This window comes from Rhinolophus sinicus, chromosome 9 (assembly GCF_057876585.1).
Source record: "Rhinolophus sinicus isolate RSI-liver-muscle chromosome 9, RSI-T2T, whole genome shotgun sequence".
Lineage (NCBI taxonomy): Eukaryota > Metazoa > Chordata > Mammalia > Chiroptera > Rhinolophidae > Rhinolophus > Rhinolophus sinicus.
The window spans coordinates 21,996,820-22,105,196 of NC_142509.1; the positions used below are offsets into that span (position 1 = coordinate 21,996,820).

The following is a 108,377-nucleotide window of genomic DNA, read 5'->3' on the forward strand; positions in this document are numbered from 1 at the left end:
ATGAGGAAGGCAGTCATTGATTAAATAATCACACAAAAAATACAAGATGGTGAGCTAGAATTAGGGCTACACAGGGGAAGTGCAAGAGTGTGTCTATCAGAGGAATGACAATAACTTGGGGAAAGAAAAGGTAAAGAGGAGACTTTGCCTTGATAAGGAGAACGTGGGGGACATTTCAGTCAGAGGAAGCAGCATGGGCTAGTGCTCTGAAGTGTGAGGGAGCCAGGGCTCTTAAGAAATTAGAGGGTCAGAGTGGCTGCATTCTGGAGTCCTCTGGGGACTGTGCAGCCCAGAGAGTAAACATCTAGGAACATGGGAAGGCTAGGTTTCCCTCTTTTCATGACGGTCGAGATATATCTTCCAGTTATTTCTTTTCATGCTCTCCCAAGGAAAGCTAAAGAGCTGGCACTATTCCACTGCATTGCAACCCCAGGTTTAATGTTAAAAACATTAAGTACCGACTTTCCCTATCACCAGAGTTGCTGGAGGTGTCTTTTGAAAGCCCTTCCTCTCAGATCCTACATGAAAAGTACGTGACGCTACCAAATGAAGAAAGTTTGATCTTGAAGTGAAGTGATCTCCCTTTCCCAGCCCCCTCAGCAATTGAAACTGTCTCAGCCCTTGAGGAATTATTCCACCTCCTGATTCTGTGGCTCCATTGTCCCACAGTGATGATTTTCAAGAGGCCTGGTTGTGCCAATTGCCACTTTGATGGGTGGTCTGGGTACAGACTCCGAGCTGCATGGGGCAGACAGAGCTACCCTTTCATTTCCCTGGGCAGGGCTTTAGGCTGGAGCCAGCACAGAGACTTCAGTTCCAGTGCCCATTCTGCCATCCGCCAGCTGCTGGGCAACTCTGGGCAAGTCTCATCTCCTCTCTGGGCCTCAGTTTCCTCATCTGTACAATGAGCAGTTTGGACCACATGTCTGAGAAGATTTTTCTCTTTGACTTGGGGGTTCTCTGCCCTCTGCTTTCTAAAATGTGTTAACTTGGATGTGTTTCTTTTTCATCTTTCTGGCTATTATTTACAGACCACTGACAGAAGGCAAGACAACCACTCATCGTAAATTATAATGGGGTAGATAATTAGCTGCCTTCAAATTAAGCCTCCCTTCTTGGAAGCTAGGAAATTTAGTTTGCAGTTGTCATTATCATCATTTGACACTGTTTTCTTACTAAAACCCAGAAGGATAATGGAGAATGACAAACAGATGTTTGGGGGATGATTTGAGACTTTCACTGCAATGAATATTCTCTAGATTCCTCTCACGCCAGCAGAAGCTTTGATGAACTCAACAGAGAGCAGGGGGATTGGACAGACACAGAGCGAAGACCTATTGAGAGAAAGCCAGGCTTAACAGAAAGCTGCTGGGAACAGCATTTCCTAGCTAGGGACAATGTGGATTAGGACATTAGTATATTTATGTAACATTTTGCAAAGAGATTTCAGTGCCGTTATTTCCACTTCTCACAAGGATACTTTGGTACCACCTGAGCTCAAACCACTATCATCCCTCACGTGAGTTTCTCTCATTGCATAGTCTCCCTGGCTATGGTAGGTTGCCTGTAAAAGTGGCCACAAAAACTCTGTAGAGATAGAAGAAAGTAGATTAGTGGTTGCCCCTGAATAGGGGAGAAGGGGGTAATTCCTCTCCTCTTGATCAGAGCTGGATTTGTAACTTGCTTCGACCAATAGAGTATGAAGGAAGTGATCTTGTATGAGTCCCAGAATCTAGGCCTCAAAAAATCTGGCAGCTCCCACTTTTACCCTCTTGGGGCCTGGCCACCACGTACAAAAGCTCAGACTAAGATCAAGGTTTCTCAGCCTCGGCACTCTTGGCATTTTGGGTAAGATAATTTTTTGTGTTGGTGGGCTATCTAGTGCATTGTAGGATGTTTAGCTGCATTTCTGGCCTCTACCCACCAGATGCTATATTTATGACAACCAAAAGTGTCTCCAGACATTGCCATATGTCCTTGGTGTGAGAGTATCACCCTTGCTTGAGAACCGCTGGACTTGACTACTGAAGGCTGAGGGACCATGTGGTGAGAGAGGCTCAGCCAGCCACCAGCTAAGAAGCCAGACACACGAGTGCAGCTGTCTTAGATGTTCTAGCCTCCGTTGAACCCCCAATTGTATGTAACCGAATGATAACCCTGGCTGACACTACGTGGAACAGAAGAACCGAGCTTAGTTAATTCACAGAATCATGAGAAATAATGTATCTTTGTAAGCTACTAAGTTTTGGAGGAATTTCTCATGCAGCAACAGATACCTGTAATACAGGCCTGTCTCCGTCCTTGCTATCATTCCTCCTCTCCACTCCAATGCTACTAGAGTTATCTCTGTAAAATACCTTTCTGAAATTTCTCAGCTCTACTGAAAGCTTCTAGGGCCTTCCCCACCGTCAATAGGAGGAAGTCCAAACTCCTTAGCGTGGTGCACAAAGCCCTTCATAATCTGGCATGTCTTCAAAATACCCTCAAACCCAAGGTTTAAGCTTTACCCACCTACTTGAAATTTCTTGAATGGTCTACCCTCTTTTTCATCTCTAGTTCTTTGCCTAGGCTGTGTTCTTTGCCTGTTATACTCTTCCAACCTGTCAGTTACTAAATTCCTGAAAACTCAGATTAAACAGCATCCTCTCCAAAATGTCTATGCAGATCCCACCATCTGAGATGCTTTCTTTCTTATGACTTCAAAACACCCATGTATCATCCCATGTACATCTATCTCAAACCAAGTTGCCATTCATATTTTATTCATATTTCTGACAAGACTGTAAACCTTGAAAGTTAGAACTGCATCTTTTGTTGCTTTATTGACAGTACCTGGCACATAACAGATCCTCAATAAATGTCTGCTGAGTGGACGTAGTAGGTTGAACAAGTATTAGTATTCCCATTATGCAGATAAGGAAATGAAGGCTCAGAAAAGCTAAGCCACTTGTCCAAGGTCGCTCAGTGAGTAGGGGGTATACCTGGGACTAATACCCAGATCTCCAGACTCCATTACTAATCCATGTCCCACTTGTTTACAATGTACCGCTCCTAAACTTCCTTGGTATAGTTTTAAAAAAACCAGTTGGAGACCCAAGGTGTACTGGTTGATCCACAAGCGGACTTCTCTTCGTCACTATACTATGTAGGCACTTGTAATGCCAGCAACAGCTTCTGCTCATGAGCTAGAACAGTTAGCAACTTTTTCCCTCTTGTCTCAGTGGGTAGCAATCATAACTTTTAGAAAAGCCTGATCAACTAGACACGAGAAGGACTCAGCGTCTAGAAATTGTGTTCGGACAGAAGGCCAACTCAAAATGGCTTAGGCAAAACAGCAATGAGAAAAGTCTAGGGGTATCTGGATTCAGGTGTACCTGGATCCAGGGGTCAAGTGATGCCATCCTTTTTCATTTTCCCCTGCTTGTCATTTATTTTCTCTGCTTTCCTTTGTGTTGGCTTCATTCTTAGGTGCCAAGTAGTGGCCTCTGGCAGGCTTAATTAGTTCATTCTTCAGGCTTAGTTCATTCTTACTGCTAGCAAGCTCATCAGAAAGAGAGCTTTTCTCTCACTTTGACTCCAATAAAGATCCCAGAACCAGCTATGGTTGGATAAATTTGGATCATATATCTATTCTTGAGCCAATCACTGTGGCTGAGGGTTTGGAATATGCCAATTGGTAGCCAGCTTCCAAGATGGCCCCCAATGATCCTGCCTTCCGATATTCATGCCCTTGTACAGTCCCTTGCCACACAAAACCAAGGCTGACCTATGTGACCAATAGAAATATGGCTGGACTGACGGTATGTGACTTCCAACACTAGGTCATGGAGGCATTACTGCTTCTGCTTTGGTCTCTCGGATTTCTGCCTCTGAAGAAAGCCAGGGACCATGTTGTAGGGATATTCGAGCAGCCCTGCGGAAAGGAACTGAGGCCTCTTGTCAACAGCCAGTACCAACTTGCCAGCCATATAAATGAGCCACCTTGGAAGTGGATGCTTCAGCTGTGATCAAGACTTCAGATAAATGTAGTCCCAGCTGACATGCGCTTGCATCTTCATGAGAGACCCTGAGCCAGAACCACCCAACCCAGCCACTTTGATCTCTTGGATTGCTCCCTCTGAAGGAAGCCAGCGGCAGTGTTGTGGCGATATTCAAGAGCCACCTCCTCCTTTTATTTTGCTTTATAATATGCTATTTATTTTTTCTCCAGTTATAAAAATAATACATTATTAAAACAGGTAACAGCAAACACAAAAATCCAAGGAAAACAACAACAGAAGCTCCTCAATCCCACCGCCTAGAGAGAACCACTGCTGGTCTCTGTGGCTCTAAGGAGCCAGCTGTAGTGAAGCCACTGTCTGAGGCAGTGCGCCCAGCACACAAGACTCCCCCAGAACTGAGGGGGTGTTGCAGATGAGGAACACACACACTTAGGACAGTGCAGTAGGACAAAGCTGAAGTCTCATCTTTCAACAACTGTTTTTCTTTTCATTCCTAACCCACAGAAACCGTGTGCAATAATAAATGATTAGTGTTTTAAGCCACTGAGTTCTGGGGGTAATTTGTTGCACAGGAGTAGATAACTAATATAATTGCACACTCCTCAACTCTGGGTAAGGAAGTCAGTCCTAATCCATGTGGATGAAAGCAGAAGGGATTGTTCTCTGAGGAGTAATCGAGTTACTGTTAGTGGGAAAACAGAGGAAATGAACACTGGGCGGGCCACACAACAGCTAACTCCAACAATGCGTGCCTCATGAACACATACTTGCTGGAGAATCGAAGCACAAAGGTAATACTGATTCATTTTAGATGACTCAGAGTGTCTGAGTCAGGCGGGACTCAGGCCCAGATATTCATTCCTATGCTGATTTTCTAGCTCCAACTACTGACAGTTTTTCTCCCTCCTTAGCCTTAGACTTGATTAGCTATGAGCAACACGGACACACGCCTCCTTTGCCAACCTAAATATTGGCTCTTAAAGTAAGTTAGTTGTTGTTGTTTTTCTTTAAATCTAGAAAATAGAGACCCAGAAATTCCTTTAGACTTGTGTGTGACTAATGTATGGTTTGAGGTTTCTCCTATTAAAGTGGCTTTTTAATTTAATTCCTGTTGGACATATGTTAGCTCAGACAAGGACGCTTCGTTTCGAAGCTCACATTTTTCATTAATCTCTCCCATCAAAGAAAAGAAAACAAAGATGAAAGAAATATAAGAGTTAATACTCCAACTGATAGAGTCTCCTTTTCTCTTCCCTCCCTCCTTCCCTCCTTCCCTCCCTCCCTCCCTCCCTCCCTTCTTTCCTCCTCTCCACCAAAATTTCTTGAGTACCTACTATGTGAATGGCATTGTTTATATTCTTTTATTAAGCCTCCTAATGATGATGAAGTGGGTATTAATCACCCCTTTTAACAGATAAGGAAACTGAAACATGTTTGGAGAAGTTAGGTGCCTTATTGGATGTTTTGTCTTTTTACAATCCTGTTATTTAGCTCCAAAACCTCAGTGATATTAATGCCCATAGGGAAAGACGAAACGGATCCATACATTTTTGCCAGAAGTCTTATTTTAACTTTTCTCTGTACTAAAGGCTGCTACACATGATTTCCTTCCAACCAATCACCAAGATGCAGATTATTTCCTGTGTGCCTAATATGTATGTGTGGTACCAGAATTAACAAAAAACACAAACAAAACAAAACATGAAGTTTCTGGCACTTTTTCTGTCCCTTCCATATCAGTTTCTCTGAAGAAAAAAAAAAAAAAAAGATAGAAATAAAGGGAAGCATCCGCTGCTCTGAGACAGCTTGCAGCATTTGGCTATAGAATTCTTCCTGCACCTGAGACCCCCCCCTCCAAACCTGTCCCATGGGGCATGCCCTTGGTAGGGAGAGCAAGCTCTGGAGCCAGATGGAGGTGGGTTCAAATCCCCATTGCACAAGCTCTGTGACTTGTCCAGTCTCTGCACCTCTCTCTAGAATGGGATAATAATAGTTTCTACCTCTTACAATTCTTATAAAGAGTCAGGGAGATAACATGTAAAATAGTCCAGTGTCTGGAATGGAGTAAAGGCCCAACAAATGTAGTCATGCTACTATGGCTGGGCTGTCTCCCTCTGAGCCCCTACTTCTGCTGAAGACCAGGGGTTGATGAGTGTTCTCTAAGTATTAGGGGCAAGCAGACTCTCAGATGACCCCCAGTGAGTCCCACCTCCTGGCATTTATGCCCTTGTGTAAATGTCCTGTCTATGAATATGGGCAGCACCCATGATTTGCTCCTAACAAATAGGACATGATGAGAGATGCTACTTTCATGATTGCTGCCTGTGGGAGACCCCGATGCAGAGCAGCCAGTTAAGCCATGCCCAGATTCCTGACCCACAGAAAATGTGAGGTCATAAATGTGTGTAAGCTGCAAAGTCTGTGGTAATTTGTTAGACACCAATACATAACTAATACAGGATCCAACCCCTCCCATCTCATTTCTGATTCAGAGCCCATCTCCCCTGCTTCCTTAGCTTCCTGCATTGATTACATTGTCTCACAGCTGTTGGTTTTCCGGCAACCTCCTACCTTGTAAGCTTCTTGAGAAGAGGCACTGTGTTTGTCATTCCTTGTAGCCCCAGTGCAGATAGCAGAGCCTGGCATTTGGAGGGCACTGGATAATATGACATGACCCCCAGGGCTGGTTTGTGTACTCCATGAAGGGCTCCCTCATGGTAATGATGGTGGTGGTTCTTAAATCCTTACTGTGTGCCAGGCACTGAGATGAAGTCAGAGATGTGTATTTTCTGTGATGATTCTGCTGCATAGCTGGGCTACACCACCAGGCAATATCCTGTAGAAAAAAATGCATTCTGTTCTTAAGATAGTCATACACAGCCTTCCTGATTTAAAAAAAAAATTTTGTGTGTGTGGCATAGCTACAGAAAAGTGCAGAATTCCTAGGTGTACAATTTGATGACTTTCCCAAAGTGAAGACATCTATGTAGATACCCCAAGATGGGGATAGGAATATCCCCAGCCTCACTTGTGGCCCCTCCCAGCCACAAGCCTCAGAGGCAACAATCTTCCTAACCCCATCACCACTCATTAGTTTCGTCTGTTTTAGAACTTCCTATAAACAAAATTGTAGGCTATGCTACTTTATCTGCTTTCTTTCGCTCAACATCATGTTTATGCTTTTGACTTGCTAAAACTCTTCCGGATTAAATTTGAAAAACAATGACGGCGAAGGTTAGGAAGGAGGCGGAAACCTGGGATTCTGAGAAGCCGAGTATTACAGTTGAATTGTCCAAGAGGTGGAATCACAACCTTCTCTGTCCACCTTCCATCTTTCCTGCTGGAACAAGGGAGATAGGAGGGGACAGGGGGCGTGGTTACAGTCAGGGGAGGGGGGGTGTTCCTTGTGGGGGCGGAGTCTTAGACTGGGGGCGTGGCCCAGGACTGGATTCCTAAAGGCAGTTGGTGCCGGGGGCGGGGCCGGGCCGTGGCTTCCTGTCAGCGCCTGCGGAATCGCCGTTTGACCCCGGAAGTGACAGCGGTCTGGGAGCTGTCATCGTGGACCGCGGCGGCGGCGGCGGCGGCGGCGGCGGCGGCGGCACAGCGCCGGTAGTGGAGCTGCCCAGGTGAGTGCGTGTCTGGGCCTTGTCGGATGCGGGGCACCAGGCTTGGGAGCAGCCGCGGCCGTGCCTCCGCCGGCCTCGGATCTCCCCGCCTCCCCGGCAGGGTCAAGGCTACGCTGCCCCAGGGGCCGTGAGTCTCCCCACCATCACCGCCCCCGCCCCCGCGCCCCCCTCCCCGAGACCAGGAAGTCTCAGGTTCAAGACTCGGCCCCAAAGTGACTTGAACGAGTTACACCCCCTCACCCTCACCCCGGGCTTCAGTTTCCGTAGGGTTCATTCATTCGTTCAACAAATGCATGTCTAGTGTCGCCTACGTGCCAGGCACAGATCTAGGCACTTGAGATACAAGCAGAGCAAGACGGATTGCTCCTGCCCTCATGGAGCGTACAGTCTAGTGGGAGGAGACAGACAGTCAACGACAAGTAAATGCACAAGACAATTTAACATGTGACAGTAACTGGGGGAGTGAACACTTTAGATAGGGTGGTTTGGGAGGGTCTCTGAAGAAAGCAATATTGAATTGAGACCAGAAGGGTGATGATAGAAAAGCTGAGGCAGCAGTAGCGCTGGGGATGTGCCCAGGCCTTATTGTAGTTGGTGCTTGCACCGAACTCCCCTTCGAAATAAAGAAAGCCCTTTCCTAGCTTTTTGCTCTCCTGCTTGACGCTGGGGTTGCAGTGGGGAGCACAGACACTGTCATGACCATCGTCCTTATCTTTTTGGAGCTAGAGTCTAGGCTTTGCCTTTGTTAATTTCTTCCCATGCTTAAGATGAAAACTCAAATCTTCCTTGGCAACCTTCCCCTGTCAAGTCAGTACTCCCTGTTAACTGCTGTCATAGCCCCATGGGCCTTACCTATATAGTATACATCATGGCATTAAGTTTTACTTGTTTGTATGACTATTTGATTCTTAGCTGTCTTTCCCTTAATGGCTGTAAGTTCTATAAAGGACAAGACAGGTCTGTCTGTTCTTTGCACACTGCAGTGTTCTCCAGGCTTTCATGCCTGGATAAGAGGTGCTTAGAAATCTTTGAGTGGATAGGTAAGACAATTAACAAGGCTTTGCTCAGTGGTTCCTAGGAGGTCTCTCTTGTCACCAGGTATTGTCTTCTCTTTTTGACCATGTCTCACCCCTACTTAAATGATTCTTCACTGCCTTTAGATTAAAGGCCAAAATCTTTAGCATAGCATTCAAAGCTTTTTAAAAAAAAAATACTGCACCTCTCTTTTCTATCCAACCTCTTCTCTGCACTTCTGTCATCCCCTCCCTGACCTTGTGTTTTCAGCCATGTCAATGTCTTTCTCTTCCTTCAAAGACACAAGCTCTGAGCCTTCGCTCATGCTTGCTCTTTACCTAGAATTCCCTTCCTTCCCGTCTTTTTCTCCTATTCTTCAACAGCCTTGTAGGTTACCTTCTCTGTGACATCCTCCTTCTCTCTGATGTGCTCGTTTTGGAAATTGCCTGTAATAGCTCTAACCACACCAAATGATAGTCATTTACATGGCCAGGACCCAAAATGTATTCAGTCAGTGTGCGCTGACTAAATCAGGATGGCCAAAGTGCTCTGCGTATGGTTGGGACTTGAATAATGACAGGTACATTTTATTGAGTGCTTATTATGTACCAAGTACTGTATTGAACAGTAGCATTGATTACTTCTCACATCAACCGTAAGAGATTATATACTATTATCATCTTCATTTTACAGATGAGGAAATCAAGTCTTAGAGAGGTTAAAGAACTATCTCAGGGTCTCAACATGGATAGGCAAAGGTGGAGCCAGGACTTGAACCCCTGGAGCAGAACTGTAAAGCTCTCCTTCAACCACCACACCAGCCTGGGCCTGAACTGCCCTTACAGGCACTGGCTTGTAGGAGTGGATTTTTTTCTGAAAGCAAGTGCTGTCATTACATGTCTAGGCCTGGATTCTGGGGCCTAGAATTTAAAGGGTGGAGAGCCACCTCCTCCTTATGACTCTTTCCCCACCCTACGTGCCCACAGTGGACATTCCCACTATAGTCTTTGAAGGTAAGAATGGAAAGAACTGGGCCTGTGATTCATTTAGACTTCAGCACTGGTGAGCAGACCACTGATGTTTCCAGCTGCCCTCCCAGCATTGCTGGGAGGTTAGGAAAGAAGTATTTTTAGCATGTCCAGCATAAGAGACCCACGTGCCAAGGCAGAAGAGCTGGGCTTCAGTTTCAACTTGGCCACCAATGTATTTGCTTTGAGCATATCAGGGCCTCTCTTTGGACGTCTGAGCATAATGATCCTTGCCATCCTTAACTGGGTTGTTGTGAGAGGCTGGTAAGGTAGTAACTTAATTAGAAATAACATACATGCAACAGAGGCTATTATCAACATTTTGCAAAGATGAAAGATTAAAACTCACACCAAGCCCCTTTTATTACTTTGACTTGTGATTTTTTTTCAGGCCACCTCATGTGTGCAGGGACAGTGTGTCTGATTCGCCGAAATCCTAGAGCTGAACAGGCCTCAAAGACTAGACTGACTAGTCCTCTCTTTTTATAGTCCTGTAGAATAGATATCTTCAGTCTTTAAAACAGCCCATGAGCTACGCAAGATTCCTTGTAGACTAAGCTGCTTCCCATCTTCTTACCTTGGCTCTTGCTGTTTCCTCTGCCTGGGGTACCCCTTTTCCCTGGCCAGTCTCCTATCAAGATTCAACTCAGGCTCTCCTGATCCTTGAGACCCCGCTCTAGAAGAGCTTTCCCAACAGTCACCAACCTCCCCCTTCCCCTCCCCCTCTTCACCCCCCCTCCCCCGCAAGCTCAACTACAGTGGACTCAGTCCAGCAAATGGTTAAGAGCCAGCCTGCTTCGCCAATTACTAACTGAGACATTGGGCAAGTTTCTTATCTTCTCTTAGCCTCTATCTCCTCATTGATAAATTGATAATAATAGATCCAACCTTAGAGTTGTTAGGAGCATTAGTAAATGTAAAATGAGTTAACGTGTAAAGTGAGTTAATGCTGAGAAAAGCGCTTAGAAGAGCACTAACACATGATAAGCACGTTGTTCCTGCAGCTATTGTCATTTTTATTTTTAGACGTAAGCTCTTTCAAGGCAGAGACCCTGCCTTATCAGTCTGTGTTCATAACCCCAGGGCCTGGCCTGATATTTCAAATATGGATATATACTGGGGGTGCCAAAACAATGTATACACGTGACTTGTACTCATTTTTTGTTATCAGTATACATTGAGGATTACAATTTTAATACAGTTTTTTCCTTTCTTAAAATGTGTATACATTTTGGTACTGTGTGTGCACGTGTGTGTGTGTGTGTGTGTGTATCCCATGTAACTCATGGATGTCCATGCCCCTCAGCTTATCTGTGAGGGCTCAGAAGGTGACAGTTTCCTCATCTCAGCCTTGGTATATCTTTGTGTTGTCATTGCGACTGCTGGCCTTTTATGGCATGTCTTTTAAAGGGCCCAATTCACTTCTATTCCATGATGCAGCCAGTATGCATGTCCCTCCTGTGGGTCAGGCCAAGTGGTATTGTGAGAAGAGCATTGGATGGGAAGATGGGAGACATGGGGTCTGCCACTCACTGACTCGAAGGCCTGTTTGGGCCTCTGTAGAAAGGAGCTTGCACTGGCAAGTTTCTATGAATTCTGCCGTCCTTGGTCCTTCTGTTCATTCATATCATTCTTCCCTGGAGCCTACAGGGATCATAAAATCTCAACGTGCTCTACAAGTGAGGAAAGGCCCATGGCTTCAACCCTCAAAAGACTTAAAATTTGGTTAGAGTCATAAGCAAACTGTCCTCGTGTTCAGTCGTTCATCAAACATTTGATGAGGCTGCCTCTTTACCAGGCCTGTGCTGGTCATGGGAAAGGCAGCAAGAGGAGAGCCTGGGCACTGTCTTTACAGAGCTCACAGGCCAAGGAGCCATAACATAGATAATCTAGGTATTTTTAGCCAGTACCTCTCAAAGGGGGTGGGAATATATCAGGAGTCACCTGGGGCGTGGGTTCCTCCTGAGTTAAGATCTACTGTTCTAGGCCAAGCAAAGTCACTTCAGTCCGGATTAGTAGGTGCAGGACGCTGGCCTTCAAGACCCACATCAGGAGCCCCCTGAGGCCAGAGGTTGAAGCTTCTCCTGGGATCAGCCCCGGAGCAGGCCCCCGCCACCAGGAGCCTGTGTGTCTGCCCTCTTCTTCCCATCCATATTCCTTTCAGGAGGGTCACGCAGCACAATGTCAGCTCTGCCCCTGGACCAACTCCAGATCACCCATAAGGACCTGAAGACAGGAAAGCTGAGGACTTCACCAGCGCTGGTGAGCCGGTGCCTTGAGGCCGTTCCGCCTGATATTATCACTCTTGCAATTTCAAAAGCAAAAAGTAAATTCCTTCTTTATCTGTTCCAAGGATGACCTGAGGACCACAGTCAGTAATTCAGTAGCTGGGACACTACTAGGTCCTTCCAGGCCCAGTGTAGAAGTTTCTTTTCTGAGCAGCAGCTTGAATTTGAGTAGCATTTTCCATGTCACTACACCACACCTTTCCCCAAAGCATTTCATTTTGAATCAGAGTCTGATGGCTAGTTCTGACTAGCCTGAGCTGGCCTAGAAATGGATCCATCCCAAAGCCGGGTTTGGGTATTTGACCCAGCAGGAGGTGTTCAGGTTTCAGGCAGGCCTTTTTCAGAGCTATCTCAGCTGCTATCCACACTTCAGCACTTGGGGGGAACACTGATTTCAGAGGTCGAGCCGTCTTTTATCTCAATGGGCTAAGAAGTGCCACGTACAGACTCGGCAGGGCTTGTGAGACTGAAAAATAAGGAGGCTGTGAGCCTGCCGATTACCATTTGCAGAGTGAGATTAGAGCCACGGAGAGGTGCCAGGCTGCTGAAGAAGGAGACAGACGCAGGGACCGGTGTCCCCATACCCGCCTGCTGTTTTCCCAAGAATATGAGCTTACTGGAACAAAGCAGGAGGAAGTATTTTTCTGGGGGCTTGAGTCAAGTCGTGGGAAACAGAGCTTGGTGTTTTATTTCCTGATTTCTGGGTGGCTTCCTATTACTTCCTGACTACTCTCCAATAATACCTAGCATTTACCATTTATAGAGCACTCGCTCTGGGCCAAACCTTTCTAAACACTTCACCTGGATTACCTCATTTAAGTTGCACTACAGCCCTCTGAGTAGGTCTTTTGGTTGTTTCAATTTTACAGAAGAGGAAACTGAGAGTTCAAGGTCACAGAACTAGGAAATTCGGAGAGCCAGGATGTGAACCCAGCTACGCTGGACCCTAGAGCCCATATCCTTAAACCTTTCTGGTATAAAGCCTCTTGTTGCTGTGTCAGGAAGATGCTTATCAGAAAATCCAGAACTGTTCTGTCCAATATGGTAGCTGTTTGCCACAGGTAGCGATCGAGCACTTGAAATATGGATGGTTCAAGAATGAGGAAATGGATTTTTAATTTAATTGTAATGAGTTTAAATTAAAATGGCCCCATGTGGTGATTACCTGCCTTGTCGACCTGCGTAGGTATAGAGCAGTTCTATTAATTGCAGAAAGTTCTATTGGACAGTCCTAATAGAGACTGGTTCCTTGAGTGGCTGGGTCTGATTTTCCACCTCAGTCCTTCCCCACGTACTGAACACCTGGCTTGCTAGACTGTGGGCTCCGTGAGAGCAGGGACCTGGTCCCTTCCCTTCATTCTGGTTTCCCAGTGCCAGGAAACATTCAGTAAATGACTCAAGGACCCCAGCCAGGCTTTGTGACAGATACTGGACCTACAAAGAGAAAAGATGTGGTTCCTGCCCTGGAGGGGCCCATGGTCTGAGAAAAACGCAAACCAGTAGCTTCTCTACAGTGTGATCAGGGTTGTGATAGAAAGAAGTCCAGGCTGCCACCTGAGCACAGAGCCTGGGCTGCTGCTCCAGGCCGAAGGGATGTGTGGGGGCAGGGAGGTCTTGGGGGTGGTGGGAGGGCATGTGCAGCCAGGGAAGTCTTCCTGGAGGAAGGGGATTCTGAGCTGTGTAATGAAGGGTGAATAAGCAGTAGCCAGGCAGAACGAGGGGAAAAGGGTGGACCCGGCAGGAGGACCTGTGTGCGGTTTTGAGAGAGCCTAACTCCTACACCAACCACCAGTCACTCGGGGTAGAAGCAGTATCACAGAGTTAAGGAGAATGGGTGGGCTTTGTGTTGAATCTCACACATACTTGGCTGTGTGACTTTGGGCAAGTCACATACCTCTTCATGCCTCAGGATCCAAAAAGGATAATAACAGCACCAGCTTTGGGGGGTGGCTATGAGGATTAAGTGAAATATCTGAATTAGCACTGTGCCTAGAACGTAGTGAACACTCAAAAATGATGGTGATGACAACAGTGACGGTGACAGAAGCGTGGAATGGAGGGTAGGGTGGAAAGAGGGGCAAGCTGAGAGACAGCTAGCCGACTGACCAAAGAGCAGTCTTGTTGGTCACGCTGAAGGGCGTTACCCTGCTGGCCACTGGAAGCTCCTGAAAGATTGTCCTGAGGTTTGGACCCACCTTGTATTTGTCTCTTTAGTCCTAACTTTGGACAAGATCTCTAGCTAAGGGACAGCCACCCCATTGCCTTTGCAGGGTTATAGGTAAAGCTAATGTTTATCGAGTAGCTACTGTGTGCACAGCACATACTTTGTGCTATAGAAGATCCAGAAGAAATGAAGTCTTAGGACAGAATGAGTGAATGAGCTTTTGAGGAGAACAAGACTCATGTAAGTGGGGCATTTGGGAACAGTGCAGAATGGTTTCTTATCAAGATAAACAGAACGGAAGTGTGATGGGCAGAGAATGTTGAGAAAGCTTCACAGAGCAAGCGGGACCTGAGCCAGGTTTGAAGGGTGGTAGATACAGCTGGGCCCTGCTGCTCCCTGCCCTGAAATCTTTCATGGCCCCCATTACCTACTAAATAAAGTCCCCACTCTTCAACTTGGCATTAAAGTTCCTTCAAAGACCTTGGCTGTGTCTGGTCCTTCATTACCTCCATTCATTCCTTTGTCCAGGCAGTAAATGCATCAGAGAATGTGCTCGATGCCAAGCACTGTTCTAAGGACTGGGAATGATGTGGTGAGCAAGGCTGAGACAGCCTCCGGAGGTCTAATGGGGGGAGACAGAGCAGGCAGACGCTCCCTTTTCATATAACTTTACTGGGGTACCACTGAAGGACAATAAACTACACATACTTAAAGTGTACAGGTTGACATCTGTACACACCCACAAATCCATCACCATAATCAAGATAATGAACATTTCGACCGCTCCCAAAAGTTACTTGCGCCTCTGTAACCCATCCCTTCCTGTCTCCCCATCTGATCTGCACTTTGATGAAGATCCGCAAGTGCTACCGTCAGGGAAGCACCGAGTGCAGGTGCTGGGAGAGCGCAGGTGAGCCCCCAACCTAGTCGGGTGGGAGTCTGGGAGACCTTCTGGAGGAGGTGAGGTCAGAGCTGGGGTGGAAAGGACAGGCAGTGAGACCAGGGTGACACATGGTACCGTAGGTCATTTAGTAGGTTGGCAGTGTAGTAAGCTTTGGTTCAAATCCTGCCTCAGTTGCCTTCTTAGCCTTGTGACCTTAGCAAAGTTCCTGAAGCTTACTGAGCCTTTGTTTCCTCCTCTGTAAAAAAAAAAAAAAATACTATCTCTCTTTTAAATAGTTGTAGATTAAATAAAAAAAGAAAGAAAGAAAGAAAAGAAAGGCTGTAGGCCCTCAGTAAGTGGTGGCTTTTATTATCAATATTCCAGTGTTCTCTCCCTCCAAATCCATCGCCCACAGCCCTGTGCCCTTTATTTCTATGGCCCATTTTTATACTCCATAAAGATGCTGTTTCTTCCACCTAGAAATCCCCCATTGGCCAAGGCCCAGCTGAGATGCTGCCTGTTCTGGGGAGCTCACCGTGCCTTATCCTCCAGACACAGTTAATCTCCCTTTTGCACTCCCAAGGTCCCTCTGCCAGGTTTGAGCTGTCCCTTCCTCTGTTTTGTGCTCACTCGATGGCTTAGATATGCATCTTCCCCTCTGGAGCATGGGCTCTGGAAGCAGAACAGATGCTTTCCTTCTGTGCTACACCTCAGCGGGGTACCAGTCAATGTTTGTAGGATTGTAAGGAAGGTAGATTCTCCGTGGTGGGGTGTCTGTTCCAGAATGGAGGGCCGTGCGTAGTAGCCTGGCCTGAGAAATGGCCTACGAGGTAAGGTGTCAACCGATAGAATTGAGGGGGAGCTTGGAAACCAAGGAGATGAATTTAGGTTCTAGAGAGTAGTTTTGAACTCGCTTCAGTCAGCAGGATTTCTTTTTCAAAAGATTTTGTACCTGAAACCTCACCGTATAAATTCTGATTTAAATGGGAAGGGCCCTGAAGACCCACCCAATAGGTGGTCCCTGAGAAATCCCTGTGGAACTCAAAGACACTGCAGTGTGAAAACTTGCATTAGGCAGTAGGGAGGCATAGGTGGTTCCCAAGGAGCCTGACCAATCCGTCGTGATTTTCCTGTCCCCTCTGGACTGACAGGCCTGGTAGTGGGTGGACTGGGGTTGATAACAGCTGAGACGTTGCCCGGCCTGCCTCCTATTACCACTTCTCTCTGAGAAAGCAGCCCTTATGTAGTCAGAGGAGAAAACTGAGCTCATCGTCTCTTCTTTATGGTGAACAAAGTAAGGTTTGTTCATGGCAAAGTAGAGGTTGGGAGAGAGAACTTGTGATTCTCGGCTGGGACCTGCATTACTTGAATGGCATCTTTTCTTTAAAAAAAAAAAAATTACCGAGGTTGTCTTCTGATTATAAAAAAGGTATAGCATTGTACATACAGAATGACACGATTTTTGTAAGAAAGATGAAAACGTCTAAACAAATATAAGATGTGGGTATCTTTTATCTGTGAATGCCTAGAGAAGGCCTGCAAGGACACTCACCAGATGGGACAACACAGGGACCGGGCGTGTGTCCCAGGTGACTCACCTTCTCTATAGTGTAAGTTTTTGGAAGAAAAGATGCTCATGTCTCACTTGTATAATTAAAAAATAATTTTAAAAGGAATACGTGTTTAATTTTTTTTTTAAATTGAAAAATGTATTCAAGTCATAATCCCCCCACCAGAGATAACCACTATTAGCTTTGGGGGTGTTGTCCCCCCTTTTTTCAGCTTGTACCAGTATGTGAATGTCATATATATATATATATATAAAATTTTAAAAAATTTAAAAATTGATTATATAAAATAGAGAGGTTTACATCCTGCTTTTTCTTCCTTTAACCTTTCCCCATGTCTTTAAATATTTTCCAAAAAATATGGTTTTTAATGCCCGCCTAGTGTTCCCTGGATGCAACCAAGCCCCTTTGTTAGAGACACTTGGTTCTTTATGCGTAAAGCTCCTTGGAGGGTCACCGGTTAGAACAGCCAAGCGTTGTCATTGCTGTGGGTTGGCAAATGGGCCCTCGCTGACTAACCTCTGCCACGTTAACACGTGGTTTTTGGATCCGTAGCACCCCGAGCAGAAGGCAGACCGGTATTTTGTGTTATACAAACCACCCCCTAAAGACAACATTCCCGCCCTAGTGGAGGAGTACCTGGAACGCGCCACCTTCGTAGCCAATGACCTCGACTGGCTCCTGGCCTTGCCTCACGATAAATTCTGGTGCCAGGTAACATTCTATCAAAATTAACGCTAAGACAAAGCACATGACATGCCGTTGGTTGGTTGCTGTTGTTGTTTCTCTCCCCCTAGGAGATGCTTTTTTCTCTACTTCTTTCACTGGATCCTTAACAACGAATTGTGGTTTGGATTACTCTGTCTTGTATCACAATCTTAATGATGTTTACACAACGCCTTCCAACGTGTCATTTTTAGAAACTTGTGTTTAGCCCTCAGCTCATTCATACCTTCTTGGTCCCTTGGGGTTGGAGTGTGTGTCACAGGCCAGGGCTGATGGGCTGTGAGCCCTTGCCCAGTCCTCCCACAAGCCCTTGGGCCTCAGGGACAAACCTTCGCTTTCCTCTGTTGCCTGGCTTAGGTTATCTTCGACGAGACCCTGCAGAAGTGCCTGGACTCCTATCTGCACTATGTTCCCCGGAAGTTCGACGAGTGGGTGGCCCCATCCCCTGAGGTTGTTGACATGCAGAAGCGCCTCCATCGAAGCGTTTTTCTCACCTTCGTCCGCATGTCCACTCACAAGGAATCGAAAGTAAGCCCCTGATCCCGTGACAGGTCGCCACTGACACCTAACACCTCTGTGCTAGACTCTCTGCCCCTGGGAAGGGAGGCTCGGAAAATATCGAGTTTCCTCTTGTCTCCCCTCCGCCTTTATTCCCACCGTTGGGGTAGAAATCTGTGCCACCTCCCTTATCCTCTAATTCACCGGGTCAGTCTGCATTACACCCAGTGTTTTCATCAATGGGAGCCGAGGGCCCTTTGCCAGTTGACGCGTGACTGGGCCTTGTGCGTCAGAGGGTGAAAACACTGATTCTGATTTTTGAAAGGAACTTGTATGTGCTTTTTAAAAACCTTGACTGTTTTTTCCCCCCTGATTTTAAAAATAATAATGCTGTTTCTAAACAATGCAAACATTACAGAAATATTGTAGAGATAGTGAAGGTTACCCACAAAATCCCCTCCCTCCAAAATAAGACTTGTTAAGGTGCATGTTCCTTTGGGGTTTTTTCCCTCTCAATAGGGGTGTGTGCATTGACTGTATTTATTTTAAAAATATTTATTTTTAGTATGGAAATCTTCAAATATACACAAAAGTATAATAAACCCCATGTACCCATCACCCAGCATCAACAGTTATCAACATTTGCCAATCTTGTTTTCTCTCTTCCCTTGAGTTTTCTTTTTTCCCCGGAGTATTTTAAAGCAACCTCAGACGTCATGGTAATTTACCCATAAATATTTAGGAATGAATCTCTAACCAACTGTTTTGTAGTGTACTTTTGCTTCTTTTTACATTAAAATGAAGAATGGCTATTGCTCCAAGTCAATATATAAGGCTCAGACGTGTCCACAGTGTGGATGGACCTTCATTTATTAGCCATTCCCCTGCTGATGGACCTAAAGGTTGTTTCTTGTAAGTTTGCTATGACTTCACAATGCATCTGCTTTCGGAATCGCTCATCCTGTCTCTGCTCTGTTCCTTAGGATCACTTCCTTTCCCCTTCTGCATTTGGAGAAATCCTCTACAATAACTTCCTGTTTGACATTCCAAAGATCCTGGACCTCTGTGTGCTCTTTGGAAAAGGCAACTCACCGCTGCTCAAGAAGATGATAGGTGCATAGGGCGCGGGGTCTGGGGGGGGTGCACAGAGATGGGCCCCACATGCCAAACCAGAGGTTGCAAAGGTGGGCGCCTCGGTGAGCGCAGGGGCCTTCAGAGCAGCAGGGGCAGGTGGGGGACATGACTTAGATATGTGTGTCAGCTCTGAAAGAAGTGACTGGGTAACAATGAGGGAATGGAAACAAAAATGTGTACCTCATGGTCCCTCAAGGATCTTGGAGTCTTAGTATTAGGCTGTGTGTCAAACAGTTGAAGGAGTGGGAATGTTTGCTTCGGTGATGAGAAGAAGAATAGCAGTGATAGCTCACCTTTATTTGAGTGCTCACAGGGGTTCTGGGTACTCCTCATATGTTATTTCAGTTGATCCTCACAGCAGCCCTGTGACATGAGTGCTGTCATCCCCATTTACAGATCAGAAAACTGAGGTTAAATGTAAGGGACTTGCCTAAGAGGTCATGACTAATCCATGGCCAAGCTGACTTTCAGGCTCTTGTTCTTTGCCACTCCCTGCATCAGAGATGATGGAGCTGCCTCAAAAATGTCATGATTAGCATCGTTGCTGAGAGCAGATGGGGGCAGAGTTCAGAGAGGACTCTTTGGGTTGTGAAAGGAATGACGTCAGCAGTTGGAGCCTCTCAGGAGGCAATGGGCTAGAAGTTTCAAGCAGAGACGGAAGCTTTGTTGGGATGCCACAGAGGGAACAACACCCTGTGAATGGCAGCTCATGGCACTGGGCCCAGCATGGAGAGGTGCTCACCCTGGGCAGCCCTGTCAGCCCTCTTCACCCTGAGATTCTAGGACTCAGTCTTCCAGATACCCAGTTACCAAGCTGCGTTAGCCCTCAAAATGGTTTCCCTCCTTCCTGCCTTTTTTCCCCTAATAATAAAGATACTATATGTTAACTTAGAAAATTTTGGAAGAATACAAAGTATAAAAATGCAAGAAAGCAGCTACCAAATTCCTGCACTTAGAAACAATCACTTGGTGATCATTTCCTCTGTGTGTTTTTAAAAAAACGTATTAGAGCATAATGTACATGAAATTTCACATCCAGCTCTTTCATTGGAAGAACCTCTGGTTTCTTATTCATATCTAACTATTGCTTGATCGTCCATTAATTTCCTTTATTTCCCAGAGAAAGACCCTTAGTAATTTTACTGTAGACTGAGAGGAAGGGGTGAGTGAGCAAAAGCCAGCATGATTAGTTAGAAAAATAGTTATTCGGTCCGTTTGGTTAGAGTGGAGCATTCTGGGAGACGGGGGAAGGGGAAGCTGGGGCCAGATCAGGGAGGTCTTAATGCCAGGCTTTAGCACTTGGGGAGCCATATTGCTTGGTGGCTAGGAAGGTAGGCTACAGAGTTCAATGGCCCAGGTCACACCCGAGCTCTATTTCTGGCTATATCACTTAGCCATTCTAATTGGCTAATTGTCAATGAGCCACTTGAAGCCTCCGTTTTCTCATCTGAAGAATGGGCAAACGAATACTATACCTACCTTGTAGGATGGCTGTGGGATTTAAACATGAGGTGGTGCTCAGCACAGGGCCTGGTATATTGCAGGCACTAGGTCAATCTGAGCTCTTACTGTGAGGGGACATGGAAGTCTCTAGTTGCTTAGAGCAGGAGGAGGAGCCATCTGGTAACAAGGTTAACCCGGCAGCACATGGGTGGGGAGGATGGTGACAGGAGGCCACATGGGAGCCTGGTGCTTCAGTGTGACTTTGAAGGTGAGAGCCCGGTTGGGCTGCTGGGGTAGAAAAGGACCTTCAGGAGGCAGAATAAAGCCGAATTTAGTGAGGCCAGCTGGGGGGAGAAGTCTTAATGACTCTGGGGGAAACGTGTCCGTGGCAGAAAAAGGACCTTTGGGAGGTGGGGGGAGTGGGCTGTGAGTAGACACAAGGTCACGTTATGTCTGTCGGATCTAAGATGGCTGTGTGGATCCAGGAGGAGGTGACAGCTCCAGACGGGTGAGAGTGGATTGAAAAAGCTCTGCCTGCTGCCGGGGTTCCTACGCTTTTGATCCGTTGAGAATCAGGTGAAAGCTTGCCTCCAGAAAAATGTGCCCTCTTCTAGATTTTGAGGTGTTTTAGAATGTTCTCATCCCCATAACGAGAACCCTAAACAGCTTATTAAGGAGAGCCTTTTCGTTGGCTCTTAGAGGCTGGTTAACGGAAAAGAGGGCAGGACCAGGCATTAGGAGCCCCTTCATTGTGTGTGTGTGGTCTGTGTATTTTGGGGATGGGTATGGAAAAGGGGCCTGTATACACACACACACACACACACACACACACACACACACGCACGCACGCACGCGCGCGTGCGCAGCGCAGAAGCTCTCTTTCCAATTCCTGAGCAGAAGGCACAATATGGGGGAACCTCTACTTTTCTACCACATAAGCTCTTGAGGCAAAGCAGATCTGCTGGAAGAGGGTTGACAGGGAGAGAAGGAGGGAGCAAGGGAACTGGCTGACTGTCCTTTGGGCAGAAGCCCAGTCCTTACCCAGCCCCCCACTTCCACTCCCCCACTCCCACCTTTTAAAGCCTCCAGGCCTCTATGGTACATAAGCCAGCAATTTTGAAAGCGGGGCCTTTCAGTTAGATTCTCTTGGAGCTGCTTTGCCAGAGCAGGAGTACATTGGGCCTCGGCCCTATTGCAGACGTCACTGGCACGGACCTATTTGGCAATACTTTCCATTCACCTTGGGTTTCTGAACTGCTTTAGTCTGAGAGACATTTCAGAGAATGCCATTGCTGTCCCACGCCTTTTAATTATGTCTGTAAGAGATCAGAATTCCAATCTCCACCATCACTGGAATCACAAAGGAGAGTAAAGGGACTCTCAAGACCCCAAGGGTAGATTGTGAAATGTGATCTCTTTTGATGCTTGTAAAATATCCCTGCTACTCAGGCTTAAGCACTGGAAGGGTTCTGGAGGAGTGCCTTCTCCCCTGCCGGGTGGTTGGGGTGTGGCCGGCATGGTGTGGCCCTGGGAGTTATGGGCGACCTCCTGATGGCTGGATCAGGAGGCGCTGCCTGGAGAAGGTGACACCTGTCTCTGTCAGACCTAGCTCTGGGAGGTCCCTCCAGACAGAGGGAGGGGACAGGGCTTGTTCTCTGAGGTTGAGGATGGTGCAAGGGAAGGATGCAATGTGAGGAATGGGGAAAAGCTGGCTGGGAGATGCCAACAGAGGCCAGATCTCACAGGGCCCTTTGTGCCATGGTCAGGAGTTGGGACTTGGTCTTGAAGATTCCAATAGGAGGGTTTTCTGAGGAAGAGCAGAGGCTGGTGGAAACATAGCTCAGTCACTCCTTGTCTGTCAGGAGTAGGAGGTGAATGCAGATGGTCAGGGAGCACCTGCACAGGCTGCGGGCTCAGCACCCATCTGGAGGTGGGAGGGGCTAAGCAATGGTGCTGCTAGAACTCAGCTTTCTGGAATCAAGGAAGGAAGCAGCATCCAGGAAAGTGTTTACAGAAAGTCCAGCCACCTAGCGACTTGCTTACTCACCCAGCTACCCAGCGCCATCTGGCCTTTGATCTCATTCATTTACAAACCTGTGATGGGGTGAGGGCTGCAGGGTTTTCAATACGGAAACCAAGGACAGACATGCCCAAGGACAGAGGACACCTAGAGTTCAGAACATCCTGACAATCAGCCAGCCTCAGATACTAGGATCAGAGAGGGAGGAAAAGCCCTGGCCTCTTAAAGGGTGTTGGCACTTCGCTCCGTCAAGTCCGCCAGCTAGCTCTGATTCTCCCTCCGTCCCTTTGCCATCTGGGCAGCCAGAACATTTGGTTTTCTGTCCCAGTTACCATATGCTCTAACCTACTCACTCACAGCTGCAGCACTTGGAGGATAGATAGTAAACTCTCAGAGAGGAGCTTCACTTTACAGGGACAACTGCACATGTGCAGTCTCTATCTCTAGGTCCCGCACAGCCCTCGCTTCTTGGATTGGATGGATTAGAATGGCTAGCATATTCAAACTCAAAGAGTGAGAATTACCAGAGACGTTTCTCTTTAGAGTCCCCCCACATTAATGGAGGCGTAGTTTGGCAAGAATCCTGGATTGCAGCATTCAGGTTTTTTGAGCAAAGAGATCATATCTCCTCATTCTCCTGAATGACTAACTCCCATTTCCAAAGCCAATGCTGTCATACAAGGCACAGTGCCCAAGTGTGATCACTCCCTGGGGACGTCAGGAGTTGCTGGTTTGACCAGGGCAGGTCTTTTACATAATTCGCTAGGCAGAGGTACTTAAAAGGTTAAATTGTAACAAGCAAGGTCCCTCCCCCACACTGGGGAAGTTTCTAGGCTGGGCCAAAGCTCTGTGCCAGCAGGGCCTGGGGCCAGGGCTGCTCTTGGTCATACAGGCTTAGGAAAGGGGAGAAAGGTCACACAGAACATGCTGGCAACCATGTGTAATGTGTCCTCTCCTCCCCTCCCCTCTTTTCCCAATTTCTGCCTTTCTCTCACTTTTCAGGAAACATCTTTATCCAGCAGCCAAGTTACTATAATGACCTGGATGAAACCATGCCTACCATCCTTCAGGTACCAGCTCTCAGCCTTGCCCAGGGGAGGGTGAGCTTGGGAGGCAGACCACCTCCCCACCTAATGGTGTCCCTTGACTTTCCTGAGCCTGAGGGAAATGTTTGCTATTCTCCCCCTCTAGCCTCACTCATCTCCAGCTGGGCTCTGTGTTCTGTCCCTTACCACACCCTTTGAGTTCATTCTTTCCTCTCTTGAGGAGGATTGAAATCTCAGGAAGATCCAGTACTATACTCACACAAAAGAGTTTGGCTTGCATTTTGTGGTGTTTGCTGACAGCTATAAGCCTCTAAGGATACGGCTCTAAAAGAGTTATGTTTCTCAAATAAGAGCTTTAAAATTTTACACAATCATTTTCTGAAATAATAATATTCATTGTAGAACATTTGGAAAATATAAAAACAGGAAAAGGAAGATTAATGTTCCCCCACAATCCCATCACCAAGAAATATCCACTGTTTACAGTAATTTAGAATACAGTCGGCTCTCTGTATTCCTGGGTTCGGCATCTGCTGTTTCAACCAACCATGGATCCGATGGTGGATGGAAAACATTTTTTAAAAAGAAATTACATTGTTGCTGAGGTGTACTATGTAGTTAGACCTGTGATGGTTGCATCCATACCAACCGTGTCCATACTTTTCTTTCTTGTCATTATTCCTTACACAATACAGTGTAACCACTATTTACGTAGCGTTTACATTGTATTAGCTGTTATAAATCATCTAGAGATGACTTAAAGTATACGGGAAGATGTGCATAAATTGTATACAATTACAACGCCGTTTTATATAAGGGACTTGAGCATCCACGGATTTTGGTACCGCAGAGGGTCCTGGAACCAATCCCCCAAGGATAACGAGGAAGGGCTGTAGTTAGTTACACACTAAGTTAAACAGTTACAGATTTTACGACAGGCTTTGCTCTATCCTCAGTGTTCATTTGTCTTTTGTTTCAGTATAATTCCCATAAATGCCATCTACAGGGGATCCGAAAACATATTACATATTTCTGCATGTGTATCTTAAATATTCATTACCTTATACTTGCCCAGCCTATCCGACCAGATAACATCTGCAGGATCCTGGGGGCTTTACATACATTTTTGTCTTTTTAATCCTCCCCGTAATTCTGTAAGAAGAATACCCACATCATCTTTAGTTTATACTGTTTCCACTCTGACCCTGCTGTCTGAGAAGGTTATTGTCTCAGCTGGTGGCCCAGGAACATTGCCATAGTTTCCAGGGTCAAAGGCAGTTTTCAGATTACCGGTCCCTGGCTTCAGGACAGGGGTCCTAGCTGCTGGCTCGACAGGATGTGGGTGAGTCACCTCTTGTGTTTCACAGGTCTTCAGCAATATCCTCCAGCACAGTGGTTTGCACGGGGACGGGGCCAGCGCCACACCCCAGAAGCTCGAGGAGAGGGGCCGGTTGACCCCCAGCGACATGCCTCTCCTGGTGAGGTTGCCCTTCAGCCCAGCTCTTACTGGCTATTAGAGGACCCAGCAGCTTCTTCCCCTGCTCATGGCCCCCTTCCCCAACTCCGTAAGCAGCTATTCCCATCACATTTAGAGCATTTTAGTAGGCTTTCATGTATCTCAGGGAGCTTCATTTAGGAAACAGTGGAAGGAACAGGGAACTAGAATTCAGAGGAGTGGGGTTTAGTTTAGCTCAGCAGGTTAATTTGTGTGTTATTCATTGCGCCCTTCATTCATTCAGTGAATTTGTACTGAGGAACCCCCAGCATGCACGATGCCTTGCGCTGAGCCTTAGGGGTAAAGCAGTGAGCAAAAGCAGACGTGGTGTCGGCTCCCATGGAACGTAGAGTCTCATGGGGATGACAGACAGAGCGAAATATTTCAAGAGCCTGGACACGTGTCAGGCCCTGTGGTAAGCGCAGGAGATAGAGCAGGAACGAGGCAGCTGTGAGCTCGGACTTCATGGGAGAACAGGCATTTAACAAGCGGTGCAGAACGGGGCATGCCAAGTGCTGTGGGAGCCAGTCATTTTATCCCTCTGAATCCCAGTCTCCTTGTCTGTAAAAGGGGGATCCTCACAGCTGCCCAGCTCATACCAATGCTCATGAGTTGGCCTGAGAATCGGGGAAGTGTGTGAGAAAGCACTCCTTGTTCTGTACCCTCTTCACAATGAAGGAAAAGTGTGGGCTTGAGATTCTCGTCCTCACCGGGATGTACTTTCTGTACGGGAATACAGGCCTTGCCTTTGGAGTCAGGGGTTGGGTCTCCTTCAACTTAGAAGAGAAACCGTATTATCCTAGAGCCAGAAGTAACCCTAGAGATCATATGGTAGCAAGACCTGAGGCTTAGGGAGGTTGAATGACTTGCCCAAATTGTGCTCCTAGAGATGGACTGGCCGGGCTTTGCCCAGGTCTCCAGTGTTCTCTCCCCCCCGGAAGGAAAGCATCTGCCTGTTGGGGGCCCCTTGGCTTTGTCGTCTTAGTCTCAGACCCTCTACAGAGCTGTAAAAGGCGGGCAGAAGAGAATAACGCAGTGATTTCTTTTGGCAACAGGAATTAAAGGACATTGTTCTCTACCTTTGTGATACCTGCACTACGCTCTGGGCCTTTCTGGATATCTTCCCTTTGGCTTGCCAAACCTTCCAGAAACACGACTTCTGTTACAGGTACTGTGGTAATTCTGGCTGTGGAAGTAGAGATTCGAGTTCACATCTTCATTCAACAAATATTCCCTGGGTGCTCAGAATGTGCCAGGCCCTCTTCCAGCCTGAGGACACAATGCGAAGAAGACAGATAAGGCTCCTGCTTGTCTGGAGCCTGCATTTGACAAGCACTCCCATTTTGGGCTAAGAACAGGGTAGGGGAGTAAAGAAAAAAAACCCAACAACCAAGAATAAAACCCAACAATTTCAATTCACTTCTATTTCGTTTCAAAGCCCCTATCCTGGACAAGGGCAAGAGAATAATAGACAAGAAATGGTCTGAGGATTTCAGCATGTAGTCCAGGGGAGAGCGCACACAAGGAAACAAGCCGATGTGCTCACATGTGCGGCGGGCGGTGATGGCCATATTATGAAACACAGAGGAAGGAGGCAAAACTCAGTCTGGTGAAAGAAGAGGTTTCATGGTGACCCCTGAACGAGGTCTGGTAGAATAAACAGGAACCTTTCAGACAGAGAAAAGTTGCAGTGGCAGGAAGGGTGTTCTAGGCGGGCGGAATGAAATCTGCAAAGGCCCAGAGTGTGTTCTGGGTAGAGCCAGGAGTGGAGTGCAACGTGCAGCCATGGGTGGGAAGGGAGACGGGGGCAGCAGGAAAAGGTGTAGGTGATGAGAGGTGGCTCTGGGGGAATCGGTAGAAGTCACATTGGAAGGAGCCTTGAATGCGCTGGCAGGGATTAGGGCCTTTATTCTGTAGGTAGGAGGGAGCCACAGGAGGTTTTTGTCTAAAGAAGTCGTAGAAAGATCCTGCTGTGATGAAGAAAAAGGTAGAGGATATGGGGCAGGAAGGGAGACCCTCTTTGCCCACTTAGCACCTGAGCATCTGTTCCTTGTGCGGGGAGAAAGGCCTGCAGGGCGTGGGCAGGCAATGTGCATGTTGCCTGGCAACAGCAGGGCTGGCCTGTTCTCATTAGCCTCTGGCTCTCGCTTTTGCTAGGCATCTTTCCCTACCATTCAAAGGAGCCTCTGGGAGCTGCCCAACTCCATCCACCCAGCCTTCAGTCCATTCAGTTATTTACTCACCCATTCAACAAAGCACTGAGCTAGCGCTGACATGTGCCAGAGATGGCAGCTAGTGCTCTGACCCTTCTTGGGTCTCCTCATCTGAAAATCAGACATTAAGAATGATCAGCCTCCCAGAGAATGCTAGAATAAAGCGCCGATCGACACTTTCCCAGGAGAAAGGGGTTAGGATGAGACTATAGCTCTTTAAAAGTTATCTTTTCTAATAGTAAATATAGCAAATGCTTGTAGAAATTTGGAAAATCCCAAAAGGTAGGCGATTAAAATCACTATGAGAAATCCTATGATTCTTAGACTTTTGTACCCTTGTTATTTTCACTTCTGATAGGCATTTTCCCATTCTGTTAAAGCATCTATCTTCCCAAATGTGTCACAGATTGCTTTTGAAAGGATCTTTGGAGACGAGGAGAGATTTTTGGAAGAACCGACTTTCCTGCAAGGGACAGTGGAGGCAGGGAAGTGGTTCCACCCATCTCAGGGTGAGGAGGAAGAAAGGAAAACACTTTTGACTGCCAGTGACACTGTCTTTGGCAAGTGACACTGCCTTTGACCCACAGGCAGCCCAGGGCTGGCTTAGCCTGTTCAAACTGTGCTGAGAAGGCCAAGAACTGAGCAAATGCAGCAACCTCAGTCCCAGAGAACTTTCTGCAAGGGGTCACAGTCACCAAACAGCTCTTTCTTTAGCTAATCCCTCTGATAACAACTTTCTCCTCCTTACTCTTGAGTATATACTTGAGTATATCTGAGTATATCTCTCTCTGTCCTTTAATTTTATGAATGGATAATACATCCACATGGTTCAAAATTCAAAAAGTATGAAATATATAGTGAAATCTCTCTCTCTTCCCCAGTTCTGTTCCTCATACACAACCATTATCCTTAGGGGTTTTTTTGGAGAATTTTCCAGAGATATGCATATAAACGTGCATATACATACGCATACATGCATGTTATATGTCACCTGGCCCCTTTCAAAAACTTAATGCTGGCATATGAGTTACTCTGTGTACTATTTGCATTTTGCTTTTAAAATTAATGTATGTCAGTGCATAAAGCACCCTCAGTCTTTGGTATGGCTGGGTAGCATTCCATTGTATGGGATAGTAGATCCCATAGATGGACCTTTAGGATTTTTTCAATTGTTTGCTATTATAAAAAAAGGCTATAAAGAATAACTGCACACACATCATTTTGCACCTTTCCAAGTATTGTAAGGAATAAATTCCTAGAAGTAGCACTGCAGAAACAGATGGTATATGCATTTAAAATTTTTATAAATCTTGCCAAATCACCCTCCACAGGAGTTGTTCCAACTCACCCTCCCACCAGCAATGTATCCTGGCAACACCTGAGTCTGTCTGGGCCAAACTGCCTCTTTGTCTTCTGGGTGCCACGCTGTGGGCTTAGTAAAGCCTGCGTCTTTTGGCCTCGTTTTACCCTCTGCTACTTATGGTACTACATTAGGATAGAAGTTGCCAGAAGCCAGCCAGGTGACGGACAAATGTTTACAGAGTACCTGCTACAGATTCAGCACTGTCCTAGGCATATAGGCTGTATTGCTGGCTTTGGAAAGCTAAGGTGTTCGGAGAAAGCTAGAATTACACCACAGAAAGAGGTAGCTGCATTTAACGTTGTAAGGACAACATACGCTGAGTGCTGTGCATCTCGTTCCGGGAAGGACGAATCACATGGGTGAACGTGCTCAAGAACCGTGTGGCTGGCTGAATTGAAAAACAAAAACAAAAAAGAAGCATGTGGCTGGAATGAAGAGTTTAAATTTGAGTTGGGAGGGGGTGGGTGTGAGGTTGCCGAGGTGAGAAGTAAGGCTGCTACACTGTGCCAGGGATGGTTGTGCCAGAGAGTGGAATTACCATTTGATGTCATAGGAGGTAGGTAGCTGCTGGCAGTTTTTGAGCACAAAAAAGAGGGACCTTGTGTTTGTTTCTCAAACTTCAGTGAGTCCTGGGTGACCCTCTTGTGACTGTTAGAATGAGCCTGTCTGAGCCTTGGTTTCCCATCTGAATGGGGGGTGTAGCTGCAGGTCACTTCCTATGAGGCTCTTCCTGGGACCAGCCATAGTGGGACAATCTGGGGTGAGCTTGGAGAAGAGCCAGGGTGGTTCCAGGAGAAAATTGTGGTGACAACTTGGAGCAAGAAATGGGCCTTCCTGCTCCCTTCGGTTTGCTTTGATTTTTTAAATGAAGTGTGGTGTTTATGAACGAATCCAGCCTTTTACCCATGTTTGCCTCCACAGACTAGCTTCCTTTTATGAAATAGCAATTCCTGAGCTGGAGTCTGCAATGAAGAAGAGGAGGCTTGAAGACAGCAAGTGAGGCGGGGACAAAACTCTTGAGGGGTGTGGGAGAGAGAGGCCTGAGTTTGAGCCCTGCCCTCCCGGGCTTCAGCATCCCCATCTCTAAGACAAGGGGGTGGGACCAAGGACCACGCAGCTTTGGCTGCTGTGTCCCTACCCAACAGCCTCCTGGCCCCTGCATCTAGGCCTTTCCCCCTCAGCTGTTGCTCCAAGCTCTTGTTAACTGGCCCACTGGTTCCTGACCCACTGTTTGAACTGAGAAGTGGCCCCGGAACCAGCCGGCCTCTCAGAGCCTGTAGCCTTTTCCCAGCTCCTGTCAACAGTGAACTCTGAGGCCTTCTCAGACCTGGGTATGTGTAGGGGCAGAGGAGGGAGAACCTGCAACTGCTGCGAATAAGCTCCCTCGGTGCCTTTTTGTCTCTCATATGTCTCTTTTTTTCCTCTGGCCTTCAAAGGCTGCTAGGTGACCTGTGGCAGAGGCTTTCCCATTCTAGAAAGAAGCTACTGGAGATTTTTCACATCCTCCTAAACCAGATCTGCCTTCTCCCCGTCCTAGAGAGCAGGTAAGCCCTTGGGAGCTGCCACCCAGGAGGAAGAGCCCCCTCCCTCAGCCCAGCAGGGGTGTTTCCCTCATTTGATCTTCCCACTCCCCTGCCCCCAGTTTGCTGAGCAGAGATGGGAAACCAAGAAAAATGCTTTTCCTCCAACTGGCCAGAGGCCTCGCACAGGCTGGGCAGGGTAGGTGGGGAAGGGAGCGTCACATCATCTGCCTTGAGTGTTTATTGTCTTCCCTGGTGTCCTGTTCCAGCTGTGAAAATATTCAGGGCTTCATTGAAGAGTTCCTTCAGATCTTCAGCTCCTTGCTACAGGAGAAGAGGTGAGAATGGCTGAGCTGGGACCAGCAATGGGATAGGCTCCCGTGTTCTCATCTGTCCCCACGAGACCTTCTACAGTAGAGCCCCGGCCATAACCACTCCAGCGTACGGTTCTGGGATCTGTGACTGGGCAGCAGACACAGGCAGTGGCCCACAGCAGACCAGTGCTCCTGTGGCCCTGGCCCTGTCCCTCTCATCGGGTCTCTGTGGCAGGTTCCTCCGGGACTACGATGCACTCTTCCCAGTGGCCGAGGACGTCAGCTTGCTGCAGCAGGCCTCGTCAGTGTTGTATCCTTCCGCCACAGCCACCCGGCCGGGCCTTAGCCCAGCCAGGTCAGAGCTGGGCTGCTGGCACCCGGAGGAGCAGGGGGAGGTTTACCCCAGGTCAGCTGGCTTGCCCTAGACCCCTGCCAAGGCCCCAGCCTCTCTTTCTGGAGGAGATGACAGCTCTGGTCCCCAGAACAGCAGAAGTACAGTCCTGCTTTCTCTAGGTGTTTACTGAGTGTCTGGGCCTGCGTGACCAAGGTGGACTCAGCACGGTCCTCATGACCTCACTGCAGGACGAAAGACTGACAAGTAAACAGGCAGTTAGCTGGAGTGTCCTATGGGAGAAATTCAAAGGGTGGGAAAACCAGGGGAGACACCTAAGCCAGCAGAGCTTAGGCTGCGGGTCTCACGTAGAAGTAAAGTCCAAGCTGAGAACAGCAGAAGGAACAGATGGCCAAACCTCTAGCGAAGGGTTCCCAGTGGATGGAGGACTGAGGGGACCCATCTGAGGAGCCCACAGACATTATGTGTAGATCACAGGGTGGGGGTGAAGGGAAGGGGTCTAGTGGGAGGAATTTAGGATGTGGCAGATGAGCGGGGGACAAGTGGACCTGCGTGGCCTTGGGATGCATGGCCTTGGGCTCTGCTCTGCAAGCACTGGGGAGCTGTGGGAAGGCATAAAGCAGGGAGTGACAGGGTCATTTTAGATTTGGAAATGCTCCATCTGGCAGCGGGAGAACAGACTGGCCAGGGACCTCTGTGAGGCACAAGGATTGGTGAGGATGTCGTCACTGGCAGCTAGGCATGGCCGACGGGTTTGGGATTAGAAGTGGAGTGGGGGAGTCAGGGCAACTCCCAGAAGTGGGGCTTGACAGTACCCAAGGTTATTCAGAGGGTGGGAGGACATGGAAGAGCAGGCCCTTGGGCCATTTTGGTGGCTAGGGGAGATTGCTCAGTCCTTTCTCAGAAACAGCCCATGGGCCCCCAGCCTTTGCAGAAAGCCCTCAGCTGGTTGGACAGGAAGCCTAGTGGCCGGACCCCTACCAGGCCCTTCTCCTGAGCTGAGGGTCAGTACAGAGGAGGCGCTGTTGGCTTGTCCAAACACCATGTCCCCAGATACTCCTATGCCAGCCCCTGGCCCTGTCTTTACCCAGAGCTGCTTCCTGCTGAGGGGCAGGTACTGGGTTTCAAGGCCAGTGTGGCCATGGTCCAGCCTGTTTCCCTGGCAGTCCAGGTGCCCATGATGCCCACTGAGTGCAGCCCAGACAGCTCCTGGCAGAAGCCATATGATCAGATGCTGGAGAGAGCCTGAGAAATTATGCTGCGTCAGAGCTGAGGAGACAGAGAGGGCACCTGAGAGAGAGAGACCCCTTAACACATCCTCACAGAGACGAGACGCGGACTGCCTACATCCTCCAGGCGGTTGAGAGTGCGTGGGAAGGGGTGGACCGTCGGAAAGCCTCAGATGCTAAAGACCCACCGGGAGCCGAGCTGCTTAATGGCGTCATGGCGATCGCGGAGCCAGTCAGTGCACCGTCATCCCGTCCAGAGAACTCAGAGGAAGAGGAGGTGTGTGTGTGTTGAGTGGCGCTTTCCCCCTGCCTCAGCCCCTCCTGGTCCCATCTGAGAGGTTGGGGCCGCAGAAAACCTACCTTCTTTGATTCTGCTTTCAGGGAAAAAGGTATTTTCTAGAATGGTCTGCCTGGAGCTGCTGGTCAGCCCTTTGCTGCCTTAGAGAGGCCTGAGCTAAGGGCTGCTGAACCAGGCAGGAGAGAGCTAGTCTCGTAAGCCGGCAAAGCCTCAGTTTCCCTCTATCAAATGAAGCGATGGTGCTTTTTCCATGTGAAATTCTTCTTGACGCTCGCCTCTGAACAGATCACAATGGAGCTGCCTTGGTTGCAGCTGGAACCAGTGCCTGGTCTCACCGCTTGGCCTCTCTGGAAGCCCCTCCATGGGACGGCAGGGCTCCAGTGAGCCAGTTGGGAAATCTCTAGTGCTTTCTCTCCAGGCTTTTCCAGGACTCACCAAGTCTGTGGCTGTGCTGCTTGGCCACTGAGCCTCGGACTCTTCCCTGCACGTCAGGAGGAACATGACGTAGGGATTAAGAGCACAGAGTCTCTGGGGTCAGGCAACTCAGAGGGGTATCCTGGTCCTGCCACTCGCCAGCTGTGTGGCCTTGGGCATGTGACGCCCATCAAGCCTTTGTTCCTCATCTATAAAGCGGGGCTAGTTGCCATCCCGTCTCCATGAGGTGCTTGGGATTCCCAGAGCTGCTGCAAGGAATACTGTGAACCTGGCTGGCCCTCGATACTCCCTTACCAGACGCCGCTGTCCTTCCTGTTAGAGGCCAGGCCTCACACTGTCGCAGGGCCTGGAGAATGATGGCCCTCTCTGCCTCTTCCCACACTCTTATCTGAGTCATGGCAGGTTTCTTGTTGTTATTGTTGTTGTTGTTTTGATTTGGGAATTTCCTTAAATGAAAAGCCTAACACAATTAAGCCCCATCAAGCAGTCTATAAACTGAATCCCCCTTGATAAGCATATGATACCAGGGAAGCGTCTCCACAGTCCAGGTGTGGTGGTTGCTGTTCCCCTCCAATGTCAGCCATCAATTTGCTGGAGCCTGAAAAGGACCTTGGTTAGAAGCCACGGCCGTTCATGGCGAGCCTCGTCTGAGCCAGGCTCTGTGCTCAGCACTTTATGTGCATTATCTCCCCGAACCATTTGAAACAAGTCTGTGAGGTTGGTGGTAGTGTGCTTATTTTATAAGGAGGAAACTGAGGTTCTGAGAGGGGAAGCACCTCCCAAAGACCCACAGCCAGAAATAGCTCAGCCTGTCAGTCCTACAGCTCCCTTTTTCTCAGGGGAGGAAATGGAGGCTCAGAGGGACGAGTCACTTGGCTAAGTCTTCCAGCCAGGAGAGGAGGGGCAGGGCCAGGGCTCACACTAGGGCCCCTGATTCCCAGTCCAGTGCTGTTGGGGGCCTGGTGCCCTATTACCCCCTGGCCTCGCCTTCGCCTCCTTCACGCTGGCTCTCCCCACAGTGCATGGGGGCAGCTGCTGCCCTGAGCCCCGCTGTGTGCGGTGTGGAGCTAGACTCGCTCATCTCCCAAGTGAAGGACCTGCTGCCGGACCTCGGTGAGGGCTTCATCCTGGCCTGCCTGGAGCACTACGGCTACGACCCGGAGCAGGTGATCAACAACATCCTGGAGGAGCGGCTGGCCCCTGCCCTCAGCCAGCTGGACCGCAGCCTGGACAGGTGAGGGGAGGCGCATGACAGCCAGGCCGCCTCAGGCCCTGGCCACCGGCGCTCTGCAGGCCCTTGGCTGGGCCCCTTCTTAGTTCCTCTGCCTCCATTCTTCCTTCCCTGGTGTCCCAGGACTCAGCGCGTTCTCTCTTCCCCACAGCGATGTTTCCCGACCATTTAAACTCATGTCCTCTGGGGAGTCATAAAAACCTTAGACCCCACCCCTACCCCCAAGAGATTCTCACCTGTTCCCTGCAGGACAGAGAGTGCATAGCTGGACATCCCTGCTGCACCCTGTGGGAAGACCTGTTAGAGACACGGGATGTGACAGAGGGGTTGCTGAGCCCTTCAGAGCTCCGAGTTGCTGACCTGCCCCTGTTGTTGCCACCTTCCCGGTAGAATGCTGATGGAGGATGGCCAGGACTTCTCACTTCCTTCATACCTACCCTTTCTGAGTTTGGCCACTGTTCCCTGAAGGCCCATGGGCCATCAGGAATGAGTGTATGAATGGGTGTTTCTTCCATGAACAAATGATGTTTATCAAATGAGTGAATTAAGTTAGCTCTGCCTTTGGGCAAGTTCCTCAGCCTCTTTGTGCCCATTTTACAGATGAGTACACTGAGGCACAAAGAGGTTGAGTTACCTATGGCTGCCTATCTCATAGGGCTGTTGTGAGCGTTCAGTGAGGGAGGGAACTTTGAAGAAAATCTGTATGACGGGCACCTGGGACCAAGGGGGAGCTTTGGTCCCGTGTGAGGTGTGGGTGCCTACCAGGCAGGTCCAAATAGGGTAGGCTTTTAGATTGTGTCCCAGGGGTGGCTCTTGAAAGAGAGCGGAGAATCTAATGGCTATAACAGGGTAGGGGAGAGTGGGGCACAAGTAGGCATCAGCTAGCATGTCCCCTTTAAATTGATTTCTGTGCCACCCCCCAGACAAGTGAAGCCAGACCCGACACCCCTACTGACATCTCGTCACAACATCTTCCAGAATGATGAGTTTGATGTGTTCAGCAGGGACTCAGTGGACCTAAGCCGGGTACACAAGGGCAGGAGGTAAGTCCCCAACTCTGCACGTGCAATGAGAAAGCAAGAGAAACCAATCTCTCGAGCCAGTTCTCGATGGAACTGGCCTGAGTTCAACGCAGGGCTCCCCAGCAGCCCAGCCCTGTGTGCGCCCAGCAAGCAGGGGCAGGTTCTTTAACAATTACGCTTCGAGCTCTGGCTCTGCCCAGGCTGGTTCTTAGTGAATCCTCCTTGTTGACAGCAAAAGGCCAGCGGCGCCAGAGCTGTCCTCCCCCTCCCTTCTTCTTCCGTCTTTGGATATGCCGACCATCGAAGCCCTGGATGGTAGAGCTGTGCATCTCCTTGACCTGATTTTCTCCAGTCTGTGACAAAACGAGAAAATTAAGGACCTATACTGAGTGAGCTTTTCAGAAGGTGAACACATTTCATTTTAAGGCCTTTCTACATACTGTATTTTTAGTTGATGCCCTGCCTACTTTTTTGGCATTGGAAGTCCATTCATGATGTATTGATTCATTTAACAAATATTTGCCCAGTGCTTATGGCCTTCCAAGGCCCTGGATGTCTTAGGTGCTGGGGATATAGTGAGGGGATGAAATAGACACGACCCCGGCTCACGTGGAGTTTGCACTAATCCATTGGTCAAACAAGCAAGGTAAAGTCGCAGGTAAAACAGGTAGTACGAGGTGAAGCTGTGCAGACTCCTGAGCCTCTGGCAGGCGCTTTGATCCGGGAGGAAGGGTCAGTTGCACAAAGGGGAGAAGGAGAAGCTTTCCAAACAGAGTGAACAGCAGGGGCAGGGGCCCCAAGGCTGTGGGGAGCATGGTGATCGTGCCATGAGCCAACACATGTTGTGTTTCAGGAAGCTCACCTGACTTGGGAATGGATGGGGGCCCATGGGAGATGCCAAGAGTCGGCAGTGATGGTAGAGAGGACGGCCTAGTAGAGAAGAGCAAGATAAGACGTTGATAACACTGTGCTAGTCCCCCAAAGTTCTCCTAAATGGTGTTGGTTTATGAGATCCAGAAATCTGGGCACTGAGCACAGTCTGCTGTTTCCCCCATCATGTAGATGGAGACAGTGAGGTTCAGGTAGGGGTGGGGACCTGCCCCGATCTTATGATAGGAGCCCCAGTGGCGGTGCAAGCTGCTGCTTCAGTGAGGGCCCTGTGCTATTTCCCCTCCCTAGGGCCATCCAGTTCTGGAAGGTAGGCTGGCCAAGGGCTTGGGGTGCGGGCACAGGGCAGCTATAAAGCCAGCTGGCTGGCTGGACAGGAAGCAGTTGTAAACTGCTTAGTCACACACATTGCAACATCCCCAGTTCCCAAGCCGGAGATGGTATCCTGCATCGGTGGCCACTGTTCCAGGCCACGGTGACCCTCTGCAGCTCCTGCTATGGGGAGAGGGGCAGACAAGGTCTGTGCCCCTGCTCAGAGAGTGCTCCGGGCTGCCAGGCAGAGACACTGGGCAGCAAATGTTTACTGAACTCATTGTGCTGGATAGTCAGGGGCTGGGGATTGCAAAGCGGCAAAGCCTCCATTCATGTATTCATTATTTATTCATTCAGCAAATATTTATTAAGCGATTTACTAGCGCCAGATCCTGTGCTGGGTAGTAGAGAGACAAGGTGAACAGGGCACCCCGGGCCTCACCCTCAAACAGTGCAGAGACCGTGGGAAAGAGCTTGACCATGAAATAAGCAGCAACTAAGTGGGAGAGGTGCTGGGAAGGGGCATACAAGGGCCTCAGCAGGGCCACCTGTCCTCTGGGCAGAGCAGAGGCTCAGGGCCCTGGGCCCTACCCTCACGGACCACATGAGAAATGAAGCGGCACAAGGCAGGTCACACCTGAATTAAAATGCACGGGTGTGTTATTAAGTCAGGTAAGATGCAGTCAGTGGCTCAGGTAATAAGGAAATCTGTCCCCTTGTATGACAAGAAATGGCAAGGTAGGGCAGTGTAGGTTTGGTTGACCTGTGTGCAGCCACATCTTGGATGCATCTTTTCCATCTCTTGGAGCTGGTTCCCTTAAGGCCACTGGGTGGCTGCTGCTGTTTGACTCACGACCTCCAGAAATGACAGTGCCATGAGGAAGTCTGGACCAGGTCATGTCGTATCTCTCTTAGAGACCAGGAAACCTTTCCCAGAAGTCTCCAGATTCCTTCACATTTCACTGGGGAACTGAGTCACAGGGCCGAGATCCAGGGCTTCAGGAAAAGGGGGGAGGGTGAAAGAGCTGAACAAAATGAGGGTCTGTGAGGAGTAGGGATGACGTAGAGGGTGGCTATTGGATAGACACCAAGCACACATACTGCAGGCATATCACAGCCAAACGAAAGAGGCAGTGTGTATAAGGTGGGTTCCCCTAACTCCTTTGGGCTTAACAGTGGTGCCCTGGAAGATGATAAGTGTTCTCCCCCCAAAAAGGTTCTATGGCCCAAAAAGTCTGTGTACTCTGTCTGCCTCTAGGAGAGTCACAGAGCATATTTAAAGCTCTGACAAGTCCTACAGCAAAAGAAATAGGATTCAGTTTGTTGAGCCCAGCAGGTGCCAGGTCCATTTCTACTCATCGTCTTATTTTACCTCACATCATCCCTGGGAGGCAGAACTAACACTTGGCAAGGAAAAGGGACTTGCCTGTGATCACACAGCTCAGGAAGTAGCAGAGCAGACTTGAGTCAGGAGATCTGTGTTCTGGCCCTGTCCTTGCTGGTAGAAGCTGTGTGACCTTGGGAAGGTTGCTGTGCCTCTCTGGATCCCCTGATTCCTCACCTGGAAAAAAGGGTTTATTGCTTCTGCAGGCCCTTTAGAAGTTCAAAGGTGGGAGTCACCCCCCCCCCCCCCCAAGAGTCAGTTTCAGTTGGGCCTTAAAGGAAAGGCTGGAGGAAGTGGGGAGGGGAAAGGTAGTCGGGTTTCAGGGAGCCCACATGTTCCCTGGGCTCACTGCCATCTTTAGGAGGCCAAGTATGCAACCTGCTCCAAAGATAGTCTCCGAAGCCACTGCTGCCAGCGTTTCCAGGCTTTCTGGCCCTCGAGTGGATCTTCTCCCGGCTAGTTTTGCCCCTCATTTTCTTTTCCTTCCTGACTCCAAATGAGATCATGGTGCTAAAGCCACACCTCCCTAGATGGTGTAGACAGGGTACCCAGGGTTCCAGGTTCCACTGTTGTTAGCTGTGTCCTCTGCCAAGTGCCCGGCTGGGATGGGTGGAGTTTGCCAGGCTTCTCTGTCTGGCCCTGCCAAGGGAGTCACATAACCAGAGACCACATAGTGCAAAAGAACTGCCCGACTTCGCCAAACCTGGGACAGTGTGGACCAGGAGCCATGGGGTGTAGCAGAAAGGACAGTGATTTCCCTCATTCACCCTTGGAGCCCTGGCCCAGCACAGGTCCGGGCATCTAGTAGGCGCTCAGGAAATACATTTTGAATGAATGGATGTACTCCTACCAGTGGCACCGACCACTGCGACGAGCCTGGGCCCCTTTCATTTCCTCTCCACTTCTTTCCTCTCCAGCTCCCAACTTGGCGAAGAGAGGCAGGTCAGGGCCAAGGTCACAGTCACAAGCCCCTTTCCTGGTGTGATGTGAAAGACTCCTGTGGGCCAAGATTTTGTCCAGATCAAATGCCCCCCCCCCCCCCACAGAGCCTCCATTATCCCTCTCCAGACCCCAGCTAAACCCCCTGAGCCAGAGTTCATTCCTTCTTTCTCTGAGTTTCCAGAGCTTGCTTGCCTCCAGTCAGCACATTTCATTTTGGTTGCCATTTGCCAGTGTCACCTCCACTAGACTGTGAGTTTTATGAGGGCAGATCCATATCCTACTCTTTTCTGAGTCTCTCCCCAACTTAGCCTTAGTACCCTGCCTGGCACATAGTAGGCCCGTTGTAAAAACTATTGAAGAAATTAAGCCCTAACCCACCACGCTGGAAGCTGAGTCCTCACCTGCCCCAAGCTCCCAGGCAGACAGCCGGATAGACTCAGGATCCTGCCCTTCCCTGCACCAAAGCCAGTTAATAGAAGATTTTTATGAAAGCTAGATATATAGCTTTGTGTCTCTTCTTTTTTCCCCCCTACCCTTGATACATTCCAGAGACCTGATTTCACAGCTAAGCTGGATTTTCTTACCTAGCATCTCGTATTGATTTTCCCCTGCAGAGCTTGAAACTACATTCCACAGCCCTATGTGTCTGATAAGCCAGGGTTTTGGGTTTTTTGTTTTGTTTTGTTTGACAGGCCAGGTTTTTCTACAGATTTGCAAAGCCATGAGTCCAGAGGCCTGAGTCCCACCAGGGCGGGGCCACAGCTCACTGGGGTCCCAAGCAGTACCTCCCCTTCCCTGCACTGCACATGAGTTTCCTCACCTGTGATAGGATAGGAGTTGAACTTTCAGGCTTTTTCTGACATGGAAGATTGAATGGAGACTAGATAAGAGAGCCACTGTGGTGAGTGGGACCCCGCTTTGCTCCTCACATCCCAGAGGCCCCCTGCAGCTACCCCGAACTCAGGAAGAAAACCACATGTGGCCTTGCTCTTTCTTAAGTGTTGGTTTTAAAAGATTCAGATAACCCAAGGCCCTCCTGGGAATCACCATTGTCATTTGGTGGGCGGCTTACTAGCCCCTTCTCTGTGCATTTACATACACGGGTATATATGTGCCCATAGGAACAGATAGTTGGTCTGGTTTGCGTTCAGCTTTCTTTACAGATGAGATCCTACCGTATGCGTTTTTCTGTAGCTTGCTTTCCTCAGGAACAGCTCAGACTTCTTTTTCCGTCTAGATCACCGTCGTTCTTGAGCACTGCCTCGCGATGTTCTGGACTGTAGACGTGGCACAGGTCCTTTGGCTGTCTCCCCAGTGATGGACATTAGTTGCTTTCCATTTCCTCTGTTACAATTGATGCTGTAAAGAAAATCCCCAGTTAGGCCTCTTGGTGGGCAGCGTTTCTCTAAGGGTGGGCAGGTTTCATCAGCTGCCCTGGGATGCCCTCCAAAGTGTGGGCCCTGTCACGTGGTACCAGCAGCGGTGAGTCGCCCCCGCCCACACCCCTGCCAGTGTTTGATACCAGTTGTCCCAGTTTTGGGCGGCCTGCGGGGTGAAGAAGTGAGCTGGTGGTCTCTCCAGCTTCTCGTACCGCACAGCCTGCAAAGCCTGACGGTTCTCCTCCCTCTGCCCTTGGCTGCTCCCTCTCGTTGCCAGGAAGGAGGAGAACACGCGGATCCTACTGAACGACAGGCGGGAGGTGGCGGCGCAGCGGCAGCGCTATGAGCGGTACAGCGTGGTGGTGGAGGAGGTAGGCGTCGTGAGGCCGCTGCGCCCGCGCTGGGCTGGGGACACCGGCCAGCCCCTGGGCCCCTCTCACCCACGCTTCTGCCACTGCAGGTGCCGGTGCAGCCTGGTGAGGGCCTGTCCTACTGCGGCGATGACTATGAGGACGAGTACGATGACACGTACGATGGCAACCAGGTGGGCGCCAATGATGCTGACTCGGACGACGAGCTCATCAGCCGCAGGTGAGGCCGGACGGCTGATGGAGGCGGAAGTCAGGGGCAGGGGCTTTCCAGCCTGTGGGGCTCCCCTGTAGCCTCTGGGTTTTACAGAGGGGGAAACCAAGGCCCTGATCACATGAGCAGGTCAGTGGCAGAACCAGGGCCCAAAGCCAGGCCTCCTGACTCCTAGTCCAGTGCTCTCTCCACCCCCAGCCATTCCTTGGCTGGTTGGTCCAACTCACCCTCTGTGGGGCAGCATTAATTTGGTTTCATATAGTAACCAAATTAATTGCAGAAAACTTTTCCCAGTGGAATCATACGGAGATTCCCCAATACAGATAAAAACAGAACTGGAGGGGAAAAAAGAAAAGAAAAACAAAGCTGGAGACCACCCACATTCCCAGCTCAGTCTCCCCTAACCCCGCTTCCCCCCCACACACACACACCCTCAGAATCCATGGGCTGGAGCAGAGCCCTTCCCACCAGCCCCCTCTCACCCAGCCCTTCCCTCCTCCCTGAGGCGCTCCCTCCAGGTTTAATCTAATCTTTGATCTTACTTTCTCTCTAAACCCTTAGGCCCTTCACCATCCCTCAGGTGCTGAGAACCAAAGTGCCCAGAGAAGGGCAGGAGGAAGAGGAGGAGGAAGAAGAAGCCGAGGATGAGGCCCCCAAGGTAGGTGGCAGATGAAGGGGAGGGTGCAGTTGTGAAGGGTGACTCAGGAGCACTCCCTCCCCCGTCTGGCCTCGAGGCAGCCCCAGCATTACTACCCAAGAGAAAAGGAGCCCCTTCAAGCCCAGGATGTCTGCTTGGAGAGCCGCTGGCTTAGAACTTGCCTCTGCTGCCCAGGGGGGCCCAGGGGACGGATCAGAGGCCGGGCCTTTGAGCTGCTGGGCTCATTAGGCCCTGGAGCCTGGGGACCGAGAGAGAGGCAGCTGTCGGCTGTCGTGCCCAGGATGGCAATTCTTAAAATCAGAGAAGCGTTAGAGCCCAAGGGCCCTTGAAGGTCATCTGGGCTGATGGGTTTGAAAATTCTATTTTTTGAGAGCTAAACTTTTTCTTCAAATGAAATCTTAAATAGAACCTCAACATATAAAATAAATAAAAGTGTAGTGCTGCTCAGGTTGAATGGGGTGGAAGCCTGGGACCCCCTGGGTCCCCTCATGCCCTCCCACCAGGGTTACTCATGTGTTTTGTCTGAGTAAATGATTAGTGGGTCCTGGTGGAGACAGCCTGGTGGTGGTCGGGCAGCTTACACTCCCTGTCCCAGGGGCCCCTCAGCACAAGCGTAGGCCAGAGCTTCCAGGGCTTTCCCTGCTTCCAGGTAAGGGGGCAGCCCACATATTTACATAAAATCTTCCATTTTTCAAAGGTTACTAATTCTACTTGGTGTTTTGTTGGTGTTTTTTAAAGCAGCATGGGCCACCAAAGCCTGCCTGTGTTCTTTAGGTCACAGTTATTCCTTACACTCTTGCTAGCCCACGCTCCTTTCACTCTTGTAGAAAATGGACCTCAGGAGTGGGCACTCCCATAGCACGTTGGTGGTGGCACCGGCCTGAGGACAAGTCAGCTTCCAGGGGCGACCTTCTTGGCTTTGGAGGCCCAACCTGGCCTCTCATGGTGGCCATCCTGGCCTCCCGTTGCTCCCTTTTGTCATTATTCTCCAACTGCAGTCAGCCACCCTACTATGCCTATCTAGGAAGGCTCTGTCCCTTTTGCTGCCTCCCCCTCAGGGAATTGAGGGGAAGGACGGAGGAGGTGCTTCTAGTAGAAAGCCTGGACCATAGCAAGCCTCGATCCATTCTGGGGCATTACCCTGCCAGGATGTGGCCTCCCCCACTCCTGGCGTGGAGGCATAACAAGACTCAGTCAGGCTCAGCCTCACCATGGCTTAGGGAAATGGGGCAACTCGTGATTCTTTTCTCCTCTCCCCTCCACAGCCTGACCATTTTGTGCAGGACCCTGCCGTGCTGCGGGAGAAAGCCGAAGCCAGGCGCATGGCCTTCCTTGCCAGAAAGGGGTGAGCATTTCAGGAGCTGTTTCTGGTGGGAAGGAACCCATCTGGGGAGGGCCCAGCCAACTACCCAGGAAGCCCACACATAAACCCTAACGGTTTTATGTATATTCACTTATCTCTCACCACAACCCTATGAAGTAGCTACTATTATGATTATTCTCATTTTACAGATGAGGAAACTGAAGCCCAGAGATGTTAAGTAATCTTCCAAAGGTCACACAGTTAGTAGATGGTGGAGCAAAGATTGTGTCCAGGTGGCTCAGCTCGGGTCCACACTTGTAACCATTATTTGACAGACACTACAAGGGGTTACCTCCCAGTGTGGGAGCCCAGTGTGTCCAGAGCCAGCTGGTGTCAAGCAGAGTGTAAGGTGTGAGAGAGCTCAGACAGACACACGTCCTTTATAGCTGGAAAATGCATGAGACGGACGAGAGCACTTGAGCTGGGCCCTTAAGAGTAGAAAGGGTAGGAAGGCATTTGTCAAGGACGGCAGAAAGGCAAGAAAGCACAGATGTGGTCAGGGAGAGGGGTCTTCGGACGGGAGCTGGGAATACATAACCAGAGACACCTCTAATTCATCCCCCCATCTTCCCAGTGAAGAGATGTCCTAGAGGGGACAAGGACCCGCCTAAGGTCCCTCCTCCACTGAAGGCCAAACCGGGGTGGAAGCCCAGACCCCGTCCTGGCCCTGGGACTCCCACAGCACTGCCCACTGGGTGCAGGAGGCCTCACCAAAGAGGGAAGGCATGTGGGTCTCATTCTGAAGGCAGTGGGAGCCCCGGAAGCTTGTTGAGTAGGGAGCAGAGCAACTCGGACTTCTCTTTCATCCCAAACCCCTGGTCACAGAGCTCTGGACAAACCCAGCCGTTGAGATGGTCTGAAAAGGTCCTAGGTCATGTCTGTGCATGCACTTGGTCTTTGGAGGCCACCAGGCAAGGCTCTGAGTAGCACAGGAGTATCACCTCATCTGTAGCACGAAGCCCTGATGGAGAAGGGAGAGGACCCATCCCTACGCCTTCCTCCTCTCCTTAGGTGGGCTGCAGCTAACCCACGGGCTGCTCCTTCCTCACAGCTTAGCCAGGGTCCCATCTGGAGGCCAAGTTCAGAGAAGAGAAATCACCAGGCACAGGGCTGGCCAGAGCCCCAATATGCCTTCCCTGCCGGGCTCTTTCTCCTTCTATAGAAATTGGGACATGGGTGTCCTGGCCCAAACTGTATGTCCTTTCTCAGAGACCTCTGAGAGGAGATCTGTGGGCTATCAGAGCTTCTTCTGGCTGATGGGTTCTCCTGGAGATGGGTTGTTCTTCCTTCAGGTACCGGCATGACAGCTCGGCGGCAGTGGCCGGCAGCCCCCGGGGCCACGGGCAGAGCCGTGAGACAACTCAGGAACGCCGAAAGAAGGAATCCAACAAGTCGACACGAGCCAACCACAACCGGAGAACCATGGCTGACCGCAAAAGGAGCAAAGGCATGATTCCATCCTGAAGCTGCTGAACTATGGAGGCAGCAGTGCCAAACCCATCAGGAGGCATCTCTATAGCCCAGAGCCTCGCGCCAGTTGGCTCCCTGCCAGGGCCCCAAGTTTAACTCAACCCCTCAATAGCCTCAGCTTTGCAGCCCCTGAGAAGGCCGCCTCATTATCTACCAGCCAGCCGGGACCGCCTTCTTGTAGAATACACAGTGCCTTATTCCACAGCAGAAGAACCCAGGGACCAGCGAGCAGGCAAAAGGGACCGGGACAGAGCCCCAAGGCAAGCCCCCCAAACCTCGTGCAGCAAGACACCACTTCCCTTTTCCCTGGATGGCAGGAAACCTGTCTATTCAAAAACAAAACAAAAGGCCGGCGAATAAAGTTTTTGACCCTTTTAAGCAATCATCCATGATGTGCCCATGACCCGCTCTCCCTGTGTGCCATTCTTCAGTGCCAGCCACTATCTGGAGAGGAAGAGGGCAGGACAGTCACCATGCTCTTTTCATCCACCTTTTGTGTTTTCCTCTCCTTGCAACCCCTCCTAATGTTGCTCTGCCTTGCTGTGTGTCCCCGAGAACACCAGTTCCTTCTCTGAACCGCGAGTACCTGCTTGTGGAAGAAAGGACTTGGTATGTGAGGCCCTGCAGTCCCATCTTTTATCTCATTCAGCCCCCACCAGCTCCACCTGGAGGAGGTGGGTACTGTGCTCAGCCCCACAGTACAGATGAGGAAGGTGAGCCCCGAGAGCTGAAGGCGCCTGCCCGGCCACAACTAGGAAGTGGGAGAACAGGGATGGACACTCAGTCTGACCCCTGGCCTTTATCGGGTCCTAGACCCCTGAGGGTGGTGTCATCTCCATCTCAGCTGGCCTGAGGACACTTGGCCAGCCGCAGAGCCAGAACCAGAACTCAGTGCCTCCTGATTGCATATACACTCTATTAAATACTCCAAAATTGAGGGGTTGTAGACCAGAAGAAACAAGTGAGGATGTTACTGCTGAGCCCTGTTGGAGCGAGTGGGACTTGGACCCAGTTCCTCAGAGCCCCCTCCCAGGTATGACAAACTGGCCCCCCAGAATTTTGCTGAACGATGGCAGAGCACCAGTGGGGCATTTGCTGGGCTGATTCTAGCCCAGCCTGGCCTGTAGTCCATCAGCAGAAGCCAGGGCCCCTGCCAAGCTGGACCTTGACAAGTCACCCTAGATGCTAGTACAATTTATTTGCATGTGGTTAGGATGAGCGTCTGAAGCAGCAAGGCAGACAAGCTCTTGACGAATTGGTTTTGTTAGGTCAGCCCGTACAAGTGGAAATCAATAGCAATTCCTCTGTGTCACTCCAGTTCTCTTGGTGCGTTGGCGATGCTGAGCAGATGTGGGGTGGTGTCCTCCCCTCACATGGCCGAATTAGCTGAGCTCAGGCTCGGGGTCAGCCACTCTGACAGGCAGCAGGAAGACTGTTTCCTCCTGGAGGCATTTGCCTGGAGCAGCAGGGGCCATTCTTTTCTCTGTTGCTGAACACCTCAGACCCAGCTCTTGTCCCTGGAGCAAAGCGATACGGATTGGGGGATCTGCCTTACCTATTTCTGTTCATATAGCCCTCTCACCTTTACTTGGTCATCTGCACCTCCTGACCACCCAGAATGGCGTTCAGGGTTCACAATGGCTTCCTGGTTCAAAGGACTTGAGAAGATAGAAGTGATTTTTCAAATTTTCCAGAAGGTAGTGCCAGGTCAAATTTAATCTCTCTTGAGGAACTATGTACTTTCTGTACTTTCTCATTTCAGATCTTGAGGGCACCCTTTCAGGGATGCTTTGAAAACAGCTCAGGGGTCCTCCAGAATGGTGCTGATAGGCACACCCCTTCACCTCTTGGGGCCTCAGTTTTGCCATCTGTAAGGTGGGTACACTGAACAAGATGAATGGTTTCCACTTGGTGCCAATCAAATTCTCTGAGGAGGCCCCATGGTTTAAGACCGGCAATGGCAGAAGTGTTAGAAGTGAAATGGGATGGAGGCTTGAACCCTGCCCACTTGGTCACAGGGGCCCACCATCCCCACTACTGTTCCTAAGCAGGAATTTTCCAAGTGCCTTCTCTGTACCCTGGCAGAGAACATGACTACCACAGGCATTTCCCAGGAAGCTTGTAAGACCTTGTGCATCCGAGAGGACTTAAGACTGATCTTTGTTTTCCATCCATGACAATGATGGTGAACATGTTTGTATGAACAGTGCTTCTGCGCCTCTGTGAGTGGGTGGACAGAGCCTGTCACTGTTTCTAAAAGGGAGCCCAGGAGCCCAGGGAGTAACTTGCCCAAAGCCCGTGGCAAGTTAGTGGCAGAGCCTGGATGTCGATCCTTTTTGAGTCGCACTCTTAGACAGCCAAGTGTGTTCTGGAAGAATGAATGGTTGTCAAGAACCTGCTTCTCCCTGCCACACCAGGAGCTTGGGGTAAATAATACAAGGAGGGAAACAAAAATAAAAATAAAAGTAAATGCACCAAAAATGCAGGGGGGTATTGTGGAGCCTCCCCTTTAAATGATGTCAATGGAGCCTTGCTAGCCACACAGGAAACTAAATCCTCAAGAATAATGTTTTTTAAAAGAATAAATTTGAAAGCAGACTACGTGATGGTCACGTACCATGATTGTGAAAGTATTTAAAAAAAAAATCATTGATTTTGCATACAGACCAAATCTGGAAGGGAATGTGCATAAATGAAAATGATGTGAGATCATGATGATTTGTAATGAGAATAAAAGCACTTACTACTTACCGTGGCCCGAGTTTCCGCTGGGCTCTCTCCTTGCATTGTCTTGTTTAATCCTCACAAGGGAGATACAGATGAGAAAAATCGAGGTACAGAGAGGGTAGGCGACCTGACCAAGCAGGCGCTCACGTTTAGCAAGTGTCCAAGGAGGACTCATTCAGTCACTCCCGCAGAAGCCCGCACTCAACCCTTAAGCCACCCTCCTCACCATGCCCGCAGCCCTGTTACTGTTCTTACAAAGAAAGAAGGAAATACAAGTCAAATAGCTGCAGAACAAGAGGACAGGAAATCCCATTTCATCAGGCTAATGGGATCCGTTACATGTATATTAAACTGTTTGATATTGTCCCGCCGATCTCTGATGCTCTGTTCCTTTTTTTTTTCTCTTTCTGTCTTCAAATTCATTTATCCTTTCTTCTGTGTGTCCAATATGCTATTAAGCCCATTGAATCATTCTTTTTGTGTCCTGTTTCTCTAGCGGAACTGGAGAAAAGGCTAGGGGCAGAACATGTCAGCTGAGATGGGGACAGCAGAGCCTGGGGAGCACCAAGGCCTGGGAGGGGGCCAAGAGGCTGGCAAAGTTGAAAGGTCCAGGGTGCAGGTAGAAGAGGGGGTGGAGGAGAGGGAGTGAGCCCCAGAGTTAGGGCCACAGGCTAGGCCAGGCTGTGGCCGAGACATTTGTTCAGAGCTGCAGCTTTCAGTGTTTGCTGCCCTCCCTCTAGGCTTGGAGTATGGACAGTCAGCCTGGTTTGGAGGGTCAAGGAGGGAGGACAAGTGTATCCACTCAGCACACATTTCCCAAGATCTACTAGGTGTCAGGCACTGCGCCAGGCCTGGGTGAGCAAGACCCAGCCGACCCGCGTGGAATTAGTGGTCCAAGGGGTGTGTGGATGTTAAGACATGTTTGGAAAATGATTTGTCACTGTTGTGCTAAGTCTTAATAAATAAATTAATAAAGAAATGAGCAGGCAAGGTCAACAGAAAGAGGCCGAGTACAAAGAGACTTTCCAGAAGCAGAGGGTGGTGGTCACGATGTCAGGCAGGAGCCAAGAGGTCAACCAGGCTAAGGCCATGGGGATTCCTGGGGCTCTGTCCCAGCTTTGCCAGGAAGCAGAGGGGAGGCAGCCAGGGGGAAGAATGGAAGATGAGGAAGGGAAAGCAGGAGAGTGGGCCTCTCTTGAACTTGACATCCAAGAGGAAGAAGAGGGGGCTCAGCGGTGAAGAGGCAGTGTTAGAACCAGAACATGTTTATGGGATGGCTAGAAAGAGCTGGGGAGGCACCAGAGCTCCGGGGAACCCCGTGAGGGGAGGGGTGAGGCCAGGGCCCACGTGGAACTCCCCGGGTCACCCATAGAGCAAGGGGAGCCCAGCATCAGGTCATTTCTAAATCTCGGTGCTGGGACAGCAGGGAAGGGCCTTGACTGTGGCCAGAGGCTGTTGCAGTTCTGCAGCCTGAACCAAGGTACAAAAAATCAGTCTAAAGGTTACCATCTCCAGCCCTATATGTGTGTGTGTGGTGGGGGTTGGGGTGTCTTAAAATGAGCATGAAATTCTGACTTCCCATCATACTAGAAATTCTCTTCCCACAATCAATAATCAAGGGACTTTTACACAGACTGGCAGAATTCAGAGAGTCTTAAAGGGCATTTAGTCCAGAATTTCTTAACCTATTTAAACCCTCAACCCACCCCAATCTCCGGATTTCAAATACCCCCTCTTCCCCTGGGGGTGGGGAGCTTTCCCTGCTTAAGAATTCACTGGGCTTCTGTGGGTCTTGCGCAGCCATGGAGGTTGTGCCAAGCTTCACTTGCTGTGGCCTGAATGACAAAAACAACAGGTACTTAATTCTAGTTTTCCAAATATGAAATTATGACTTTGAATATGCTTTTTCTGTCTGCATGAGCCCACCCTCAGCACTTGGACATGTCCCTAAATGCTCTGTCATCCCAAACAGTAATTATGGTTTTCTCTTCCTGAAAGTGGTTTTCACAGGAGAACCTGGTAGAAAAGGGACCCCCAGCGGGATGAAGACCAATCATGGCTGTACATTTGGGAAAGCTATTTGCAGAGCTTATATGCAGACTCCCACCCTATGTCCCATCTCCTGGTCCAATCTTAGCAGTCTTTCCCATGTCCATTGCCAGGCCTCCCCTGCCCATCCTTTTTACTGTTAATTTGTTCATAAAGGTGGCCAGTGTGGGGGGGGGGGGCAGGTGAAAAGAGCGCTAGGTTAAGAATCAGGAGACTGGAATCTGGGCCCTGGACTTGAATAAGCTGTGTGAACGCTTGGCTTTTCTGGGCCGTGGTTTCTTATGAGAAATGGGGATGCGCATTCTTCCGGCCCTCTTGCTTCACGGGCACAGGTAATTATGAGGGTCAGGTGAGCTCACAACAGGGGATACACTAAAAGCTGTGAACCTTGTTCAAATGAGAGAGAAGAAAATTGTGATGGGTGGGCCTCCCTGTCGACTGCATTTGAGGCAGCGTCCACCTCCGCTCCCTTTTAATCATCGTGCCAGAAACCTATGTGTACAAGTCACCTGATATTGCCAGGGGTACATTTCCAAACATGGGATTCTGGGGTCCCAAGGCCATGAATAGTTTTAGAGCTGCCTTTATCTGGATTTTTGCTGATAGTTCTCGTCAGAAGGACAGAATCAGGGGTGGCTTGAACTCCAAAGCTTTTGCCTCCATGGCAGGTTCTGCCATGAAACAGTCTCCCCCCAGGCCCCTATTTCTAGGGGAGTCCAAGAACTGTCATGTTGAGACCCCTTTGAATGGGGTTTGTTTAGAAGAAGGTGAGATGCTGCCCCCATTCCTCCGACAGTTTCACCAGGTGCCACAGGACAGATCCAATGGGCAGAGCCTGGCCCCCAGATCCAACTGGCCTCTGTCACAGGAGAGGGGCAACAGATAAGGACCAGCTCAGTGACCTGCCAAAGGGGAGGTGTGCAGCCTGTCACATCTGGAAAACCAGACTCCCTGCTCAGAAGGCATTAGTTTCGCCCCAAGAGTATTAACTCAGAAGGCATTGGTTTCTCCCCAAGAGTATTAACTCAGAATAGCATGCAATGGCAAGGCCAGAAATTTTCCTTGGGGATCAAGGTCCTCTGAATGGCAGTGGCCTATTTTTCTTTTGTCATTCAGAGAAGGGCTCGGCTCTGGGGTCAGAACAGAGCTGGCCTCAGCCACTCCCTGGCTCTGTAACTCTGAGCAAGGTGGCCTCGCCTCTCTGAGCCCAAATTGTCTTGTGTGTAAATTGGAGATGTTGGCAGGATGTGGGGCAAGGTGTGTGCAGTCCCGGCTCACTGTGAGGCAAGCAGGTGAACTCACAGGGCCCTGCTCACAGGGACCCAGGAGAGGGTGCCTCCCACCGAAGCTTCAGACTGCTCTCTGTGCACCCCACCTCTCAGCCCCTCAGCACAGCTGCCCTGGCTCCTCCGGGGGGTCCTCCCAGAAGCCTCTGTCTCAGGATGACCTGGACACACAGGAGCTAGAGAGAGAAAAAGGCAGGCACAATCCAGCCTGGTAAGTGTGTGATGGGTACACTGGGGACCCAGAGGAGGTCCACTGCTCAGCCTTGTGGGACTAGAAATGACCTCATTGAATCCTTGAGACAAAGACAGGTGAAACGTACGTGTGATTATAAGCCTCATCTAGCAGTTCAGTCACTTGCTCGTGGCTAAGCCAGGATTCAAAATCACGTTTGCCAGGCCCCATAGTCCATCTTTTAGCCCCTTGGCTTTCCTGCTTCTCTGTATCTGGGCACTTGAACTAGAAGCCATAATACTCCACATGTGGTTGACTCAGCATGGAAAAGAGGGCCTATCAACTCCTTTGTTCTAAATATCATATTTCTGTTGATACAACCTAATCAAGTCACTCCACTGAGAGAGGGTCAGGGGAAAGGAGAGGGGAGTTAGGAAGCTGAGCAGGGCTTATTTTCCAAATGTCCAGTTTTCCATAGTCTCCCCTGTCTGCCAGTGGAAGAAAGGCCCTTGGAGGGCCTAGTTTGAAGAAGGTATTTATTTCATCTGGAAAGCTTAGTGACCCAAGGAGATAAGATATCACGTGGAACTGCAGACTCAGGGTAGGAAGTGGCCTCTCTGTTGGAGGCTTGCACAGGAGGGAGACAGAAGTCTGCTTAGACATCAGGAAGGAAGAAAGACAGACAGAAGAGAGGAATCTGTTACATGGTGAAAGGTGTGGGAAAGAGATAAGGGCTGCCTGAGACTGACTCAAGGCTGCTGGGGCTTAAAACAGTGTTAGAGTCGCTGAAACAAGATTGTGAAGGAACGTGGGAGCTCACAAGAGGGATGGAAGAATGTCGGGAACATGGTTTTAAAGCAGCTGAGGCAACAAGGGGCTGGGGAGGGGGCCACTTGGATGATTCAGCTGTACAATCATCCCCAAAGCTCTCAGCCTGCATTTTGCGGATTGAATATGCTAATTAGGCACTTGTCCCTGAAGACCTAGCAGGGAGCCCCTGTTAATTTGCTCGCTGTAGACAACATTAGCTAATAAGCGTGTGCTGAGCACATCACAAGCATTATCTCACATTATCTTCCTAACCACTCTGTGAGGTATTATTATCATTATCGCATTTTCCACATGGGGAAACCAAGGCTCACAGAAGGGAAGCAACCCATCCAAGGTCACCCGGCTGGACAGTAGCAGAGCTAGAGTTCAAATGCAGGCATGTTCTGTGTCCACCATCCATGCCTCGGCCCAAGAGGGAGAGCAAAGGGACCCACAGCAAGGACCCTATTTGGAAGGTTTATGAAGTGAGGATTGTCAGGCTAAGGAATTTGAACTTGATCTTGCAGGTAGTGGAGAGCCATTGAAGGTGTTTAAGCAGGGATGTTGATCTGGCAGCCTCCCGAGAATACATCGAAGAGGAAGGGCCCAGAGCAGGAGAGGAAGATTCCAGGCAGGAGTTCTGAAAGGAGGATAGGCCAGGGCAGCAGGAGGGCTGTCAGCACCCTTGTACTCACAGACTCGATCCCAGCTGACACTTTCTCTGCATTCCATCATTGCTTTGCCCTTGATGCTGGCTGGAGTCTGCCCTTGGCATTCAGTCTGTGCATAAATCCAAGCATATCAAGCCAAGGCCCCAATGAAAAGAGAATGATTTTTTGCACAGTGTGGAGCAGTGTATATGAGCGTAGCCTTGAGCCAACTGTCCTGTATTTGAACTTCTGCTCCACTCTCACTAGCTGTGTTACCCTGGGCAAGACACTTAACTTCTCTGAGCCTTATATATCTACCTGTAAAATGGGATGGAGAGCAGCACCCACCTCAGATTGAGGGTCCAGTGACACAAGGCATGCTAATGGCAGTCGGCTCAGGCCTGGCCCTGGGTGAGTGGCCGGAGAAAGCAGCTATTGTGTGTGTATGTGTGTGTGTGTGTGTGTGTGTGTGTGTGTGTGTGTGTGTGTGTAAGCTCCCGCATGGGCCGCTGCCTGCCCCTGGTACAGAGCCATCATCTTCACTAACACTCAAGCAGCTGCTTCCATAACTCGCATGTTGCATGAGGAATTTGTATTCCCTCCAAATTTGCACATTGCTCACCCATTTTAAATTCATTGATTTTTGTCCTTTCCTTGGAAGACTGCAAACTCATTTGTAGGATAGTCCTGTTCCTTCTAATTGGAAGGGCTGGCTGACTTACAGGATGGAATCAATTAAAAAAAAATAATAACGTACGTTGCTTTCCCCCCCTTATTACAAAAGCAGTAATATGCTCAATGTGGTTCACACAATAAAGCAAAGAAAAATCCCATAATCCCACCATCTGGAAATAATGACTCTCAGGATTTTAGTTCTTATCCTTCTAGCACTATTTTAGAAAAAGGAATGTACACATTGGTTTTCCACACCAAAAAATGGTTTTCCACAACACATGCTGTTATCACCATTTTTTCAGTTAGTAAGACATTGTGAACATTTTTCCATTTCTCATCTGCATCCTTTTGATCAAGTTAATAGTATTCTGTTGTACCATGCTTTAGTCAGTCAGTTCCCTGTAGATGTTCATTTAGGTTGTTTCTCATTATTTACTACTAAATTACAATGAACTGCCTCCTGGGTAAATATTCACCCACATCCATGATTAGTTTCTCGGGGTAAATTCTTAGAATTGCTGGGTCAAGTTTTTTGACTGTTGAATTGGCCTTCCCATCAGCAAGATTTGAGAATGACCAGTCCCCATACCCCTGCTCACAGCAGGTATTATATTAAAAAATATCTTCATGAGTTTAAAAACTAAAAGCATATCTAGTTATTTTTATTTTGCAAATCCATTCTGGTGAGCCTCAAGGAGGGGATGCAGGTATAAAATGGGCTTGAGAAAGCTGCAGACGTGGTGAGGTGTGGTGGAATCTCAGATTCTCCACCTGCATCTCCCTGTAGGGGTGAGGTACTGAAAGTAGTGTTGGCCAGTGGCCTCAGCTGTCAGTCCCTTCAGGGTTTGGCCATGCTGAGAACGCCTCTGCCCCAGTCTGTCCCCTTCCTAGGCAACAGCCTCAGTGGGTGATCGACAGGGGCGGTAAAGAGCTGCCCTCTCCCTGCTCAGGGCAGCTCTGAAAAGACATCCCATTCTCAGAACTCCCTGAGGGTCCAGGGTCAGGGGAGGCCTCCATTGGGACTGCATTTGCATCTGACTTTTCCCTCTGCTCGTCCTTTCTCCTTCTCTTCCTTTGTTGACCCCAAGGCCACTCCTTAAGAAACTTCCTGCACACTAACCTCCAGCCCAGAGTCTGTTTCCCAGAGAATCCAGCCTGTGATAGCGTACTGTGTCTACTGGGGACAAGCCTAGAATGTTCTGAGGGCTGGGCTTTCCTTCATTCTTTGAGCTGCCAAGACAACTTGGACTCCACCCAGAGCTGAAAAGTTTTGAGCCTTGGCGGGCAGCCCTGGAGCACCAGACGCTTCCAGGGTAGCCCCTGGCTAGGTTAATTAAGCAGGCATCTGGGTGAGGATTTACTGTACAGTAACCCTTACTCCCCTTGACACCTTTCCAAAACGACAACAGCTCCAGAAATAGTAATAATTGTAGCTGTCATTGTGCAGTCTCATGGTAGGTATTTTACAGATGAGAAAACTGGCTCAGAATGGTAAGTAACTTGCCTGAGTTCACACAGCCAGTGAGTGTGGTAAGTCTTGAATCCTAACCCAGGACTTTCCATTCTAAAATCAGTGCTCTTTACACGTCACTAGAGCTATTCAATGGGAATAATAATGTGAGTTATTGTTTAAATTAAGTGACACGTAAACTGTAAAGCACTCAGTACAATGCCTAGCTCATATTAAGTAGTTGACAGATGTAAACTATTAATCAGAAACCCGCCAGGGGCTTTCCTTCTCAGAATAAAATCTGAACTATTTTGCATGGCCTACAAGACCACACAATATCTGACCCTTTCTATCACTCCCTCCCTTCCTTCAGTTCAGCAAATAAACCAAACTCATACCCACCTCAGGACCTTTGCACTTGCTGTTCTTTTCCTGGAATGCTCTTGCTCTTGATTTTTACCTGGCTGAAATTTCCATTCAAATCTCAGCTCAAATGTCATCTCCTAGGAAAAGTGTTCCCTGATTACCTAATTGAGCATCTCACATTACTAATCAAACCTGAGTCACTATCAATACGTTACCCAGTTTTATTTTATTCCTAAATTTTAACATAAAATGAAATTCTTATTTAGTGTTTTGTTTACTGCCTGTCTCCCCTATTAGAATGGAAACTCCAAGAGGGTAGGGATTTTCTCATTCTCCACTATATGCTCAAGGTCTAGAGCAGTGCCAGGAAGAATAGACACTCAATAGATGTATTGGTTGGGATTTCCAGTCAAGATGGTGGAGTAGGTAAATGCCGTGCTTGCCTCCTCTCACAACCACATCAAAATTACAACTAAAACTACAGAACAACCACCATTGAGAATCACCTGAAATCTAAATGACCCGAAGCCCTAAAACTAAGGACATACAGAAGAAGCCACCTCAAGACTGATAGGAGGGGCAGAGACACAGAACTGGCTGTCCCACACCCACATGTCACCATTAAAAATCAAGAGAGATACCTTGGGTGCAGAGGTCCCCTCCCATCAGAGGAGCGAGGGGTCCAAGCCCCACATTAGGCTCCCCAGCCTACGGTTTCAGTGCCAGGGAGAGACGACCCCATAACTCCTGGTTGCAAAAACCAGTGGAGATTGTGGCTGAGAGAGATGAGGGTGGCTGCAGTCCCAGGTGCTCCTCTTAAAGGGCCCACGCACAGACTTACTTGCTGACAGACTCACTGCCTGAGCTCCAGGCTGGGGCAGCAGCTTGAACGGTGCCAGGGACATACAGGGAGGAACTGAGTTGTCTGCCTTCAGGGCGAGTCCTGGAGAGGAAACTTTCTCCCAGATGGACAGAGGAGCTGGCGGAAGCCATTGTTACTTTGTTGAGCCCTCCCTGCTCCTGGCGTGCAGATGCAGGCAGTTGCCATATCCGAGTCTCCATCAACCCTGCCCTGGTGATTCCCTGAGACCCTGCTCCACCTAAACTATCAGACCCACCCAAGCCGCTTCCAATGGCTTTTCCATATAAACCACCTGTCTTGGCTCATGCTGCTGCATGCAGACTGTCCTAAAACTTCTCAAAGTTTCACAAAATCCAAACAAGCAGCATCTGGCTTTGGCATGTTCTGTACCTCTGGCTGAGCATCCCTAAGCCTGGCACTAGCGACGGCCAGCCTCAGTTCGTGACTGGGACTCTCAATAACTTCCTTAACCTGGTGGAGGAAATAGATATATACACCCAGGAAGTGCAGAGAGTCACAAACAAGATGAACCCAAAGAGGTCCACACCAAGACGCATCATAATTAAAATGCCAAAGGTTAAAAATAAATAAAAAAATCTTAAAAGCAGCAAGAGAAAAGTAGTTTGTTACCTACAAGGGAAAACCCATAAGACTGTCAGCTGATTTCTCAACAGAAACTTTGCAGGCCAGAGGGATTGGCAGGAAATATTCCAAGTGATGAAAAGCAAGGACCTACAACCAAGAGTGCTCTACCCAGCAAAGCGTCATTTAGAATCAAAGGACAGATAAAGTGCTTCCAAGACAAGAAAAAGCTAGAGGAGTTCGTCACCACCAAACCAGTATTACAGGGAATCTTAGAGGAACTTATTTATGATTAAAAAGAAAAGATAAAAATATGAATAATAAAATGGCAATGACTATATATCTATCAACAATTACTTTCAATCTAAATGGATTAAATGCTCCAATCAAAAGATAGGGTGGCTGAATGGATAAGAAAACAAAACCCTTACATATGCTGCCTACAAGAGACTCACTTCTGATTGAAAAGCACAGACAGGCTGAAAGTAAAGGGATGGTGAAAAAGATAGTTCATGAAAATGGAAACAAACAAACAAACAAAAAGCAATACTTATAGCAGACAAAATGGACTTTAAAACAAAGGCTATAAAAAGAGACAAAGAAGGACCCAGAAATCCCACTTCTGAGTAATTTATCCAAAGAAACCAAAACATTGCTTTGAGGGGAGTCTGCATCCATGTGTTCACTGCAGCATTGTTCACAATGTCCAGGATGTAGAGGCAGCCTGGGTGTCCATTGATGGATGAATAAAGAGGAAATGGTACATATATACAATGGAATATTGCTTGACCCTGGAAGGGAATGGGCTGTTGCCATCTGAGACGCATGAATGGACCTGGAGGGTATTGTGCTGAGTGGAGTATGTCAGACAGAGCAAGACAGATGCAATGTGATTTCACTTATATGTGGAATCTAAAGAACAAAATAAACAAAACAAAGAGAAACTCATAGATAGAGAGAACATTTTGATGATTGCCAGATGGGAGGGGTTTTAGGATGGGTGAAAAAGGGGAAGGGATTACCAAGTACAAATTGGTTGTTACGAAGTAGTTGTGGAGATGTAGGGTATAGCATATGGAATATAGTCAATAATATTGTAATAACTATGTATGGTGTCAGATGGGTACTAGATTTATCGGAGTGATAGATGGGAGGGGGGTTGGGGCAGGGTAAAGGGCTTAAGAAGTACACATTGGTAGTTACCAAATAGTCATGGAGATATAAAGTAAAGCATAGAGAATATAGTCAATAATATGGTAATAACTATGTATAGTGCCAGCTGGGTATTAGACTAGTCAGGGGGATCACTTCTTAAATTATATAAATGTCTAACCACTATGCTATACACCTGAAATTAATATAAAATAATACTCAGTGTCAACTGTAATTGAAATATTTAAAAAGTAGGGGGAAGGGTTGCAGTGAAGGGGAATAAAAGATTAAAATTCCCAGGTATAAAACAAATGTCTTGGGGATGTAATGTACAGCAGTAGAAATATAGTCAATAATATTGTGATAGCATGTACCATGTCAGATGGTTGCTGGACTTATCATGGTGATCATTTCTCTAGGTATAACTATGGTGTACACTTGAAACTAATGTAATATTATATGTTAGCTATATTCTAATTGAAATCTTGAAAAAGAACTCCATTATAAAAAAAATAAAGTTTTATTGGAACACAGCCACATACACACACAAAAAGATGTATTGGTTGGATGAATGAATGAATGAATGAATAGTTTCTACCACTTCACGGATATATTTTTGAACACAAGAGAAGGTAGGAAAATAGGACATTATTAGCTCAACCACTCTTAGCCCAGAGAGCAGTCCTGTTTGATCAGAGCTACACCAGTCGCCAACTTCTCAGATGAGCATATAGGAAACATTGAAATTTGCTTTATGAGACACCCAAGCATTTAGCTTTTCCTGACACCTGTGCTAGGGGAGCAGGTGGGGAGTCCTTGAGGCTTTTTAAGTATAAAGACTGTCCCAGCTCTTGACTCCAGGAAATGCCGCAGGCTGAGTTTGGCAGAGAAGCAAACTTTTTTCCAGTAATAAACAACTTCTCGGTACCAGTCTGAAGAGAGCGCTAATCCTCACTTCCCTGACCTGTGAGGCAGACCCACCCAGGGAGCTCTAGGGAGGCCCAGCTCTCATTTGATGGTGCCACTCAAGGGCAAGTCTCCATGGGGACCTCAGGAAGGACAGCCCTGGGCCTCTGAGCTGGGGGTTCACATTTTGCATTTCTGTGTTTATGCTCTCTCTGGGACTCTTTTAATTTATTTATACTCCTCCATTATGAAAATTATACATGCTTGAGGCAGAAAACTTAGAAATCAGAGAAAAATACAACGGAAAAGAAAATAATTCACCCAAAGTTAACAATTTGGTGTGAACATTTCCAATTTCTTTCTTATACATGTTTACAAAAAACAATATGCACTATATAAATTGTGACCTGCCTTTTCCACTTAGCTTTACATTTTGACCATTTCCTTATGTGAACATTTACCTTACACGTTTTTTCTGCTTAATTGCATTTTTATAAAATGTTTTTGGGTTAGAATATCAATATTGCTTGTTGTAAGACAGAAGTAGATACCTATTGCATAAAGTGAAAGTTCTTTGAAACCCCACCCCTCAGAGATAACCACTGTGAAGAGTTTAGTGCATTATCTCTTGGTACTCGTATTTTTTGTATACATATATCAATATGTACCCTGTTTCCCTGAAAATAAGACCGAGCTGGACAATCAGCTCTAATGTGTCTTTTGGATCAAAAATTACTATAAGACCTGGTAGCTGTTGCAGCTTGACTACTTTTTCACTTAATCTTTCTTTACCACTAACATTGAGTCACCTCAGTCATTTTAATATCTACAGAAATTTCTATGATTTGACTCCATCTGTTTAACCACTCCCCTATTTTTCTTCTTCTTTTAATTCCAAACAATGCTCCAATGACTTTGTGTGTGTGTGTGGCGTGTGTGTGTACGCGCGTGTGCACAGCTGATTCTAGAGATATTTTTCTAGAAGCAGTAGCTTGGCCATTTTGATAGCTACATTAATTTTCTAGGGCTGCTGTTAACAGATTAGCACAAATTGAGTAGCTGCAAACAACAGAAATCTATTTGCTCAAAATTCTGGAGACTAAAACTCTAAAATCAAGGTTTCAGCAGGGCCCCCCTCCCTTTGAAGCGTTTAGGGAAGAATCCTACTGTGCCTCTTTCCTTGCTTCTGGCGGTTGCTGGCAATCTGGCATTTCTTGGCCTGTGACAGCATAACTCCAATCTCTGTCTTTGTCTTCATATGAGTATGACTTCCCCTGTGTCCTAACATGGCCTTCTTAAAAGGACAACAGTTATTGGATTAAGGCCCACTTCAATCCAGTATGACCTCATCTTAATTGAATTACATCCCCAAACACCCTATTTCCAAATAAGGTCACCTTCTGAGGTTCCAGGTGGACATGAAATTCAGTGAGATACTATTTAATCCCATACAATAAAAGAGGGTTATTATTATTTTAACCTTCAGCCCTTATTGAAACACACACACACACACACACACACACACACCACTAGCCCAGAAATGCTGATGACAAACAATGGGGCATCTTAACTGTAGACTGGCTTATGGATACACTTGCTTGCTGGTTGGGCTGTCAGAATGTGTCCCGCCTGAGGCAGGTGACCAACTAAGCTCATCCTGATTTTAACGCCTTGAGCAGGTATTATAGAACAATACAGAATAACTGCAAAAATGTTCCTTGCTTTATTGTTTTTTACCAGCACATAGCTCTCGAATCATTGGGAAAAGTGTAATGTCAGTGACAATCTTCAACCCCAGGGTTATCCTGTTTGACGCTGAAATCATTCCTAAAAGTCTTAGGATAGTCTCTACTTCGATTCAGGTGTTGATCTGACCCCTAGAGCTGTACCACCTTTGGCAGGTCATAATTTCCCTAGGCTTTCACTTAATCTTCCTGAAAATATGCCTCAGGTAGGACCAACTGGGTAATTCCTAGGGTCCCTCCTTTCTCTGTATGGGTTTCCTGACCTGACTCTTCCCCATCAGTCCCCTCCAATCATGCCAGGGCTCTGGGTGAAAGATGACAGGTAGGTGAGGCCCCGATCCTTCCCAAACCGGTTACAAAACAGAACCGCTCTACACCGGCTCAGGACTTCCCAGTGCTTTCCTCTGCTGCTTCCAACCACGTTGCATGTTTCCCAAGGTCCCTTATAGCCATCAGCCCTAACAAGGAGCACATCAACAGCCTCCAAGCTCTTCTCCCTGCTTCCACTCCTGTCTGCCTGCAATCTCATTGCCCAAGAGCTGCCAGAATGATGTTCTTATAACAAGACAGGGAGAGGTTGTTGCTTCGGAATTTTTCAGTAGCAACTCATTGTAATTTTGGTAAAATCCAAATTATTCACTGACAAACCAGGTCCCAAATGGCCTGGTCCCCTTTACTTCCCACCTTCAAACCCCCTCAGCTACTCCAGCCTTTTAGTTCCTCAAACATTGCAAGTGCTTTCCCCACTTTGTGCCATCAAACTTGATGCTTCCTTTGCTTTGCCTCCAACTCACAACTTAAGTGACTGAACTTTATCACCAGTTACCTCTTCCAAGGCTTCCCCAGACTACCCTGTCACTCCTGGTTGCTCTCTCCTTGCGGTTTCCCCAGAATACTTGGCCCAGTCTGTATATGTCTGACGGCATTTAGTGTCTCTGGTAGGAGTTCTAACCCCATGTTGTTTACCAGCATATGCCCAGCACCTACCTAGCTCAATACCTCACATAGTGGCCACCCATGTTTGTTGAATTAATGACCAGAATATGTCCCCACAACCCTTCTTCCTCACATTCCTACTATTCTACAACCTTCTAGCAGAATCTTCTGGCTCTCTGGTTCCTTAACCATCCCCATCTCTGCCAGAAGTCACCTCCATGTGCCATGATCTGTGACTGTGTTAAATTTAACTCCTTTAATACTCACAAAACCCCCCATAAAGACATTCTTCTATTACCACCATTTTACAGACCAGGAAACTGAGGCTCAGCAAGGTCAAGTGCCTCGCCGTTGGTTCACACAGCTAGAACTAATGGAATGAGGATTCAAACCCAAGTGAGCACCATGATAAACCAGACTCATTAGACAGCAGAACTGTAGCAGAAGACTCAGAATTCTGGTCCAAATTAATCTCTGCGGCCCAGAGAGGTATGGCAGTTTTACCCAAAGACACTAGGCAGCGTGGAGACTACACTCTGGGGCATGGGGTGGCCCAAGACCCTCAGGCCAGGGTTTTCCCCACCCGAGGCCGAGCCACTTAGCTCCCCTCTGTGTGATTTAAGAATGGAAGTATCGGTTTAGAAGCCAAAGTTGAAGCGAACATCGCCAACTCTAGCAAATGTTTTGAAAACCAAAATTCTTTGGAAGTTAATGGAAAACCCCAAATCATAGAATCTGAAGACTCTGAAATGGTCTCAAATAACTGACATGTGAAGATCAGGTAGAGTTAACAAAGCACCCAACGCAGAAGCAAGTCTCAAGGACAATTTACATTTATTTGCTGATGACTCTGACTAAACATACTTCAAACATAGCAGAAGTTAGAGTCTGTCAGGTGAAGCCATTTCTTGCCAACAGCTAAAGGTGGTCCATGGACAGTGATGTGGGCATCATCTTCAAGCTGAGGCCCTGGCTCTGGGCAAACAGCTGGTGGGTGGACCTGGTCCTTCTGGCCGGGATGAGGGCCTCCGAGAAACTACTGGTTCTCATACTTATGCTTGATGTGTTTCCACAGCTTCTGCATGTTAAAGACATGAGCCACAAACTGTTAGTTTCGCCTCTCACATTTCACAACTATACCCCCATTGCCATGGTCTCTAAAACAAGCTCAAGAGAAACGTATACCACATCCTGACAGTTGTGGTGGGTAAACGGAAGCAACACGAGGCTTGACACACATTCCTAACATTTATAAAATGCTTTGATCATCTTACTTTTACAGGAAATTGAGGAACAGAGATTGAGGGAATTGCCCCAAAGCACACATTATTAAGGAACAGAGCCTGGAAGATGTCTTTTCTCTTCAACTCCCAGGTATTAAGCAAGAGGTCCTAAATGCATAATCCCTAAACATTTCACACTGAACCACTTTTTTACTTCCTCAGACCTATGATCCTTGGGTCAGGAACTAGCTGGATTCTCCTAAAAGCAGAGAAGATGGGAGGGTCATGACAATGTAATTAGATGCCTTTCCCAAACACTGGGAATGGCCAATGGAAATGCTTGCAGGAGATGGAACAGTGGCAGCACTTTCCTAGGAGCAGAAAGTTGCCCCAGCCACAGGAAGTAGTACATTAGTAGAGACAGAGTCTGCCTGGGCTGTAGAGTCAGATAGCTATGATTAAAAACATGAGTGTGGGGCCGGCCCAGTGGCTCAGGCAGTTGGTGCTCCATGCTCCTAACTCCCAAGGCTGCCGGTTCGATTCCCACATGGGCCAGTGGACTCTCAACCACAAGGTTGCGAGTTTGATTCCTTGAGTCCCACAACGGATAGTGGGTAGCGCCCCCTGCAACTAAAGATTGAACATGGCACCTTGAGCTGTGCTGCCACTGAGCTCCCGGATGGTTCAGTTGGTTGGAGTGTGTCCTCTCAACCACAAGGTTGCCAGTTCGACTCACGCAAGGGATGGTAGGCTGTGCCCCCTGCAACTAACGGCAACTGGACCTGGAGCTGAGTTGCGCCCTCCACAACTAAGATTGAAAGGATAACAACTTGACTTGGAAAAAAGTCCTGGAAGTACACACTGTTCCCCCATAAAGTCCTGTTCCTCTTCCCCAATATTTAAAAAACAAAACAAAACAAAAAAACACGAGTGAATGGTGGAACAGGGCTATCTGTACAAGACCTTCCAGTATGATACACAATTTAATGATATAAAGCATGCACAGCACCTAGCACAGTGCCTGGCTCACAACAGTCTAAAATATTCTATTATTCCTACTTTATGCTTCTACTTTCTACTGAGGAATGTAACAAATGCTATTTTCTGAGTACCACTTAGCAGGGACTGTGGTGTCTTAACTATATCTCAAATAATCCTCACAATAATGCCGAAGTGGTTACTATTATTGTCATCTCTCTTTCATAGGTCAAAGTGAAGCTCAGAGAGGTTAAGAAACTTGCCAACTTAATCTCACAGTTGTTAAGTGACAAGGCCCAGTATTGTGGCCGTGCTTCCTATTTCCCACTTCTCTGGGCTTCGCAGCCGGGAACCCTAGCCTGCGAGGTGGGAGAACTGGGACCACTCATTCCTTCTTGGGAATAGAAAGAGCAAGGGCTTTGGAATACTGGTGCCATTCAATTTGGAGTACTGTATTCCCATCCAAGGCTGACTTCACAGCCCCCACGCTTACCCATAAATAGCATGCTACCTGCGTGGAAAGCCTTGGGACCCGAAACAGCTATCCGAAAAGGCCAGCCACAATATGTAAGGAGATGTCCTTTTCGCGACCGTTGCCCGCTCGAATCTGCCCTTGAAACCCTCAGAAAGTGGGGGCCCGGGTTCCAGCCCTGACTGGCCACTGACTTCCTGGTGATACAGCCCTGGTAAGTCCTTTGCTCTTACTAGGCTTTAGTTTTTGCTTCTGCAAATGGAAAAGTGAGTATGTGGGAGATTGCAAAATTCACAACCCCGGCAAAATGGGATCTATTGACCTCGTTTAACGTTTTAGGATTCACACCCGGCGGAGAGGACAGACGGCAGTCTACAGACAGAAGACGCCCAGGGTTTACCCCCGCTTCCTCGTAAAGGTATACGGAGTCCCGTCCCACCTCCACTCCCTCTGACACCCCTTTGACGAGCCCAAGGTCAGGGATGGCCTAGGCCCTCACCCCCTGGTTGAGGTGTTCGTAGATCGCGTCCGCGCCTTGATCGAAGGCGCGCTCGAAGAACAGGGCGCCCACGGCGATGGTAAGGGCGAAGGTGGAGGTTCTGCGGAATAGCAGGGAGTACAACCTCCCAGTCAACGTCGGGGCCACCATGTTTCTTCACTGCCGAAGTCGCGCCGCCGCGTCTGCGCCGCGGCCGCCCTTCTCCAAAGGCCCTTAACGCGCAACACTTTATGGGATTTGTAGTTCTCCTGAATTTCCGTGCTAGTCGTTTTGAATCACAGAGGGAACTGATGGTTTGCGCGAGAGAAAAGTCTCATAAGATTCAAATCAGGGCAGCCCAAATTGTTTGGTAAGATTTATTACACAGTTTTACTTGTCAGTCATTTCTTGATGGTGATTAAATATTTTGAACTACATCACCCAAAAGCCCTCGCGCTTCCCCCCGCCTCACTTCCGCGCCACCTCAGTTTTAATTCCCAAAGGTTTCTGGGAAACGCGGACTGATGCCCAAGGTAGGACTACGAATCCCAGAGAGCAGTTCGTGACGCAAGGGTGCAGGAGGAGGAGCTCAGAGCCGTCGGGCCCCACGGAGCCAGGTACCGTCTTTGGCGGGATGTTGAGGGGCGAGTCGGCTTCCCCAACCACGGGAGGACTTGGGCTCTTCCTTCTAAGTACGCGCGCCCCTTGGCGTGCTGCACCATTTAACGGGATGGGGAGTGGAGTGAGAGACGAGGTGGCCTGGGCGTCCGGATTCCCAGCTTGTCTCGCCTTGTCTCCTCTGTCGGCCCCAAGTGCAGGCCTAGAGTTGGAGCCTGTGGTAAAAGTGGAGTCCTGGGGTCTGAACCCCTTAGCCGGGTTTCAAGGGTAGGGAAGTTCTGTTTCCTGTTTCCCACTTCCCTGGGCTTCGCAGCCGAGAACCCTAGCCTGCGAGGTGGGAGAACTGGGACCACTCATTCCTTCTTGGGAATAGAAAGAGCAGGGGCTTTGGAGTACTGGTGCCATTCAACAAATGTTTTCTGAGCGCCTCCTCTGGGCTATGTGCTGGGGATCCAGCGGTGACCAAGTCCCTGCTCTCATGGAGCGCGCATTCTACTGTGTGGATGGATGGGGAGATGCAGTGACTTAATGCTTTGACGAACGGAAGACAGGTTGATTGGGGGAAGGGATGATGGTGCTATTTTAGCTAGTGCCTAGGGTGACACTTAACCAGAGACCTGAGTGAATAGTAACAGGTGAGACAGGAAAACATTGGTGCAAACACCTTGAGGCCGCTGCAGTCCTGAGGTGTTTGAGGGAAAGAAGTAGACTATGAAGAGGTGGGCTTGGGGCAGCTTATTTCTGCCCTTGTAACCGATGGTAAGGAGTCTTTTTTTTTCCCCATTGCACTAGGAAGTCACTGAAGGGTTCTAGGCTGGGATGTGACACACTCTAATTTACATTTTAATGTCATTCTGGCTGCTTTCTGGAGAACAGATTGAAGAGGGGAAGTTATTGTTGTGGGTCTGTAGAGGCAAGACAGTAATTTAGATTAAGGTGTGGGTTAGAGTAGTGATCAGATTTGGGGGTGTTTGGGGAGGTAGGACAGACAGAACAAGCTGACAGATGCATGTAGGGTGTGCAGAAAAGGGGAATCAAGCACTAAATTTTGACCTCAACAATTTAAAATCAATGGGGATGATATTAAGTTCAGTTTGGCCATGTTAAGCTTGAGCTGCCCTTTAGATGTCAAGTGGAAGATGCCTGGAGGCAAATGGGGATTTGGATCTGGAGTTGGGAGGGGAGATAAAGGTCATTGGCATAGGTGTGGCTTTGAAAACCAGGGACTGGATTCAAGACCTGGATCTGCTTGTGACTTGTAAAACTAGCAGTAATGCCTGGTTAGGGAACTGGGAGAAAAAATGTGACATGTTCTACAGGATGAGTTATCCTTACTGTGGTTATTTTCTATTTGCAAAGCATCCTAGAAGCCCCTTGGGTCAGGAAGTTGTGAAGCTTCTGGGAAAGAATACTTATGTCTTGCTAACAATAAATCTGGCTGATGACAAGTTCAGAGGCAGGAGGAATTACGAAGTGTGATCAAACAATACAGTGAATGTTTAAATTAAAAAAAATTATTACAGTAAAAGACACGTTGCCATTAATCCCCCTCAAAATACTCCCCTCGCTTTGAACACACGTATCCCATTGTTCCTGCCACTTTCTGAAGCAGTTCTGGAAGTCTTCTGTGGGTGTCTCTAGTTGTGCTGTTGTGGCTGCCTCCATGTCCTGAATCAATTCAAAACATTTACCTTTCATGGTCATTTTGACTTTGGGGAAGAGCCATAAGTTGCACGGCACCAGATCCGTTGAATAAGGTGGATGAGGACACACCGTAATGTTTTTACTTGGCAGAAATTGCCGTACCAGAAGCGATGTGTGACCCAAAGCGTTGTCATAATGGAGGATGACACCGTTTGCCCATTTCATGTTAATGCATTGTTTCTGATCCATGATTTAGGGCACGCTTTAAAACACACCTTCTCTCAACTGTAGCTCACACCCGACTGACTGCACAAAACAAGTTGAAACTTGTCACACACTGTTACTAAGGTTCCAGGCACCGCTTTGCTTTCCATATTAAAGATCCCTGCCTTTCTGTTGGATGGCACTCGGCAGCAGCATTCACCATATTTGGTGATCACACCTTGTATTTTAGGTGAGTTGGGTGGGGAAGAACACAGGGAGTTAAGGTGTGGCTTGTTTTATTTGGTTTTATTTTTTGTCTTTTTAGTTCATTCTTTTTGGAGCAACAATTTTTGAAAACCGAACTTTTTGTAAGCTATCAAATTCAACTTAGAAATTATTTGATGCATAAATCTATAAAAATAAGACAAATGACCTTACCTTTTCTTTTGATTAATGTTTGAACTCCAGTTGAACAAACTGAATTCCTACTCGTTCAGCCCTATTTACAGCTTAATTACATTCCCTTACACATTTAATTCCACTTATGAATGTAATATATTTTATTTTATTTTTAAGTACTTCAGACACATGACCTAATAAGCATAATTTCCCCAGAATACTTAAACAGTTACTAGAAAATTTAATAAATTAAACCTATAAACATAATGAATTTTAACTTCTTATAAACAGTTCAGTACTTTTAATAGACAGTCAGATTCTCTTGTGTCACTGGTTCTCAGTCTGGTGAGCTAAAGAAATACATCTCTGATGTGAAATTAGGATGTAGGGGGCACCCTTAGTTTCTCATAGCACCCCAGGTGATTCTAATATGTAGCCAGTGTTTCCAACCATTGCTAACCTCTCAACTTAAAATCAGAAGTCAGTAATACCTATTACTGACATATATTTTATCAATTACCTAACCGTATCTTTTAACTTTTATATTTTAAATTAGAGTCACAATGTTTATCTGTCATATTCTCAACATGTTAAATTGTTTTCAATGTCACGGATACATTTTTTTCCCCACAGATACTTTTAAATACCAAGTATACACTGATTATTACTAAACTTAGGACAGGAACACGAGTGCAATGAGTTTGATTTATTCTACTCCCTCTATTTTCAATTCTAAACTTTCCTGAAGTGTGACATGCACTGAGCCAGTAAGAAAACAGTTTTGTTCACTCTAATGAATTGCATTTAGCTTTCCAATCAAGTCGGGGTCACCATTTCAGCAAGTTGAGGTTATTCATAATCAGACCCATTTGTGACTGGGACGCAAATCGGGGACTGTGTCTACCCAGAATGACTGTCCCCAGCAGAGGCTGCCGTCGGGGTACAGGGAATGGATGAGCAGAAGCTCTTTCCCCCAGGCTTTCATTTCTTAGGTGCCTGCTAGCGGGTGCTGGATTCACTGGTTAAAATGCAGATTTCTGGGCCCCCCTCCAGCTATGCTGGGTCAGAATCCTGAGATCTGACCCAGGAGACTTCATTGCTGATAAGCCCTGCACAGAAAACCATGGAAATTTTTGAGCAGGAGTTGTTTTAAGAGGGTTGATCTGATGCTGCCCAGGGTTGGGTGAACTGGGGAGGCTGGTCCAGGTGCGAGGATGGTGGGGTCAGATGATATTTGAAGCCCAGACGGGTGATGGGGAGAAGAAGGCGGAGGCACAGGCGGTTCTGAGTCTGGGTATCTGGTTCAGGAGCCTCCTTCAGACTATTTTTACCTTTCCTATTTGGAAACTCTAGCCTCCTGGGACCTGTAACTATCTGATCAGAAACTGTGTCTCCAGCCTGCAGCTCCCTGGAGCCCGATTCGGGTTCAGCCGACCTTCCCTGGGCCAGGTCTGCTCCGAATCAGGGCACACCCTATCCGCCTGCAGCCAGGGACAGGGAAACGGCTGCGTTAGATACCTTTCAGCACCACCCCTAGCTGGTTCATCCAGGTCGCTGGAACCATCCGTGGCAGCTCCTAAGGGAGAAGGAATAGGATTTATCCCTACCCGACAAATTTCCCACTTTTTTGAAGGGAGTTTTTTTGGAAAATTTAAAAACAATACACGCTAAATGTAGAAACTTATAAAAATTTATTATGCAGACATAAGCACAGTAAATATTTTGTGTCTGCTCGTGTGTGTGTGTGTGTGTTGGGGCAGGAGGTTCTTTCTCCTTAAAAAAGCGATATCAAATTTTACATACTGTTGTAACAACAGGCTGTTTTTATTTAGCAATATGGAGCAGGGAACTGTTTCCTTTGACTTGATTTTTAATGGCCGTGTGGTACTCCATTAACCAGATATGGCTCATGCCCTCCCTCCTCGTGCTCCTGGCCAGCTGTGGGCTCCCGCTGCCCATAGCTTTTTTTAGGGTAACATGAGGATAACAGGCTATGTGCAGCATGTCACTGAACCCCCCCACCCCGCCACCCCACTTGGGACCCTGAGCAGCCTGCAGGCGTGGGGTGAGTAATGGATACCTGGCAGCGGTTCTTACCAGTTGGACACCTGGATTTCATTTGTAGGACAGGCTACATTGCAGTGACCACCTTGGTACCTAGATCATTCCCTTGGATGCAGTTGCCCCTCCTGGGTGCCCCCTACCACCGAGCTTGTTGCCTAGTACCGTCACTGGGGGCGCATCTGTCAGCCACCCCCAGCAAATCCTCAGGGCACCTTCTTGTGAGAGGAGGGACCCTGTGAGGTGTGAACCCTGGTCTGGCAGAGCAGAAGTGCTCGACAAATGCCTGGCTGGTGAATGAATGAGTGAAACGCAGATTGTGAAACTCTAGGCTTGTGCATGGGTGAGTGGGCTAGGGGGTCCCCTTGATTTGACTCAGGAGCATATTGGGATATGGGGCACTTTGTACCGGTGGCCATCATGTACCGTAAAGTGATTGAGTTCTTTCGTGTGTTCTACTGTTAGCGTATGTTTAGCTGTAACAAATTACCCTAAAACTTAGCAACTTCACACAGCACACATTATCTCATGCAGCTTCTGAGGTCGGGAATTTGGGAGTGGCTTAGCTGGTTGCTTCTGGTTAGCTCTCACCCTTTCTGTTCTGTAGTCCATCATCTGGTTTAGACCAGCGTTTCTCCCAGTGTGGTCTGTGGTCTGCATCAGAGCCTCCCTAGATCCTGGCCCTCTCCCAGACCTGCCGAGTTAGAAATCGCTGTGGATAGGGCCCCCGCTGCCTTATACTGCTAGGAGATTGATGTGTCTCATTGAAAGGGGTGGGACATACGAACAAGGTCTGGCTGAGAAAGCTGGGTGGTTGCTGCAAAACACTGGGGCATCTGAGGGAGACCCCTAACATATTGGGTCTCCTACCAGGGAAAACATCTGAATCTTCTTGGCACTTCTGTCGGAGCTGGGTCCTGAGCGAGCAGTCTGTGGGCCACCCCCACAGGGCAGACTTGATGTCACCGCCTCCAGACGGCCTGCCTGTGTGGCACTGGGACAGAGCCATGCTCCTAGTGGGTGTGCAATAAAGCCGTTCTCTGACTGTGCGGTTTGCTGTTTACCTGGTCTCTGGCGTTGCCATAATTAGAAGAAATGACAGGTGAGCTGGAGGGCAGCATGTGGTGAGCACAAGTCCTGGATAATTACAGTGTGCCTCCCAGCCCCTGGCCACAGCCAAGCTGTTGGCTTATTTTAGCCTTGTGCCAAAGCTAGCTCTACTGAGAAGCACCCACGAAAGAAACCAAGGATACCAAGGCAGCCCAAATGTCTGCCCCACGACGGCCTCACAGCGGAGCAGCGGGATGGGGAGGGAAAGGGTGCTGGGCTCAGCCGTGTCCCAGTGTGTGCTGGCTCTGGCCTGCCTTGGCTACAAGGCCTCGAACTCTCGTGGAGCCTGTGTTCTAGTGGGGAAGCAGGCACGTGTGACCGTAAATCAGCGTGTGAGAAGGTAAGATAACCGTGGCAAACAGAGCAGGTTGTAAGGGGGTGGGAGTGGCTGCAGTTTTAAATCAGGTGGTCAGGGGGTGCTCACGGGAGGGGGGGACGGGGGAGCCTCCTGGACAGTAATAGGAACAGCAGGAACAGCCTCCGTTTGAGCACGGCCTGTATTGGGGACAGCTTCATGTACTACCACCTTGGTAAAACCACAGCAGCTGCGAGACTCCTGTTTTATAGCTAAGGACAGACTCAGGGAGATGAAATAACTTTCCAGAGGTCATCCAACTGTTCAGGGGCAGAACCGGGATTTGAACCCAGATCTGTGTGACCCCCAGAGGATTGTCTCACTAGCCTCGCCCACTGCCCCTTGGCCCCAAGGAGTCACCTTGTCGCCTGGTGAAGCTCCAAGGAGCCAGCAGATGCTTTTGCAACCATGGACCTGGTCCCCGGGACTGGGTGGGTGGCACACCTGTGCTCTGGACAGGACTTTGCTCACACGCTACCGAGTGCACCGGCCTCAAAGGATGAGGATAAATCACAGCAGAGGGCCGCTTAGTCAGCAGCCCGTGCTGGTATCTGGGCATCATCGGAGCTGTCCAGCTGTCCCCACCCCCCTTCCCTGACCTCCAACTGAGGCTGCCAAGTGCGGTGCAGTGGTGCAGGCTGTGCCTTGTGAAGGATGCCTGGCTGAGGGGTGAGTCGGAGTGAAATGTGCTCTGCTGCCACGTTGTGTGTCTGGCGGGCGCTGTATCTGTCCAGAGGGTGCTGTACCCTGGCCTAATGTGCACCAAGGCACTGGAGCCGGAGGCCCAGAAGTTCACATGTGGGTGATGCCTGGGTGAGGGCACCTCACTGAAGCCTAGCTCCTGCCCAGGAAGGGGCCTCTCTCCATGGGGAAGGCCTGTGAGGTAGGCAGCAGGCACTGGTCTCCTGGATCCCATGTGCTCCCCTAACGCCGTCCCTGGGCAGTGGGGGCTCTGCAGAGCTGCTGTGCAGGGCAGGGGTCCTGGCCCACCGTGGGGGCAGAGGTTCCAGTCCCATCTCTGCCTTCTGCTGTGTATTTCAGAAACTCACTTCCCTTCTCCTGGGCTCACTCTCCTCATCTGTCATACGGACCAGCTGACCCCAAAGGTCACTTGAGCCAGTGGCATTCTGTTCCTTGTTCTGAGCCTGTGTTTTGTGAAATACGAGCTTTTCAAAAGCCAATAACAGTGATGGTGAGGATAGCCAACTCTTCTTGAGGGTCTCCTATGGGCCAGGCTCTGGCTACATAAAATGAGTGTAGACGATCTGAGTCTCGCAGCAACCCCTGAGGTGGACACTGCCGTTATCCCAGTTTGCATGGGAAGAAACTCAGCATTACAAAGCAGGAGCACCTGGATTTAAACCCACATGGTCTGGAGAGGCCCTTAGAGACCACCTGGTCCAGCTGCCTGCCTGCTGCTTCACACATGGGTAAACTGAGGCCCACAGAAGGCAAGTGACGGAGCCACAGCCTCACCTGGCAGAGTTGGGACTAGAATGCGGGGTCTCTTAACCCATCTTGGATGGCTGAGCACTTCTGTGCCATTTGGGGGATGGCCAGGGTGGGCACAGGAAGGCATAGGTGGGCGGTACTGCCACTGTGGCCCTCAGCTAAGGTGGGTTTTCACGTTTGTGTGTGTGTGTGTTTTCACGTTTTCCCCTCCTGCACATGCACATGGTGAAAACACACACACACACCTGGGCACAGCACAGCCCCAAGGGGCTTGTCCCTTCGGTCAGTGTTGCTGGGCGGGTCTTGAGTTCCCGGTGGGTCGATGGGAGGTTTTCTCAGCAGACCTGAGCCCCAGGTCCCATGAGACCTGCCCTTCCTAGCTAGGTGACCTGGAGCACCTCACATCACCTCTCTGGGCTCAGTTTCCTCATCCGTAAATAGTAAGCCCAGCTCAGCTGCTTCCTGGCAGTGTGACCTCGGCTAAGTCACTTCACTTCTTGGAGCCTGAGTGCCCTCATCTGAAAAGGTGTAATAGGTTCTACTTCACAGATTATCCTGAGGATTAAATGAGATGATGCGTTATAAAGCTTTTAACCTAGTCGTAGTACAGAGTCAGTGCACAATAAGTCAAGTAATGGGTAGCATTTATGGAGCACTTGCTCAATGCCAGGCATTATTAGTGTCATTTATATTGTTAGTACCCTTTTATTACTAACTCATTTGGATTAGCAAACTTCTGTGTACCACTGCCCAAACCATCAGGCAACCAGTTAGACCCACCGCCTCATATTCCTACAGTGAAGGCAGATGCCTAAAGAGGGGAAGTGACTTGCCTAAGGCGACACAGCTGGCAGCTCAGTGCCCCGCGTGCTTTTGTCCAGCTGAGGCTGCTGCAGTGCCACTGTTCCGTCTCAGCCTCCCAGAAGGACGCCCCTCCCCTCGCCATTACTCTCCAGAGCCAGCAGCTCCTCAGAGCTTCAAGCCTCGTGAATGGCTTGGTTAAGCTCTCAACCGTTAAACGTTCATCTCTTACAATTTCAGTCCAATTCCTATAAGTTTATTGGCAAGACAGGGTGTATTAGAGCTGCCAAATGTAATATATCAAGTCCGTGTGTCTGGGATGTGGTTTCTCAGCAGTAATGGGAGAAAAGAGAGGTTTTATATGTTTTCATTTTGAATGACTGTCTGTTCCTAATCCCATTATAGCCCTTGACTTAATGGCCGCTTCCCCGTCTGCCGCAGGAGCAAGGCTTTCTCCCTCAGCCCGCGTGGCGGCCTGATTGTCCGGGGGGCTTGTTTGTCTCCGTGTCTCCTCCTAATCTCTTCTTTCCCAGATGCCTCCCCCCTCATCCGTCTGCCTCTGGGTCAGGTCCCAGGTTTATCTTTCTTTGCCAGATCCTAGGAGCGTGGAGTTTGTGCCGCTTGCCTGGGCTGCTGCCTCATGACCTTGGGGAAGTCACTTGTCTTTATCCTCTGAGCTCAGGAACCTGCTCTGTGAAATGAAGGGGCAGCGTATAGGCCCTGAAGGGTGAGATGCCGGTCTGGGCTCAGCCTTTGCTGAGATCCTACTTGAGGGCCCCGAGCAGACCCGGTCCTCCTCGGTCTTATGGCACCGAACTGGGAGACGTAAGCGTTAGCCATGAGAGTCATAGAATCACCACCCACCTTCGGCTACAGATCTTCTGGGTCAGGAGTGGCAGCTGGGGTCACCATGGCTGAAAGGTCGTAAGGGTTTTATGACCCTGAAACATTCTCATTTCCCTGTGATTAGCTGGGGATCTGCCACCTGAGAGTTTCACTAATCTCCTTGGGAAGCTGTTTGCATTTCTACCTGGGTCTCTGGCTTCTCTAAGCATTGAGCTAGCTGTGGAAGTGAGGACACTCGGTTCTGCATCTACCTTCTGCTTATCAGCTGTGTGACCTTGGGCAAGTCACTTCCTCTCTCTCAGCCTCAGTCATCTCATGAGAAAAATGGGAATTTATTTATTTATTCAACAAATATTTGGTTGCCTGCTATGTACCATGCAACACTTTGGGCTCTAGAGCTTTAGCAATAAACAAAAATAACCCGGCCTGCGTGAATTTATCTTTCTTTTGGGGGAAAAGATAGTAAACATAACAAATAACTTACTATTTCCAAAGGTGATAAAAATGAAGCAGGGAATGGGGAAGGCTAAGTGGAGGGTGGAGGATTCTGCAATTTAAAATAAAGAGGTCACAGTAGATTACTGAGAAGGTAGTTATTTGAGCAAAGATCAAAAGAGTCAAGTGAGGCATGTATTGGGAAGAGCATCCAGACAGAGGGAACAGCAGGGCAATGCCAGGAGGTGGGCATGTGCCTGGCGTGTGCGAAAGCACCAAGGGGGCCTGTGGGGCCTGCATGGAGAGAACAGGGGAGGAGGGGGTCAGAGGTGTGGCGGAGGGTGGCGGCTGGCCAGGGGGTGTGAGGTGGTGGTTCTTCAGCCTGGCTGCATATGAAAATTTCCTGGGGAGTTTTCAAAAATACTGATGGCTGGGCCTCACCCACTGGGGTTCTGCTTTAACTGGCTTGGGGTGGAGGCTGGGCATCAACTTTGTTAAAAGATCCCCCTGGAATGAGGCCTCGTAGGCCATAATCATGAGCCAGGGTAGTTCCTCACAGGCTGTGAGCTTTAAATGCGGTGGTGCGTCTACAGAAGGCCTTCCTCACACAGCACAGGCCTGGCCCTCAGGCAGCACTCAGTCGGGGAGCTGTGCCGTGGGCTCTGGTGTGTGCTGTTTCCTCCATGCTCAACCCGAGTGTTTTGTGGCTTCCCAGGCATCGGCGGCAGCTGGCGCAGGTGGCCATGGGGAAGCGTTACTTCTGCGACTACTGTGACCGCTCCTTCCAGGACAACCTTCACAACCGCAAGAAGCACCTGAATGGGCTGCAGCACCTCAAAGCCAAGAAGTCCTGGTACGACATGTTCCGAGGTGGGTGCCCGCCAGTGGAGCCCCAGGCTGGTGGAGAACTGCTCGCCAGTCGTTCTTCTCATCAGACAAGGAAGCACCGTGGGCCAGTGACACCCCTGGTTGCGCTGGGCTCTTTGAGGAGCAAAAGAAAGGCAGCCTGGCCCCTAGGGCAGATGGGCCTTCAGAAGGTTAGGCTGGAATGGGAGCTCCTTTCCCCAGCAATCTGACTGAGGGCCCCGTTCTCAGACCCCTTGCCAGGTGCTGGGGCTACCATGGCCAGGAAGAAGGCCTCTCCAAGGAGGTGGTGTTTGAGCCAACAGCTGAAAGATAGGGAAAAGCCAGTCACACCATCCTGGGCAGAGGGCGAGTAAAAGACGGCAGCCATGAGCAAAGCACCAGGTGCTCTCAGAGCAGACACAGCAGGACAGGAGAATGGGAGGGGCCGAGGCTGGTGACAGGGCAGGGGCCACAGTAAGGGGGATGGGTTGTCCCAAGGGCAGAGAGCCGCCTGTGAAGGGCTTTAGGCAGTGGCCAACCTGACTAGAGCGACATTTCACAGTGATGACTGACTGCTGCATGAGCAGTGGGGTGCAGTACATGGCTGTTGAATGACTGGATGGATGGATGGATGGATGGATGGATGGATGGATGGATGGCCGGATGGCCGGCCAAATAACTGAACTTCCCGAAAGGCTTCTCAGTGGAGGTGCAACTGGAGCCAGTGAGCCCAGGCCGTCAGCGTTTAGCCCAGGGCCTGGCACCCTGAGGCACTCCCTACAGTGTCGCTCTTGGCACCGCTGTCATTAGACATACACACTGAGCAGTGGTGAGGGATGCCAGGAGGTGGCCAGCTAGGAGCCAGGTCAAATGGAGAGGGAGTTTGGCAGCCGGGTGAGGGTGGACCAGGAGCTCCTGGAATGAGCCAGGGCAGGGCCCATGCTCCGTGAGTTGGGGAGCAGGATTCCAGGACAGGGCCTAAAACCTGGAAGGAAGGAGCTGAGTCCCAGCTGAGAAGGAAGGAGAAGGGGAGACAGAGTTCCCTGGTCTGTGACTCAGAATTCACAAGAAGGGAGTGAGCATTTATTGAGTGCCTGCTACATGCCGTGGGCCTTCCATGGTTTGTCATTTGCTTTTCGCAGTAATTCTCTAAGGCAGTGGATCTTGACCCTTTGTGTTAGGATCAGCTGGAGACCTGAAAATAAACAACGCTGATCCCCTGGGGCTGGGGCCTAAGCATGGTATTTTCATAGTTCTCCCAGACTCCCCATTTCACATGAGGAAGCTGAGGCTCCGAGGCCTGGGTGAGGGAGGGTGGCCAAGCTGCTCAGCAGGCCAGGCATGGCTGTGGTTATGAGGGGCTGGGAGTGGGGGCAGCAGGTCTCCTGGGGGCCTCAGAGGCCTCTGGCCCTCGGGTCAGCCAGAGGCGCCCTGTCCCCCAAATCCAGCATAGAACTTGGCCTCATGTTCACCCTGGTGTTTGCTCCTAGCCCCAGACTGTTAGCCCAGAGCAGCCGGGTCCTCGGGTGCAGGGCTGATGAGCAGAGGCTGTTGCGTTACTTGTAGAAAAGATGAAACAGGAGAGCCTCTTCTCAGGGCTCCTGTAGTCCCAGTGTCTTCTCACGTCCATGGGCACATCCAGCCCTTAGCACAGCTCTATGAGGCCAGGTGTCCCCACTTACAGGTGGTGACTGAAATCCAAAGCAGTGAGTCACCTCACTCAGGGTGGCATACGAGCTCTCTCCGCTTCCCCCAGGCCTCCCGTTTACCCAAGCAAACGCACACCACGGACCTTGGTGCGGCATATGGTACCTCAGCCTGAGCTAGGACTCAGCGCTTGCTCTGCTCCCAGCTCCGTGGCCTTGGACAAGCCTCTTAGCCCTCTGAGGGGCTGCCCCTCCCTCTGCCATGGTCAGGACAAGTACAGGCCCTGGAGCTAAGCTGCCTGGGTGTCAGTCCCAAGGTGTCACTCACAGTGTGGCCCTAATTTCATCATGTGTAAAACAGCCATAACAGCAGTACCCACCTCCCCTGAATATGACAGGGGCTCAGTAATCTCATGATAACAATATGGCATGTATGTCTTCACTAAATAGGAATGATGCCTATGGGTCCACAAACGGATTGGCCTCAGGCCTTTTATCTCATGGGCTTATTCATTCAGCCAATGCTTAGTAAGCACTTAGCGTGTCCTCAGCTGCCAGATACGCTCTGAAGATTTACAGGTGAATGAAAAGGGCCTCTCCTAAGCGACCTCACGCCCAGTTAGAGCAGTGTGTTCTGCTCTAGAACCGCTGTCCTGCCCAGGCCTTCATGCCCTGCCGACCTCGCCCTCCAAGCTTAGGGTACACTGACCACTGCAGGTACTGTACCCTCTGCAGGCATGCCCTTCCTGCTGTCCTCCCCACCCTAGCCTGGTCCTCCCATCTTAACTCAGGCAGAGTCCTCTAGGATGCCCTCCCCACGCCCTGAGCCAGGTCAGGTCATTTGGCCTCATGCTAGCTGTTTACCCCGTTTATATCCGCGTGGATTAGTGTGACTGTCGGACTGGAAGGAAGTACCAGGTCTGACTTGTTTTCCACTAAATCCTCATCCTGGCATTGTGCCTGGCACCCAGGATGTGCTCAGTAAATGTTTGTTAGATGAATGTCTAAATGAATGAGCAAACAGACATAGGGCATCAGGGCAGCTGTTAATTTGGGGAGATGAAGCGAGAAGGACCAATGGGGTCAGCCCACAAGGAGCCTTGAACGCCAGACAGAGGAGCACAGGGCTTCTTTGTGAAAGGCCTGGGCCAGGGGCTCTCGGAGTCACTGAGGACCTGTGAACAATTCTCATGCTCTGCCTCTCAGACAAATCACAGCGCGACCGGAGAAAGATGGGCTTGGGCATCCGTGTGCTTTTAAAGCTTCCCGGTGATTCCGCCATGTATCTGGGCTTGAGAACCACGGGCCAGATGCTGGGCGGCCTGAAACTTTTCTCCCACACTGAGCCTCCCAGCCAGGGGCCCCTAGTGTAGGACTCATGCTCAGCCCCCCTGCCAGCCTCAGCTGTCCTACCCCCAGGGGGGCCCTGGGCGATGTCTACATGCCCTCCACCAGCTCGCCTCCCCTGGGAAGATCTGTGGCATCAGCTGGAGGGGCTGAATGTGACAAGCCCAGTGCTGACAGACGAGCCCCTCCCCACCGTGCTGGCCCTACGCATACTGCCAGGCCCCCCTGGAGGGAGTCCTCTGATAACCACCTCCTGATCCAAGCAGCCCACTCCTACCCCATGCACCAGCTCCGCTGGGGAAGGGAGGAGTCCCCATTGGAATTGGCCACTTCGCCACCAGGAAATCAGCAGCCACACAGGAAAGGGCGGGGGCCTTAACCTCACATACGAGGGTTCAGATCTGGCCCTGTGCCGTTTCCTGACCGGATGCCCTCTCCCCTGCCTGAACCTGTTTTCCCCTCTGCACAGTGGGGATGTTAGCACTGTACAGTGGGTTTGTGAGGAGGAATTGAAAGCAGAACTGCTACCATTTCTTGAGTTTCCACTACAGAGGGTCTCAGCCCTGGTTGCACGGTCGCGTCACCTGGGAACATGCTGCTGAGGTCACTCGCAGCCCCACTTTCCTGGCAATTCTAATGTGCCGTCACCTCTAGGAACCCTGGCCTACTCTACCCATTGCTCTCCAGCCATTATCTGTTTTCACAGCAGCCTTACCAGGTGACAACTCTCCTCCCATTTTACACATGTGGAAACTGAGACTTAGAGAAATTCACCTGCTAGCCTGTGGTCACGTGTCCATGCACTCTGAAGCCCATGGTCTTTCCTGTACCCCAGTGGCCTGTAGCAAAGGCAGTAGATGAATGGGGAAAGTGCCCAGTCCAGGCCTGGCCTCTCCTTCCTCCAGGGTGAACTCAGGGCCTCTGAGTCAGGCCCTGACTTCCTCACATGTCTTACTCATTTACAGATTTTGACTGATTAATTCCTTGTCCATCAAGAAACACAAAATTTACACCATAAATATATGATGAGAATAAAGGTAGAAAAAATCAGAGGAAACCAGGGTTAAGGTTCATATCCAGAAAGGTTGTTGCCAAGTCCTGTTGAGGCCGCTGCTGGTGTTGCACTGAGAGCCCGCAGCTGGTATAAGGAGGGGAACGGACAGCAGCATTTCGCAACCTTGGCTGTGGAGCGATGCTTGGGCCCTGGGGTTTACTGGTGAGCTTCCTGGGCACCGGGAATTTTTTTTACAGCTTTCTGTTTTGAAATAATTATAGATTTATAGGAAGTTACAAAGACCGTGCAGAGAAGATGGTGGTACCAGGATTATAAACAAACAAAACAAAACAACAACAACAAAAAAAACTCTCTAGGTGATTCCATTGTGAGAAGTTCACAACCTCTGACCTAAAAGCTGGTTCTTGCCTTTGACTGGGTCTGGGTGGGTGGGAGGGTTGAGATCCCCTGAAGCTTGGATCCCTCTGCCCAGCGTCCCTCTCTGTAGCCGTTCCCTCTTACCCTCCTTTATGGATGGGGAGCGATTTCCTCTCCTGATCTCAGGAAGTATCTGTGTGCAGCTCAAGTCTGAACCCAGCCCCTCTTTCCTCTTACAGATGCAGCTGCCATCTTGCTAGATGAACAGAACAAACGGCCCTGCAGGAAGTTTCTCCTGACAGGTAAAGTGTTCTCCTCAGTTCAGCACACACACACACACACACACACACACACACCCCAACCCCCCACCAGGGACCAGCACGCCCAGTCCAGCCTGCCTGGACCACTCCAGAGGCTCTCCCCAACCTTGGCCACTATCCTGAACCCGCTTTCTGGCTTTGGTGCATCAGCCGACCGAGCAGTTGGGGCCTTCCTGGGCTCGTGCCTTAGGACTTCCGGGGGCTGGTCCTCAGCTCTTCAGACATAGAATGTAATTTTATCGGCTCCCCCAGAACAAGGAAGCGCTGGGAGGTTGCAAGTGAATCCAAAACAGTGCTGGGTGTCACAGACTGGCTGACTAAGTTAGCCTGGAAGCCGACCTCCGCTGCACCCTCCCTCCCAGCAGGCAGGGCTGGAGACAGTAACAGGTCTGACGATGGCAAGAAGGTTCAGAATTAGAACCAGGGATGCTGGAGGTTGTTTGACTGCTCAATACCCAACTAATAAAGATGCACGTAGTTCAAAGAGGTAAAACCTCAGTAAGGGAAGAAACCAAAGGCAGATGAAAATAAGGGTGGGAAAAATAAGACAAAGCTCGGAGAATTAGTCTCCTCCATGCTCACCTTGAGGTCCTATGTACTTTCTAAGGGTTTGCCCCTAAGCTTCCTAGCAACAAAGGCAAAGTCCCCCGGGAGTTGGTGCTGCCCCTCGAATGGGCAGCAGGCCTGCAGATCAGGGGTTTCCCCAAGCACCATGCCTTGATGTGAACACACCACTGGTGGGTTACACTGGCTTAGGACACCTTTAGTCTCCCGTTATTTTGAGACACATTTTAGTTTCCTCGGTTGAGATTCAGAAAGTCACCCTGGACTTTGATACCCCCGTGAATGGTACAAAACTGCCATTAAAGCCTTTTTGGGGAGCACTGTAAGCCAAGTGAGCAGACGAGCCACCAGGCAGAGGGCACAGCACATGGGGAGAGGAAGCATGACCCTTTCGAAGACCCACTGGTAGCTTGCTGAGGCCGGGGAATGGGGGCTGCGGCCGGGGGTGGGGGTTGGTGACAGGAGTCGAGCCTGCAGAGGCCGTGTAACCCCATCACGAAAGGCTTCAGTCGGGTTTGGTCTCCAGCCAGGGAAGGGTTGTGAGCAGGCCACGATGGGCCAGACAGGTTGCTCGGGCTGCTCATGTGGGCAGCGCCAGAGAGAGTCAAGTTTTTCTCCAGGGAGGGGTTTGCTACTCTAGTCCCTAAAGCCCTGCCTCTAAAACTCCACTGACCCCCTCCTCAGGGTGCCCCTTAGCCCATGGTGGGAGCCCTTCCAGACGGGCAAGTAACTCTGTCTTCCCATTGCAGGCCAGTGTGACTTTGGCCCCAACTGCAGATTTTCCCACATGTCAGAGCGAGACCTGCAGGAGTTGAGTATCCAGGTGGAGGGTGCGTTTTGGCGGGGACCCTGGGCTAGGGTGGGGGGGCTGTTGGGAGTGTGTGCAGGGTCGGAGGCTGGGGAAGCTGCACTGAGCCTCCTCACCTCATCTTTCATGGCCACCCTGTGGGACAGGCTGAGGGCTGGCTGCGCAGGGTGATGGGGTGGGTGTCAGAAACTGCCTCCATAGCGCCCCAGGCCTGAGTGGAGAAGGAGCAGGGGAACGCCCATCTGAGTCCCCTGATGAGTTTAAAGTGACATAGTGACATGCATGGGCTCCTGCCCAGAAATCCGGAGGGTGCACCCCAGCCCCACCTGGCCCCTGCTGCTAGCCTGGCATTCACTCACATTGTGCTGCCCCCCTCCCTCAATCAGGCAATATATATTGAGCCCCTGGCATCAGGCAGACCCCCTACTGTGCTCTGGGGACAAGGGTATGAAGAGAGCACCTTGCCTGCCCTGGGATTCCAGGGAAAAGCAAGTTCACCTTCCCCTGGAATCTGGCATGTCTGCCTTTGGGAAGTTCACGTTCACTTCTCCAATTAGAGAACAAGGCAGTTCCCACTTAAATGGTCTTTATTGGTCTTCTCATGCAGCCCCGCATTGAACAGATGGAGAAATTGAGGCTAGCAGTCAGGCAGAAGGGTTTCATGTGAGCCCTAGCAGGTCCCGGGTGCTGGCTGCTCTCACTCATCCCTCTGTCCAGCTCTTCACCAGCCTGACTCTCAGGAACGGTTGGTGTGTGGTGGGGAGAGCGTCGGCCAATGGGCCCGGAGCTGGCCATGGCATGTAGTGCAGACAGGGATGGCAGAGGCCCGAGGGGGCTGGGAGCAGAGGCGTGCCCTCAGCTGGCAGCTCAGACAGTCAGCTCTGCCACATCCCCATGACCTTGCCACACAGCAGTGTTCTGACCTGTCCAACGTGACCACTTTTGAAGATGAAGCGAGATGATGCCTGTGCAGTGCTAGCCCAGTGCCTGACCCAGAGTAAGCCCTGGTCCATGATTGTTTTCCTTGGGCCCCAGGCCATATCCCAACTGCCCCCTTCCAACGAGACTCTGACCCCATCTCACACCTAGCTTGTTTGAACTCCATCCGTTGCTCGGTTTTAGTTCAATGAGCAAAGGTTTTTCTAGGACATTTTATGAGAAGAAAAATCAGAAAAGCTGAGGCTTCTTCCCCTGCTCAGGGTCAGAGACCTGGCAAGTGGCAGAGCCAGGATTCAAATCCTGCTCTGCCCTCTTCTGCAGCCTACACCGCCTCCCTGTACCCCAGATTTGGACCCCTCTTGAGGACCAAGCTCTCTACAAGCATTCTTCTGTGTCCAGCTCCAAAAAGCCTGGGAGGCAGCCAGTGCTTTATCTCCATTTGATGGGGAAGCAGAGTGAAGCCCAGGGGGCGGGCCTGGGGAGAGGGCGGCGTGGGAACAGGCCCTCTCAGGAAGGTCCCAGCTGTGTTGTAGGGGGATTCAGGCGGGGGTGAACGTGCCCCTCACTTGCCTCTGTCTCCCTATCCCCACAGAGGAGAGGCGGGCCAGGGAGTGGCCACTAGACATCCCTGAGCTCCCCGAGGGCCATCTGGAGGACTGGCTGGAGAAGAGAGCCAAGCGACTGAGCTCAGCCCCAAGCAGCAGGTACAGGGCCCATGGGTCCCCTCCTCTCGTGCCCTCTGGGAGCAAGACCCCAGCCAGCCTGCCCTGACCTGAGGCTGAACAGTCTCCAGGAACTGCCCAGGCACCAGACAGACTCCTTGCTCCCCAGCAGAGCTCCCCAAGGGAGACTACATGGGAGGCTCTTGGGTATCCAGGTGCTGGCCAGAGGCTGAGGGGCACGCATTTAAGGTTCGATTCCTAGGCCTCATCCCCCTGCCTAGTGACTCCTCCCTTACTGGAGTCTGTGCTGGCTGAAGGGGAGGCCCAGGCAACTTGACTCCACGTCACCAACTCCATTACCGGGGGAGGAGCCGGATGTGGTTATCTAGCCCCAGTGTACCAGTCATTGCTGTGTCCCCTTCTAGGGTCCTGCCAGGTGGGCAGAGTTACCTGACCCTGCTGAAAGGGAAATGAGGTTCAAAGAGGGTGTGACTTGCCCAAGGGCACATGGCTAGGAAGAGAGCTGGGATTTAACAGGGTTGTGAAAACTGGCCTGTTGTCTTTGTCCCACTGCCTCCTTGAGGAGGGGGTCTGCTGCCTGGACCCAGCACTCAGGGTGTTCAGAAGTGGACGAGGCACCCTTCACTTCTTGTATGGGGGGCACCCTGGGTCGGGGGCCCTTAAGTATGTGCTACGTGCTCTCCCAGGTCCTCCACTTCAGGCAGGGCTCCTGGGCTCTTCTACCAGGTATTAGAGGAGAGAGGGGCTAGAGGATGTGCTTGTGAGCTGCCTGTGCCTGTACAAGTTGGCCCACCCTGGGCTGCCTTGCTTCAGACCTGATTATGTTGCTGTGTGGCCTCATGGGACAGTGGCCTGGCCTGGGCCAAGGAGCCGGGATGGACAGTCTGGGGGGTGAAGCCTTCCCTCAGGTTCCCGCCAGAAGGGAAAGGCCAAGCTTCTTGCCTACTCTGCGCCCGTGAAGAGAGTTTGTTAAGCTATTTTACAATTAACTGTCATTGTTTTTTGACCTTGTTTTAAATCTGTGCCCCGTTTTTGTCCCTCCCACCTTGAAAATATATATAGTACAGAAATGACTCAAATATTGGAGTGTGACATCCTTTTCTCCCGGTCCTGTCTGACGTGGTTGTGGTTCTGGTCATGGGGGCGCCCCTCCTTGGGGCCGGCCATCGTCCTCCCAGGGTCCATCTCATGCACCTCAGACTTCTTCAGCCGGTTGGAGGCCACCCAGAGAGCTCTGGGGTTTTCTCCGCTCTCCCGCTCCTCCCCACACTGCTCCTTGGACCAGCCACCTGTGGGTCCCAGCCGCGCTCTGCGCTCACTAAGCCGTACTGCCCCGGCCACTCACCTCCCTGCTGTTTCTGGAATAGAGCCTGCAACTGGGGAGCACCCTATGCCCTAGGGAATCTTCACCTTTCCCCCACGCCCCTCTCCCTCTGGCCACCCAACTTGGCCCCTTCTTGGGGACCTACGTTCCTGGCAACCACTTGTTCTCTGCCCGCCCGCCATCCACCTGCCTCCTGAGGGCTCAGAGCCAAAATGAATTACTCTCTGGGAAGAGCAAGCCTGTCCAGCCCTGAGGAAAAGGGGTCGTTGGGAGGGAGGTGAACATTTAGTACTGCTTTTGCCATTGCTTCCATCTTCCTCAGCCCTCTCCCACAGGCTGGTCATGTGAAAAACGACACCCATATCCCGAGCCCAAGAGTTTTGGGCTCTGCTGCAGGGTGGCAGAAGGTAGATTCGATCCCCTGGCTGCCTCACTCTGTTCCCCAAGTCTCCTACCCGGAGGCAGCCCTTGTGGTGACAGTCACTCTGCCCTTCCTTCCTCCGCCCGGCTCTCCTCAGTGGCCACAGCCGCCCGTCCTAGTTTCCCACCTGCACTCCGCTCCCCCAGTTTGTCCACACAACAGCCCCAACCAGCTTCTAAAACACACCCTGGCCCGGCCCTTGCTTAAACCCTCCTAGGCGGCCTCCGTCTCAGGTGGAACTTCCCTGCCACCTCCCCAGCCCGTGGGGGTCACCTTCTCACCTCTGCCATCTGGCCTCTGTGTCAGTCCCACTGGACCCTGGGGGGCTTCTTAGCTGTAGTGGGTGTTTCAGAGTTTGGGGCACTTTGTGCATGTTATTTCCTCAGCCTAGCTGCCTGCCCCAGCTGCCTGGCAAAGTCAAACTCATCCTTCAAGCTTAACTAAGATCTCTTCCAGCCCTCTGGCCTCCCCTTCACGGCCCTGAGCTCTCATTGTTGTCATTTGGGCCGGGTGCCGGCCCAGGACATGTGGACTGCATGAGAGAACATTCGGGGGAGCAGGGTCTCTGGCCTGGAGAACTACTTCCTGGGTATTAGTGCTGTGGGCCACTTGTGGGGGCCAGTCTAGTGGCCCCTCTTCCCCTCTGGGTATCCGTTTCCTCCCCTGGGAAGGGCGCAGGTGGCTGACTGGCCTGCCTGGGGCCACCCAGACCTGACGGCTCTAACCCCACAGGCTGAACAGAGCCGTCGAGGTGACCAGGCCACCCCTCCTGTAAGAAGGGAAATGGAGGCTTCGTGGGAGCCCAGCCTGGCACACTGTGCCATCCGCTTTAGCACACTGACCCTGAGGGAGGTGCCAAGAGCAGCAGGTGGGGGGAGAGTGAGGCTGCCTCAGCCCCGCGACTAATCCCCCCGTGAGGCCAGTGCTTGTCCCTGCTCTCCACTGTTGGCTCTTCAGATGGTGATTTTATCCCTTTAATGTCCCCCTTTGCAACCTTCTCTGGGCCAGCGCTGCCTTGCAGCCCGGATGCCGCCCTAAGACTTTCCTCCTCATCAGGACCATGACTGGAGAAACAAGATTGCTTGCTGCTCCTGTCCTGTGTGGGGGCAAACAGGCCATGAGAGAAGCCACAGGCAGAGTCATGCCACATGAGCAACGCAGTGTCCCTGTCTGCTCTGTATGGGGCGAGAGGGATGTGACCCCGCCTTTCTGGGGCCCAGGGAATGTGCCAGTGTCTGTGAGCACATATGGAGGTGCCCTTCTGGCAAGAGAGAGGCCTCGGGTGTGCAGGGGCTCTGAGTCCCAGATGCCCAGGAATGTGCCCCATCTTCTAGAGGAAGGGTCTGAGGCTCATGGGAAGGGTCTCCCCAGGATCATACAGTCTGGAGTATTGTACTCACCCCGACACTGGGGAGCCCAGGCTTGGCTGACAGCCAGGGCTCTCCCTTCCAGCAACTGTGGAGCTTCCCCACTCCCACACTTCTCTGTGGCTGGTGGAGTTTATGAAATCTCCCCAGCACCATAAATCAGCTGGGAGCTGCTTTCTGCGCTTTCCAGCGGGCAGCAAGCAGCCGAGCAGGGATTTCCCTGTCCTCTCGCAACAGGAGGCCCCAGAGGCTGTGCCTGGGGCTGCCTGAGTCCTCAAATAGGCTCTCTGTATCCAGTCGGGCCCTGAGAGGAGCAGACTGGGTAGGTTCAGGGAGGCAAACTCGGGGGACTCCTGCCTCCAGCCCCCCAGCTCAGCTCCATCTCAGAGGCCTGAGGCCTTTCCAAACCTCTCACAGAGGGCTGGCCGTGGGACCCCTGAGCCTGCCAGGAGTTGCCAGGGCCTCACCTTCACTGAAAGCTGGGCCTGGGCGTGGGGTGGGCGTGGGTGCAGTGGGAACTGAAGCGGGGTGGGGGCTGTGTGTTTCTGGAGCCCGTGTGTAGATTGCACTGCAGCCCCTCATCTCCTGTACCCAGATTATGTCACTTGGGCATGTGACTGAGTCCATACACCTCATCTATAAAATGGGGTTTGCATGGCCTGAGTCGGGGTCAAGTCCAGAAGGAGTGGAATGGGGAGCAGTTGGTGGGGAGAAGCTGTCTCTGCACCTCAGCTCCCTTAGGACAGGGCGGCCCCAGGCTGGGCACCCACTTCATATAGGCCCTGGGCTGGTGGACCTTAAGGGGAAGGAGAGTGAGTAGCATGAAAAATGAGGCTTTTAAAAAAAATGTAGACAATGTTTTTTTCGGATTTCAAAGACTTGCGTACTTGTAAATCTTTTTGAAAAGTATAAAGAAGTAAAAAATCACCCATAATTGCACCACTCAAAATAGAACCACTGTTAACGTTTTGCTGTGTCTTCCAGGGTTTTTTTATGCATTTTTATATGTTATATATCTTTAAACAAAAATAGTATCATGCTATATACATTATTTTATAAGCTGCTTTTTCTCCGTACTCACACAGTACATCATGACATCTTTCCTCATCAGTGCATATAAGTCTGCCTTAATTTTTACACAGGCTGCATAGCATTCCCTGTTGTGGACGTGCATATATAATTAATCAATCCCCCACAGATGGACACTTAGGTTATTTCTATTTCTTGTAGCTCAATCTCTGCCCACAACCCCGCTATTTCCTTGGGCTCATTCCTAGAGGTGAGGTTGCTGGCTCAAAGGGTCTGCATGTTGTTGAGGCTCTGTCTTCAAGAAAGGTTGCTGACCCTCCCTACAGCTGGGTGGCAGGGAGGGTGAACTGGAGGAGTACCCCAGCCTGGGCCTGGGCTGGGCCTCACTCTAATTCTCTGCCCTTCTTCTCTCTAGGGCCGAACCAATCAGAGCCACTGTCTTCCAGTACCCTGTGGGCTGGCCACCAGTCCAGGAGCTGCCTCCATCTCTGCGAGCACCCCCACCTGGGGGGTGGTCCCTGCAACCCAGCGTCCAGTGGGGCTGAGCCTCTCGTCCCCACCTGACCCCGACCTGGTCAGCTCCCACATCAGCCACAGTAAAGTAAGGCCTTTACTGGGGACGCTGAGGCCTCCTCCTGCTGTGCCCCATGGAACCTCTGAAACTATCAGTTCAGCCTGGCCTGGCCTTTCTGAGGCCCAAGAGTTCCTCCACCAGGTTCAGCCCTGGTCCTGGCTCTGTTGCCAGTCAGCTCCACCCTCCCTCCCTCATTGGACATCTTGATAAGACCAGGGAGAAAACTTCCTTCTGGATGTTTATAAAGCAAGTCTGTCACTATGGTGGTATGGCTGCGTTTCCCCCTTGCTGGGCGCCCTCAGCTCTATGCTCTGGCCCCGGTCAGAGGACCGGCAGAACTGGAATAAGATGAGGTCTTCTCCAGGGCGACGCTGCTTGCTGCCCTTCTCCCTTGGGGATCAGCAAAGGGTGGCTGTGACCATCATCCAGGTGAGAAGTGGCTCCAGCTCTGGGGAGAGGAGCTCAAGGACTTGGTCTGCCATCGCAGCCCCCACGTCTGCTCATGCTGAGCTGGTGCCCAAGCGTGAGATGGCACAACTGGGACAGGGATGGGAGCTGGGTCTCCTGCCTAGATGGTACAGAGAAATGTGGGGGGACCCAGGAGGACAGGCTCTGGGCTTGAGAGAGTGGCCTGGCTGAGCTTCCTGGGACTGACACGAGCTCCTCCAAGGCTTTTGCCCTGGAAGAGGCCCTTGGGCAGTGGGAAGATCACATAGGCTGCTCAGGAGATTTGAAGTCTCCAGGCCCCAGCTTTGCATCCTTCAAATGTACTTGAGTTCTAGAGGCTATGCTGGGGTGGTAGTGGGTGGTGTGGCCCTCAGGCCACTGGGCCTCTGATGGGGTGGGGCCCAGAGGATGAGGGGACTGCAGGGCCACCTCAGTTGCCCCATCCACCATGAGCTTCTGCCCTTCCTGAAAATCCTATGATGGGGGAACTGAGGCCAAATCTGGGGGCACTTGGAGCCTCAAGCTCCTCATCTGTGAAATGGGCTGGTTCTCTGGCCCTAGTGGTTATGTAGAGGAGGGCTGGATTTGAGTCTAAGGAAGGTCAGAGGATGGGACCCAGCAGAAGGCCAGGGGCTTTCTTAGGCCGTGCCAGAGAGTAGTGCCCAGGGGACCCCAGCCTCATGCCCTTTACCACCCTGCCCACAGCCCAAACCTCAAGGAAAGGGCTGGGCTGGCTGTGTGGCCCTGAGCACAGGTTACTCCTTCCTGCCTAAGGAATCACAGTAGCTACTGGACCCTGTACAAATTCCTCCTTAATTTCCCAGGAGCCCCCAGACAGCAGAAAGAGTTAGTGCTACATACAGACCAGGGTGGGCATGGGCAGGGTGCAGGTGGGGCTGGGGCAGTCAGAGCCACCACCGGGTCCTCCGTAGCCAGGGCACAGCTCCATGCAAGGCCAATGGGGCAGGTGGGGTGGGGCTGCTGGACGTCCAGGCCCTGAAGTACACGCGGCGGTGACAGCCCCAGGAGCTGGCTGTGGGAGAGGACTGCAGGCAGTGGTGGGTGTGGAGGGGGCCCCACACACAGCGGGCGCCTGACGAAGTGCCCAGGTGGCGCCTATTTCATGCCGCTGCGCAGCACCTGGTTGGCCGCGATGAGCATGACGCTAATGATGAAGGCGATGGCAAAGGCGCAAATCAGACTCTTGCGCACGCACGTCTGGCGGATCTGCTGGTTGGAGCAGGCTGTGGCCGCCCACCAGGGAGCACCAGAGAGAGACAGAAGGGGACAGCGGAGCGCTGGAATCAGGAGCCGCCTGCACTTCTGCACATGGGCTGTCCCCCGGGGCGCACAGGGACCCTAGGCTTGGGGCAGGCAAGGAGGGCCCAGGCCCCCTCTGCAAACCCCTGGTTCCTCCCCTGCTCAAGCAGTTGGCCCTCCCGGGGGGTCCCAGGGATCAGTCACTCACTCTCCACATCCACGGGGCACTCCTCAGCCGTGCCCAGGTGGCTCTCCTCCTCGGTCATGATAATGTTCTCGATGTCCTTCATGGACAGGTGCTCACAGAAGGTGTCGTAGAGCAGCCGCTTCAACTCATCCACCGTCAGCTTCTGCATGTCGCACTTGGGTTGGGGGAGACACAGTGCTCTGGCCACCCCCACCGGCACAGTCCTCGCCCTGTACCTGCAGCTACTCAAGCCAGCGACAGGCTTCCGGAAACCACTCGCTCCGTTCCTCGAAAGCTTGGCCAACACCAGCCTCCCCCAGCGAGCCCATGGCCCTCTGAGAGACAAGACGTCCAGTGGGTCATCCCCCCTTTACAGACTGGGCCTGGCTATTCACTCGCCCCAGTACGGCTCTCCAGTGTACACAGCCCTGGGGCCCAACAAACCATGACATACCTTCCAGAAGACGGTGTCAAAGTCAGTGCCGAGGAACCTCTCTGGGATCCCTGAGGTGGAGAGCTTGGGTCCCAGGAGGGTGACAAACTCCTCAAAGTCCACTTGGCCATCACCTAGAGTGGGCACAGGTCCAATCAGCAGGGTCGATCTGCAACTGGGCAGGGTCCTGGCCCATCTTGGGCCACCGTGTAACCTCAGGCATGTCCCCTCCCTCTCTGAGCTTTGAGTGAATTGCCGGGGCACCAGGCATGTGCCATGCTCTAGGCTGACACTGACACTGCCAAGTGTGGTGAGGCCCCACTGACAGGTGGGGTGGGGTGCAGCAGGTGGGCACTGAGCATGTGGGGGACCCGCACATTTCCCTCAGAACCCTCCATGGCTTCCCAGCATTCTGCTGCCGTCTCAGAGCAGGTGTGGGGCCTAAAGTCCCTACTGCACAGACAGGAAACAGCTCAGGAGGGGAGACGACCTGTCCAGGCTGCCACCTGCTCCCTGGGTGGAGAGGAGACAGGAACAGGGCTGAGAGGCAGGGACTGGGCATCACTGGTCTTTCTTGGGAGTTTTTCCCTAATAAAATGCCAGGCAGCAAATACAACACTGTTTTTTTTAATTTTGGGTGGTAAGACCTGGGATAGTATATCCTTCTTTCTACTTTTTGTACTTTAAAATTTTCTCAGAATACAGAGCAAGAGGGGCAAAGTCTGTGGCTCAGGCTGTCACACGCTGGCCTCGATTCTCCAGGTTGAGAAACTGGGCCAGACCTGGCTGCAAACTGGTGTGGGCTTGGGGATGGCTGGGATTGGGGGAGGAGAGGTCCCCAGTGGGCTCAGCCTCAGTGGCTAAGGCCCCAGTCCTGGCCCCCCCACCCGATGAAAGATGAGGAAACAAGCAGGGGGCAACACTCACCATCCATGTCTAGCCGCTGGATGATAACTTCCAGCTCCACCTCGTTGGGCATGTAGCCCAGGGAGCGCATGGCTGTACCCAGCTCCTGCTTGGAGATGAAGCCATTGCCGTCGCGGTCAAAGACTTTGAAAGCCTCTCGGATCTCTGTGGGGGAAGACGTGCAGGTTGGGACTTCACTCCTGTTCCCAACACCCTGCTTCCCAGACCCCCAGGATCACCGAACTCACAGCCTGAGCCCAGCATTGAGAATCCACTAGAGCCTGCACGTCTGGTCAGAAACAACTGGCAGATGGCCCAAGAGTCTGCCATAGGGCTGCATCTGAGAGCTCAGGGCAGAGCGGACAGCAGAGGTGTGCCCAGGCATGCGGCAGTGACTGGACCATCCCTAGGGTCTCTGTCTCTGAGCTCCCGCGGCCTCTCCAGGATTACTCACAATGACCCCATGTGGTGAGGACCATGGGTCCCACTGTGCAGGGGAGGACGCCAGGCAGCCGGTGGCCTCTGTGAGTTGCCAAAGGCTTCTCTGCCCACCCCACACTCCCAACCCCACTCTCCCTGGTCCCCATCCCTCGCTTCCTCCCCCATCTCAGCTCTCAGCTTGTTAACACTGGCCAACAGTCTAATGGCAGCCACGTGAGGCAGCCCTGCCCAGGCTAATGGGCTGACAGCTTAGCACAGACTGCTTTGGGAGCCCAAGGTTTGGGGGAAGACGGAGGCCTGACGGAAGGGCCCCAGCAAACCCGGCTGGCTCAGATGTGGGGGTTGCTCCCTCCGTCCCATTATATGGAGGGGGAGACAGGCCTGAAGATGTGGGTGACACGGGTGGGGAGCCTGGGAACCAGCAACCCAATGAATGACCTTGGGCCAGCCTCAGACTTACCCAACAGGAAAGTGGACAGTCATGATGTCAGGATAAGAAGGGTTTCACCAGGGACATCCAGGAACTATTGAGGGTTCTAACCTCTCCTAGGGTTCTAACCTCCCACATGTGAGAGGGTTCTAACCTCTCACATGTGCTCTCCCTCTGTTTCTCTGCCTGCTGTCCCTTCATTGTTAGCCCGTGAAGGACCCTAAGGAGCGATTTCCTTTGAGAGAGAGTGAATCTGAATTCACTCAAACCCTCTGCTCCAGCTCCCTGGGGTCTCCTTGTTCAGTTCACCTGCCAGCCTCCTGGCCTTTGCCTGAGCTGTTTCTCTGAACGAGACTTCAGCAGGCAGAGGGGACCTCATGGAAGTAGAGACAGATGAGATGTGCCCACGCTGCAGACCTGGAAAATGAGGCCCAGAGAGGCTAGGTGGCCAGCCCAGGGTCAGTGTAGGATGAGGGCTATTTCTGGTGAGTGTAGGAGTTAGGCTGGCCTGGGCCTGGCCTTAGGGGTCTGTGAACCCCTGAAACTGATTGTGGGATCCTGCACCTTGGAACCATTCCCTGGTCTTGTTGGTCCCATTGTAGCCCAGAGTAGGTGGCCATGTGTCCCAGGCCACACAGCAAGATGGCTTGAGCTGAGGTCCCAAACTTCTTCAGGTGCTTCCCACCTGGTGTCTGCACTCAAAGCTTAGGGGTTAGACTAGCTGATACGCAGGCCAAGAAAGAGACAGCGGGCCACGCCTGAGTTGCCCTCAGACCCTCTCATTCTGGACCTTTCCTCTGCCCACCCCAGGCAGGACCTGAGAATCTGTAGGAGAGGACCTGGGATGGGCCATCTGGACCAGGCCCAGGGGCTTCTGAAATCTGAGAACTTCAGAAAAAACCCCACTTAGAGTTTTCCTGGGCCACTGAGGAGTGGTGAGCTCCCCATCCCCAGAGGTGTGTAAGCAGAGGCCTGACAGTTATAGAGGCTGCTGAGGGGCTTCCAGTCACCCCAGAGTTTCTGGTAGAGATGAAGGCACTGGCCACGCAACCAGGCACACCGCTGCCACCCCCCCACACACACACAAGTCTCTGGCTGGCCCTACTGCCTTCCTGACCCAGCCACAGGCTCTGCCCACCTCGGGTGTGCTAACTCCAGCCCTAGGAGCCCTTTCAGTCCTGTGGGCACCGGGGTGGCTCCAGCTCCAGGCCTTTGAACATGCGGCTCCGTTGCCTGGAATGTCCTTCCTTCACGACTGCACACTGATCCACCCCCAGCTCCCAGCATGGACTCATTGCCTCCCTGGTACTCTCTGCGCCCCAGGCTGACTCTGGTCTTCCTCTGGGCTCCCACAGACCCCCTATCCTGGGCTTCCCCTATCCTTGCACTGATGACACTGGACTGTGAACTACAAGTGCCATGAGAGCAGGGACCAGGTCAGTCTTGTTCATGGCTGTGTCCCCGTTACCTGGAACAGTGCCTGTCATTCAAGCGTAAACATTTGCTATAGAAATGGTTAAATGAATGACTGAGTTGGGGAACCCATCCACCTGGCACACACAGAGAAAGGATCTGAGCAGAAGTTCGTGCATCACTTGGTCTGAGGTCATCACTCAGAGATCTCAAGGTGGGATGACAGGACCCCCAGTGGGGCTGCCGTGGGTGCTGGCCCCTCTCACCCTGGTAGGAGTCAAGTGTGGCTCCCAGAGCCCAGGGCTGCTTCAATTGAACGCCCTGACCCCTTCTGGAAGCTCCAAGGAAACGCACTGGGCTGGACCCAACCGAAGAGTGAATCTTGGGGTCTGTGGGCAGGCGACAGGCCCGGAGGTAGCCCATGGGCGCCATGACCATTTCTCAGCAGTACTAACCTCTCAAGACCACTAGATAAATCCAAAGACTGCTGTGTCCACCTCCACGTGTCCCTTCAGCCACCTTCCCCAGCACACGCAGATCGCACCTCAGCCCGCCTCTGTGCCTTTGACTGTCCCAAGAGCCCTGCTCCAGCCCCAGCTGACTCCTGGGGCCAAATTCAGGGACCACCTTCTTGGCAAGAGAGTCAGCTCTACGTCACACAGACTCAGGTTCAAATCCCAGCTCTCCTACATCCTGGTTAGATGACCCTGGGCTGGTGTTTGCTCACCTGTACAATGGACCTGCGGGGATGACTAAATACGAGAATCAAGCACGTAAGTGCTTGGCGGCGATGGGCTTGGCTCAGAGCAGGACACTGTAAATCAGAACAGCACAAAAGCAGAGCCGGAAGGAAAGAAGGGACAGGGTGAGCTCTGGACACCAGACTGGCCTTCCTGTTGGCTGGTGCCAGCCAGGACCTCGGGGCCTGGGCTTGGAGTCTGGCTCTGCCGCTCAGCAGCTGAATGACCTGGACAAGGCAGTTCCCTCTCTGAGCCTCAAATGCCTGTCTGTGAAATGGGAATGTGACTTCTGCCCCCATCCCTGAGGACTGGACCCCGCTGGCGGCTCCCTGAGGAGGATGGGTGTCATGACTTCCCTGCTGCCACTGCTGCCATCAGCACATCCCAGCTGGGTGCATTTCCCCGAAAGCCTTGCTGTATTCCCGCCCCATGAGGCCGGGGGAAGCCTGCCGTGCTCCATCTTGGCATGGGGACGCCTGGCCCAAGAAAGGGCTGGCAGGGCTTCAGGATTTCCAGGCCGACACTGTCCCCCACCTGCCACCTCCAGCTTGACACCCCTAATCCCCTCCCTCGCCTGTGGAGCTATGTCAGGGCCTGGGTCCCCAACAGGTCCCAAGGGACGCCAGCACTATCTCAGGGAGCACCAGGGATGGAGGTCCCTGCGGGGGTTCGGCAGTGTCTTCCTGGCATCGGTCCCTTCCCTCATCACTTCAGCCTCCCTGAGTTTCTGGCCTGCACAGAGGCAGCTCGCTGGGCTTGCAGGAAAGGGGGACAGGAAGCGGGGCTCTCCTGCCCCTCATAACCTGAATGCCCCTATTTGGCCATTCTCAATGCAGGCTCCAGTGGCCAACTGAGCAGGCCAGGTGCCAGCCCCAGAACCATATGCTGGTGGCTGTCTGGCTGTCTGGCTGTCTTCTTCCTCCGTCTCTGGCCAGAGAGGGCAAAACGGGGGTTTGTGGCCGCCCCCATTCCCACCCTCAGGTGCTCACATCACCAATGCCCCTGGGGCCAGTCTCAGTGCTCCTGCAGGCCTGGGGGTCTCTGCTGGGTCTGTATTATATATTGGGGAGGAGGTACAGAGAGAATCTGGGAGAGCATCTCATGGGGAGCAGGTGGTCCCAAAGCCCAGCCACGTTTACCCTACCAACTGCCTCCCAGGCACAGGATTTCAGCTGCCTCTGCCGGACCTTCAGGCTGCTTCCACCCAGCCCCTCCCCCAGCCTGCCTTTCTGGCCAGGCCCCCTTCACACCCTGCGTCCCTGCCTCGTGAGCCTTTACCGATCCCTCTACACTCCAGGCCCTTACCCCTGCAAGGCCCCCCACTATGACCTCCCCTGCTGCTGCATAGAGTCTCTGAACCCCCACTGCGTGCCAGGCCCCATACTGAGAACTTACATTGAATCCTTGGTCACCAGCAGCCCTGGGGAGGGGCAATGCCAACCCCCTTTTACAGATGGAGAAACCAAGGCAAGAGAGGCAAATGATTGCCCAAGGTTACTCCACGAAATGAGGGTGCAGATACTCTAACCCAGTGCTGCCTGGCTGGGAAGCCCTCACCTTAACCCCAAGCTCTCCACCTCCCTTCCTGGTCCTCCTCCCCCTCGGACTAACCGCCCCCTGGATTTCTGCGTCAGGCACGTATTGTCTGCAGCATTTCATCCCAAGCTGCCAGGCTCCCTCTTCTCGGCACATGTGGCTCCCCCACTGATGGGCATCCTCCCAGCAAAGGGCCTGGGTGTTACCCAGACTTCTCTGGGGCTGAAGCACTAATGGGGCACTGGGGAGATGGAGGGGGCGAGGGGATATCTGTGCCAGGAATGGTCACTCTGTCCAAGCAGCCCTGGCATTCAGGGTTCATTGGGGCCTGCAGAGACTTGGTCTAGAAGGAGGGCTTTCAGGGTGCCTGCAGCCAAGATCAGTCACGGAGGACTTTTTGCCCTCCTCTGTAGCTGTCCGCGGGCCAGGAGATGGGCCCGGGCCACTGAGGCATCTGCTTGCTCCATGACCCCCACCTGCCCACCCCAAGGAAGGCCCTGCCCTTCAGATGCCCCATGAGCCAGGCCCCTCTGCTCCTCAGGGCCCAGGAGAAGGGGACAGGAGAGAAACAGGGAATGCATTTAGTGTGGCTGGTGACTAACGCTCCTGGGCTCCTGCCAGTGTGTCTGCCGGGCAGCCCAAGGGGAGCCTGCAGCCTCCTTGCCCCTGCACTGCCCACCCTGTGCCCCACTCACCCCTGTATCCTGAATCCTCTCAGCTTCTCCCCTTCCTCGGGTCTGCATTTCAGGGCTGGGGGATGGGAAGAGGTGGGACCCAGTTAGGCCAGAAGCAGGGCTGCCAGGGTCATGGTGGGGTGCTGGGAGCAAAAGGAGGGAATGAGGTAGATGCTGCCTGTGGTCTGGGGGACAATGTTAACCCCTGCCTGAGTGGCCAGGAGGAAGGAATGAATGACACTATGGAATGGGATACTGGCAGGAGATTTGGGGTGGCGTAGGGCAGAAGGAACAGCATTAGGGAGGAGAGCCTATGCCTCATCCTCTGCCCTCTTAACTCCATCATACACCCTTTTTTCTTCCCAGGTCCTGGATGAGGCTCTGGTTCCTGGGCTTCGGCCCAGACAGAGCAGGGGTTTGGATTTTGGAGTTCAAGGCCAGAGAGCCGGCGGTAGCACCCATCCATCTGTTCTGCCCACATCAAACTCCAGACCCCATCTCCATGGCTCTCCAGGCCTCTGGGAGCTTTTGGGGGGATTTGGTGAGGAGCAGGTAGCTCCTAGCCTATGTCGCAGTGGGGAGGGATTAGCTGTCTTCTCCCTCTTGATGTTCCCCCTAACCCCGTCTGACTCCCCCAAGAACTGCCCCCTCCAGAGCTTGGGTATAAGGAAGTGCCTCTCTCCACGCCCTCCCCTGTGCTCCCACCATCATCCCGGACTGCACTGGTGTCTCAGCTGCATCCCCCCCAGGCCCTGATGAGCCCCAGATCTCAGAGGCTCCTGGACCAACGATACCAGAAAAGAGGCCCAGCTTCTGGGTGATCTCAGCCTCTCACCCAACAGCAGACAAACAGATCCCAGGGGGCCAAGACTCCCACCAGCCCAGAGCCCCCAACTCCACTCCATATGGGTCCTCAGGAGGTCTAGAGGGAAGCCTGAGCTCCTGCCCCCATTCCAGTGAGGAAAGGGCTCCCAGGTCCCAGGGGTCTCACTGTTCCCCAAAATGCTCCAACCAGCCCCTGCCCTCTGCTCCAACCGATTTTCCCTAGCCCACTGCTAAGGTCCCCAGGTCCCCATTCGTGTGCAAAGGCAGAGGGACTGGGGGTGGGGGCAGGTTTGGGTCTCTGCCTCTCTGCCTTTCCTTTCCAGGCTTGGCTACCACGACCAAGCCGCTGAATCTGGCCACTTGTTGTCGCCACCACCTCCCGGGCCGCCTTCGGGCGCTCTGGGCTGGGGGTCTCCGCAGGGCTGTGAGGAAGGGGCTAAGGCCGCAAGAAGGGATGGGGGGCAGCCCCGCAGCCGGCAAGAGCAGGGCAGTCGCCCTCTCCCCTTCTCCCGCTGCCCGAACAGATTGGATTTTAAAAGCGACACGAGCGGAATGTCAATGCGAGCGCAGAGCTGCTGGCGGGCGCCGCGGAGGGGATCAGGACGCGGATGCTCCGGCCGGTCGGCGCAGGGGCGCACCTCGGACCCCCACCCCAAACTGCCGCGTTGCCGCACCGTCACCGCGGACTGCGCGGCCCCGTGACCCCGCTGCGGGACCCAGCAAGTTTCCGCAGCGCTAGGGACCAGGCGGGCAGGGGCAGGGCCAGCCCCCGCCTTGGCGACCCCCACCGCGGCGCCCAGCGGTGCGAGCTGGTCTGGCCTGCCTACCAGCTGCTGCTCGCTGGAGCGCCCACCTGGCAGCAGGCACCTGCGGACAGCCCCGCACCCCCCTGCGCCCCTAGCCCGCGCTTCACCTGGGCGCACAGGTAGGGCCAGCGGGCGGGGGTCTCGGCGGGGCACTCACCCTCTAGTTCATCCTCAGGGATGTCCACGGGGCGCTGCTCCGACAGCAGGTTGGGCACGGTGTAGATGCCCCGGTACATCAACGCCGCCGTCACCGGGTGGAACGGCATCTTGGAGGCTCCGCGCCCGCCCGCCCGCCGCAAACTTTGAGGTCGGTGCTCATGGGCCGGCGGCGGCCCGGGGGGCGGCTGGAGCGGGTGGGGCGCGCGGCTGCGGAGGGCAGCCCGGCGGCGAGGCGGGTGGTACCCGTCCGGGGGCCTAGCGCCCCCGCGCCCCAGGCCGCGGGTCCATGCCGCCCCCTCCCTCGTCGGGCTCCCGGCCGGAGCCCCGCAGGGGAGGCGGGGGCGGCGCCACTCGGGCCTCTCCGCTCTGGCCGCTGCGCGCTGTGTCCGCTGCGCCCGCTCCTTGGTGCCCCGCGCGCTAAGCGCTGCTCGCCGCCCGCTTGTCCGCTCGCCGGCGCGGTCCCCTGGCCCGCCGCTCCGGCTCTCGCCGCCTCCCCGGCTCGTTCGCTCGCTCGCTCTGTGCCGCGCTGGCTGCGCTCCCCGCCTCCCCCGCCCGCCCCCTCCGCGCTCCCCGCCCCCCCCCTCGCCCGCCCCTTCCCGCCGCCGGCCCCTACGGGGCCTCCCCAAGCCCGCCGGGGCTCCTGCTCCCCTTAGCCCCAGGTTCCCCTTTCCCCTGCTGAGGATCTCTCGTCCCCCACCCAAGTCCGCAACCACCAGGACCAAGGTGGGGGTGGGGCCCTTTCTTTCTGCTTCTTAGCCCGCCCCCACAACCCTCGAACTGAGAGCAGGGAACTGAGAACCAGAGACCTGGCAGTGAGGTGAGGTCAGCCCTAGGCGTCTGGGTCTTCGAGGAGAATCACACGGTGTTGGTGCCAGGAGAGGCTCCAAGGTGGGGAAACTGAGGCTGAGAGAGGAGGGCGTTGACCAAGGTCATGAGGCGGGGGCGGCAGGCAGGAGCTGGGCCAGGTCTGGGGTAGGCTCCCCTGTCCTGTAACTGGGACCTGCTAGCTGACCTTGACCCCCAAAGTAGAGCTCCCGTCCTGCTCCTTCCCAAGCCCTCACCCCTCAGTCTGCAGAGAGGAAGCCAGGGTCTGTCTCATGGCCCAGTGGGCATTGAAGGGACAGTTGTCGGGCTGTCTGCAGGGGCTTGTGTGAGGGCCTGTCGGTTCATATGGCTGTGTTAGGTAGGTTAGACCTAATGTGTATGTAGAGCTCACCCAGGACCCAGAGCAGGCGTGCAGATCTGAGTGAGGGGGCAGGTGTTTGTGAGAACAGCATGTGTGTGCATATACGTATCTGTTATCCATGAGTACAAGTGTTTGCAAGTCTACGTGAAGATGGACGCAGGTCAAGAGTGTATAGACACCTGTATGTGCCAAGGTTGTGAGCTGGCAAGGGAGAGGAGGTCAGGAGCTGGTTGGCAGAAGCCCGGGCCGGGGGGGAGGGGAGGGCCAGTGTGCAGACCTTGGGCTGGGAGTGGCATGGGCATGTGTGCACAGATATGTATGCGTATTTATGGGGGAGGGGATGACCCTCTGGCTTTGCTGTGGCCCCAGCTGTGGGCCCTGCCCCTGGAGGCCCCATTGGAACCATCTCCCTGTCCCCTTTGGTCCAATCAGTCAATGGCCCCAGCAGGAAAGCTGATTGCCACAGCTTTGCCCGTCCCTGCCCTTCCCAAACTGATTACATTTTTCTGCTTGTTTCTGCTTTTGTTGCTGATTAATCACAGCCCTGTCTTGGGGCCTGGGGAGAGGGGGCTCAGGGAGAGATGCCAGCCCCGGCTGAGCTGGGCTGGGCCAGCCCTGGGGCCCAGCACGTCTCAGGCATGTCTCTGGAAGCATCCAGAGGAGCCAGGAAGGACCCCAGCTATTTGTCTTCCCAGTGTCTGTGGGCCAGCTGGTGACCATTAGGACCTGGGGCTGGCGTTATGAGAGACCTCAGGGAAGTCCAAACCTGAAGCCCTCCTCGTCTACCTGTCCCCTTGTCTGACATTCCACCCGTGGAGCTGAACGCTTTGAGCTCCCTTAGATCTTCTGATGAAGCAGAGGACTGGGGATGAAAGCATTCAGAACTCAAAGCCAGGCCCACCTGGGGCTCCTGCATCTATCACCTCCTCGCAGTGGGACCCTAATCACCTTCCTTAATTCCTTGGGGCCTCAGTTTCCCTGCTGTGAAGTGAGGGTGGCAATGCTACCTCCCAGGCAGCGGTGAGGATGAAGTGATGTGACATATGAGAGGTGCCTAACAGTGCCTCCCTGTACCGCTTGGGAATTTCCTATTAGCATGAAAATCCCCCCGAGGAATATGAATTAATAATAATTAAGCTGCTGTGTATTGATTGAGAGCGTGAGCTGCAGCAGTTCACTCCTGTGGCGTTCATTGAATGGCCAGGCTGCACCAGCGCAGGCCAGCTGGTTCTAAATCAGGACCCCCGCGCCAAGGGAGGGTGGGCTGGAGCCTGATGAGGGGCTGGTGGGAAACCTGGCTTCTGGGGACTCTCCAAGAGGCTGCCACAAAGCACGGTGGTACGCGCCTGACGGAATGGCAGCTCCTACTGCATCCTCTGCGGCTCCCAGCCTTGATGCCCAGGTGGAGAATTTTCAAAGGACGGGGCCGTAACAGTCCCTGAGATAAAATCAAACAAAAATCAAGTGGGTGAGTCTACCTTGCATGGCCAGACCCTGCATGTCTGACATGGGGCCACCCCCAGAGCTGGGCCTTGGTCTGTGGCCAAGGGGTCAGGCCGCTCCCTGGAGCAGAATCCACTAGGCCAAAGGGACAGGACGCTCTGGGGATGATAGCCCCAATGCTGCAGTGAACCCCGCTGCTTGTACCATCCCTGACACGTCAGTCCCCTGGTGACTCAAGTCAGTCCCTGTCCTCTCCCTTGGTGCAAAGCCAAGGCCCACAGAGCTGGCTGTGGGCCCAGGGGGCTTCCACTTGCCACCAGCTACGCCTGCTCTCCCTTCTCAGGTGGGTGCATGGGCTACACTTGAGCAGTGCATGTAACCTGCTGAGTTTCCCAAATCTCTGAAGGCAGTTTGGCCTTGCCCTCATCCATGGACAAGGGCACTGAAGGGACCAAGTTGAATAATGCAGACGTATGAGGCAGAGCTGGAAGTTCAAGCCCAAGGTGAGAAGTGGGTGGGAACCGGGGCAGGGGCTCTAGGGGCCAAGCTCTGAGCCATGCTGATCGCTCCCTGCCCTTCCAGGCTCAGAGGAATGCTGCCTCCTCTGGGAACTATCGTCAACCTCCTTGGCCTTCCACTGCTGTGCACCTAGGGTCACTGAGCAGCCCTGAGGGCCAGGTCCTGCGAACAAGCCAGGCCAGGAGTCAAAGGATGAGGTGGAGCTGCTCAAATCTGGGGCTCACAAAGTAAGCACCAGAGAGCTGGGCAGCATGGCTGAGGCTGCAGCTCACTGTCTGCTGAAGGGCGATGGAGGCCAGGCTTGAAAAGTCTCTGACATGGTGGGGGGCAGTGCCATGTGCAATAGGCTTCTGCATGGAGAACCCAGAGCTGGCCATTTGACCTTGGATGGCTAAGCTCACCTTTCTGAGCCTCAGCTTACTTACTCAATAGGAACACGTTAGATCTTGCAGCTGAGTGCTCAGTGCATGGAACACGGTGGCTCTTACTACAAGTAAAGAGAACTTCAGGAGGATGAGGAGCCAGGTGGGCATAAGCTCAGAAATGAGAGGACCACCCTCAGCTCTGGAGGACACGGTCTAGATCTGCATTCCCTCAGATCCTGTACCTGGCACAGGGCTGGGCTGAGCTTGGGAAGGGGACAGAGGCTAGATGAGCATCTGCTTGATGAGTGAATGAGAAAATGAATGAATGAATGAATGAATGAACGAATGAACTGATGAACGATGCCCACCTGCCCACCCTCCCTTCGGCTTTGCAGCCCCATCCTCTTCTCTGTACTTCACAGGGGAGCAGATGGCATGATCGCAGGGTGTGAATTATGTCTATCGCTCCCCCATCTGGGGAAGGTGCTGCCACCATCACACTGCACTCCATGGGGTGTCACTGGGAGATTTGTAGGCCCCTCCCAAAAAAGGTCTCCACAGACCTCACCCACTAGTACTTCGTTCAGGGTACTGGAGACCCCGGGGGAGGTAACCCACCTGTGACTCTGGGAGAATCCACCAAGTGGTAGCGAAGCAGAGGGAAAGAAGTAGGGACCACCCTGTCCAGAGGCTGGACCCCTCCCTCCCAGAGACTGGAGCCCTCTCCTGTCAAAACCAATATGCTTCCCTCCACCCTTGGCGGAGGAGACCGCTCCTCAGAGGCCAGCATTCTCTCCCAACTCGTGTTCAGCACCAGGGAGAGCTCCTGGCAGAACCCAGGGTCCTGCAGAGTAGGGTGAAGTGATTGAGGGACCCAGAGAGCCTGACAAGGCAATTCATGAACCCATTGTCCAGAGGAGGAAATCAAAGTGAAGGGAGGGCAAGCACCAAGCTCAAGGTCATGCCAGGACTGTTGACCACAGCCCCACCCAAGCTGGGGGTGCTGCTGGGGAAGCAGGAGGTGCATGGGATGGGGGAGGGGGACCCCGAGAGGGCAGAGGCTCTGGCCTCTACTCCTTGGCTAGGGAACAATATTGTTCCAAGAACCCACTGGGGACAGTGTCTGGAGGTGAATAAAATATTCATCGTCTGGGCAAACTCACATAGTCACTTGATGAATAATGGAATTTATAGACTGGCAGAGGCAGACCCAGCTGGGCTGGTGTGTGGGCCGGAACCCAGAGGCCACTGTCTGCTCTGATCACACCCTGCCCTGGGGACCCTTCTGAGCCCTCAGATACCCAGCTCCCACAGTGACAGGAGTACACAGGACAGAGCAGGATGACAGAGTCCATGAGAGGGAAATAGGATGAAGGGGACAGGTCCTTGGATTTGTGGCTCCTGGAGAAGCAACTTGGTGATGGAGACAGAGCACTGGACTTGTAGTCCAGTATGGCTGGGATGAACCCTGACTTGTTACCAGCTCTGTGCCCTGAGTATGGCACCTGTCTTGCCTCAGTTTCCTCCCCTGTAAAATGGGGTTGAGGCCGCCACCACACAGCCAGGGTTGCCACAAGGATCTGATGAGATGACGAAGGTGACAGTGCCAGGTGCGACTGTCCCTGGCTCACACGCACAGTGCTGACACATGTTGCTGAGGCTGGACCTTCACAGTCTCTGTCTCTGGCCCCCAGACTCCCCGGAGCCCAGAAATGGTCTAGAAGGCACAGAGAGGGAGGCATGGCCACAGGAACAGAGAAGCTTCTAATCTTTAGGGTAGGGTTTGTCAACAAGTGCAAAAATCTGGCCTAGGAGAGACAGACACAGGCGCTCACCCAGGCCCTCCCACCCCAGACAGTCTGCTCCCACTGTGCTGGGCTGGAGCCTAGGCAGGGGCATTTATCAAAAGCATCCCAGGAGCTTCCAAGATGCAGCCAGTGTTAGAACCACTGCTCCAGAGGAAGAAAGCCTGGTGGGGGAAACTGAGTCTGGCCAGGACAAGATGAATTTTGGTATGTCCCACCCAGAAAATGACAGAGATCCCTGTGCCTGGTTCCCTGTGGGCCTCAGTCTGCCCTTCTGGGAAGTGGGAGCCTACCCCGGGACATGGCCAGGCTGCTGGCTGGGAGGGAGATCATGAGTACTGAGGGCCCAGCCCCTGCTCCAGTCTCACTTCCTGAGTGACAGCTGTGACAGCTGGCAGGAGAAAAGGTGCAAGGCAGCTCCTAATTGCTCTGGGCTCCCAGATCTCTACCTCAGTCTGTTGCCTTTGATTAGACACTCCACCAACCTGCCTGGGGTGGCTGCTCCCCCAGAAAAGGCCCCATCTCCAGGCAGCCTATGGTGGTAGTGGTGAGGGGGGAGTTGCCTCTCCCTGCAGGTTCTCTCCACCTTGGGAGCAGGCTGAGGCTGGGACCCTGAAGACCCGCAGGGGCCTGCCCTCCCCACCCCCATCTCTCTGTGTGACACACAGGGCTGTGTGTAAGCTTCCCCTTGAACAAGGAGCTGCACAGGTGCTGAAATGTACAGACCCTGCCGGTGGGCTTTGCGCCATGCCCCCGCCAGGGGGCACGAGCGTGTCCCCTGGGGTCAGATCCAAGTGAGAAACCATACGACCTCAAGCAAGTCATTGGACTCAGAATCGTGGTGCCTCACCTGGGAATAAGGGCACCTGTTTCTCAGGGTGGCACGGAAAGAGAAAGGCATAGAAGGTGCTGATCCCCGAGTCCAGGGCAGAGCACAAACGTTCACTGTCACTGTTCTGGCAGTGCCTCCGAGGGATTCTCAAGGGGCTACAGACCTCGAAGCCCTTTGCACACCCCTAGGGCTGAATTTTCAGGTTGGTGCCTGCTTCTGTCTCCAGTTGCCCTGACCCCTCCTGCCCACACTCAGATTCTCTCAGGAGAACCAAATGACTTACCTGGCTTCTGTTATCTAGCCCAACACTTACCCTTTCCCATATGTGAGCTGATGCTTTCACCTGCTGCCACATGGCCTGCGTGCAACCTGTGTTTGCACACCTCCAGAGACGGGAGCTCACTACCCCCAGAGGCAGAGCCAGCATTTGCCTATTTTTTGGGTTCTGACTTTATGCTCCAATATCTCCCCTGCTCTGAGACAAGGCACTGAGGGCCCCCAAAAGGGGCCCCTGCATGTCTCCTGGGATCTAGACAATACTGACCATTCATGAGCAGCTCGTCAGAGTGGCACCCCCTCTTCCACATTGTGTAAATATGGCACCTCAAGCCTGTGGGCAGAGAATGCTGTGGTGGTAGAGAGAGGGGGTTGGGGAAGTGGAGGCCAGGCTTTTGGATGAGTGCCTATGGCCCCTTGTCTCAGGGCTCATCTGCGCAGATTAGCCTGGCACTGAGAGCCTGGGACGTGGAATGGGTGCGTCTTGACGGAGGCCCAGACTGGAGGTGCTGCCCAGGAAAGGACTGGTCCTGCAGGAGCCCCTCCTTCCCCAGCTGCCATCAGTTCTGTAGGGACCTGGGCTATGATCCTTTGACGTCCCCATGTTGGGGCACGGGGCTGGGGCAGAGCATTAGGATGCCAGGAGGGTTAGGTGGAGGGTCTTCCTTCGGAGGCTGTGTCCTCCAGGGCTGAGCTAGGCCTGCAGCCCTTGCCTCGGCCAGCCCCCCACCCAAGGGCCTGCTAATGGGCCCCTTTGGCCCACAGTGCCCCAGTTGTGTCGAGCCTAAGTGATGATAAAATCGACAGCAGTTTAATTGGTAATTTTAATCCTGGACAGAGCAGTAATGGCGTTACTAATTGGATCGTTAGAGATTTGTGCTTTATGGCTGTGTAATTAGAGGAGCTGTGGGGGGCCGGGGTGAACTGGGGGGCCATGTGGGGCCAGGGGCCGGGAGCAGGAGGCAGGGCCCCTTCCATGCTGGGGCTGGGTCACCACTGGGACCTTCTGCACTTCTGCCGATCCTGCCAAGCAGAGCCCTGGGGGCGACCGAATGAGGAGGTCCCCATCAGGGATCTACACGTGCCCATCCCAGGCCTGGGGTCCCATCATGCCAGGAGGAGGCCTTGAGAGCACTCTATGAAGGGACCCCAACACCCAGTTTTCTATAGAATAGGGTGGAGGGGCTCCCACAAGCCCAGCGCCTCCCTGTGTCCTCGTAGCACGTCCCCTGTGCTCACATGGACGCACACGGCCCTTTATACCCTCACCTGTGAGCTCACTGTGTGCAGGGAGGCCCGACCTGTACAAGCAGAAACAAAACCCTGTGCCCGGGAACTCCTGGCCCCCAGGACTCTGGATAACCACAGAGTGTCCTCATTTTAGAACAGGAAGGAGTCTTAGGTCCCCTCAACCTGCTCACTTCTCAGAGGGGTAAACTGAAGCCCAAGGAGGGGAGGGCACATTTTTGTGTGTGCTCCAGGCTGGTCTCGTGTGTGTGAGCCCCACCAGCCCTGAACACCAGCATTTGTTGGCTTCTCTTCACACACACAGCTGCCATTCTGTACCCATGAGAAGGGCGCATGGGCTGTCCAACTGGAGGACGGCCAGGGCTGAGGTGGGCCCAGCCCCCACCCCAGGTATGCAGGGCAGATGTGGGTGCCTTGGGGAGGGGAAGCAGATCGAGCGTCTTTTGGATTGAATTCACAAAAGGCAGGAAGTAAGCTTGGCACTCGATAAATATTTGCTGGATTAATTAATGAAGGACAGAAAGGAAGAAAAAGAATGGGGGCGAGGGGGGACAGACAGACCATGGACATTGGGCCTCTGTCACATGGCCCTCCCATTGGTCCCCCTAACCTACCTCTGGTTGCTCTCCTAAACTCAAGCATGGCCCCCTCACAGCCTTCTAATGGCATCTACCTTATTCTAAGGGAGAACCAAAGTCAAGGGGCCCAAAATACCGCCCTTCCCACCTCTCTACTCTCACCTTCTCCCCTTGCCCACCTGCTCCGACTGCCTCACTTGGCCCCCGCCTACTCTTGGCAGAGAGCCAGACACACTCCTGCCTCAGGGCCTTTGCACTTTCTGTGTGTCTGCCAGAAAAGCTCTCCCCCTAAACATCTTAGGTCTTTACTCAAAAGTGACCTTCCCAATGGGTCTTTCCTGGCTACCCTAGCTTAAAAAATAAAAAAATAAAAAAACCCACAAAAAGACAAACGCTGCCTGTTCTCTTACTGCCATGCTTTATTGTCCTGGCTTGCATTTAACCACAACCTAACGCATTGTGGCATCTTCTTTCTTGCCTGGTGCTGGATTTTATTTATTGCTGCACCCCTATGTTGTGACATACAGTAGATGTTCATATATAGTTGTTGAATGAATGAATGAATGAATGAATGAATGAATGAACGAACGAACAAACGAACTGGAGGCTCCCTACAGAGGTTCCCATGGCAGGTGAGAGCAAGTTGTAGGATTGAGGGTTCAGGGGGATAATGTGGGGCTGGGACTCTGAGCTCTGAGCCTGGGCTCTGAGCCCTTCCCTCTGGCCAGCCAGGCGCCTGCCCCCCAGGACTAGCTCAGTCAGGAGACAGTGCCCCAGTGACTTTACATCAGCAAACAACAGACAGGTAGGGACGAGGAGATAAAAACCTTTGTCCTCCTGCCAAACGCTCAACTTGGGTGCCCTCCACCTGTGGGGCCATCGCCTGACCTACACTCCCTGTTAGCCAGGTCACCCTATAGCCTGAACTGCCTCTGTCCTGCCCCTCCCACAAGAAGTGGCTACTGGGGACGCGGGGCTTTGGACTTCAAGGAGACCCCTGCACTGCTGGTCCCAGCTCCCAGTTCATGGGCAAGAGACAGTGCTTGGAATCCCACCATCAGCTCTGAGGTGGGTCGCACGCAGGGTCCAGAGTTCTCAGCAATGCCCTGTCCACCCACCTGGCCGCCTGCCTCAGTCTTGTCAGGTGATGTATGGCCCACTGGCCCTGCCAGGAAGCAGCAGATGGATGGGCAGCACGGAGGGGTGGGCTCAGAGCCAGAAGCCAGGAACAGGGAGGGGGAGGTGCCTGGCTCTGGAGAAAGCCATTCCCGGAAGGCCGCCCTCCCTGACCGAAGGCAGGACAGGGAGTACTGGAGTTGTCTCAGGCATGGCTCCCACACGGCGGCCCGTAGTGTGCGGAAGTACAAGGAGCTGGAGGGCTCTGGCTCCTCATGGCATCTCCCCAGGCTTTAGTTTCCTCATCTGGAAAATGGCAATGAAGCACCCACTGGGGGGAGGCAGAAAGGATCAACTGCAAGAATGCCCACCAAGCACAGCCCCAGACTCTGGGGTGCTCCAACCACCAACCCTGTGAGGCCTGATACTGGGCTAGGGAAGGGCTTCCCCTAAAACCCTGCTTCCTCTTCCCTGCATCTCCCCACCCGACCCCCTCCTTCATCTTCCCTCTCCTGGCCTTTGGGAGAATCGCACAGCCAGAGATGGACAAAATCTTGGCAAATTCCTAGTTTGACCTCCCTCCCATTTTCCAGATGGGAACGCTGAGGTCTTGGTAGAGGAAGGAACTGCCTAAAGTCGGGGGCAGGGTTTGGGAGACCCCTTGTGGTGACTCCTGAAGGAAGCCCTCTCCCCATCATGGATCCAGGAGGGTGGGAAATGAGGGGCTGGTGCAGCTGCCCAGAAGGTGGGGAAGGACAGGCAGGACAGCGTGGGGTACACGGAAGGGGCCAGGTGGGGGAGGGGGGGTGATGCAGTTCCTGCGACCGAGTCAGGATGCGCCAGACGCCTCCGTGAGCTCTGTCTGCATCCAAGGAGACCAGGACACTGGGCGGATGGGACGGCGTGTCCTTGCTGGCTGGGCCTGGAGGTTGGGGAGTGGGGGGAAGTCATTATGGAAACCAGGGCTGCCTGCAGGGCTGGGAGGCATCTCCCAGCATCTGTTCACCTGCCCCGCTTCCCAGAAAAGCCCAGACCCCATGTGGGGCTCCCAATGGCTGTGGGCACATGACAGATATATGCAGACAGGTCTGATGGACCCATGAGGGTATGCGGGTGTGCCAGGATGCACATGGGCATGTCAGTGCCGGCGTGCACCTGTGTCCAGGTGTGCATGCACACATATGTGCTGGGGTGCATATGCACACGCAGGGGTCTGAACACCTGAGACCCAAGAACCCAGGGCCCAGGTAGAGCTGGTGCCCAGTCGGGGCAGATGCATTGTGGACACATACATATATATGGGGGCGTGTGGGGAGAGACATGTGCTCACTAAGCACCCACCAAACCCTGCACAAACTTGGCCTCAGCTTCAGTTTAAAAAACCAGGGTCAGCCCCGCATTGTCAGAGGGGGAAACCGAGGGTGGAAGCCTGCCTAGGCTGCCAGGGTTCATACCTGGAAATTCAGGAGAAAGACCCCTGCCTTCACAGGGTGGGGCTCAGAACAAGAAAATGACCCACCAAGGGGGGAGACATGTCTGACCCTGTTGAAAGGCTGTGCAGTGGATCACGGGCTGGGAACTATTCTGGAGGGTAAGTCTTGCTTTGGACTTGTTCTGAGTAGAAGCAGGGCATAGCCCCGGCATCCCAGGGTTGAATGGGCCTTTGGGGTCACTTGGGGCAGCCCCCACTTCATATGGCCCTGCTGCTAACTCAGGGCCGATGTCTAGGACCCTTGCAGAGAAGGGAAAGTCTCCACCCTCCCTGAGCCTCTGTTTCCTCAGCTATAGAATAGAGCCCCAACCACACCCCGACTCCTCTCAGGTCCCTGCTGAAGGGCTGGGGACCCAAGGTCACCTCAGGGACAAGGCTGTGGTCCCTGCCGTGCTCTCTTGTGAGTCTGGGAGGGAACGTGAGCCCGGGGGTGGGGGAAAGAGGGGACTGAAGGGATCTGAGGCAGGGAGACAGGCCTTCTAGTTCAGTTAGTGAAGGTATTTGTCATTTTAATGATGTGATATTTCTTGCCTGGCTCCTATCCGTGGCAGCACGAAGGGACAGCTGCCTCCCTGAATGAGACAGTGCCGGTTCAGACTCCCATGCCCAGCCAGGCTGAGGCTGGGGACATAGCCTGGATGCCGGGGTCCCAGGGACCCTTGGCTCTCACACAACCTTACCTCCAGC

The 108,377-nt window shown here is 51.7% G+C and overlaps 4 protein-coding genes and 1 long non-coding RNA gene across 15 annotated transcripts; 2 read left to right on the forward strand and 3 right to left on the reverse strand.

Moving 5' to 3' along the window:
* Positions 1-5,361: 5,361 nt before the first annotated feature.
* On the reverse strand, positions 5,362-7,388 carry LOC141569166 (uncharacterized). Its single transcript, XR_012492609.2, has 3 exons — positions 7,256-7,388; positions 6,573-6,837; positions 5,362-5,746 (listed from the first exon to the last, which is right to left on the reverse strand). It is a non-coding gene; the product is annotated as an uncharacterized LOC141569166 (long non-coding RNA).
* A 100-nt stretch (positions 7,389-7,488) lies between these two features.
* On the forward strand, positions 7,489-46,644 carry ASCC2 (activating signal cointegrator 1 complex subunit 2). Of its 7 annotated transcripts, XM_074321863.2 has the most exons (21): positions 7,489-7,627; positions 11,834-11,931; positions 16,534-16,614; positions 17,128-17,286; positions 17,656-17,826; positions 18,780-18,909; positions 23,396-23,463; positions 24,807-24,917; positions 25,990-26,102; positions 29,432-29,506; positions 29,947-30,054; positions 30,300-30,368; positions 30,580-30,654; positions 32,022-32,202; positions 33,678-33,892; positions 34,813-34,932; positions 40,094-40,187; positions 40,277-40,407; positions 40,960-41,056; positions 42,322-42,401; positions 43,712-46,644. In XM_074321863.2, the coding sequence occupies exons 2-21, from the start codon at positions 11,851-11,853 to the stop codon at positions 43,881-43,883; spliced, it is 2,331 nt and encodes a 776-aa protein (XP_074177964.2). In that variant the 5' UTR covers positions 7,489-7,627; positions 11,834-11,850; the 3' UTR covers positions 43,884-46,644. The 7 variants fall into 7 exon arrangements, with proteins under 7 accessions (XP_074177964.2, XP_074177965.2, XP_074177967.2 ...); XM_074321864.2 differs by lacking the exon at positions 16,534-16,614; XM_074321865.2 differs by lacking the exon at positions 16,534-16,614 and having other exon boundaries at positions 7,593-7,627; positions 11,656-11,931.
* A 14,430-nt stretch (positions 46,645-61,074) lies between these two features.
* UQCR10 (ubiquinol-cytochrome c reductase, complex III subunit X) lies at positions 61,075-63,632 on the reverse strand. Its single transcript, XM_019743115.3, has 2 exons — positions 63,430-63,632; positions 61,075-61,335 (listed from the first exon to the last, which is right to left on the reverse strand). Exons 1-2 carry the CDS (start codon positions 63,577-63,579, stop codon positions 61,294-61,296), a joined length of 192 nt encoding a protein of 63 aa, XP_019598674.1. The 5' UTR covers positions 63,580-63,632; the 3' UTR covers positions 61,075-61,293.
* On the forward strand, positions 63,033-86,834 carry ZMAT5 (zinc finger matrin-type 5). 5 transcript variants are annotated; one of them, XM_074321140.2, is made up of 7 exons: positions 63,033-63,144; positions 63,270-63,348; positions 74,049-74,203; positions 78,784-78,846; positions 80,178-80,258; positions 81,768-81,879; positions 86,415-86,834. In XM_074321140.2, exons 3-7 carry the CDS (start codon positions 74,077-74,079, stop codon positions 86,542-86,544), a joined length of 513 nt encoding a protein of 170 aa, XP_074177241.1. In that variant the 5' UTR covers positions 63,033-63,144; positions 63,270-63,348; positions 74,049-74,076; the 3' UTR covers positions 86,545-86,834. The 5 variants fall into 5 exon arrangements, with proteins under 5 accessions (XP_074177241.1, XP_019598667.1, XP_074177240.1 ...); XM_074321139.2 differs by lacking the exons at positions 63,033-63,144; positions 63,270-63,348 and adding exons at positions 63,965-64,025; positions 66,200-66,242; XM_019743108.3 differs by lacking the exons at positions 63,033-63,144; positions 63,270-63,348 and adding an exon at positions 63,897-64,025.
* Positions 85,920-97,385, reverse strand: CABP7 (calcium binding protein 7). Its single transcript, XM_019743114.3, has 5 exons — positions 96,829-97,385; positions 89,828-89,971; positions 88,922-89,034; positions 88,489-88,642; positions 85,920-88,264 (listed from the first exon to the last, which is right to left on the reverse strand). Exons 1-5 carry the CDS (start codon positions 96,935-96,937, stop codon positions 88,137-88,139), a joined length of 648 nt encoding a protein of 215 aa, XP_019598673.1. The 5' UTR covers positions 96,938-97,385; the 3' UTR covers positions 85,920-88,136.
* Between the last annotated feature and the right edge of the window lie 10,992 nt (positions 97,386-108,377).

What these genes read in the sequence shown, in the direction of transcription:
- ASCC2 (XM_074321863.2), top strand. Translation starts at nt 11,851, where the DNA reads ATGTCAGCTCTGCCCCTGGACCAACTCCAGATCACCCATAAGGACCTG. An exon ending in TGACTCACCTTCTCTATAGT is followed by an intron (nt 16,615 to 17,127) that starts GTAAGTTTTTGG and finishes TTGGATCCGTAG; the next exon opens with CACCCCGAGCAGAAGGCAGA. An exon ending in AGGAGGCTTGAAGACAGCAA is followed by an intron (nt 29,507 to 29,946) that starts GTGAGGCGGGGA and finishes TGGCCTTCAAAG; the next exon opens with GCTGCTAGGTGACCTGTGGC.
- UQCR10 (XM_019743115.3), bottom strand. Translation starts at nt 63,579, where the DNA reads ATGGTGGCCCCGACGTTGACTGGGAGGTTGTACTCCCTGCTATTCCGC. An exon ending in ACGAACACCTCAACCAGGGG is followed by an intron (nt 61,336 to 63,429) that starts GTGAGGGCCTAG and finishes TTTAACATGCAG; the next exon opens with AAGCTGTGGAAACACATCAA.
- ZMAT5 (XM_074321140.2), top strand. Translation starts at nt 74,077, where the DNA reads ATGGGGAAGCGTTACTTCTGCGACTACTGTGACCGCTCCTTCCAGGAC. An exon ending in CTGGTACGACATGTTCCGAG is followed by an intron (nt 74,204 to 78,783) that starts GTGGGTGCCCGC and finishes TTCCTCTTACAG; the next exon opens with ATGCAGCTGCCATCTTGCTA. An exon ending in GTTGAGTATCCAGGTGGAGG is followed by an intron (nt 80,259 to 81,767) that starts GTGCGTTTTGGC and finishes CTATCCCCACAG; the next exon opens with AGGAGAGGCGGGCCAGGGAG.
- CABP7 (XM_019743114.3), bottom strand. Translation starts at nt 96,937, where the DNA reads ATGCCGTTCCACCCGGTGACGGCGGCGTTGATGTACCGGGGCATCTAC. An exon ending in TTGACACCGTCTTCTGGAAG is followed by an intron (nt 88,643 to 88,921) that starts GTATGTCATGGT and finishes CCCCAACCCAAG; the next exon opens with TGCGACATGCAGAAGCTGAC. An exon ending in GTGCCCCGTGGATGTGGAGA is followed by an intron (nt 88,265 to 88,488) that starts GTGAGTGACTGA and finishes GGGCGGCCACAG; the next exon opens with CCTGCTCCAACCAGCAGATC.